Genomic DNA, 144179 nt, shown 5'->3' with positions numbered 1-144179 from the left:
GCCAATGACAGGTAATTGGGGCAGGGGAGCCTTGAGATCTTTTCCTGACTTCCCACTGGCCTAACAGGTAGGACAGGACTGACAAAATGTATGTGAGGCAGTCTTCATCCAAGGCAAATAGAAACGGCAACAAGCCTTGTGAAGGTCTTGTCTTTCCCCAGATGTCCTGCCAGGGGAATGTAATGAGCCAACCCCATTAGGAATGCCCTGTAACATTGGGGGACCACCAGCACTGGTCACCACTTCAAGTACTCTATAGTAGGGAACTCTATCTGAACTTTGCAGAATTCCTCCCTCAGGTAGGTCACCCAGGGCAGCAGTATCCTTCCCGGTTGACTTGGGGGCATATCCCTCAGTTACCGTGTCAACCTGGACTGTTGGATCTTCAGGGGCTGATTTTCTGCACCCCACTCTTTTTGGCAGCTGCCTGGGCCATTGTTCCAGGCTCCAGGCACCCTTGACTCCATTCCCAGGCAGTCATGGACCACAAAGTCATACAGACACACTGGGTTGTGTTGCACAGCTCAGTGGAGAACACGCCCAGGCAGGAGGTACTGCCTCAGTGGCCAAACAAGCTGCTCAGACCAATCACAATGCTGCTACTGCAGCATCTTGATTGGTTGGGAATGTCCTGGAACCTGGGTGCTTTCAATGGGGATGGAGGAGAGACGTGTGGCGGCGAAGAAGGTAAGTTCATTTTTAATTTTTTTCATACAGAGGCAGCTGCCACTGGGGATGTACTGGTCTGGTCCTCTGCTGACAGGGTCAGAAGAGTGTCCAACCCCGCTGGAGGCATATTCTACTACACCCTCTCCCCCCAGTGCTCCTCTGGGACATTGTGAACCCTTAGGGAGCGACCCTTGACCCCACCAGGTCGGTCGCTCCCCCTCTGCACAGCACCGCCTGTATCTCCCTGCCCTTGCTGCCGCTGCTGATGAAGTTCAAGGCCCTCCACCACCCGCAGGCTACCACCTGCGCCTCATCCCTGGTGGCCAGTGGTAGGCCGTAGGTAGGTTTGTTAATCTCCGCTTTATTGCTTTTATTGTATTGCCTGTATTTTCATTGTTGTGTCTGTGACTGCTGTTGTCTGTCTTCCCCCGCTGCCTGCATGTGGTCATGCCCCTTTTTCTTCCCTCTGTTCCCCTCACTGTCCCTGTGCTCTCTCTGCCCGGTCTTTCCTACTGTACCCCTCGCTGCCCCTGTGTCTCTGCCCGGTTTTCCCTTCTGTTCCCCTCGCTGCCCCTGTGTCTCTGCCCGGTTTTCCCTTTTGTTCCCCTCGCTGCCCCAGTGCCTCTCTGCCCGTTTTGCCTTCTGTTCTTAGCTGCCCCAGTATTTCTGTGTTCTGTAGTTTGCCTTTGTGCCACTTGTTTTTCTGGTATTTCTGTGCCCTTTTGCCTTCTGTGCCACTCGCTTTTCCCTCATTTTTGTGCCTCTTTTGCTTTCTGTTCCATTCATTTTTTGTGCCAGTGTGCTTTCTGTGCCACTCGTTTTTTCCCTCGTTTTTGTGCCCCTTTTCCCTTCTGTTCCACTTGTTTTTTGTGCCCTTCTGCCCTCTGTTCCACTCATTTTTTGTGCCCTTCTGCCCTCTGTGCCATGCATTTTCCCCTCATTTTTGTGCCCCTTATTCCTTCTGTTTCACTTGTTTTTTGTGCCCTTCTGCCTTCTGTGCCACTCGTTTTTCCCTTGTTTTTTTGCCCCTTTTGCCTTCTGTTCCACTCTTTTTTTGTGCCCTTCTGCCCTCTGTTCCACTTTTTTTTGTGCCCTTCTGCCCTCTGTGACACTTGTTTTCTCCTTGTTTTTGTGCCCCTTTTGCCTTCTGATCCACTCGTTTTTTGTGCCCTTCTGCCCTCTGTTCCACTCGTTTTTCGTGCCCTTCTGCCCTCTGTGCCACTCGTTTGTCCCTCGTTTCTGTGCCCTTTTTGCCTTCTGTTCCACTCATTTTTTGTGCCCTTTTGCCTTCTGTGCCACTCATTTTTCCTTCAATTTTGTGCCCCTTTTTCCTTCTGTTACCTTCGTTGTCCCTCACCGCCCTCGCCGCTGTGTCCCCTGCAGCCCTGCCCCACTGACAGCCCACTGCCCATTCGCTGCCCCCGCATCCCAGCTGCTCCTCCATCCCCCCATATATGCCGGCTGCTGCGCGGCCATGCCACTGGCACGCCAAAGGCAAGCCCATCTGCGCCCCTTCCGCGCCTGGACCGCACCCAGCACCAGAACCCATGGCCCCACCTGCCAAGAAAGACCCTAAGCACCTCCGATGCATACTACTGAACACCCGCTCTGCACGCAAGCATGCCGCCAAACTCTGGGACCTGCTTGACACAACTTCCCCGGATGTCGCCTTCCTGACAGAGACCTGGTTTTACGACTCCTCCACACCCGACATCGCCATAGCCATCCCAAACGGCTACAAGATCCCCTGCAGAGACCGCACCAACGGAGTTGTAGGAGGAATCGCCATCATCCACAAGAACAGCATCAGGGTCTTGACTAGCACCGACGACACACTCAGCACCGCTGAACACATGCATTTCCAGATGCACACAGACCCTATCTCCACCCTCAGAGGCACCCTCGTCTACCGACCCCCCAGGCCCCGCTCCCAGTTCAGCGACTCCATCGCTTACTTGATCAGCATGCACGCCCTGACCTCCACCGACTACATCCTCCTCGGAGACCTGGACTTTCACCTTGAGAACAACAACAACAACAACAACAACAACTCGAACCCTGGGCGTAGAACTACGCTCCGTTCGGGGAGTTTGCGAATTTTCGGCAACTTCGCACTTCGCTGCGAGCGCGAAGTTGTCGACTACTTCGCAATCAACAGCGTAGCGTAGTAGTTTTTTCCCTTGTGCGCTCAATAGCATTCTCGCATACGCGTTAATGACTTACCGTGGTTCTGCGTTCGCTTTCTCGCTTTTCTCTCCCAGTCGCGTTCGCTTCGATGTTGAAATCCGGCCGCACAATCCCATGCGACTGTGAGAACGCGATAACGTCATTCGGACACGCGGACATGTCATTAGGACGCGTGATCCTCCTTGCAGCGCCATGGTGGTAAGAAACTGCAATCTGGCACAGAATATTTCTCAAGCATGTTAAAATCTTCTCATAAATGTTCATTTAACCCCTCAGATTGTGATTTGGCTGTATTTTTTTGGGCTAGGAGTCCTCTTTTTGTTTCTACTCATTTTTTCAAGAGAAAGGAAGTGCCCCTGAGTCTCCAACTTCCTGTTCCTGTCCACCAGGCTCCTCCCAGTGCTTTGTCCATGTGGTGTTCACTTTCATTTGGATTTGGAGCTGGAAGGATCACTCTTTGTGTATCTCTGCTGCATCATAGCATTTAATTGGATTTATTGAGGAATTTTGGATTTGAACTTTTCTTTTACAAGTAAGTTTGAGAATTGAGAATTGGTGTACTGTAAATCTTTGTTTGGTTTGGGGTTTTTTTAACTACAGTTTTCTGTGCTTCTCAATCTTTCTCAAAAATTATTATTGAGGGAGGCCTGTACTTTCATGAGGGGCCAAGTTGTATGTGTTTGAAATTTCATCCAGTAGGCCTAGAGGTACCCAAGGGTCCACCCATGTTTCTGTGGTGTCTGTAAAACATCATGGATTGCATTGGATTTAATTGCATACTCTGTTGTAGTGGAATTTTTTTTTTTTTTTGTAAAATTAGGTAACCCTAGTAGTTCATGTAGTTAGTGTAGGCCTGCTTGAGTTCATTTACTTTCTGTGGGTGGCTTGGCCAGGTGGTGGCGGCCATTTTGTGTTTGTAGCCACTGTATTTTTGCCATAGGCCTCCAAGCTTGTGGCCTACTCTGCCAGTAGGCCCAAGGGTACTACTAGAGTCCTCATCATGGGTGCATGAAAGTTGTTCAACTGTTATTGGGGTGTTTAAGTTGTAAGTGTAACATCATGTAGGTCATGGATGGCTTTGGATTGATTAGCAAAATGTGTTTTTGGTGTTGAATTGCACGTTTTGGGTGTGTGTAGAATAATACGGCTTTTTCTGCGCACTAGGTAACCCTAGAATTCAGCTCGCGTAGTTTTGGTAACTTTGCACAGTGCTACAACGCGACCTTACAGTTTTTGTCTTCTTCGCGTGCTCAATGTGCGTGCTCGGGAACGCGATAATGACGTTTTGTACAGTTCGCGCTGCCGAACACGCCGAATTTGCATTCTCGCAAGCAATATCTCTCGAGTTGCCTAAAACCTTCCCGAAAATGTAGATGCTGTTCATTTTGCTAAAGAAACTCCTCAGGATGTCATTTGCTTGTAGTTTTTGGAGCATGGACCACTTACTGTTTCTGTCCTCTTTGTTCTTTGTTGTTTGAGGGTGGCCTGACCATGTGGGCGGCTTGGCGGCCATTTTATGAAGCCAAGCATTGTCCTTTTGCCATAGGAATGTATTGTCTGTCTTCTCTTTCTTTTCATGTTTTTGGGGGTGGCCAGGCCATGTGGGGGCAGCCATTTTGTGTGACCTTCCATAGTGCTTTAGTATTTTTGCCGCAGGCCTACAAACTTGTGATTTTTTCTGCCAGTAGGCCTAGAGTCCCAGAGGTAGTCAGCGGAGATGCTTGATGTAGCGGTTTCCATTTTGTCTGTTGAATTTAAAATCATTTAGGGCATGGGTGGCAATGCATTGAATTTTCAAATGTGGTGTTTGGGGTGTAGTTAACTGTTTGGGTGTAAACTGTAAATGCCTTTGTTGTTTGTGTTGTTGTGTAACTTTCAAACCTTTTAGCCATGGGGATTTTCTTTTTTGCAATAAGCTGTGATGTGTAACAGGCATCCTCCTTTTTCTGGCCATATACGGTTATTGATACACCTGCTTGAGTTTATTTAAATTGTATGTAATTTCTTGTTGGTGGGCTGACCATGGGGCTGGTGCCCATTCCCATTTGGTGAAGCCATGCATTTTGCTTTTCCCATAGGCCTGCTTTGTCTGTTTTTTATTTTTATTCCTTTCTTATTTTTTTTTATTCCTTTTCTTTTTTTATTGGGACCGCCTGTCCATGTCGTGGCGGCCATTTCCTGGTACTAGTAGTAGCCTCTGTGTTTTTGCCATAGGCCTCCAAGCTTGTGGCCTACTCTGCCAGTAGGCCCAAGGGTACTTCGAGAGTCCTCATCTTGGGTGCATGAAAGTTGTTCAACTGTTATTGGGGTGTTTAAGTTGTAAGTGTAACATCATGTAGGTCATGGATGGCTTTGGATTGATTAGCAAAATGTGTTTTTGGTGTTGAATTGCAGGTTTTGGGTGTGTGTTGAATAATATGGCTTTTTCTGCGCACTAGGTAACCCTAGAATTCAGCTCGTGTAGTTTTGGTAACTTTGCACAGTGCTACAACGCGTCCTTACAGTTTTTGTCTTCTTCGCGCGCCACAATGTGCGTGTTCGGGAACGCGATAACAACGTTTTGTACAGTTCGCGCTGCCGAACACGCCGAATTTGCATTCTCGCGAGCAATATCTCTCGAGTTGCCTAAAACCTTCCCGAAAATGTAGATGCTGTTCATTTTGCTAAAGAAACTCCCCAGGTTGTCATTTGCTTGTAGTTTTTGGAGCATGGACCACTTACTGTTTCTGTCCTCTCTGTACTTTGTTGTTTGAAGGTGGCCTGACCATGTGGGCGGCTTGGCGGCCATTTTGTGAAGCCAAGCATTGTCCTTTTGCCATAGGAATGTATTGTCTGTCTTCTCTTTCTTTTCATATTTTTGGGGGTGGCCAGGCCATGTGGGGGCAGCCATTTTGTGTGACCTTCCATCGTGCTTTAGTTTTTTTGCCGCAGGCCTACTACAAACTTGTGATTTTTTCTGCCAGTAGGCCTAGAGTCCCAGAGGTAGTCAGCGGGGATGCTTGATGTAGCGGTTTCCATTTTGTCTGTTAAATTTAACATCATTTAGGGCATGTGTGGTAATGCATTGAATTTTCAAATGTGGTGTTTGGGGTGTAGTTAACTGTTTGGGTGTAAACTGTAAATGCCTTTGTTGTTTGTGTTGTTGTGTAACTTTCAAACCTTTTAGCCATGGGGATTTTCTTTTTTGCATTAAGCTGTGATGTGTAACAGGCATCCTCCTTTTTCTGGCCGTATAGGGAGGGTTATAGACCTGCTTGAGTTTATTGTTTTCTGGCCTTTACCCATGTACCTGTGATGAGAGTGCCCATGTGGAGCTGTGGTGGTAGTAGTAGTGTGCTGTTTTGTTTTTGACAAATTGGCCTGTGTCTTGCCATTGTTCCTGTTGGCTTACTACTGTTCACATCCCCATTGCTATCTGCTGCAGGTCACTGATGCTGCATCCATCCGAAATGATGCACAAATTAAGGATAAACAAGTTCCACTTCCACTACATTTGCATTTTAGTTCTTTGCTATTCTTACTCTTACTGAGTGTACTAATACTTCTAGTAGTAATTAAAATTAAAGCTAACAAAAATCCACATTTGACTGATGTTGTTCTGCCTTCTTTGCTTGTAGGTGCACAAAAGACTGAAGAGGAGGTGTCTGTCATCATTCATCGCCTGTTCTACTGCCAGACGGACGTCCTTCTGTACTACATCACGTGTGGTGTGACTAACCTGACCAGACATCATTCTCAACAAATTGTGCAACTGAGTGCTGCTGCTGACATCTGAAGAAGATGGGCCCAAAGAAAGCAGGTACCAGGTCCTCCAAGACCAAGAAAGTTGCTGAGAAGAAGAAGGAAGAATAGAAGAAGGAAGTGACACTTAAGTCTGGTGTTGACCCGAAAACCTTTTTTGGGAAAAAAAGTACGCCTGCAGCAGCAGTGACCGGGGTCCAAGCTGGGGCCAGCACCTCTGCATCAGTGGGCCCAAGCCACCAACCCAGGCCCAAGCAGATGAGTGTGGAAGAGGTAGCCAGCCTAATGGTGGAAAGAAGTGATACTGAGCCTGACCTGAACTTATCGCTATCTCAAAGTAGTACACATTCCACGCAAGAGGGAACACAGCAGAAAAGTTGTGAACAACAACCACCGCCCGAAATACTAGATGTTCAACCTCAGCAACCGCCCGCAATAGTAGTTGTTCAACAACCACCGCCCGCACTAGTAGATGCTCAACGAAAAGAACAACCACAACCACCGCCTGCAATAGTAGTTGTTCCACAACCACCGCCTGCAATAGTAGATGTTCAACGAAAACAACAACCACAACCACCGCCTGCAATAGTTGTTGTTCAAGAACCACCACCGGCAATAGTAGTTGTTGTTCCTCCCGAAGTCGGGGCAGTTCAGGAAATTGAGCCTGATGCAGAGCAAGAAGAGGCAGCACCTCATGCAGGAGATCTATTGTTTTCCAAATCCCCACCAAGGAAAAGGAGGGTTAGTCCATTGAGTTCTTCGCCAAGCATCCCTTCTGATGATCTTGATCTCAATTAGGAGCCACAACAATCTGTGCATGAGAGGGAGAGACATCCCAAGAAGACCAGGCTAGGGAAAAGGAAGGTTCCAGGAAGCCTACCACTTATGGAGTGCGATGTTGAACAGCCGGATAATGATGGTGATGATGAGTCAGACCCAGTCATCACAAGCATTACTCCTGGCCCTGAGGACATGGAGACCAACATTTTAACCCTAGCGAGAATGGCTGCGACTAGGGATGTAGCACGCATACCACCAACACAGGCCACACCAAAACTACCTCCAGCTTCCATTTTTACATTTGCACAGAGCCGGCAGCGTCCTACTTCCAGCACTAGTTCTACCTCAGCAGAAGTAGGTAGTGGTACTACTGCGCAGCCACATAGTGAAATTCAACACACAACCTCCAGTTCATCTGGCATTGGAAGTGGCACCTCTAGCAGGAGACAAAAGTTAAGCTCCCCAGTGTGGGACTTCTTTACAGTTAGCGCAAATGAGGAGAACATTGCTATATGCTCCATTTGTCATTCCTCTGTTAGTCGTGGTAAGCTTGGTACAAACTATGGTACCGGAGGCCAAATGACCCATATGAAAAAACACCACCTTTTTCTTTTGTTGAAGGGGTGGGTTTCCTGGAATTTGTTACAACCCTCTGCCCAAAATGGAATGTTCCCAGCCGCTACTATTTTGCCAGAGTTGCTGTTCCAGCACTACACCACGACGTGCTGGAATTGCTTGGAAAAGCCTTGCAGCAGAGTGCTGTGCATAGTATCCACCTGACAACAGACATGTGGACCAGTTGCCAAGCCACTTATTACATGTGCATCACTGCACACTGGATCTCTTTTTCAAGTGTTAGAGATAAGATATCTACAGGCATTGACACTACTGAGATTTTTAATGATACTCGCAGACATGCTACTGTAGCCATGTTTGCTATGCAGAAATCGCATACTGCTGCAAACATTTTGGATGAGTTCAACAGCAAGGTCTTTGAATGGCTGCGACCAAGAGGCCTCAACATTGGTTTTGTTGCCACCGACAATGGCAGTAATGTAGTTAAGGCCATGGAAGATGGTTGCTATTTCAGGGTCCCGTGTTTGGCACACTGCATTAAGATTGTGGTTCAAGACTTTCTGAAAAATGAAAGCAAAGTCAGCAACTTACTGACCATTTGCAGAAGAATCTGCACGCATTTCAATCATTCTTTTAAAGCCCGGAAGCAGCTACGGGTCATTCAACGTGAGTATAAAATGCCAGTCAAAGCACTCATCCAGGAGGTACCAACACGTTGGAACTCTACATACCACTTAATGCTTATGTCATGACAATGTCAAGATGATCAGGGGATCCAACTGTTATTAAAGCCATGATAGTTGAGATGTCGCAATGGGACCTCATTAAATGCCTGACAGAGATGCTACTTCCTTTTAACACCTTAGCAGCTTCGTAAATAAACCTCCCCAGTGCTGCGCTGTCCATTATCCAGTGCTGAACTGGACGTCCAGCGGTCGCACGCAGCACTGGGGAGGTAGTGCCCGTGACGACCGTTGGCCGACGGCAGCACTTAAAGGGTTAAGGTCTTCACACGTGCAGTCAGCAGGGAGGACTGTACTATGGGCCAAGCTATACCATTGTTGTACATGCTTGAGAAAGAGCTGAAGGAGGTGTCTGAAACATACGAAGGTGTTGAAGGAAAACTTGAAGCATGTAATTTGGCGAAGTCCTTAGCCGGTCGCTTATCTGAGAATACAAGGATTCAAAATAAGATTGTTTCACGTCAACATTACATTACTGCCACAATTTTGGATCCACGGTACAAATTATTTGTGAACAGTAATGCAGTAATTCCTTTTTCAGAAGGGGATGTTTCCAAGTACAAAACTGTACGGCTCTCAATTAGAGGCCTGCCAGCCCAGGACAGTGCAAGTACTACTGAGCATCCTACAGAGTCAAGCTCTTCTTCACAGCATGCGAGCAGTGCGTTTGCTTCCCTGCAGTCACAAACACAAACAATAACAACAACCGCACCAACAGGATCTGATTCATCAGACACAAGCAAAAAAATAGCTGCTTGGTTTCTACAGAAAGGGAAGGGTAAGTCCGTTGCTGTCCCAAAGCAAAAAGAGGACGAGCAAACCCGAGCACCAATGAACATTGAGCGGTTGGTCCAGGCCTATCTGGATGACACAACAGAGGTGTTCATGGAGCAAAGCCCATTGGTGTATTGGTATAGGACAAGAAATCAATGGCCACTGCTCAGCAGGCTGGCGATAAAGTATCTAGCTTGCCCTGTTGCAAGTGTCTCTTCTGAGCGTGTTTTCAGTGCTGCTGGTGCCATTGTGACTGTGAAAAGGACCAGTCTCTCGCCCAAAAGCGTGGAAAGGTTAACCATTATCAAAATGAATCAACACTTCATACCACCAGACTACAAAATATGTGAATCAGAGCTGGAAGAGGAGAGCGAGTCGGAAGACATAACTAGTGGGTTACAGGACCTACTTCTGTCAGAAAAACCACCAGGGTTTGAGGACGAGCTCTTCTTCCCTGACAACTAGGCTTTGAAATTGTTACATTCTCCCTTCCTTTATTTCTCTCTTCCTTATTTGTGTGCATCTGTCTTTCTGACTCAAACTTCAAAACTAACACCATCTTCCTTTCTCTTTTAATTACCTATTGGAGTTGCACATCTGAGCATTTACTGTGCACTCCACTCATCAGAGTCCTGCTCCATCTTCCTGACTCACCCTAAATACATTTCCATCTTGCCATACATTGGATGGAGATGGACAATAGTGCAATAATGTAGCCTCTAACAGTCCCTCCAGAACAAGTGAAACGTATGTGACTATAGCCATCTTCTGTTTTGTTTCCAATCTGAAATGCATCACTGTCTTAAGGCTACACCTCTGTCTGCAGGCATACACAACTCTTCAATGTCAGAACTTGAGCAGGGCTCCAAAATTAAAGTAAACTGGTCATCACTTTCAGAAGACTCTGCTGCATCTGTGATATGACAGCCACAAAGAAGAGAAAGACAGGTATATGAAATGAATGATGCCATACATTGCATTGGCTGCTTGCTGACTCAGAGCAAATGTGCATGAAGTAGAAATATACTAGTAGTTTAATATAATAACAAAGTACTTGTGTCTCAAGTGATGGTCAATGTTTCCATGTTGTTTAATATTATATATCCAATTGTACTCCTACTACTGCAGGTCCAGTCTGGACTTAATCGTAGTCACTCACTACAGACTGAGTTGCTGTTGGTGGCCTGTTGGAGAACACGTACACGTGCCACACCGGATGATGATGATGATGACCACCATACAATCTTTGCACGCTGTCAGTCAGTTTGATCAGAGATGATTGATGGAATATGTTCAGGAAGTGGAATACAAGGTAAACACACAACCAATCAACAAGAACCACAGCAGACCTAGGCTACATGTGGGTGCAGTGGTGGAATAGAATAGTGGTATGATTGACTGACATTGGCGCATTGATTTAATCACTTGTTTTGGAAAATGCTAGGTTGATGTATAATTGTATATGCCTTTTGTCGGAAATTGTGAAAAATGTAGGTAAATGGAGTTTGGGCCACAGACTCACGGCCCGGTGTTGTGGTGTGGCCCTGTAACTGTTCTGTGCTGGCTCCTATCTTGTTGTTGTTTTCGATGACTGCTGTGCAACTAGAAGAGTAGAGTTAATCAATGTATCCAAGCAGCCTCAGTCTGAAAATCTTCTCGCTCACAAGTCTTATCTTTTTTGCACTACACCGTAATTGATTTTTATGTTTTCATTCAGTTAACTTATTTTGTAATACCCCATTTCTTCTTTCATCAACACTTACAGGCCGGCCTTTCACCCAGCGCTATTATACGTGGAGCAAAAACTCACACTTACCTTACCAATCCTCCTCATCATCATCCAGCCAGAGGCGCCCAAGAATTATATAATCAGTCACAGTGTCCATGGAAGGGAGGACAAAGATGAATGACGAGATACAACTACACATTTGGCCCTGGATAATACATTAACTTTAGTATCATTTTCATATTTTCCTTTGATTCCTTTTTCCTCTTCATTTATTTTACGCTTGTGTTTGCTAATTGATTGTTCACTTAAACCATCTCTTAATTTTCTTTGCTAGCTTTCATCCCGCTACATCAGGTATTACGGTTTCTCAGAGGGCATACAGCCTAGGCAAAAGTCATATTCATATCATATATAAGAAATGCTTACTTTGAATTGTGTAGCAGTAGTTAAGTAATTACCACTTATTATTAACCATCAAGTTAATAATAAACCTTCATCATGCATCCATTTAATTTTTCTTACTTGACTTTACATTTATTGGGTAGTTGTGGATCAGCAATCATCGTCTTCATTGTTTTGCTTTTGTTGTCTCCATGCGAACTGTTTTTCTTTGTCAAACCTTTCCCCAAACCCCCGTTCCCATCCATTCATCAAACCCTAACCCTCTTCCCCCGGGCTGTGTGGTTTTATATTGAGGTGTGATGTTACTACATTAAATCTACACCAGCAACTGATCACATGCTTGCTGGGGCAGATGTGGTGAAAACAACACTAATGAAATCAAATGTCAACGAGGCAGGGCGAGGATCTTCTTCTGCTTGCCCACCCAAGCTCACTTTATGTACTAGTGTACAAGGCAATTAATTTCCCAAAGTGACCCAACGAATAAATGTAAATCATCGCTGGCATTGTTTGAATTTAATTTTAGACCATTTAAGTTTACGATTTGTATTGTGTTTTAATGACTCCAACGCAACTACAGTTATCTTCTTGTACTTGGCACAGTCCCCGACACCATTGATTTCTTTGAGTTCGTTTAGCAGTTGCAATATTTTTTGTATTTTTTTGTCAGTATTATGTACTGTAATTTTCTACTTCTCCCACATTCTCTCTCAGGCAAATGACTGTCTCTTTGTTTTTGTTTGCCAATGCTAGTGCCAGTGTCTAGTCTACTACTACCATCACACAACCACGGCATATTCTCCGTTGTCTTGGGAAACCATGCAGCCCTTCCGGTGCCAAACGTAATCATCATCAATCACAGGTAAGAAGAGAAGTTTGCTGGGAGGTATAATGGAGGAGAGGCTGGTAGTACTAATAGGACAAATATAACAAATATAACTGAGTGAGGGGTACAGCATCTATCTGTTTGCATGTTACACATGTGGTCAATTAATAAAGTATTTTAATCAAACTCTGGCCGCTGCCTGCATCTAGAGTAACCCTTGTGATGTACAACAGTAACCCCACCACAAAACAACATCATATGTGTAAGTTGAAAATAAATATCATTTATTCATGTAAAAAAATATCCTCCTATCCCACCCTTATCCCCACCCTAACCCCAACCAATGTCCAAGTCCAAAGAATGTCCCACAAAAATAACCCCAACACCCAATTCCCACCCACCAACAAAAGTATTAAAAAAGGGGCAAATCAACAGGGTCCATTACAATTGGCGGGCTTTGAGGTGTTTGTCCACTATAATCTTGACGCGCTCCTCTAATTGGTCCTCCAGCTTGGCCACACGGAGGAGAAGTTGTTGCCAAAATGCACGGCACCTACATTTGCATTTGCATCCATGCTGTGTGGGGGTGGCAGATGTTAATTGCCGGCGGTGAGCGGCTGCCTGGCCGCGGCGCCGTACTCCTGCAGGTGGGGCCTTGCTGGGGCCAGACGCATTGGAAGAGGCAGCAGCTGCTGCCGCCGCCTCTTCCTCTTCCTCCTCGGCCTCAGCTACCAGCTTGCGGTACTCCTCCACACTGGCCTGCAGTTTCCTTTGCCGGGCCCTGGCTGCCAACTCCTTCTGTGATGGTTATTTGGAAGGAGTATGAATATCTATAAAAAAAGAAACAGAATTGTAACTGAAACTCTTCAAAATTAATTCAACAGTACATTGTGGCATTGTAGCCCTACCAAGCGCAGTACATAAAATTGGTGTCAACTTTTAGTATCTATCTAATCTATCCTCCTGAGTCCCCTGCCTGTAGCATTTGTTGAAGTTTTTTCTGGCATTATACTTGCCCTAGTACTGGGTGGCCTTTAGTACACAGAAGAACACCAGTCTTTTGTATCTCCTTTTATATTTTCAAAGTAAGACTCTGCTTCCAGTGACAGTCTCCACCTATGATGAATACAATACATTTAGGGGGCATCCACCCATTAAAAGTAAATGTCTATCATTCTTTATTATCGGCTTAGCAGGCTTCACTTTCACCAGCAACCACCCATGCGTCTACTCCTTCCTTGCCTTGGGTTTCATTGACACAAACTCCGCTCATGATTCTTGCTATCCACTATATCCATGCACCCATATTGTTTTGCCCAACCAGGCCTGCATTTTCTTTCACCTTCCAGTTCTACCCATCCTTCAACAACCCATGCATCGGATTCATATCAACCTCGTGCATGAACCTTCCAAAGTATCCTTCTATGGTAGTTAGTCTTATTATTACATGTCTTTAGTCCTTCCTCCTTCCACCCTAGTTCACTTCTTTCCCTTTTTGTTCAACACATCCCTCAAGGTCATCGGATCTGACTTTTAGTCTTCTCCATAACTTTCACAGCTGAGTTGGAGTCTGATGGAAGAGGCCTTGTTTACTCAACTCACACTGGTAATGCTACAAAGGGTGTCTTCTTCAACCATTGTATATTGTCGAGTACAACTTCAAATTCATACTTTCTTGACAAGTCTCATAGCACAGTGATGGAAATGTTCCCCTTCCACCTAGTAATGCAAATAAGTAATGAATATAACTTACCACCGCCCACCGCTGAGTTTCCTCCCCCACTGATGCTCCTGCAGGTGCCGCATCCCCTGTCCCCTCCTGGATGGCAATCGCATCGCCGCTGGCCCCGTCGGCACTGGTGGTTAGTAGTGATTGTGCACCTATAAAAGCAAGTACACCTTTTTAGATGCCTGCACACCTCCCCCTATTTTACTAGTTGTACTTTTTTCCCCAGGAAGGAAGATTGAAAAAACAGTTACGTACAACATAAATCGTTGTTGTAACTAGTCCAAATTACGTCCTACTGTACAACAGTCACATTAGACTGAGTTTAGTTTTAATTTATTAGATGGTCCCTAGGGTCATCTAATCTCTACTCCTACTCTAGTCTTTGGAAAGTTAGCCTGAGCCATAAAACCATTTTAGATCCGGGTCTACTGCTTTGCCCATGTTACCTCGCAGCTTGTTGCACAGTAAGAAAGACACCTTTGAGGCCACATGAGAGTTGCATTCAACTAAAGAGGTTGACAAACCAGTATTGTTGATAGTCCCTTTTGCTTATCCATAATGTTGCACTTTTTGCCATGACTGCTAAAAACTGGCATAGTTGTATTCACTGTCTAACGTGCAACATTTTTCTCATAGGCAGATGAGAAGATTGCCTTCCATGAAACAAGGGATTTGCAGAGCTTTCGAAAGATGCATGTGTAACCAGTGTACGTTCAACGGTGAGGGGTCTCCCACAATTCACACATTTCTCTATCGTGCACTAGATGTACAAAATGTATAGTATTTAATCTTCTTCATTTTGCATGGTGGAGCAGGATGTTTTTCATGGAAATACTTACAAGGTACAACATTACAAAGCTTGTTATTAAAAAAATAAAGTTTTTGAACTTGCACATAGACTCTGTGGTATATTTTTGAGTGTCTGGCGTGTTGTGGACTGAAACGAGTGAGTGAGCGAAAGGGTGGTCTTCTGTTCTGGCCTGGGTTGTGTAATAAAATCATTGGGTACATATATCTAACTATCTTCGTGTGGGGGTCGGGAGTGGGACAAATGACTATGACCGAGACACTTAGGTAGGTAGACGGTCATTGGATTGTGGGTTCTTCTGACTGAGTTCTGTGACTAGGGTGTAAGGTATAAGGTCCAACCTCCCTATCACCAACATCAACATCCTATTTTCTTGTGCATAGTTCTGTATGTGTATGTGCAGAGAAAAATAACCACAACAGTAGTAGTAGCATACTACCTGAACAAAAATAAGTAGGTAAACATCTGGTTGTGAATTTTGTTGGTGGGAATTGACAAAGACTTGAGAATACAGAGGACAACGCAAAAGACAGGAGTGGACCTAGTGGCTACAGCTATTCTATCACAGCTTTATTCAAAAGAATACCTTAACTAAAGAGTGGCCAACAGGGCAAGCTTAGCTACACACAGTCTAATAGTAGTAGCTCAGAGAGTCTTAGGGCAGAGGCAGTTTGAAGGAACTGAAAGTCAGGGATGGCATTGGATACCCAAAATTTGGCAAACAAATTTAAGACCAAAGAAGGTTTTGCTAACATTGCATTAGGAAGGAGGCTTAATAGGTTGGAAAAAATAAGGTGCGTTAAAACGTTAGGGAAATATAATTGTTAATAATATAAGCACTGTAGGACTTACTGGGGCCAGCAGCAGGATCCTCGGTAGAGGAGCGCTCCTCTTGTGGTTGTCCCGCCAACTCGGACCCCGTCTTCTTTCCCCTGGGTGGTGCTGATCATGTAAGAAATAATAAAGAAAGAGAAACATTAAGTGCTGTGAAACAAAGACATCATTCAAAAATCCTCTCAAACATTTTAGGAACCAACAATTCCAATAAAATTGACTTCGAAGTCTAAATGACTACTGGCTTGCAGGATTCACAGACCGTCTACTTATAGAACACTAATCAAATGTTCCATAAACATTCTGATTGCAGAATATACTAACAAAGCCAGTACCACCTGACCTACACCACCTATTCAAGAATCCAGACGGGCCAATAGTTCAGTAAGTCGGCATTTCCATTTTATTTTTGCCCGCAAACATGCATAGATGATGAGATGGAGGACACATGCTTAAATTTGTGCATACACGGAATTGTTGGTTGCTTGCGTCATATGAACTGCTACTGACTCACCTGACCATGCTATTGCTGCTAAGCCTACCACTCAGTAAACAAACTTCAAACCGGTTCTATAGAGGGGTGGGGTAAATAAGAACTAAGCATTCAGTGACAGAGGAGGCGTCATGCAGACTGTTAAAAAAATATGAACTAATAATACTATCCATCCACCACTATTTCACTAAAGGACAATGTAAGGAAGGGCTAGACTCCAGCAATAGCATTAACTAACTTCAGTTCTCTAAAAACTCTAACATCAATAATCATCAGCCCAAGCTAGCGCAAAGTTACAAACCAGTAAGAGAAGTGGCGAGCAGCACCTGTGTCATACAATAACAGAAGATGAGACGGAATTGATCTGCAATGCAACTAAGCGCACCAGTAATCGTGTTACTTTTTCGTCCATGAAATATACACAATACTTATACTACTATATTATATATTAAATATTACTAGCTACTCACCAAGCCCCACGACCTCGACACCTAGCAGGTCCAACAGGTCCTGCTCCCTGTCCAGAATGTCTGCCCACCGGTGGGCCAGCTGCTGGTGGGTGCGCCGGATATCCGAGCGACGGTAGACTGCCCGGCGCACTTTTGCCCACCGGCGGTGATGCTCCTCTGGGCGGTAACCGGAGCCTGGCCTGCCGCCTGCTGCCAAGGTCAAGGGGAGGTGGCGCTGGATGAAAAAAACAAGGGTGGCCACCTCTGCCTCCCCGAAAAGATTCCGGGCATGCACCCCTACAGGTCTCATTCTGCCGCAAGGCAGCCGGCACTTGGGTGCAGGCGCCTTGCCCTTCGAGCCGGTTCTGCTGCTCCCCTTTGCCATGGTTCTGGGGTGGAGGTGGAGGTGGAAAAGAAAAGTTAGAACAAAAGGAAAAAAGTTATGGGGAGTTTAAATAAAGAAGTAAAATAAAACAGTAGAAAAGTTTAAAAAAGGTGGAAAAGTAGAAATAAAATGCAAAATATAAACTTAGGGACAGAGAGAGATAGATGATAAGTAAAAAAAGTAAGAAAAACTGTGAAAATAGGTAAAGATTGCACAGATATAAGGTGGATAGAAAACTAGGCCCAGAACCATAGCATAGAGTGTGAAAAACAAGATGGCCGCGACCACGTGGGTAAGTTAGCGCGCGATTTCACGCGAACACGCACTTTGTCAGCGTGAACAAGTAGTTGTGTTCCTGAACAAGACGTGCACCGCGCGAACACGTTATACGCGAGCCGGAAGAGGAAATAGGGGACGCGAGCGGGCGGGACAATTGAAAAAACAAGATGGCCGCGCCCATAGCCCACCACATGGGTAAGGTCGCACGCTACAATCCCACGAACACGCAGACAGCGCCCCGAACACGCAAAACGCGCTCCCGAGCAAGAAAAACGGCTTGCGAACGGGTCCAGCAAGCTACTACGCACGCTCGCGAAGCTCGCGTAGTGCGAGAACGTCTTCGCGTAGCTTCGCGTAGCGCGACTACGCGTACTACGCCCAGGGTTAAACAACTCCACAATATCAATCGTTAACCTCGCCAACCTCGGACTGAAGCAACTCGTCACAACGCCCACCCACTCCGCCGGCCACACGCTAGACCCTGTCTTCTCCTCAAGCCCACACGTCTCCTTCAGCCACAACACAGAACTCCTCTGGACCGACCACCGCTGCATCCACTTCACCTTCCAGAAGCCCACCACACACCACCGCACCCAACAGATCCCCAGCCGCTGCTGGAGCAAAATCACCAAAGACCAATTACACGCAAACCACGCAAACCTCGCTCTCAGCCCACCCACCGAACCTTCCAACACCGACTACGCTGCCCACAGCCTCAGACGATGGATTGAGGACTGCGCCAACACCCTTGCCTGCTGAAGAAACCCCGCCACAGAGACACCAGCAAGAGGGCCAGATGGTTCACCCCAGAACTCCTAGCCTCGAAGCAAGCCTGCCGGAAACTAGAGAAGAAATGGCGCAGTGAACAAACTCCGGACAGCTACACAGCACACAAGGACACCATCCGCAACCACCACCACCTCATCAGTGCGGCCAAGAGGACCTCCTTCAAAGACCGCCTCAACAACAATGCACACAATAGCAAGGAGCTCTTCAACATCGTGAAGGAACTCTCCAACCCCAGCTCCAACCCCAACGACATCCCGCCCTCGCAAGCCCTATGCGACTCCCTTGCCACCTTCTTCCACCACAAGATAGCAGACATCCATGACAGCCTCAACACCCAGACAGCCCCAACAAACAGCAACACAACAGGCCCTCCACACACCATCGACCACGACCCCCTGCTAGCCTGGGCCAGCGTGAGCATCGATGACACCATCAAGCCCATACGCACAATCCAATCCGGCTCTCCGTCAGACCCACTCCCGCACCACGTCTTCAACAGAGCAAGCAGCGCCATAGCACCCCACCTGCGCAACGTCATCAATCTCTCCCTCAAGACCGCAACCTTCCCAGACATCTAGAAACACGCCGAGATCAACACCCTACTCAAAAAACACAAGGCCGACCCAAGAGACCTCAAGAACTTTCCGCCCATCTCTCTGCTCCCCTTCCCAGCCAAGGTCATCGAGAAAACCATCAACAGACAGTTAACCCGATACCTCGAAGAAAACAGAATCCTGGACCCTTCCCAGTCAGGGTTCTGCAGCAACCACAGCACCGAGACTGCCCCATCGCCGCCACCGATGACACCAGGACCCTGCTGGACAATGGCGAAACCGCAGCACTCATTCTCCTAGACCTCTCTGCCGCCTTCGACACCGTCTGCCACCGCACACCATGCACACGCCTCCACGCCGCAGGGATCCGAGACAAGGCTCTGGATTGAACCACCTCCTTACTCTCTGGCAGAACCCAGAGCGTCCGCCTCCCCCATTCCATTCCAAAGCCTCCGAGATCCTCTGCGGCGTACCCGAGGGATCCTCCCTCAGCCCGACGCTGTTAAAAATTTACATAGCCCCGCTCGCACATGTAGCCTCAATATAATCTCCTACGCCGACAACACTCAGCTGAACCTCTCCCTCACCAAGGACCCCATCACCGCCAAAGCCAACCTCCACAAAGGAATGAAGGCCGCCGCCGACTGGATGAAGACCAGCAGCCTGAAGCTAAACTCGGACAAGACGGAGGTCCTCATCCTTGGCTCCATCCCTTCAGCCTGGGATGACTCCTGGTGGCCCACGGCACTGGGACAGCCCCGACACCCACCGACCACGCACGCAACCTGGGAATCATCCTGGACTCAACACTCTCAATGACCAAGCAAGTAAACGCCATCTCCTCCTCCTGCTTCAACACCCTCTGCATGCTCCGCAAGATCTACTGATGTATCCTCACAGATTCAAGAAAGACAGTTACCCAGGCCCTTGTCAGCAGCAGACTCGACTACAACGCTTCCAAAACGCCTCGGCATGACTGATCCTCTACGTACCACCCCACGGCCACATCACCCCCCACCTGAGAAACCTGCACTGGCTCCCCGTCAACAAGAGGATATCCTTCAAGCTCCTCACCCACGCACACAAGGCACTCCACAAGACTGGACCAGCCTACCTCAACAGACGGCTCTCCTTCTACATCCCCAACCGCCAGCTACGCTTCGCCGACCTCTCACTTGCCACAGTCCCACACATCTGAAGAACAACCACCTGTGGGAAATCCTTCTCCCACCTCGCCGCCAAGACATGGAACACCTTCCCACTGAGCCTACGACAGACCCAAGAACTGCTGACCTTCAGGAGGATACTTGAGACCTGGCTGTTCGATCAGTAGTGCCCCCCACCCGGCGCCTTGAGACCCTCGCAGGTATGTAGTGCGCTTTACAAATGATTGATTGATTGATTGATTGTTAGGGTTAACTCATAAGCTTAAAACCATCTATCAAAGTCATTCCCCACTACATTACCAGGTACCGGGTCTTTGCGGATATGTACTTTCTAGTCTCCTTCAGACACTGAGGTAATACTGGCACCATTGCTTGAATCTGCCTGTTTTACTTTCAGTTTTAGCTCCTTAAGGATCCTCTCATGAGCCAGTTTGTTACTATTCCAGAGTGAACTTCCTTTCCTCCATCCTGGTTTTGGCTTTCTGTAGCCAAAACTCCCTATCTGGCTTCTTGTCTGCCAGCTTTTCTAGGGTGACGCTATAGCTGGACACATTGACACCTGCTGTGTCAGTGATGTCCAACTCCGTATTTGAGTGATCCTGTACGGCAAGGCCAAAGCACTTAAGACATTGGTATACAACACATGGCTCGACCTGTTATGCAGGAGGGTACCCAGCTGGAGTAAATACCAAAACCTAAAACTAGTTTCTTCTCCTTCAAGTAGAAGAATGCCCAGTCAGGCCATGAAGATATTTTGATGACTGTTCTCGTTTAGAAATATTACGTTTACCATAACATCCTGAAGCTGAGTCAAGACACTGGTCCAGATAACAATCCAGTGGTAGTAATTAAATTGATGGACTCAACTTTTTCATGTTTGCTTAAATGGATAGCTAGAAGGTGGATGTACCCTAAATCTTGGAAAGTGTCCATTATAATGCCTATTCTGAAAAAAGGTGATATGTCTTGTCCATCAAATTGTCGATAAATCAGTCTGAGTTCAGTCTGCTGAAAAGTAGTTTGTGGCCTGGGCATCGCAATGTAAAGTTATTGCGTTGAGATTTTCCTGCATCAAGAAGCAGTTGACAAAGAGCTGCAATGCGAGGTCCCATGTCAACATGGAGGAAGCTTGTGGAGACTTGCGCTTTGATGCATCAGCACAGGGGACGAGGTGCGTAGTCCTGGGCAGGTGTCAACGTTGGGCGGCATCAGCAGCAAAGAATCCGCCGGTGCATGGGAAGACTTGCGCCGCTGATGTGTGTCGTCATTGAGGATGAGATGCATCGCGCTGTGCCAGAATGGATGTCGGGCTGCATCATCCTGCATTGAGTTGTGTGAAGATGCATCAAAATAGAAAAAGTAATTTATGTCCTAATGATTTGAACACAGGGGCAACTGACCCTTGGAAATTTCCTGGGGCTCTCGATCCTCACAGGCAGGTTGGATTAAGCAGGACAGCTCACAACAGTTGAAGAGTTCTGGGGCAGCAAAAGCAGGCCTTGGCAGCAACGCAGTCCTTGGTCAACAAGCAGGTTAGCAGGGCATACCTCACAGCTGGGCAATCCTTTTTCCTGGCAGAGTCCAAATGTCCAGAAGTGATCTGAAGAATTGGGTCTGAGGGTCCAATATTTATACCTGATGTCCACTTTCAAATGAGATAAACTTCTAGAGTCCTCTCCCTACACAGGTTTCTGGGATTTCCTGGTTCCCTCTAATGGCCCAGCTTGTCTAGAGGCTCAAAAGACTAGTGTGAAACCCTTTCTGAGTGTACTGAGGCAGAGTATTTGTGATGCACAAGTGTGGTAGGTGACGGTCCCGCTGCTCTATCACGCCAGAAATGCCCACCCTGCCACACCTATTCCTCCTCTGTCTCACTGTCTGGGAGTAATACACAAATACCAACTGTCAGCTACACCTACTTGTGTGACCCAGTATAAAGGCTGCAGGCACCAAGTGGTTAGGACTAGAAAATGGCAACTTTCTAAAAGTGTTTTTTTTAGAATTGTGAATAAAATCCAACTTTACCTTTAAAGAGAGTTTTAAAGTTCAATTCTTTAGAGACCAAACTCGACTTTCCTGCCTGCTGCCAATTGAATGTTATCCCCTATTAAATGTAATAAGGTAACCCAACGTTGTCTTATGGAAGAAACACACCTTACAGTAGTGAAAAACAAATGTAGGAGTTTTTTACTATCTGAACATGGAAAAGTTAAAAGTACATGTCCCTTATGTTTTTAGTCTGCCTGATCTTAATTATCACATAGAAATGGGTGTGACCTTATCATTTCTTGCCAAGGATGGTATAGAAAGTGTCAGGATCCCAGTGGGATGTGCCCATGCCCCCTAAAGAAAAAGTGGTTTAAATTATATATTTTGATAAACTGTTTGTATTTGAAATCAGCATGAATTAAATCTTTAAAACGCAAATTTATCTATTACTGAACATGATATAGAAAGGAAGAGATATAATTATTGAGTAATATTTACCAGTAGGCTTTGCACTCTTTTTTTGTTTGTATTAAAAATGATAGGGAGGAAACTAAGAATAATTAGTTGCATTTTGTAATCAGATGATGGTGTATTTTATGGGGTTGTGATTTATGGAGGATTATTTTATTACATTTATTTGACCATGTGTTATTGACATTCGTCACATGAAAAGCATTTATTTACTACTAAATAGTTAAAGGTCAGTCTAGTCTTCTGATACATTTCTGCTTATTCTTTTAACATGGAGATTGGCGTTTACTTTTCGTTGCTTACTGTAAATTTTGAGGGTTTTGTAACGTAAACTATGTGAAATTCTTTTCAAAGATCACAATCTATCTTTTTTTTAAATCCACACATCTGCAACCTAACAATACCTAACCTCCTCTAGCACATCTATTTTTCCCACCAAACATTTGCATGATTTCACATACCCTCTCCCCAACTAATGATAACACTTAATTCCTATTAATTTAATCTACCACAACAACACTGGAGTGAATGCATTGAATAATTTGCTTGAGCTCACAAGTCTAATCTCAATAACCAATTCGACTGGACTAACCACTAACCCTTTGGTTTCAGAGCTTAAGTAAAGTGCTTTAGTCCCTTACAAGGAGTAATAAGGGCAATATATGCATGCAGTTACAATATGACACAGTTAGAATAATTTCTTTATATCACTGGAATGCTCTAATTAGCTGAATTTCCAATGAAATATGACATGACAAATGTTATTTTAGTATGATCATTTGTGGAAGTGACTTGTGTGTACAAGAAATGAGACTACAATGGTTAGGAAATAATGCACATTTCTTGCGATCTCCAGAGAGACTCTCTAATAGACTGAGGATCGGACTATGAGTGGCTCATAATATTCCAACCCATGTGTAAACTCCTGTTCACACGTTGGTTGGAATTACGAATTTGAAGGTAGTTAATGCGTCCGATAATACTCGGATGCGTTAAATACCTCAAATTTGTTCAATTTCTCCAGGTTAAACCTGCCGGAATTTAACTGAAGAAAACATATGGCATTTACCGTAGCATGTAGATTTTGGTGCGTGAAACACAAAAATCTGCATGTTATTACCTATGTACTCTCAATAGGTGATATTTATCACACCCCTAAATAACGTCCTTTATAGTATAGCGATTTATTAGGGATGATAAATAACACCTTCACTTATAATCAGGGCTTAAGAATATATCTGGAATGACTGAGAAAGTCAAGGTGCAAAACTGAGGGGTATTTTCACAAGAACCTGTGATAACTACCGCAAGAGTAGAGTAACGTAACTTTCAATATCGCAGCCCATCGCGGTAAAATAGCCTTGTGTCAACATGGAATTCACAAAGCGGCGGTAGCATGCGATAGTGTGCCAAAACCGCGGCCAATGTCTGCGATACAACCACCTCGATGGAGACAAAAACACAACCACAACACCAAAAAACCTGCGATGGGCAAAAGCGCAATGAGGAAACCAGCGATAAGCAGCGCCAGGCCTGCAACACACACCTGGCAGGTGGGAAAAATCACCATAAAAGTAGAAAAAACACCCAAACACACACTGATCAACACCCAGGCACCATGGAGGCAGCCAGAGCAGCCGCAGAGGACGAGCGCAACCCCACAAGCACCCCGGACGACCAGCCCAGGACCTTGGGGACAGGGAAGGGCAAGGACAAGAAGAAGAGGAAGATGAAGTTCAGTCAGCAGGTGAACAGGCTCATAGTCACAAAGGTGATGGAACACCATCAACAACTGTTTGTCACCTCTGAGTCATTGGGCACCAAAAACGGAATATGGCGGGATATCGTGGACAAGGTGAATGCCGTCAGGGAGCAAAAGAGGACAGTGGATGAGGTCAAGAAGCAGTGGAATGACATCAAGCGGCGGACCAAGGAGAAACTCTCTGCCAACCGGAAGGCAGCAATGCAGACTGGAGGTGGGGACCTTGCGCCACAGCTCGAGCTGGATGACATGGAGGAGCTGGTGTCGGCAGTCATCAGTGTGGAGACTGTGACCAAAGTCGGGGGATCAGACACTGCTCGACAGGACACAACACAACCGGAACAGGGTGAGGGATCACCAGGTACTGGGGGGATGGGTGGAGATGGGCACAATGGCACACATGCACAATCAAGCAGAGCACAGTGCACACCCACAATTACTCTGGGACCTCGCCCAGATCTACAGACTGTCACAATGCACAATGCCATCCTGTCTGAATGTCAACATGTACCATGTGGCTACATACATGTTGACACATCGTAATACACCATCTCCCTATCACATCGCAGGGGCACCGTCAACACCTCCTGCAGAGTAGTCCCAGCAACTCTTCACTGATGACAAGGACGACAACACCAGCATCGACACTTAAGTCATCCAAAACTTCATGGACCTCATCCACAACTCACCTCCAGGATCACGGCAGGCCAGCTGCATCGATGAGACCCCACCCACTACCCAAAGCACCCAGCAGGAGCCACCCACAGCCCAGGCACCCCCCCCAAGACCGCCAGGATCAACACATGGCCTTCCAACTCCGTGTGCTGCTGTGCCATGGGGAGACAGCAGAGCAGGTGAGGTTGGGCTTCGGCAACATGGCAACCAAACTTGATGCCATCCTTGGGTGTGTATCCCCGCTACATGGTCTCCAATGAGCCCCTACCTACATCCCTGGAGTCATGACGCGGAGAGAAGAACACCTGTCCACTCAGATTGATACCAGCGATACCAGCTGTGAGCTGCCACAGATACGGAGGCTCATGGAGGACCTGGTGCAGATGGAGGCGGAAAGGATGGCAGGCACCGCCGAACATCAGCGGAATGTACCTGGGATCTACCATGGATTGAGAAAAACAAGGACCCCCTGAACAATAGTGTAAGGATAACTCCTAGGGCAGGGATAACAATATGTGAATAAAAATTCCTAGGCAGTTAGGGTATAGAAAAACAAGTGACTTAAAATGACAACAAGAGAAGGGGTAAGCAAAAACATATAAAACCAAACATAGTTTTAATAGACATAATTAAAAATCATATGGAGAACTGAAAACAACAGAGACCATATGATGACAATACAACAATGTAAAAATATATACAAATTATACACAAAGTTAATCATAAAACAAGGACACACTGAAATGTAATTATATATTTATCATTTGTGTCCTGGAGTAGTGGCGAAATGAACTCGACGCGCGTTTCGACGTTGAAAAAACGCCTTCTTCAGGAGCCACACATTCAAATCTGAAACAAATATTAAAAAACAAAAGATTTCTTTTAGAAAATGTATAAGTCAAATTTAAAAACATTTACACAATAAAACTAATACAGTTTGTCACTTAATATATAATACACAACCTTCTCGCCGTCATGTTAATGTTATTTACATCATGTTTTTCTAAAACTCATGGAATCGAGCATTTAATTCATAGACTGTACAATACTCATAACGAAGGACATTGTAGAATAAGAAAGCAAGATGAACAATTCTGCACAATATGCATAGAGTTGGTAATTCCTTATAAAATAGCGTCATTGGGTCATGATAACCATTCAAGAGCATAGTGATGTAAACAAAAAAATATAACCAGTGATAAAAAAGGAAAACCACTATACAAACAAACAACAGTTAAAGATAAACCTTAACAGTTCAGTGATGACACAATCTGACTGATGTCTCCGATATATTTGCTGGTTCATTGATGAATTTGGAATTACGTGCCCCAAGGAATTTATCCTTGACCTTCTAATGATTGTTCTTACTGAGAACGTGTTTGAATTTGGTAATACCCTCTATCGTCAAACAAAGGGGGTTAGTAAGGGCGCGTCAGCGGCGCTATCGATAGCCAACATTTACATGGCGGCTTTCGAGACCAAATTCATCCATATTGAGATGGCACCTTTCTTTGAATCCATCTCTCACTGGTCCAGATATATAGATAGTGTGTACAAAGTGCTCATAGTGCGATTAAAAAAGACGGATAATATGTTGTGGATGACGTGAAAAAATAGTAACCAAAAGTGATAAAGAACGGATGAAGAAACATAGTTAACTCGTAACTAAAATACAACAATTCCTACTGATGGGAAACATGTAGGTCTAGAACACAAACTTTAACTTTAAAGCCGACGTGGGCGTGCTCCGTACACAAACGGTTGCGTGATGGTTTAAAGCTTGCAGAATAGCGCGTTAGCATGCACTTACTTCAGGATGAAGAACATAACAGCGTATAAACGCGTGCTCACTCGACTTAGCGGCCGGTTGTCTAATGTGTCAGGAAATGAAGTGAGTAGATATATGCTTAGAGACTTAAGCATAGAAAGTGAAAGCGGACTAACGTGTAGTAGTAAAGTTGAAAAAGTGTGGCAGCCATTTTAGAATGGTGAAGTTATCGTGAGAATCGAAACAAGGTACATACAATGTGTAAGCGGTATCAGAATATACATGGTAGCGTAATAAACACTATGTACAAAATTATAAAAAACAACTTAATTCAGTACGATCGTTAAGCCCGTTCGGCTTAAGAGTCTGTAACAAGTAAATCCATTCAAGTTCTCTCCTAAGTAGGAATTTGGAGTTATCAGTTCCTTCTTTTTTCAATACCGTTTCAAGAATGATGAATTTCATTTGAGCGATGGTATGTTTAGCCTCAATGAAATGCATAGCAATATTTGATTTTTCAGATCTTAGTCTAATGTTAGACTTGTGTTCATTGAGTCGAACTTTCATTTTCCGTTCTGTCTTGCCAATGTACAGTTTGCCACACGGGCATTTCAGTGCGTAAATTACATTGGCAGTATCACATGTTGCATCCACCTTGAGTTTTACATCGTGACCTTTCATAGGGTGCTGTATAGTATTTCCTTTGATGGCACTGTTGCAGTGACTGCAGTTGCGGCATGGTTGGGTGCCTCGATGTTGTTTGGATGGCTCACTAGATTTGGTTAGGATTTCTTTCAAGTTGTTGCTTCTGGTGTGAGCGAAGATTGGAGGTTGCTCAAAAATACCCATGAAGTCGGGTTCATTTTTTAACACAGGCCAATGTTTGCAGATAATCTTTTTAAACTTGCAACTAGCTGTTGAATACTTGGACACGAGCACCATTCTTTGTTTTGAATCCTTTTGAGACTTAGTCATACTGTCACTTCTAGAGATGGTGGTGACACGATCACGTGCTTGTTTCAAGATGTTGTGGGGATATCCTCGTTCAAGAAATCTGTTTTCCATTTCTGTGATACGTTCTTCTACCAGCTGTTCGTTAGACACTATGCGTTTGACGCGTAGCATCTGGGAAAATGGAAGGTGTTTTTTAAGGGAGCCTTGATGAAAGCTAGAATAATGTAAAGCATTGTTTCGATCAGTACTTTTCCTATAAAGGTCGGTGACCAATCCTTGTGAAGTGTTTTTTATATGTACATCCAAAAATGCGATATCTGTATCGCTGATGAGCCATGTCAGTTTGATGCGTGGATCTTTAACATTAATTTCAGTCATTAGGTCATGTAGAGTTTCCTTGGTATCTGACCATAAAAAGAAAAGGTCATCAATATAACGTGCGTACAGTTTAGCATGTTTCTGGAAATTCAAGTTAGTGTATATGTAGCTCTTTTCGAAATTTTCCATGTATGTATTTGCGTATGACGGGGCAGCACAATTACCCATGGCCATCCCAGAGAGTTGTAGAAACCAGCGATCATGTACTTTGAAGTAAGAATGGTAAAGGGTAAACATCATTAATTCAATTAGAAATGTTTGGAGTTTCACGTCAATTCCACTGTTTAGTAATGTATGTTCAATAGCTTCAATTCCTCCAAGGTGCGGTATTGAGGTATACAATGAACTCACATCAGCTGTGCATAGTATGTAAGATTCATTTTGAAGGTTCGGAATTTTGGAAAGTTTCAACAAGAAGTCAGTTGTGTCCTTGATGTAGCTGTGGGATTGGATCACTAACGGTTGTAAGTATTTGTCGATAAATTTGCCAGTTCTCTCATGAATAGATTTTTTGGTGGATACTATGGGCCTGAACGGTGGATCCATCAGATTTTTGTGGATTTTGGGGCTCATGTGTATTGTGGGACTTTTAGGACAATCAATCAACAGATATTTTTTAGTGCGTTCTTCGATGATTCCGTTTTGGAATGCTTTCAGCACGATGTCTTTGAGTAGATCTTGGTACTCATTTGTAGGGTTACAGTCCAACTCCAAGTAGATGGAGGTGTCTTCTATGTGCTCTTTAAGTTTGTTCTGATACATTTCACTGTCCAAAATAACTAATGCGCCCCCTTTGTCCGCTTTGGTGATATTGATCTGGGGATTATTGGCCAATGCTTTCAAAGTATCGCGGTCTTTAGTGGTTAAGTTCTGGATCTTCCTTGGTGTCTTAAAGTTGATCTTTGAGAGATCCTGACGGACTAAAGTTTCGAACAAGTCTATACATTTGTGGCTGGTCGGTGGTAGGTATGTACTTGGTGGTCGTAGTCCTTTGAGTTCATCCTCTTTTGTGGTAGTTACAGGAGGTAGGACATTGTCGAAAAAATGTCTGAGTCTAAGTTTACGGGTAAATTTAAATGTGCTTACTTCAAGTTCCAAAAGGTTAGTGGAAGTGGTTGGGATGAAAGAAGTACCTTTCTCCAATAATTTCATTTGATAGTCACTGATTTCCGTCTTCGAGATGTTAATTATGAGACTTGTTTCTTTTTGGCTATTGTGCTTCTGGTGGCTGGTGGACTGATGTCTCTGTCTTTTGTTTTTGCTCCGCCTGGGTCGTCGGGAGGAGCTTGGCTTACCTCTAAAAAAGACTGTGTTGATGTGGTTAAATCTTGAGGTTGGTTGGCACTCGATGTGCTAGCTTGTTCTCTGTTAGTCGGTTGCCTGGATGGTTGGGGACGTTTTGGTGGAATCCTTGTCGAATCTGAGTCGGATGATGAGGTGTCGGTGTTCATGGTTGATGGTTTGTTGCGACGTTTTTGGGCGTAAATATCAGCCCAAGAGTACACTTCATCCAGCTTGTAATCCAGCGTGTCGCGTCGGAATTTTCTGACTTTACGCTCTAATATTTCTTTCTGATATTTGTCCAAAATAGTTTTAGTATCTTCAAGCATGGATGTTAGTTCCTCGTTTGTGAGTAGATTTTTTACTTCTTCTTGCAGTTCTTTCATTTCGGTCTCCATTTCTTTAAGGATGCCTGCTAGTTCCTCGACAATTAACAATATTAGATCTAAGCTGCACTTATTAAGTATTCCATTCCATTTCTCGAGGAAGCTTTTGGAGTTTTTACACAGTGAAGGTTTTAGTGCAATGCGAAGACCACGTGGGATCCTGAGTGCCCGGTGATACCGCAGTAAAGTGCTCGCATGGAGCTTCTGGTTGATATGTCTTTTCGACAAGTAGATTAACTGTCTCACACATTGTTCCTTGTTTCTAGAAGTTGTGGTCGGGCTTACGTCTTCCTCTATCAGCGCGTAAATTCTGTCTTTCTCTGAATCGTCATATGCCAATGTGTGTGCTCTGGCTTCCGTGCTTCTGCTGATGTCTTCAAATTGCATGTTTAAGGAGCGTGCTACCCCTCCGTGGGCGGAAATGGGATATATCAAACAAAGGTTTGGGAGGTGCACAGCAAAGTTACTCGGGGGGTTCTTGCAAAAGTTGTTGCAATTTTAGGGTGCTCTCACCGGGTGGTGTTGTCCGTCTTCACACCACTAGATACTACTGAAGTTGTGTTTGCGGGAACCGCAGGTACATCCCCAATGAGGCACACCGAAAAATGATCACACAAAAGTGCTTCGTTTCTTTCTAGAATTTTTCACGTTTTATTTTCTTAAGAATTACTTCATTTGAGAGTTGTTTGTAGTTTACTGATATTTAAAGCATATCAAGAGACAACATCATTATGCATCCGAACTGTGATATCCTATGCATTTCGGGCTGATGGGCCCTTGGTCACGGATAAGCTGAGGAGGAAGAGTAAAGAAAGACGAGTGTAAGGGATGACGCTCAAGCATATAACGTGAATAGTGTGTACAAAGTGCTCATAGTGCGATTAAAAAAGACGGATAATATGTTGTGGATGACGTGAAAAAATAGTAACCAAAAGTGATAAAGAACGGATGAAGAAACATAGTTAACTCGTAACTAAAATACAACAATTCCTACTGATGGGAAACATGTAGGTCTAGAACACAAACTTTAACTTTAAAGCCGACGTGGGCGTGCTCCGTACACAAACGGTTGCGTGATGGTTTAAAGCTTGCAGAATAGCGCGTTAGCATGCACTTACTTCAGGATGAAGAACATAACAGCGTATAAACGCGTGCTCACTCGACTTAGCGGCCGGTTGTCTAATGTGTCAGGAAATGAAGTGAGTAGATATATGCTTAGAGACTTAAGCATAGAAAGTGAAAGCGGACTAACGTGTAGTAGTAAAGTTGAAAAAGTGTGGCAGCCATTTTAGAATGGTGAAGTTATCGCTGATAGAGGAAGACGTAAGCCCGACCACAACTTCTAGAAACAAGGAACAATGTGTGAGACAGTTAATCTACTTGTCGAAAAGACATATCAACCAGAAGCTCCATGCGAGCACTTTACTGCGGTATCACCGGGCACTCAGGATCCCACGTGGTCTTCGCATTGCACTAAAACCTTCACTGTGTAAAAACTCCAAAAGCTTCCTCGAGAAATGGAATGGAATACTTAATAAGTGCAGCTTAGATCTAATATTGTTAATTGTCGAGGAACTAGCAGGCATCCTTAAAGAAATGGAGACCGAAATGAAAGAACTGCAAGAAGAAGTAAAAAATCTACTCACAAACGAGGAACTAACATCCATGCTTGAAGATACTAAAACTATTTTGGACAAATATCAGAAAGAAATATTAGAGCGTAAAGTCAGAAAATTCCGACGCGACACGCTGGATTACAAGCTGGATGAAGTGTACTCTTGGGCTGATATTTACGCCCAAAAACGTCGCAACAAACCATCAACCATGAACACCGACACCTCATCATCCGACTCAGATTCGACAAGGATTCCACCAAAACGTCCCCAACCATCCAGGCAACCGACTAACAGAGAACAAGCTAGCACATCGAGTGCCAACCAACCTCAAGATTTAACCACATCAACACAGTCTTTTTTAGAGGTAAGCCAAGCTCCTCCCGACGACCCAGGCGGAGCAAAAACAAAAGACAGAGACATCAGTCCACCAGCCACCAGAAGCACAATAGCCAAAAAGAAACAAGTCTCATAATTAACATCTCGAAGACGGAAATCAGTGACTATCAAATGAAATTATTGGAGAAAGGTACTTCTTTCATCCCAACCACTTCCACTAACCTTTTGGAACTTGAAGTAAGCACATTTAAATTTACCCGTAAACTTAGACTCAGACATTTTTTCGACAATGTCCTACCTCCTGTAACTACCACAAAAGAGGATGAACTCAAAGGACTACGACCACCAAGTACATACCTACCACCGACCAGCCACAAATGTATAGACTTGTTCGAAACTTTAGTCCGTCAGGATCTCTCAAAGATCAACTTTAAGACACCAAGGAAGATCCAGAACTTAACCACTAAAGACCGCGATACTTTGAAAGCATTGGCCAATAATCCCCAGATCAATATCACCAAAGCGGACAAAGGGGGCGCATTAGTTATTTTGGACAGTGAAATGTATCAGAACAAACTTAAAGAGCACATAGAAGACACCTCCATCTACTTGGAGTTGGACTGTAACCCTACAAATGAGTACCAAGATCTACTCAAAGACATCGTGCTGAAAGCATTCCAAAACGGAATCATCGAAGAACGCACTAAAAAATATCTGTTGATTGATTGTCCTAAAAGTCCCACAATACACATGAGCCCCAAAATCCACAAAAATCTGATGGATCCACCGTTCAGGCCCATAGTATCCACCAAAAAATCTATTCATGAGAGAACTGGCAAATTTATCGACAAATACTTACAACCGTTAGTGATCCAATCCCACAGCTACATCAAGGACACAACTGACTTCTTGTTGAAACTTTCCAAAATTCCGAACCTTCAAAATGAATCTTACATACTATGCACAGCTGATGTGAGTTCATTGTATACCTCAATACCGCACCTTGGAGGAATTGAAGCTATTGAACATACATTACTAAACAGTGGAATTGACGTGAAACTCCAAACATTTCTAATTGAATTAATGATGTTTACCCTTTACCATTCTTACTTCAAAGTACATGATCGCTGGTTTCTACAACTCTCTGGGATGGCCATGGGTAATTGTGCTGCCCCGTCATACGCAAATACATACATGGAAAATTTCGAAAAGAGCTACATATACACTAACTTGAATTTCCAGAAACATGCTAAACTGTACGCACGTTATATTGATGACCTTTTCTTTTTATGGTCAGACACCAAGGAAACTCTACATGACCTAATGACTGAAATTAATGTTAAAGATCCACGCATCAAACTGACATGGCTCATCAGCGATACAGATATCGCATTTTTGGATGTACATATAAAAAACACTTCACAAGGATTGGTCACCGACCTTTATAGGAAAAGTACTGATCGAAACAATGCTTTACATTATTCTAGCTTTCATCAAGGCTCCCTTAAAAAACACCTTCCATTTTCCCAGATGCTACGCGTCAAACGCATAGTGTCTAACGAACAGCTGGTAGAAGAACGTATCACAGAAATGGAAAACAGATTTCTTGAACGAGGATATCCCCACAACATCTTGAAACAAGCACGTGATCGTGTCACCACCATCTCTAGAAGTGACAGTATGACTAAGTCTCAAAAGGATTCAAAACAAAGAATGGTGCTCGTGTCCAAGTATTCAACAGCTAGTTGCAAGTTTAAAAAGATTATCTGCAAACATTGGCCTGTGTTAAAAAATGAACCCGACTTCATGGGTATTTTTGAGCAACCTCCAATCTTCGCTCACACCAGAAGCAACAACTTGAAAGAAATCCTAACCAAATCTAGTGAGCCATCCAAACAACATCGAGGCACCCAACCATGCCGCAACTGCAGTCACTGCAACAGTGCCATCAAAGGAAATACTATACAGCACCCTATGAAAGGTCACGATGTAAAACTCAAGGTGGATGCAACATGTGATACTGCCAATGTAATTTACGCACTGAAATGCCCGTGTGGCAAACTGTACATTGGCAAGACAGAACGGAAAATGAAAGTTCGACTCAATGAACACAAGTCTAACATTAGACTAAGATCTGAAAAATCAAATATTGCTATGCATTTCATTGAGGCTAAACATACCATCGCTCAAATGAAATTCATCATTCTTGAAACGGTATTGAAAAAAGAAGGAACTGATAACTCCAAATTCCTACTTAGGAGAGAACTTGAATGGATTTACTTGTTACAGACTCTTAAGCCGAACGGGCTTAACGATCGTACTGAATTAAGTTGTTTTTTATAATTTTGTACATAGTGTTTATTACGCTACCATGTATATTCTGATACCGCTTACACATTGTATGTACCTTGTTTCGATTCTCACGATAACTTCACCATTCTAAAATGGCTGCCACACTTTTTCAACTTTACTACTACACGTTAGTCCGCTTTCACTTTCTATGCTTAAGTCTCTAAGCATATATCTACTCACTTCATTTCCTGACACATTAGACAACCGGCCGCTAAGTCGAGTGAGCACGCGTTTATACGCTGTTATGTTCTTCATCCTGAAGTAAGTGCATGCTAACGCGCTATTCTGCAAGCTTTAAACCATCACGCAACCGTTTGTGTACGGAGCACGCCCACGTCGGCTTTAAAGTTAAAGTTTGTGTTCTAGACCTACATGTTTCCCATCAGTAGGAATTGTTGTATTTTAGTTACGAGTTAACTATGTTTCTTCATCCGTTCTTTATCACTTTTGGTTACTATTTTTTCACGTCATCCACAACATATTATCCGTCTTTTTTAATCGCACTATGAGCACTTTGTACACACTATTCACGTTATATGCTTGAGCGTCATCCCTTACACTCGTCTTTCTTTACTCTTCCTCCTCAGCTTATCCGTGACCAAGGGCCCATCAGCCCGAAATGCATAGGATATCACAGTTCGGATGCATAATGATGTTGTCTCTTGATATGCTTTAAATATCAGTAAACTACAAACAACTCTCAAATGAAGTAATTCTTAAGAAAATAAAACGTGAAAAATTCTAGAAAGAAACGAAGCACTTTTGTGTGATCATTTTTCGGTGTGCCTCATTGGGGATGTACCTGCGGTTCCCGCAAACACAACTTCAGTAGTATCTAGTGGTGTGAAGACGGACAACACCACCCGGTGAGAGCACCCTAAAATTGCAACAACTTTTGCAAGAACCCCCCGAGTAACTTTGCTGTGCACCTCCCAAACCTTTGTTTGCCAGATATATAGATGACATCTTTTTTATCTGGACCAGTGGGAAAGATCTTTTATTGGAATTCCTGGAATGGATTAATTTGACAGATATCAATTTGAGGTTTACTGCCCATTATGATGAGAGCAAGGTTGAGTTCTTGGATCTTCTGGCTCATCAGGAGAATAAATTGATAGTAGACCTCTTTGTTAAACCATCTGCACGCAATACACTGCTACACTTTAATAGCTACCAGCCTCGTAGCCAACGGCAGAGTATCCCTTTCTCGCAGTTCCTGCGAGTTAGGAGGAACTGCACTAACATGGCAGATTACGACCAACAGGCAGCTCTGATGAGACAAAAATTTCTCAATAGAGGCTATCCCCATAGATTAGTAAGAGACTCTTACAAACGAGCTAGGTTTTACGATCGTGATCAATTACTGAGGACTAACCACCAAAAGAGAATACTCAATTAGTATGTATTACTAAACACTCCACTCTGGACAACACTGTAAGGCAAATTATCAATGCCAACTGGCATATTCTGAATTCCAATCCTACTTCATGTAGTAAGTTGGCCAAACCGTTATATGCCCACAAAAGAAACAAGAACATAAAAGATTTAATTGTACATTCACGTTTCACCAACAACAAAGTACAGTCAGAATTTGTCCAAAGATCATTGTCAGACAATTTCCCTGTAAGGGGCACTGTAAAATGTTCCTCATGTAAATCCTGTGATACGATCTTAAGTGGCGAGTCATTTGAACATAATGGATGCGTCATGAATGCCACAGATATGTGGAACTGCAAAACTGCCAATTGTATTTACTTCATTCTATGCCCATGCCATCTGGGCTATGTGGGCGAAACATCTAGACCCATCCAAACTAGACTAACTGAACATCGTTCAGCCATATGTACCAACAAGATGGTAGCACCACTTGTGAAACATTTCCAGGAAAAACAACATAAACCAGAGGAATTTAAATGGCGCATTATAGAAAAGATCAGACTACCTGAAAGTAAGGGTGGTTGCAAAGTGCGCAAGAAGAGAGAGGTTTTTTGGATTTTCAGTTTAGGCACTTTTAAACATGGGTTGAATAGTGACATCCCGTGGGAAAACGCAATTTTGTAATTTCTTTTGTAGTTATTTCCTGTCCGTATTCCTTCAAGTAGTTAGTATCTCTGATAGTGGTTCCCTTCACCATCAATAGGTACCTTGGCTTCTGGCCCCCTATATAGGTTTAATATCATTACTATTTTTCACCTGCCACACAGGGGATTCCCTTTTACTATCTTTAATCAATCTGTCTGTCATGATATTATTCCTCCCTCCACGTATTACCTTGCGACTCTCACTGAGAATTATGGGTTATCTCTATGCCCTATTGCAATTAGTCAAATTTGCCTTTTTGTCAGTACTGAATATCTTGTGATTTAATATTCGGATCAATGGACAATTTCCTTGTTCCTTCAGTTAATGATGGTTGAATTCGGTTATTGATTACATCAGCAATCTATTAATAGATATATATATATATATATATACATGATATATGATATCTCATTTAATGTATAATGGCAAACTTCACCAAAAAATACTCCCACGAAATACTCCCACGAATTTTGGAGAAGGTGCTTTTTCCGACATTATCGCTCAAGAATGATTTTATTCTGTACTTTATGACTTGAGAAAATCTAATATTTCATCACATAGCTTATTGTTTGCTACTTAGGTATAATTTTCTTTTCATATCGCTTGGTAATAATTATTCCGACCAGACTGCCACTGCACCGGCAGGTCTAGCGCGCATTTGAACTTGCTTTTTCATTCTATGAGAACAGCCCTGATTTACAACTGTGTTCTAAAGCTTGAAATTTCTGCAGCGATTTTTATTTTTCTGATCTATCTTGCCCTTTATTTTATTTGGAAGACGGTTTATATACACAACAACGTTGAAGGTCTGCCCCCTCTCCATGGTAACTATATCGACCAGGTCGATCCGTCGTCGATATCTATTACCACTACCTGCTCGGAGGGCATTTTCCATACCGTTTGGCGGGCTATTTAACCGAGTGGAGAACTACGGCAAGTTGATTACTTTTTGACCATCGAACAGAGACATCTGTCTTTTACCGTGCCTCTTAGACACGATAGGTAAGCGGGCGCCTCGTTAACACTCCGAAAGGATTTTCACTCGGAGTGTGTATTTACCTCGATGCCTTTTTAGATCCTAGTGTATCTCAATAACCTTTAACCTTGCAACATGGCTGGTGAAGACAAAGCATTTACTTAACGGTTTCCTTTCAAGCCAGTGTTTATCTGGAATTTTTTATCTTTACCTTTCAGAAGCCGGCCTATCTATAGAATACTTAGTCATTTGTTATTGCTGTAAATCAGAACACTACCCGCGTTGTTAATCCCACAGCTGCCTGAAGAAACACTTCCGCTAACCTTAAAGGTACGGTAAGTATTTTTAGAACCTTCACTGGCTAAAGCATGCGATGTTTTTCCATTTATATGGCTCTATGTGTCCACTATAGGTTCGCATTTGAAGGTGGCAGAAGCGCCTGCATTTTTAAGAACTTACCCAAGCGCCACAATCTCTTTGAATACCTTATAATTCTTTGAAGTACGAAGATATCACTGTCGTATTCTAGAATCACATAAGGTAGAGTTATAACCTTCTTTATATATTCGGTGGTTTTAAAGGCTGTGAGTTTCGACTACCACTAAGACCACACATAGAGAATTATGGTTTTCAAAGACCTTTTTACTTATAGATATTTCTCTGTTTATCTTTTCTGTTTGATCCCTAGAGGAATCACGTTTCATTTTATTATCTTCAGTTACGGAGGGACCCGGTCTGAACTCCTGTGAACCTTTTTTCAGGTACAAACTCAGACTGTTTCTGTTTCCCCTGGGTTCATTCGACGGCAACTCTGTATATATAGATATAAAGACGTAATAATTTTACTCATCTCTTCCGATACTTATGAGGAGACCATTAGTTTAAGAGGGTATCTTTTCTTCCCTTCTTCCCCCCTTTGTTCGAGACCTGTAGTATTACCTTATTAATAACATGGTCTAAACATCGACACAAGTGCTGATCATTAGGTTTTCCTAAGCAATTTGAATTAGTAACATTGGAAACCTATTACTTGTTATATGCTGATGATCATTTGCTTATATTTATTTATCTTTTGGAAAATAAGGCTATTGCTGTTTTTTAGTGTGAGTTCATATAATATGTACCACACTAATTTTGCACCATGAGGTATCCTTATGTTCAAACCATTGCTACATGTTCTATTGCACCCATGTCGATATTTGGAGTATATTAATTAATTAAGATGTTATATACATTTTTTCATGCCCAAATCTTCCACAGTTGTATGTTGTTGCTAATAGCAATTAGCTGGACCTGCGTATATCGACATAAATCGTGTGATCGTCCTCTAACAGTGAGTTATAATGTTGAAATATATTGGGGACATCAGTCAGATTGTGACATCACTGAACTGTTAAGGTTTATCTTTAACTGTTGTTTGTTTATATAGTGGTTTTCTTTTTTTATCACTGGTTATATTTTTTTGTTTACATCACTATGCTCTTGAATGGTTATCATGACCCAATGACGCTATTCTATAAGGAATTACCAACTCTATGCATATTGTGCAGAATTGTTCATCTTGCTTTCTTATTCTACAATGTCCTTCGTTATGAGTATTGTACAGTCTATGAATTAAATGCTCGATTCCATGAGTTTTAGAAAAACATGATGTAAATAACATTAATATGACGGCGAGAAGGTTGTGTATTATTTATTAAGTGACAAACTGTATTAGTTTTATTGTGTAAATGTTTTTAAATTTGAGTTATACATTTTCTAAAAGAAATCTTTTGTTTTTTAATGATATTTGTTTCAGATTTGAATGTGTGGCTCCTGAAGAAGGCGTTTTTTCTACGCCGAAACGCGCGTCGAGTTCATTTCGCCACTGCTCCAGGACACCAATGATAAATATATAATTACACTTCAGTGTGTCCTTGTTTGATGATTAACTTTGTGTATAATTTGGATATATTTTTACATTGTTGTATTGTCATCATATGGTCTCTGTTGTTTTCAGTTCTCCATATGATTTTTAATTATGTCTATTTAAACTATGTTTGGTTTTATATGTTTTTGCTTACCCCTTCTCTTATTGTCATTTTAAGTCACTTGTTTTTCTATACCCTAACTGCCTAGGAATTTTATTCACATATCCTGGGATCTACCATGCCCTGCAAATCTTAATCATGGCATTGCTGCCACAAGGTGTGGCGATGTTGAATGCTGATGCCCCCACACCAGCCACATCTCCGCCCCTGGTGTGGCCATGCCTCCCTGTGTGGCAGGCCTAACCACTCTGGCACCTGAGGTGTCAGTGCCTCCCTGTGCAGCAGGCCTAACCACTCTGACACCTGAGGTGTCAGTGCCTCCATGTGCGGCAGATAGACCATCTCCGGCACCTGAGGTGTCAGTGCCACACAGTGCAGCAGATAGACCACCTCCGGCACCTGAGGTGTCAGTGACACACAGTGCCAAAGCCGGTATAGCAACACCCCCAGGTGAGGCAGGGCACATAATAATATTAATATGTAGCTTACAGAGAGCACGGCTCCCCCAACAGGATTGTCCCGGTGCTGATAGCGGGGATAAGTAGAGCAGGCGGTCAGCACAATGGGGCCCGCGTGAATCTATGGGAGACTAAAGAGCCATGCCTTTAGTAGCTTACGGAAGCTAGGCACCGAGGAGGCCTTTCTGATTTGTATGGGTAGGGCATTCCAGAGAACCGTTGTTTTACAGGAGAATGAGCGTCCGCCCATTCTGGCTTTGGCAAAGGGAGGGGTGACGAGAAGTTCTAGGTGATTAGACCTTAGATTTCTTGTATGGTGTGATTTAAGGATTCTTTTTCTTAGATAGTGGTGGCCAGCTTCATTTATTGCTCTGTAAGGAAGGGTAAGCGTCCTGAATTCTGTTAGTTTTCTTACTGGTAGCAGTGTAGGCTGCGTAGATGTGGTGAGATGTGATGTCTTAAAGGGACATTTCTTATGAGCCTTGCAGCTGCGTTCTGTATTGTTTGCAGCTTTCTGAACAGATAGGCTGGTAGGCCCAGATATAGACTGTTAGCATAGTCTAATTGTGATGTCACCAATGCATGGACAATAGTTTTTCTGCAATCCATTGGTAGGAGGTGTTTTCGAAGTGCCTTTAGTTTTCAGAAGCATGTAGAGAAGACTTGTCCTATCTGGGTTTTGCACTACATTGTATTGTCGAATTTGAATCCAAATTCCTTGCCGATGAGACAGGGCACAGGGGAAATTGAGCTTTAGAGGCCTCCAAAGGTTAAGCCGCAAGCAGATTGTGGTAATCCAGGTAGAGATATCTGTCAGACAGTGCTTGAATTTCGTAAAAGCTGCATCTGAATGGTCTTTAAACGAAAACATCAGCTGTGTGTCATCAACATATGAGATGACACGAACGTCATGTTGTTCAATAAGTGGGGCCAGTGGGGCAAGGTAAATATTAAAAAGGGTGTGGCTGAGCACCGAGCCCTGAGGGACTCCACAAATGAGGGGGCGGGGCGACGAGACGTGTCGTATCCGTGGATGGGCTTGTGATCATAAGGGCTAAGTAGCATTCATTTCCGTCACCTGGCCGGCTCCTGGTTGGTCCCATATGTGACCTCATTACCTTCCACTGAACGTCGATTCACTCAGATGCACTCATCTTGGACAGCGACATGGACCACTACATCCTGTTTGATGACCAATGACACGGCGACCAGACTGTGGACTGCACCCCTCCTCTTTCGCAGTACTTGTCTTCCACAGATGGACTCTAGTTGACCCTCCATGGGCCCAGATAGCGTGGTGTAATCAGCATGGCCCTGTACCGCTCCAGCTGCGGAAAAGCACTGGATATGCAATAAACAACCAGTGACGCACTGCTGTGTCATATATTTCCTCCTGTCCTGTGGGATGGCAGTCAGAGGGTGCAACATGGCAATTTGTGACACGGGTCCCATGGACACAACAACTGGGACACATGCAGCAGCCACTTTCTTGTCTGGACATGAACTGAACCACGTCCAGTGCCCACAAATCATTTATGCAAGCCCTGCCCTGTTTCTGCATACGGCAGGCCAAATCACTCCGCTCACGCTCCCAGGGGGGGGACCTCATTGCTACCCGTAGCAGGCATACTCGCTGGTGGTGTGCAGGTCACTCGTCTAGTTGTCAGCATGTCCCAGCCACTCCCTGAGGGCAAGTCTGCACACACACCACACGCACAGGCGTCACAGTCCATGTGACCACGCAAATATAAGGGGCCGATGACATCACATACCCCTCTGCTGGTGGTGACTGGATGATGGACCCGAGGTCCTGAGGTCGGCACGGGCCTGCCACCACATGGCGCTAACTGGGTTTTCACAGGGTTTGTTGCAGATGCTGCATTGTGGCCTGCACGGGCCAACCACCATGTGGCGCGAGCTGGGGTTGGACAGGGTTTGTGGCAGATGCTGCGTTGTGGCCGGCACAGGCACCCCTCCACGGGACACTGACTGGGATTAGACAGGGTTTGTGGCAGACGCTGTATTGCGGCCAGCAGAGGCACCCCACCACGGGACTGTCACTTAGCATGCACTGCGTCATTGGCACCTCGAGCTGCTGAGCGGGTGTGCAGCCTGGGATGATGGCCCGTCCTGGCGGTCTGGACTGCCCAGGATTTGTGTGCCTTGCTTGACTGCAGGGTAGGCCACACAAACATCCTGCGTGGGCCTACCTCCATGTGGCCCTGCTTCCGGGGTCACAGAGTTAGTGGCACCCATTGGGCTGAGCGGCTGTGCAGGCTGTGATGTTGCCGGGTGCCCTGGTTCATGCCATGTCATGGTGTAATATAGTCCCAGCACCAGACGTGATACCTGGTGGCTGTGCAGCATGGATGCATGGTGCGGAGGGTGTCAGGCCCTGGCCTTGTGGCTAGCAGCGGCACATGGTGGGATCTGCAGTCTACACGCCGGTGGTGGAAGGTGAGCAGTGAGACCCGGGTGTACATGGGCAGGTATGCTCTGATGGGAGGGGGGAGGTGTTGGGATGCCTCTGCCTGGGTGTGCATAGTTGGGGGGTGATGTTGTCTTGTGCAAGTGTGTGTACTGTGCCAGTCAATTCTCTTGACTCTGTTTCAGATGACGGCTCTGTCTTAGATGTGGGACCTGGTGTGCTGCTATACGTATCGGCAAGTGATTGGAGACACACCGGTCGCAGCAGGTGAGCTGTGTGGCCTGGGTGTGCAGGGTTGGCTTTCTCTCTCTCGCCCTCTCTTCTCTCTCTCTCTCTCTCTCTCTCTCTGTCCTTTGATGTGCGCAAGACACACATTCTCATTATGTTTTTTGTCTTGCAGGCTGTGACCTACGGATTGTGTTGAGGGCAGCCACCAGGTGTTTTCATTTGATTTCTGTGTTGTTTCAATAAAGTTTAATTATTTGCTTCAATAGTGAATGTGTGATGGTCATTTCTGTGCCGACACATGCATGTCACCAGTTGTGATTGTGTAACATCAGGCGGATTATTTGATACATGTTTAGGTTTAGCTCATGTGGCATGTCTTTGCCTGGAGGGAAACCATGGGGGGGGAGTACTGGGGGTGGTGGAGGTGGGTGTTGTGGACCTCTTGGGTGTCCGGTGGCCATAATCAGTTGCTCCATGGCATCTGTTGCCCTTTCGATGACGCCCTGGTCTGGGCTCCCTATTAGGGTGCAGGCTGCCGTCTGACTTTACACCAGGTCAGCGCAGGTGTAAATTTTCTGCTGCTAACGCGCCTTATCGCGTGTTTTGTGTACTTTTCGCCGATCTGTCTGGTCGTTGTGAATTTCGAGGTGTGGTGTTGTCATGGGTTTTTGCACGGGAAAGCCTACTCTGCATCTCGTTAGCGATAGTTGTGGAGTTCTCTGCGGCGATGTTTTTTGCGACTGCTATTGCGGGAAAAGTGGTGCTGTGAGCTGTTAGCACATGCTGGTGAATGGTGGGGTAAATTTATCCCAACTTTGGCTGCGATAAAGTGCAGTTAATTCACGATAGCTCCTTGTGAATATGCCCCTGAGCTTCTATTATCTGTGGGCAAAGTAATCTGACTTGCATATTTCTTCTCTGTCATCAACAAATTAACTATCACCAGCTTAATACTGACTATCGAAAACATAAGTGCATTATTCTGTGATTTAAAAAAACTACATGTGCACTCACACCTCTTCTTATACTTAGAATAACTACCTCAAGCTGTGTCACCTCAAGGTGTGTGCATAATTTACATTTGTGTAATTACATGAAATTTCAGGGAAATGACATAAAATTATGTATAATTATGTAGAATGCAAATTCATCATTTAGCACTGTACTTCAGCGCAAAATGTGTCCTTGCATTTCTGATGCGTGGATGTATTTCATGCTGAAATATAGTGCAAAAAAACAATGTGGCTGAGAACAACATGTGCATACATTCTTAATATTTGCTTTGTTAGCACACAATTAAATGAACAAAATCTGTCTACTGAATTCCTATTTCATAAGACACCCTACTACACTTCTTACATCAGTGGGCACATGAGTCACAACAATAAAGATCATCACATAGTAAAGTATTTGAGAAAGTGTAGTTTCCAATACCTGAGACGAAGTGTGGTCACACAAGTATGCAAAAAGTTAAGGTCACTCAGCTTCAACATCATCTTAAATGTGTAGCATCAGAAAGACTGATTATAGACCTATACTTGGAAATGAGATAGGAGATAGCCCTTTTTAGTAGACTGGCCTGGCCTGTTTGGCTGGTTGATGAAAAATAGATATGTAGGTCCAGGATAGCATCGGGGGGCTGTTTTGGGTGTTACGCCCCCTTACTAAATGCATTTTTAAATAAATAGTTGGACACACGTAGCTTTCAGTCGGGTATAGTAAGCTGTCAGTCAGATTTCACAAGGGATTTTTAAAAACTCACTCAGACAAAAACACCCCCACACACACTCTTGTCTCTGTTTTGAAGATCTTAAAACATGGTTATTTTTAAAAAAAATACTGTGTTTTTAGTACCGCCTTACAATCCGCACTCCTTTCCATTTCTACTGGCCCTTAAGCCGCCCTCATGTGTTGCTTCTCATGTAATGAGTAATATTATATGCCAGCGTGGTTGTAGGAAAATCAGAAGCTCACGCCCCACTCAGTCTTAATGACTAAGCTGCGCCCCTGTATAGGTCATCCTTGAACTATTTGCAGCTAGGACAAGATGTATCACCCGCATACGCTAAATTCAGTGTCAGGAAACAGAGTTGGAGGTGCCATTCGCCATTAAGTCTGGCCCAAATTCAAGGAAGCAGCACTGTGAAGCCACCATGCTGAAAGCTTTTCAGTGAAGGAAAGAGTAATCATAAGGGGATTTTGGGGGCAGCTGAACGTAGGGAGGTCTGCCCCCTGGGATGTTTGGGGAATAGATGCGGCCCAGGCGAAGGCTCTGCCCCCTTTAGGCTTGTTGGGCTAGTAGGGCTATTTTATAGCCCAAAGGATATTTATGCCCCCATTTTCTTCGACCAGCCACCATTTTGTGTAGACAGTGGCTGGTCATAGGAATAGAAGAGCGTTTTTGTCTAGAAAGTGAGGGATTCTGTTTTTCCCTCATCTGTGTCAAGGCACTTACCTGCTGTTTGTGCCTTTTATATCCCTACCTATGCCCCAGCCGGGTGTCCTGGCCTAGTAATGGGAAGATAGGGGCAAAAGATAGCATTGGAGGGGGTCACAGCCACTATCTACGAGTGCTCGCTGCCGCCCCAGACACCCGCAGTACGTATATTGGCCGCAGGTGAGGATCGGGCAGCTCTCGACTTCCGAAGGTGATCCGAGGGGGAGTAACCAGGCTCAGGGCGTGTTTTGTGCCAGCACAGCTTTTGGTGGCTGTGCATGAATGCGGTTTTGAGGCCCCGGGAGATCTGGGCGAGAAGGGGAAATTTCTGCATGTGAGAGTCAAGAGAGGAGCAGCGTGCAACAAGCTGCCAACTTTCAGAGATTGAAATTTAGCGACTCAGTACAAGCAGAGTGCGGGGCATTATGAGGGTGTAAGGCCACCTGCCGATGGCCAAAGTTATTTTCACGCAGAGCTGATGCCATATTAATGTTCTGGCACTTGGTGCATATCACTTTATTTCAGGGCATCATTCCTTACTATTTATGGGGACAATTCTTTAGATTTCTCTTGGATCAGAGTGCCATTTCTACTCCCATTTCCGGGGCTTTTATCTAGATGCCCATTTTTATTGTTGAGAGGTCTAGGATTAGGTTTGTGTACACTGGGCTATTTGAGGGAGCAGCACAAACGCAGGAAGGTATTTGGGAAGGGAACTAGGCAGGCAATTAGTGCAAGCGTCTGGGGGGTCATGGTAGTTAGGGAGTGGGATTAGTTTGGTGGAATGGTAGGCAGGGGAAAGGGCCAGTTCGGGATGTAGTTAGTGACCAGCACAGTGGACTATATATATTTTGCACCTGGATCATTTCAGCAGCTTTTCATACTTGAGAGAGCACAGTGCGGCTCCATTAACCCCTGGTACAGAGAGGGCCAGGCCCAGTACGGCCGGGCTGGAAAGCACCAGGAGACCACATGATCACCACCCCACAAAGGCCCTGAATGGCCTCGGAGGTGCGCCAGGCCAAGGGGGACAGTACTACCCCTGGTGGAAATGGACTCATAACGCAGCTTTCTGCATCAGTGGAAGAGTTGGGAGGGTATGGTACAATCCTCTAATGTAGGCATGAAGGTACACGGATATGGGTGAAGTGATTAGGAAGGAGCTATGGCTCAAATGGTACATTTAATTGCGGGGGCAGGCGGCAAAAGGTGCCACACATGAGGGTGGTGACACATGGGATGTCACAACCCAGACTACGAGGGAGTATTTAGATGAAGATGATCAGCAAGAGGTTCAGAATGGGTGGGGAGAGCATTGGGGTGGAAATATCACCAATTTGTTCATGACATTTTCCAGGGTACTACAGCAGGCAATCGCCGTCAGTAAGGGCAGTGGCGTCAGGACAGCCGTGGAGGGCCCGACAAGAGGAGAACAGGGGGGCAAAATGTCACGCTCCAGAATGTACACTGGTTCTAGCACCAGGTAAAAAGCGCAGCTGAATAATGAAGGTGGCAGCAATGGTGTCAATGGGCATGGATGCGAGGGAGTAGCATGCTGGGGTTTGCAGTACGTCTGCGTAGGGGTTGACAGGTATCAGATATAATAGTTGGCAAGGACGAGTCGGGCTGAGTTGAGGAAGGAGCCTCAGTGACAGAGAGCAAGATGGGGTAAAGCTACAAGGGAAGGAGAGTGCTGAGCTCAAGACCGATGAACTACACTACAGGGAGGGTCGAAGATGTTGGGTGCCCTTCATAGGCCGGCAATTCAAGAGAAAAGCAGGCAGGAGTTAAGGCTGACCCTGCTGGTGTTTGCAGGAGCTCTAATACCGGAGGGTGCACCAGGGAATTTCGTACGTAGGCATGCAGGTTTAAAGGCCCCCTTGTCAATTTTTCTGGGCAGTAGTCACCAGCTAGTCATTCAACTGGGTAGCGGCAACAGCAGCAGGTGTCCACAGGGACACAGCAGCACAAGCAGGCGTACGGGCTAAAGGGGGAGGGGGAAAGAAAAGGATTTGGAGCAAAAGTTCATACGCCTAGTAACCTTGAACTTCAAATAATTTGAGTGTTGATGTCTAATAACAAAGACGACATCAACGATTGAGGGAAGAGTTGCACATGGTTACCGGCTAGGGTACAGAGGTACGAGCATAGGGAGATGGGCGGAAGTTATCAAAGCAGTTAGTGCAACTGAACATTTGGTTAATAGAAACTGCTCAAGGAAAGGAGTGGGATTCCCAAGAAAAGAAAAGGTCAGCACGGGTGTTGTGTAGTTCCTATAAACCTATTTAGGATCTGTGCATTTAGACAACATATACTGTTGGAATGGAGTCAGACTGATCCTAGACACCCCTACAGAATATGTTAGCCTGTATGCCAGCTAGCTCACAGTGCCAAAAGAAACCCCTCTTACCAAGGAAAGACCAGTTCTTGGCAACTATCAAACTTGGCAACCCTGTCCCATCAGGGATCGTGGAAACAGTGCCACTTTTCGCCCAGTCACTTGTGCTCACTTTGTCTCAGAGAGATACACAGAATAAATGGTGGGGACGTTTCTCAATTGGCATTTATTGAACCAGTGCCATTCTAGTGTACAATAGGTGTGCTAAAACAACCATTAGACAGTAACAGATATAAATGATTATAAACTCTAACAAAGTAAAAGGATAGTAGATTTCTACAATTGTGCTAAAACAATGAATACAGGCAAGTATATAAAATACATGACAGTATAATGCGTGCTTCTATGATGCGGCCCTGACTATGTGTACCTAACTGTACCTAGCATGTATGTGGATGTAAAGCCAAAAATCCCTCTTGAGGTTCTGTAATTCTAGAGACTGACTCCATTTTATATTGTGCGACCATTTTGTGTTGCCCTCACGTAGGCCTGTGAAGGTAGCCTTGCGAACAAAGTGGCCTGGCCTTCTTAGTCCATGTATACATTAACTAGGTTTCTTTCTGACTCTGGAATGAACTGTAAGAAACTGACCTCTTCACCTGAAACTGACCTCGCAAAGCCAATTTCCCTGATAGATCTTTGTCTGAGATTGCCAATCAATGTTCAGGACATCGTTAACTTTTAGTTTCCTTGCACATGCCTTATCTTGTTCATCATCTGTTACTGTTTCTTTTTTATGTTTCTTCATTACATGGGTTATGCTTTCAATTATAGGTTTGTCCGGCTTTTGGAGATCGAATTTGGGACATTCCTAATGATTAACTTTTGGGTTGGGATACTGTACATGTAATCATGCCATGCCCTGCAGTAATAATTACAAAAAGGGGGTGGTGATGGACAGAGTATCTGAGTTAATCAGAACACTCCTACCCAGTCAACAGATCAGGGCTTGATCCATCACCGTTTTTTAGCTCACTGCACCATCCCAGTTCAGAACCTGGCTATATGCAAATTATTCTGTCCCTGGCCCAGTGCATCATGGGAACAGGGCAGACCAAACTACCAAGCCAATTCTTCACTGGAAAGGAAACAAGCTTCCGGGGACCGGTGTCTGGCATTACAGCCGTCTTCGGCCCGGCTTGCTTGAATCCTGATGGTGCAATGAGCAAGGGACTCATGTCTGAGCATACCCTTCCACACTCATGGTGGCCAAAATAATTACAAAATGGGGGTGGTGATGGACAGAGTATCTGAGTTAATCAGAACACTCCTACCCAGTCAACAGATCAGGGCTTGATCCATCACCGTTTTTTAGCTCACTGCACCATCCCAGTTCAGAACCTGGCTATATGCAAATTAGTCTGTCCCTGGCCCAGTGCATCATGGGAACAGGGCAAACCAAACTACCAAGCCAATTCTTCACTGGAAAGGAAACAAGCTTCCGGGGACCGGTTTCTGGCATTACAGCCATCTTCGGCCCGGCTTGCTTGAATCCTGATGGTGCAATGAGCAAGGGACTCATGTCTGAGCATACCCTTCCACACTCATGGTGGCCAAAATAATTACAAAAAGGGGGTGGTGATGGACAGAGTATCTGAGTTAATCAGAACACTCCTACCCAGTCAACAGATCAGGGCTTGATCCATCACCGTTTTTTAGCTCACTGCACCATCCCAGTTCAGAACCTGGCTATATGCAAATTAGTCTGTCCCTGGCCCAGTGCATCATGGGAACAGGGCAGACCAAACTACCAAGCCAATTCTTCACTGGAAAGGAAACAAGTTTCCGGGGACCGGTTTCTGGCATTACAGCCGTCTTCGGCCCGGCTTGCTTGAATCCTGATGGTGCAATGAGCAAGGGACTCATGTCTGAGCATACCCTTCCACAATCATGGTGGCCAAAATAATTACAAAAAGGGGGTGGTGATGGACAGAGCATCTGAGTTAATCAGAACACTCCTACCCAGTCAACAGATCAGGGCTTGATCCATCACCGTTTTTTTTAGCTCACTGCACCATCCCAGTTCAGAACCTGGCTATATGCAAATTAGTCTGTCCCTGGCCCAGTGCATCATGGGAACAGGGCAGACCAAACTACCAAGCCAATTCTTCACTGGAAAGGAAACAAGCTTCCGGGGACCGGTTTCTGGCATTACAGCCGTCTTCGGCCCGGCTTGCTTGAATCCTGATGGTGCAATGAGCAAGGGACTCATGTCTGAGCATACCCTTCCACACTCATGGTGGCCAAAATAATTACAAAAAGGGGGTGGTGATGGACAGAGTATCTGAGTTAATCAGAACACTCCTACCCAGTCAACAGATCAGCACCATCCCAGTTCAGAACCTGCAGTGCCATCTAAATCAGATTAACCTTTGTGAACTATGTAATTATAATGTTTTGCCCATATCCTGCTAAAATCCCAAAGGCTACTCACCTGCTGACCCTCCAGATTTTCCATTTGTTTAGGAATGTAATTGGTACAACTCCCTTACATGCCTGGGGCAGGATAAAGAGTATATAAGACGTGAAGTAAGACCATTCTAGCAGACTGCCTCATTCAGTTGCTAAGGCTTCTGTGTGACGTAGTCTCACCTCATTTAAGGTTAATAAAAATGTTCTTTTATGTTTCAGCTTCATGCCCAAATTCTTTATTATTGGTTTGAATGGACTAAGTATCAGTGAGACCCCTGAGAAGGAGTTCAGATTTCTTCAAATGGTGCAGCCAACGCGGGCCTCATCAAAGAAGTGGCTATCTGAGGGAGTGATCTTGTCAGAAGACAGAAATCTACTGAGGAGGACAGGACAGGACTCTACTAAGGAGGTACTCTGTGCACGGAGGTTCTGGGGACTCTTTGTCTCTGCAGCCCAGTATATTTCTGATCTTCCTGATTTTGATCCTCCACATGATGTCACTCCTGACTGAGAACCTTTTTGGCGTAAGTATTTTTAAAAAAAGACCGTTAGGTCATTTAGAACTTGGCAGTTAGAATTTGGACAACTATTTGTTTGGTATAGCTTTGGAATTTGGGAATTTATGTTGGCCAACTTTGGATTTGTGTAAGTTTGTATATGCAAATTGCAATTTGTGTAGGCAGGTAATGAGGAGACTTTTCTCTACTTTGTATAAGATTTGAACGGTGCATCGTACGGAGAGTACCTTAAGCACTATTTTTATTATAATATTTGCATATTCTGCAGTATTTTTGGCATACCTGTTTTCAAGCTCACATCAGAGAATGTGTTACTTTTTGGAAGGTACCATATTGTGATGTGAAGTAAATTAGCCGGCTCCCCTAGAGGGAATACCTAAATAGGTTTAGGTATAAAAACATATTTCTTCCTTGGCGATTCTGTATCCCCAGGGAATTAAAATATGGACATAATAAATACAAGGATCCTCTGTTCGGTGGAATTTTATGAATGGAGATATGCAGAGCGATTTTTTGGTGTTCTGCCAGCCAAAGCTAGTGAATTGAGTGTATCTTGGCTTCTTGGAAATAAAGGTCTGTGGGGCTGATTTTGCAGTTTTTTGGAACACTATTGAGAAGCACTTCTTGTAAATATGACTTACAACTAGTATTTATAAATGGTTTGGTTTAAGTACAGTCTGTGGGCTGTCTTTTGTTTCTGTCTTGAGTATTGATCTGTGGGTTAAATGTGTGTTTAAATGTCTATGTGGTTTTCCCATTAGTGCAACTTCTGTAAGTAAATAGCGATGGCACTATTTATGAAATAAATGACTAAAAGTGCGCTGTATTGTGTGTCCTGAGTGTTTGACCCCTTTCTGTTTATGTCTGAAATTAGCTCAATGTGTGTTTGTGGTTTTTTCTTGATGTTTTCAGTCTGTTAAGCAAAATGTCAGTTAATTAATTAAGTGAAATTGAATAAAAATCTAGAAATGAACCATGTGATATGCTACAATAGCTATATGTTGCTATTTAATTTATAGAGTAAGCAATTATGCACATGTAACAATGCTTTAAAGATAAAATTAAAATTCACATTCACTAGGAATAAAAAAGCCCTCAAAAACGAAACTGTGCGTTTTGCAAAAAATAAACTTACAGCATTTTCCTTAGATACATTGTATTAGATATTAACAGGCAAGCACATCATCTGAATACATTGGATTTTGCTATATTGGACGCGCATTTTGAAACTTGAAATGTCTTAGTTTAAGTTTTAAATAGACAGCCACCGTGCCCACGTTTTCAACACTAAGAAACAGCTGTTGCTGCCGCTAAGCAAGCAACATGAAGCAATCACGAATAGACAGGAATGTTTACTCAGTCAGAACTTTCCCAGTTAAACACAGGTGAACCTTTGCATTTCAGAATAGTGTTTTAAAAAGGTTACAAAAATAAGGTTCATTATTTTGTATTACAGGAAAACATTTCAATTAAGGGTTTCCTTTCTTTAAGCATTTTTTGTAAGCACATTTTTGGTTCTAATATTAAAATAACTGTCCTTTTAAATAAAAGTGGCGCAAAAATTTGTCATGTTTCAAGTTAGGCTTATGTGCTTAGGCTTGTGAATAAATGCATCTAAATATGATAGGCAAGGGATGCAGCTTGCTATTATATGTGGAATGATTAAAAATGGTTTTATTAAAAGAAAAATTATTATTTACCTTTTTTTTTTTAAATAAGTGCTTTTAAAATAGTTTTTTAATATTTATAAAGCTTAATACTCATACTATGACCTCCTAGCATTAAAATTTAATTTAAGTTGTGTTGAACCGGAAACATGAGAACATTTGCATATGGAATTTCACTTTGGCGCAGGCGTAAAAAACTCATTTTTCTAAGGATTTACATGAGATATGTCTAATGTCCAATCTCTGCAATCTGTAAAGAACATTCTGAGGATGATTAATATGTAGCACAATTATAGGATATTTATTTTTAAAGTACCACAAATATCAAAGTCGAATTTGGGTAAATAGAATATTTAAACAGCATTTTTTTCATTTAGAGTAGCTTTTAAAGTGCCTTAGGCTTCAGTAAATGCATACATTTAGGTATGATACACATTTGCAGGTTATTCTCATTTGGGGTTGCTCTTAATGGCTCAGTGAGCCAATGTGCCCGGTGCAGAGGTTTGAGTTTAATATCAGGGTTGAAGGTTTTAACTCTAGCTGACCTACTGAGACGTTCATCCATTTAAGGTTGATGAAATGAGTACCATTGCATAGGGTGGTAATAAGCATTTGTTCTAAAGCTGGTATGTTGTGTTGTTGTGTTCTGCAAATTATTCATAGTAGATGTTTTTGAGTCTGGGAATAGGAGTAGATTGTGGCACCTAAAGGGAGTAATATATATGGTATGTGGTTTTGGATAGGGTTGGTTATTGCAGGTTAGAAAGAGATGGGAAGGTTTTTTTTTCTCTGACAGCTTCAGAGTGAGGAGCCGCGGAGTGCGGAAGGCAGATTTTGACCTTAAGGTCTGTCAGATGGGGGTTAGGAGTAAGTGAAAACAGATGTTCTGCTGAGGTGTTATTCTTAGCTCTTGGAGGACTGTGCTAGGCTTTCATATATGTCGACATCTGCAGCCTATTAAATCAGGGCCTTGTCTCCGAGAAGTGCATTCCTGAGCGGCCTCGCTCAAAGCAGGGCCTAAAAGGGGGTGTTACATTTGTATTTCTGTTTTTGAAAACTTATGTCCATGTAAGTTGCTTTCATTTAACAGAACAAGAAATGTTGCATTAGTTTTAGAAGATGGTTCGTTACAGTTGATATTTTGTGTGTTATGTGCAGTGTCAGCAGTATGTTGAAGCAAGATGTGGTTTTTGTATGACTCCTTTGAAAAGAAATGTTCGTGTGTTTTTCACGTTTTTGCATTTTGTCCTTCTATAAATTGTTCCTGTTGGTCCTGTGTGTCAGAAGCGACACAGTAACTCGTATTTGACAGCCGATCTCCACTAACTGGTGATCTGCTGTCAAAAGGAGGGTGTGTAAAGTAAAACAAAGTGTAATTTCAATTTTAAGCCTGACAAATTAAGCAGGCCCGAATATTGGGTTTTGGGCTGCATGAAGTGCGTGCGTCACCGCTCATTTACATGTGCTATTGTAATTTGTCTATGCTTTTTGTGCTTGGTATACAGCACGTATATCTGATGGCTTGACATGTGTGTTTTTTATTTTATGTATGTTATTGTTTTATGTTGCTGCTTTTGATACTATTACAAGTTCCCCTGTGTTGTGAAGGGATTTGCATGACGATGCATATCACTGCACGACAGTTGGGTGGATTTGCTCTGATACTAAATTTCACAGACGTGATATTTTCATGCTGTGAACAAGACAGACAACACTTCACCAGTGTATGTCAATTTGGCTATAATAGTATTGAAGAAAAATAAAAGAGATATACAGGATCAAAGTGTGTCACCTGCAGTTAGTCACGTTACTGCCCCTTCCCTCAAGGAACAGGCAGCCCTAGATTTATGATTCCTTGATTGGACCTAAGGATGAAATTATAGATCTGTGACTCTTGTACAAGGTGACCTAATTTCTATATTGCATTAGTCTGCGTCCTAAGTAGTGTATGGCTTTGTTCCTCAAAGGAAACCAGGTTTCATTTTTCCCTGAAGAAGGAACTGGAACATTAGCTGAGATTACCGTATATGGTGTAGCGGCCAGCGGTAGAGTTAAAATTTGTGTACTATTTTGACTAATATGTATCACCCATACTCTTGGTGTTGTGTCACAAACTTGACTATCACCTGAGTAATTTCTTGTTCTTCCTATAGATTTTTCTTTTGCCGCTTCTCCCCTTGATCGATGTCGCATTGTGCCTAGTTATTGGGGATTTTAGCTGTGTCCTAGTCCCATTTCCCTTTTCCGTATTCCTTTCACCAGTCAGCCCATTTATTATTATTGGTGTATTGTTCAGGTTCACACTTCCAGACTGCAGTAATGTACCATGGACCCCCATATTATGTATAATTCCCTTTTGTATGACCAGACTGGTTTTCAAGAATTTTCTTCAGGCCTACTTTGATGTTTTCCAGTCTGACTGTCAGGGTAGTGATGGACTGGTTAACTCACTTGATACTATAGTAAGACAAGTTTTCCACCTCAATAGGAGATACCTTACGTTTATTTTTTGAACATGACAAATTCAATGCCTATTTTAATTTGGTTTTCAGTTTCCTTTTGTTCCTGCTGCTTTAATTTTTGGTGGGATCAGATGTGTTCTAATCATGGAAATACTAGGACTCTCTAGTTCTTGTCTTTTGTTTCTACATTTTGATCATTAGCCTTTGTATTGCATAGTCCACTTGATGCACAATTATTAAAGGGAGGTATCTACATGTCCCTGATAATCTGTATCATGTGATTTCTCTTTTGAGGTGTTTTAGATAAGGAATTTAGGAACACCTAGAGGTAATAATTGAGGAAAAATTTTTTTACCCCATTAGACAATGCCACTATGTGTGAGGACATCCAGTCAGATAGAATTCCCATGTAGCTATCTACCCTTAGATGGCAGAGAATAATGAAGAGAACCCAATTGAAGAGGCTAGAGGCACTGTTTTGCCTACTGCCTTTGTCTTTGTATTCTATGAGAATGACAGTGTATTTTAGATCACAATAGTCCCATGTCGTATGGCCAATCCTTTGAAGATTGCAGGCCACCTGCTTGCAGTCCCCTTGTTAAATGCAATGAACTGTTTTTGTACTAAATTGAAGAAAACTAACAACTGTGTCACATTTCCTACATCACTAGGTTCTGCGGTATCAAGTCATAATAACCTGCAGAACATTTATTTGAGCCTAATTTCCATCAGTGACAGCTACAGATGAATGGCAGACGTCTTGGCCCTACAGTCCCAGCACCCAGAAAGTAGCAAGGCTGGACAGCGATCGCCAGCGCGCCATCAATGGTATCTCCAAAGCATCGTACTTGCTCCATCAGACGGCATTGGACATCACAGTACCAGAGTTTCAGCGCAAAAGCGTGAAAGAGAAGGATTCCTGTTGTTTTGAGGCTTCAGTTTTATACCTGTCATGTGCTGGTAACCTCTGACAGTGTGCAGTCCCTTGAGCCCCTTGGCCTGAGTTTTGGCCATTCCCCTTTCTTTTCTTTGCTCCAATGGAAGGGCAGTGCACCGGAGGATCCAAGATTGACAAAAGGCACAACATTATGGTGCCCATGAAAGAGCAGCCTGAGCGTCCTCTGACACTGAATAATGAATGTTGGAGCCTGAGAATGTAGATCCGGGTCTGCGCGAGATGATCTATGCCCATGACCAATGAAGAGCACATTATTTGTAGTGTCTGTCGCAGAGGAGAGACACTGGTGCACTGACTTGAGACATTGAGACTTTCGAGTGAGCTGTGGGTGTTTGCCAGGAGGGCACTCCAAATAAGCAGTACTATTTTCATGAAGAGGCCTGAATCGAGAGGCCCAATGCGGAAGAAGACAATGGAAGCAGATTTGATGGACGATAGAAGCCTGCCAGAGAGGCTTTGAACGGACTTTGGGCACAGTTGCACAAGCGGATCCAGTGCAATTGTATAAAGTAAATGTTAATTAAGTTCTCATTTGACTGAATTGCCATGGAAGAGGAAGTGGCTCCGCCACTAGCATCCAAAAATGGTCCACCAGAAGTGAGTCTTTGTGCTACTATGTGTATTCGGAGACCTGTCCCGAGAGAAGTAGAGAATAATAAGATGATGTTACAGCAACACCTTGACGACCTAATAAATATCGATATAGACCTAGATTCAGATTAACAAGAGTCTTAGGTTATTGCCTACGTAATGGCAAAAGGAGGTCTGAGGTTCTGTAATTCTCGAGACTGACTCCATTTTATATTGTGCCACCATTTTGTGTTGCCCTCACGTAGGTCTGTGAAGGTAGCCTGGCGAACAAAGTGGCCTGGCCTTCTTAGTCCATGTATACAAAAACTAGGTTTCTTTCTGACTCTGGAATGAACTGTAAGAAACTGACCTCTTCACCTGAAACTGACCTCGCAAAGCCAATTTCCCTGATCGATCTTTGTCTGAGATTGCCAATCAATGTTCAGGACATCGTTCACTTTTAGTTTCCTTGCACATGCCTTATCTTATTCATCATCTGTTACTGTTTCTTTTTTATGTTTCTTCATTACATGGGTTATGCTTTCAATTATAGGTTTATCCAGCTTTTGGATATTGAATGTGGGACATTCCTAATGATTAACTTTTGGGTTGGGATACTGTACATTTAATCATGCCATGCCCTGCAGTGCCATCTAAATCAGATTAACCTTTGTGAACTATGTAATTTTAATGTTTTGCCCATATCCTGCTAAAATCCCAAAGGATACTCACCTGCTGACCCTCCAGATTTTCCATTTGTTTAGGAATGTAATTGGTACAACTCCCTTACATGCCTGGGGCAGGATAAAGAGTATATAAGACGTGAAGTAAGACCATTCTAGCAGACTGCCTCATTCAGTTGCTAAGGCTTCTGTTTGACGTAGTCTCACCTCATTTAAGGTTAATAAAAATGTTCTTTCATATTTCAGCTTCATGCCCAAATTCTTTATTATTGGTTTGAATGGACTAAGTATCAGTGAGACCCCTGAGAAGGAGTTCAGATTTCTTCACTCTACAATAAAGTCAACCCCATTACCTGAAGTGAGAGACTGTGGGACCCCGTCTTGGTCTCTAGGTGGACACCCCGCAAGGAAAGTCAGACCACTGCGAGTTGGAATGTCTGCGTGCTGAAACCTCAGCGTCTCTCGTCAGCGTGTCAGCATGGAAGTCCTTTTCTCCTCTCACTATCTCAGCAAGAGATGATGTATATATACCCAATGTGGTACCCCTGGGGATATACCTTGCTGTGTCATGACGGGCTAGGATGACGGAAGGAATTACCATTATACATAGTTATTATGCAGGAGATGCAGGCCTGCTGTCCTGCTGTTATTCAAAGAATCATCATGTATAATGAATGAGGCTTAAGCTTTTTGAAGAAAACCCAATGTCATCTTTGGACATTACAATAACTAGGTAAAAGGTCAGTACTAAGAACCGTTATGCAGTGTTATGGTAGGGGAGAATATAGGGGAAAGGTTGGTGATTCCCAGAGCCTATATTGGGGTACCTATATGGAACATAACACCCACTCCTCATCCGACTGGACAACGTACTAAAAATTCTATGTACTGAAAAACATGGTATGCAACTATTAGTAAATCAATTAAAAATAGTACTTAAAAAAAGTAACATTTCTACAAAATGCTAAAAAAGGGACAAATAGTGCATGCAATAGAAGTCTGTACTAAATAAGTTTGTATATATAGTCTGAACAATGAGAGACTGAAAGCCATGCAGTTTAGAAAAAGTGTTTTGTTTAAAATTCCAAATTTAGGGGCCAATTATGATGGCGGACGGACCTGAGTCTGTCCGCCACATAGAGCAGGAGGGAACCTCCGCATTGCCTGCGGAGTTCCCTCCTCTGCAATTAGGATGTGACCGCCACCCTGGTGGTCACATCCTCTATTTTTACCATTGCTGCGGGTGCGGCTTCAAGCTGCATCCGCCGCAATGGTAAAAATGCATACATTGCATACATTGCGGTGCCTGCCGATTTCGGCATACAAATGCAGGGGGTACCATAGGTACCCCCCATGTGCACCCCCCACACCCCCTTCACCCAGGGTGCCCGCAACGGGCCCCCGCAGTCAAGTTACACATGCTTTTCCACGGCAGAAAACCCGCCGCGGAAAAGCATTTTTTAAAGCCCTTCCTAATATGGTGGATGGTGTCTGAGAGACACCGCCACCATATTAGAACTTTTCCGCCGCGGTTGTAAGCCAACTGCGGCGGAAAAGCTGCGGACCGAAACCAGGACCCACCAGCCATCCTAATGTGGCGGTGGGTCTTTGGTGGGTCCGCTGCGGTTTTTCCGCATCCTCCGGGCCGGCGGTGGCTTTCGCCGGCCCGGAGGATGCGGAAAAACCGCAATCATAATAGGCCCCTTAGTTGTTTTTGAAAAAGCCCGAATTTTCCTAGTACACGATGACCCAAATGTTTGTGTCCTGTCTGGGCGACGCAACATTACTGTTGCCTGCAATCGCAGACGACGGTCCCTGCAACACCTCGCAGATCAGGTCAATCGAGCAAAGTTGTTCCTCCGTAACCACCACAGCCGATGCTAGGGATGTACTAGTGTCATCTAAGGCCTGAGTATTTGTTGAGGAGCTAGTATCCTTCCTCCCCGACAGGAGCTGAAGCATCCTGTGGTGGCTCTAAGAATGCAGACATCAACATTGGAATACGCTGAGGACACTGCAGAACATGGGCCATTTTCGGGTCCAGTAAAGCATCAACGTCCGTTGGCGCAATTGTTGGAAGTGTTAGACAGAGATCCAACATGCATTCTTGTCCACAGAACATGCATCGGAGGACAGGCAGAATACAGTCGATCCAGACTGGTATTAATGACAAGAACCAAGACCCGCTCAGTTCTCGGAGACGAGGTGTGCCCAGATGGATTACCATGCGATCACAGTATCGGTGCTCCAAGAGCGTGTATTCCATCTCCTTGGTGACTGGGACCTCCATTGCATAGCAGAAAAAGGACAATCAGGATACCTTCTATTAGAAACAGGATCAGCGGAAACCCTTAAAAAATACTTCCGAATACGAGGTGTATAAAGGTGGGAACAACTCCGAGGATTGTCTGAAAGGTGTTAATAATCCAGAACCTATGGTCTTAAATAGGTGGACAATATCCTTCATATCAGACATGTTAAAGATGCGTTGTACCATTTCTGTGAAATGGGAAGGCAGCTTGTTTGTATCAGTGCCTGTATCTCAGCTGAGGACCTTTGCAACATGACGATCATAAGTTTCCCCGCCAGAGGTTAAGGGCATGCTTTGCTGTAAAAGCATGGCTTTTATTCAGCTCAGAGTATCAAACCATATAACGAAAACATTCAAGGAAGGCCAGAACGGTGTTGTATAGCGTTTTAAGACCCTAGTGTAATTTTCCCGATTCATGCCCTTATATAGGTATAAAATACTGTATCCTTATATAGGCATAGAAATCATAACCATATTAAGACACAACTCAAGTAGTCCTAATACGGCTTGGCTACTTCCACTAGTTCCGAAAATCTACAACGCTTTCTTGGAAAACCCCGCCTTCAGCAGTCAGGGACTTCCCCCTGCATGATGAATATTGATTTATCCAAGAACTCATGGAGTTTTCAGAGAATTAAGTCTCTTATGACGTTATTATGTCCAATCTTACGTCAAACTCGGCACCTTCAAGATATACATATGCCCACACTTGTCCAAACAAACACCCGGTGGTTTGGAGCAGTTCGATTATCTACTTGCCCGATGCGGCCTGCTGCAGCAAGTGCAGAAGGAAGCCGACCCTCCAGATGAAGCACTGAGAGACGCTGTACTTTCTCCTGTCAAGAAATCCAGCTCCAGTGTTTCCAGGCTACCCTTGCGCGTTGCTGGGAACTCGAGTCCTGAGAGAGAGATACCAGACCTCCTACATTCTAAAACCAAGGTACGGAGCTGATTAGACCCTAAGAGAATTCTTGGAATAGATTCTTGGCAAAGAATACTAAGAATACTAAAACTAGGCTACACCTTACTTATTCCTTCCCTTGTACAAGACCTAGGTTAGGTACACTGGGGTAGGTGTATTTTAGAAGCACCAGTTGAGTACTTTTAGTCATTATTTATAACTGTACGTATTTTATGCATTTTAGGTATTTTATGGCTTAGAAACCATATCATGCTTTTACAATATTATTTTATAATACTCTTCGTACTGTACGCTTTGTACTTTACCACAAGTATTACGATTGCAGCAGTTCATTTCTTATGCTTGAGAAAGAAGACTGTTCAATAAATATTTTATTGAAAACGCCCGTCTCTCTTTTTCTCTGCACTTCTGGTGAAACAAAGCATGCACGATTTACCGAGTGAAATAACTATCTATTGTTTCCGCGACTCTAGAGATATATTTCTTATTCTTGGGAAACAAAGCTGCCATGTTTTAAGCGGTTGTCAGAAACTAATCCCTTCTTGTTCATTCGAGAAAGTTTCTAGTGACCTCTGAGCTAGCTGGCACACACACAATTAAATCTAGTATATGCGGTAGAGACCTATTCGACTTCAGTCCTACATCTAAACTACAGGATACACTATTCCAATGCGCAGAGCCTATTGGGAATATAGGGACTACACTACATGTCGCCCAACGTTTGGTTAGGCGATTATTTAACGCTAGATACTAGAGTAACTCAGTCATGCTTTTCACACGGACCCTTTTTTCCCGTAAAATACTCCAATAAACGTCTGGACTGGGTTAAAGGATAAAATATCCGCTTTAAACTAAGTAGGACGCAAAAAATCCTATGTATTAGTTTTTAGTTTGTTCAACGTTGAAGGGTACAGTGTTCCGAAATATTGTGCACCTAATCTTTGGCTCCTGGAAACTTGTTCTGCAAACACTTTTGGTCAACAAAAATGATCGAGAGTGAAGACGAAAGGGAAAGAGCTGCAGCAGCAGCTCAAGCAGTTTTAGACGACACAAGTCTCCAACAAAACGACCCGGATACTATACTCATCCCGGCAAATATAAAGAAAACCATTACTATAAAACTTATAGAAAATGGAATATCACCCAGAGGTGGTAAAGTAATATTTGTTATAGAGGTACATACATTTCGGCAGACAGAGGTATTATATTCATGAATTCTATTTCCTGGAGCAAATGAAGCAACACACGAGTTCCACTACTTATAAATTAGAGGAACCAGCAGTGGAATACGTTCCTTTCGAGGACGTTGAAATTCCACTAACTTACCAAGAGCATTAGCTCTGGTTTAATGGCGCCCTAAACCATCAAAATCACATTACCAGGCTCGGTCCACTAGGTAGACCAGGAGCAACATGGCCGGTACTAGCCAGCAATCAACCACATCCTGACATTGAAGCAATGACAGGTCCTGAACTGTTAGCTCAGCTAAAATAGCTGATTAAAATACACAGGCAGTTGGTTCAATATGTCATGCAGACTTTAACAGTCCAACCTGCTATAAGGATTCCACAGCACACCCCTCATCAGGGGAACACAAACAAAATTACACCACAGACTATACAGTCAGTCATTGGTAAATTGCCCACAAAACGAGAACAGATTCCGTTCTGGTTAGCACAAAAAATTACTCAAATAGAGGCAGTATTCCCTGATAGTACACCTCATGAGAAACACAGGATTCTGACAATCTGTTTACCAATGGGGATTGCACCACACATGGAGGACTGTGACACTTGGGGTACAGTCTTTGCTCTACACTAAAACACATGGTGTTCCGTCTATGGCGGTAATAGCAGACGTTTTAAGACAGATTCAAAATTAATACGGTCCAGAACCAGCCTTAAATCTGGGTATGAAATTACTGAAAGATTTCAAACAGGTCTCGGCTATACTATTAGCCAACATAAAAGGTGAAGCAGCATCAGTGGCGATCCGCTAAAAACTAAAAGAAACAGAAATTACTGAGCAACCATATGAGCTTGCCAGAATTATTGAGAAATCCTATAAAGAAGTAGGTAGAGATAGTTTGGGTGGGAAACCAGTAAAACCTCAATTAACTGAAAATCCTGAAAAATGTTTTATTAAAAATAATCTCACTACTCCTAAAAATAAGTGGGAAAACACCAAACAGACACTTCCTAGAGATAAGCTTTCTGTGTCCAGAGGAAGGTCTCCTCAACAGGAGCCCTCTGAAAAGAGATATAACCTTAGAAATAGGGATAATTTGAGAAAACCTGACAGATATCAAGATAATGATGCACGTTCCTCTCGTACCTTTCAGACTTTCTCGCAGACATCCGAAAGAAGAGGACGTTCAGAACAAAAAGAAGAATGAGTGAAGTCTAAAGACGAGCAGCACGTTCCAAAAAATAAGAAAACCCAATTTACGAAAAAGAAGGTAGCAAGTCTAAAGATCAGACATGCCGAGGATTCTGAGGACACAACTCAAGAACGGGGAGTGGGCCCAAACAATGCTAGACAGTGCAGCAGAGGTAACCATAGCTCGCCAGATCCTGAAGGATCATCTGGAGACAGCGGACTTGAACGAAAGCATCCAAGTTGAAACTGCAGATACCAGGGTTAGTGTACCACATAAGTTATATGAAATAACACTCCGGATGGAGGGGGACAAACCAAGAAAAATTAGAGCACTCTTTTGGGTGAAGCTCTCTAAGGGTTATGACATCCTACTAGCTGTACAAGACTGGCCACCTGAATTTGTCAGGGAGTGCCAACATGGCGAAGATATAATTACATTCCACATTCATAAAAAATACACATATGCTAGGAAATGGGCTGTAGCCCAGGCCCCAGCATTATACAAAAATCATGTAGGATATGATGAGGATTACCCTCACCATAAAATCCAGTTGAAAACTCAACCAACAATGCAAACGCAATATCCTGTAAAACAGGAAGCTAAAAAAAGAGGTCAGGGAGATTTTAAATCAACTTGAATACCAAGGGGTGATTGAAACATGCACCTCATCAATGAACAATCCTTTGTTTCCTGTCTCCAAACCAGACAATTCATATAGTCTAGTTTTGGATTACAGACATCTAAACTCTTGTTGTAAAACTTTTGCAGTACAAAACCCACATAGTGCAGCACTGATGAATAACATTGTGCGCAAAAAATATAAAACTACATTAGATATGTCAAATGGTTTCTTTTGTCAAAACATTGCACCAGAAAGCAGGTATTTGACCGCTTTCTCCATAATGGGGGCACAGCGACAATTTTGCCGTTTCCCCCAGGGATTCAAGAATAGTCCAGGGTTATTTTCAGCCAGAGTAACGGAGTTACTACAAATGTATGATGATGAGGCATTATCCTATGTCGATGACATATATCTTACAGATGATGATTTGGACGTGCACTTGAAAAGAGTGAACACCATAATACTTGCGTTGGCCTCTGAAGGGTACAAATTAAATTTTAAGAAATCATGAATTGCCCACCTCAACGTCCTATTTTTTGGGATATGAGTTTTCAAGTGAAGGCAAAAGCCTGGCAGTAAACTTCTTAGAGAAATGTGCGCTACTCCAACCTCCAAAAACGTTCTAAAGCTTACAGTCAACTCTAGGTTTCCTGAATTTTGGAAGAACTTATGTTCTAAACTACGCAGAAAGGGTTTAACCTCTCTATGAACTGATCAAACCTAATTTCAAACCTACTAATTGGACACAAAAACACACAGAAATTTTGCGTCCAGTGCAAACAGACATGTTAGCAAAAACACAGTTACAAACACGTGACAACGTGCGTAACCTAGTGATCCAAATCATCCCAGGGAGGTGCGGATTCACACACCTAACCTTTAATGAAGATGAGACGGTACCAATAGCATACAAGTCACACTTGTATACACAAGCTGAAATGAAATTCACTTCAACAGAAAAAATACTGACAGCGGTTCAGACTGCTGTACCAAAAGAAAGCCCTCGCACAGGGTAAACACATAAAAGTCGTTACACCTGTACCTGCCTTAGAGGCAGAAACAAAAGCAAGCATTCCAAATGCAAAAGCTCTACATCCAAGATGGATACAATGGGTTAACTCTCTTGCTGCAACAGACGTCGAATATGTTTTTGACCCATATTTAAAAACACAAGAATTCCTACAATACGAATTAGAATGTCCTCTGCCGACTGAAATTCTGCCACTTTAACATTACGGCTGTCTAATAAATACAGACGGATCAGCACAGCCCGCAATTGGGGGTAAACAAGCCTACAGTGCTACGTGCGCGATTGTTAAAGGTCGCTGGAGCAAAGGTAAATTTAGACCTATGGTCACTAAACCTCAATCACTCGGGGACTGTACAGCTCAGCAAGCTGAACTACAGGCCTTCAAGATGGCACTTGAAAATACAGATCACGAATTCCCCACACTGATCGTGTGCGATTCGTATTACTGCATCCAATCTTACAATGAATACTTGCAGAACTGGGTTCAGAACGGCTTCAAAGACGCTAAAGGTGGCACAATTAAGCATAAACTGCTATGGGAACAAGTAGTTCTCTTGCAAAAAGAACTACAAAAGACTCACATGATTCATACACAGAGTCATCAGCGTGATGCCGTTCACGTTGCAGGGAACTCATTGGCTGATGAGGCCGCAAAGGCAGCTGTGTAAACGGCTTCCGTAGCTGCAATCACTCTTTCAAAAACAGAAATAGACGGTGAAACAATGCTAGCAGTGAATGCCTCAATGAAAGGCAACTATGCAGCATTACCACTAAACTATCCACTCAGTAATACATACATAATAGATGCAAACTCTGATCCTTTTGCTCAAATCCCTGGAGTGGGGGATAGAGGGATTCCAAACAGGAACAAGAGAGGTGCTTTGGTATACGAAGCACATATGGGAGAGGGTCTGACACATCAAGGGATCTTGCAATCTCTAATAGAATTAGAAGAGATGTACTGGTGGCCAGGAATGAGTGTCGACGTTTACAAATTTGGAATTAATTGTGATACCTGTTACAGAGAGCACAGCTTCGAAGACCACCAGGTACCTAACTACAGTGTAACAAGCCCAGTTCAGACACCATTGTTAGACAGCATTAGACTATCTACACGCAGACGTCGCCATAGACGTATGCTGCCCACAAATATTAAGACAAGATTCATTTGGATGTGGCCCCAGCGCTCGACTGACGCCAGAACTGTTATAAAAGATTTGCGAGTCTTTATCAGCACATACGCAATCGGCACGCTACATTCTGACCAGAGTCCTGCGTTTAGCTTTCGAGCTTACAAGGAGGCCATGGCCAGCTTGGGCGTTGCATTGCAGTTTTTGAATTCCTCCCATCCTGAGGGAAATGCGGTAGTTTAAAGAAAAAAACGTGACATAAAGCAATCTATAACAGCTAGGGTATTAGGTTCGGGTGACATTTAAATAGTGTCCAAAGTAGTCTTAATAATCTGCCAAGAAATTCTCTGGGGGCAATCGCTCCATATGAATTATTATTTGGTACTAGAATGCTTATCCAGGACCTTGATTATCAAACTTCAGTGGTGGAACAGAAACCGTTTGATATCCAATAAGCATGGGCTGAAAATTCGTTCCGCTCGCGGAATTTGCGGATTTTCAGCGATTTCGCGATCTGCGAATCTCGTGTAATCGCGGTAAAATCCGCGAATCAGCAGGGACGAATTTTCAGCCAAGCACTTACAGGGTTACAGCAGCAGGTGCAAAAGTTGAAGCTGATTTTTTGTAATCTTTTACAAAAGGGTTACAAAGAAATTAACTTCAACTTGGGCACCTGCTGCTGTAAGCCTGTAAGTGCTTCCTGGTGCCTCGTTGCCTACTTGCAACTATTCTCTGACCCTGCTCTGACCCTTGAAGCAGGGTCAGAGAATAGTTACAAGTAGTCAATGAGGCGCCTGTCACGAAAATTAAACCTCAACAGGAAGCACTGACAGATATAAAAACAAGCATTTGCAATGCAATAGGTCTCGATAGGGAAAGTTTGAGCTATTGTTCTTGTAAATGACAATTTTTTTTATTTATGTGTTGGTTTTGTAAATAGCTTAATTAATAGCTTTGTCATTTACAATGCCAATAGTTATAACTTTTGCAAATGTGACACCTATAGCATTTGTAATGCAACATGTTTTGTATTTACGTGACTTAGCTGTATTGATATTACAAATACAATGGCTTTTAATTTTTTTTAAATAATTAATAATTAAATAAAAGTGATTTTAATTTATAAAGGCAATAGCTTAAACTTTTGTAAATAACTTTTGTGAAGATTATGTTTAGTGTATTTTATTGTGACGAAAATCCAAGAACAGAAGTGAAATATTAACATCTTTTTGTGACATTTGTAATAAAGAAACATTGAGAGAACATTTTTGAACCAGTTGTTGTTGAATGGTTGCGCAGATTGATGCTGGGGTGGCACTGAGTGGTGCTGTGGTGATGCTGAGTGGTGCTGTAGTGGTGCTGAGTGATACTGGGATGGTGCTGAGTGATGCTGGGTTGGTGCTGAGTGGTGCTGTGGTGGTGCTGAGTGATGCTGTGGTGCTGCTGAGTGGTGCTGTGGTGGTGCTGAGTGATAATGTGGTGGTGCTGAGTGATGCTGTGGTGGTGCTGAGTAATGCTGTGGTGGCGCTGAGGGGTGCTGTGGTGGTGCTGATTGGTGCTGTGGTGGTGCTTAGTGATGCTGTGGTGGTGCTGAGTAATGCTGTGGTGGTGCTTAGTGATGCTGTGGTGGTGCTGAGTGGTGCTGTGGTGGTGCTGAGTAATAATGTGGTGGCGCTGAGTGATGCTGTGGTGGCGCTGAGTGATGCTGTGGTGGCGCTGAGTGGTGCTGTGGTGGTGCTGAGTGGTGCTGTGGTGGTGCTGAGTGATGCTGTGGTGGTGCTGAGTGGTGCTGTGGTGGTGCTGAGTGATGTTGTGGTGGTGCTGAGTGATGCTGTGGTGGTGCTGAGTGGTGCTGTGGTGATGCTGAGTGATAATGTGGTGGTGCTGAGTGATGCTGTAGTGGTGCTGAGTGATGCTGTGGTGGGACTGAGTGGTGCTGTGGTGGTGCTGAGTGGTGCTGTGGTGGTGCTGAGTGGTGCTGTGGTGGTGCTGAGTGATGCTGTGGTGGTGCTGAGTGGTGCTGTGGTGGTGCTAAGTGATAATGTGGTGGTGCTGAGTGATGCTGGAGTAGCGCTGAGTGATGATGTGGTGATGCAGAGGGCAGAAAGGCACAAAAAGCAGTCTAACAAAGGGCAGAAGGGCAGAAAAACAAGGGAAAAACGAGTCTAACAGAGGGCAGAAGGGCACAAAAAAACAGTCTAACAGAGGACAGAAGGTCAGAAAAACAAGGGAAAAACGAGTCTAACAGAGGGCAGAAGGGCACAAAAAACGAGTTTAACGGGGCAGAAAGGCACAAAAACGAGTCTAACAGAGGGCAGAAGGGCACAAAAAACGTGTCTAACAGAGGGCAGAAGGGCACAGAAACAAGGGAATAACAGAGGGCAGAAGGGCACAAAAAACGAGTCTAACAGAGGGCAGAAGGGCAGAAAAACAAGGGGAAAAATGAGTCTAACAGAGGGCACAAGGGCACAAAAAACGAATCTAACAGGGGGCAGAAGGGCAGAAAAACAAGGGAGAAATGAGTCTAACAGAGGGCAGAAGGGCAGAAAAACAAGGGAAAAACGAGTCTAACAGAGGGCAGAAGGGCACAAAAAACGAGTCTAACAGGGGGGAGAATGAATCCCGCCCTGCTTGTTTGTCCACGAAGAGGCCACCTTTTTGTGCAATACCTCTACTCAACTGGAGTACTTTCTACTGTCTAATCAGTAAGTGCTCCCTCGTTGGCTAAATGTATAGGGGCAGATTTACAATAACTGGCGCACCATGTGGCAAAAATGGCACAAATGCGTCACGCATCTGTGCCGTAAAAGCAACGAATTGCTGGAGCTGCGTTGCGACGCAGCTCCAGCAATGCTCTGGGGGGCCCTATCTCCCCAATGCTGCATCAAGCCTTGCGCCTGCTTCAAGCAGGCGCAGGGTTTTGACGCAGCATTGGCCTAAAAGTGACTGAGTGAAATCTTGTAGATTTCACTCAGCCACTTTTAGGAGGCGTTCCTGCGCAGGAACGCCCTCCCCTGCGCCGGAACGCCTCCTGGTGGCTCAGGGCTTTACAACGTGACGCATCTCTCAGATGCGTCACGTTGGTAATACCCAGCACCATGGCGCATCTTTTGTGCTGCCGCTGCGTCACAAAAGGTCTTGGTAGAGGGTGGCAGTGGTGAACCAGAGGGTGGCAGTGATGAACCAGAGGGTGACAGTGATGAACTAGAGGGTGGCAGGGGTGAACTAGAGGGTGATAGTGCTGAATCAGAGGGTGGCAGTGCTGAACCAGAGGGTGGCAGTGCTGAACCAGAGGGTGGCAGGGGTGAACCAGAGGTGCTGTGATGAACCAGAGGGTGGCTGTCGTGAACCAGAGAGTGGAAGTGGTGAACCAGAGGGTGACAGTGCTGAAACAGAGGGTGGCAGGAGTGAACCAGGGTGCTGTGATGAACCAGAGGGTGGCAGTGGTGAACCAGAGGGTGGCAGGGGTGAACCAGAGGGTGGCAGTGGTGAACCAGAGGGTGGCAGTGGTGAACCAGAGGGTGACAGTGGTTAACCAGAGAGTGGCAGTGGTGAACCAGAGGTGCTGTGATGAACCAGAGGGTGGCAGTCGTGAACCAGAAGGTGGCAGTGGTGAACCAGAGGGTGACAGTGCTGAACCAGAGGGTGGCAGGGGTGAACCAGAGAGTGGCAGTGCTGAACCAGAGGGTGGCAGGGGTGAACCAGAGGGTGGTAGCGGTGAACCAGAGGGTGGCAGTGGTGAACCAGAGGGTGACAGCTGTGAACCAGAGGGTGCTGTGCCCATACATGACCGCATGGGTAACTTCGCCATGCAAGCAGCCCGCGAACACGCAAAAAGCCCCGCGAACAAGCAAAAAAACCCGTGAACACGCAAAAAACCCAGTGAACACGTAAAAAATAAAAAATCCGCAAATTCGCACGAATTAGCGGATTTTGCGGATTGCGAATTCGATTTCGCGCGAATTCACGGAACGAGAATTCGCAAATTTCGCCCATACTTAATATCCAAGACCGTTTGGCTGTTATAGAGGACTTAGAAGAAACAAGAAGAAGTCTGAGTAACACATCACAAAGCCCAACGGCCACTGAAGAAAAATCACCTGTCCCAGCAAGACCTGTCTGGATCCCAAAGATTGGGGATCTAGTCAGGGAAAAGATTGCGGTAAAGAAGGAATTTGGGCCTTCTTATAGAAAAGCAGTGTCCGTCTTAGCAATTATTTGCACAAGATCAGTGTTACTACCGCCGCTTGCTGGCAAAAGGGAGAACAGAACAGTATCAATTGACCTGGTAAAACCACAATCATGTGGCCAACAATAAGTAGTAGGCCCAATGGACTCCCAAGAATTAGCAGACGACCAAATCTGGCTACTATTCAAGAGGTTCAAACTGAAAGACTTATCACCTTTGATAAACCTGCAGTGAGAAAAGAAGGACTTTGCAACACAGCCATGGAACTCGTCCCTCTTGATACCCAAATATCAGTTCATCAAGAAACTCCTGTCTACAATGATGTAGCATCTGACTATACAAACATGTCAAAGGAGGAAGCAACTCCAGTGATTTCAAAGAATCCGGATGCAATACCAACTATTGACAGAACTGCCTCTGGCTATTTTATCAACTTCGATAACTTTTCTGAGGATCACAGTGAAAGAGAAATAAAGAAAAAATAACAAAATTCTTTCATCAACTTGAGAGAACATATCTGGTTTCGCCATGGGTTGAATTTTGGATAGGATTAGGTGTACTGTTTCTGCTACTATGGCTCATTCTTGTTTTGAGTTTGGGACAAATGATAGATGGAAAACACAGCGCAATTGACACAGCAAGTAAGAACATCAACTTGCTCCTGCAACCTTACAAGTCATCTCATTGTGAGCGAAGAAAACTGTCATCAGTGAACATCACAGCCGTTCCTATACCTGGTGGTATAGCATGGGACACAACTGACTATGACATTTATGGCCCGGTGGAGCTGTTGAAGATTCCACACCAGTTTAAGGTTTCTTTAAGTGATTTTGTTTCATCAAGCACCTTTTCAGATGATTGGGACTTTGAAACTGTTAATAATATGATGTCAGACTTAGAAATGTCAGCAAAATTTCAAAAACATGGAACACTTAGAAGTTTCAACAAGTTATGAAGAACTATGAAGAACATTATAATCACCATTATTTGCACAAATCTGTAAATCCTAGAAATGTTTTTAATTACAATCAATGGGAACATTGTCCAACACCACCAAAAGGCAGCTCTAAAACATGTTATGACAAATTCCCATACTTTACAGGTTTTAATGTCACAAACCCAGAAACGTTTTATTTAAAAAATGTGAATAAGACAGGAATGAAAAACATGTTGACCAATACTAAACAAATTCATTCTGTAAACTTTTATGCTCAACTGTCTACATTAGGTTTTAACTTTTGGAAAGACAACATTGAGACAAAAACTGTCTGGGGCACACAAGAATGGCAGGTGCAAGGTTTAGAAGCCTTGTTCAGAGCCTGCATTATATCAGAACAAAATATATTTTTGAACGACACCATTCAACAAACATCATGTCTTGAGATAGCTAAGATAAAAGATTTAAACAAACCGTCCATACCTAAGGCCACTCCTGACAGTAATGGCACTGCAGATAAGGAGGTAGACGTGAAACAGATTTTGAAACACAACAGAACCAATCCTGATTGGAAACAATGGTTAATCTGGCCCATAGGCACGAATAACTGTCAAGATAGATTCATGAACAAAACAGAAGGGTTCAAAATGAATAGGCCAGATCCAAGATACTCCCAGAGACAACATCCATGGATAGTAACCACATACAGTGTAGGAAAACTTTGCCTTGATTGGCTACAGAAATCCACACTTCCAGAAATTAAACAACACTTGACTTTACTTAAAGAAGGCGTTGACTTACGAGACTTCTTACTTTGGCCTCGTAAACAACGTGAAAAACGTTTCATATACGCCGGTATGTATTCTGTGTATAACAAAGCTTGGAAAATAACGCAAATGGAAACTGCAGAAAAAAATACGAGAAATTGATCGTATTAATTTAGAGAAAGCACTCTCTGTAGTGGACAATGGGTTAACGGTTCTGGCCTCCAGTATTTATTCTTTGGACAGCATTGTATCATCTGCCATTGACATAATAGAACAGGATTTGCTAATGTTACAACATGGCCAGCCTCAATTGCGTTCTATAATGCTACTAGGCTGGACGTTGCAAAATCTCCGTTCAGGCTATGTGCCATGGCGTCTAATCAATACCACGTCATTGTTTACTGTCTTTAACCTTACAGATAAACAAATCTCTCTGGCACAAAGAGGAGCAGACTATACGGTGCTGAGCATTGAAAAACCGGAAAGATTACCATTAACAGTTCCTGAGAAACCTGTCGTTGAATGGATAATACATGGCACCACAACGATACCAGTGACGATTTTCCAATTTCACTATTGTCTACAGCATGTACCAGCAGGCCTGTATGAAAGGTTTGGTAAAGGATACATTATGTCAACCTGGAATTTATCATACACACACAAATGTTGGAGTGGGGGAAAGGAGGTATTTCTTAGTACAAAAAATTGTAAAAAATTCACTAAGCGGCACACTTTTATGTGAAGGTAATAATTTACATGGAGCCTGCGAAGGTTCTTTTAATAACCTTTCTTGCACGGTACTCCAGCGGCCGTGATAGATCCGGGCACCTTTCCAATGGGAGCTACGTTATGCTCAATGATCACAGCTGTTGTGGCATGTTGCCAGGAAAAGCCTATCAGGTTAGTGTGTCGGCCAGGGTCACTTGTTGTATGCAAATATTGTATCCAAAGGGTACTACAGACAGGGAGACGGCGTTATGGGCTTCATTAAATATCTCTTCTATACGAATTGATACTTTAAGCAGAATGAAAACCATTCTTTTACAAAAAACTGTGCCACTGACGTCATCTAGAGAAACATATGATCTACAAGTTGCAAGGACTTCTGCAGAGATACATGCATTATTATCAACAGACTGCCCAGTAAATTTCGCAGAAATGTTAGGTCAAATCTTAAACATGTCTGATACCAGTGTCCTCGCACATGTATTTAAGACGATCTTTTTGGGACTGTTAACACCATTCGAAGCAGTCCTCGGCATTTTTCCAAATTTTGTACACTCTGTGTTCGCGGTCTGCCTCTCATTTTGGGACTCGTAGCAGCAATTCTATTTTTATTTCTCCTGCTCCGATATGGCAAGTCCAGTCACCAACGATACCCAGATTATAATGGAACGGGCTCTCCTTGCCATGCGGTATTGTGACAGAATTACACAGATTCTTGGCTTGGCTCATATAAGAGATCTGAATACCACTTGGTTCCTTTCATTCAGACCAATCTGGCAAGATTGCATCTTACCTGTTCTACGATGCCTGCTTTGCGGAGAAGAATGAATGTTAGACATCTGTCTTACACTTCCATCAGGACTGCCAACAGACGTTGACACCTTGCTGGGTCCTGTAACGACTCACACATCGTGTTGCCCCCAACGGCTGACAATTCTGATGACAGCATTCATTGAGATCTCACCAGTGAATCCAGCCATTGGTGAGGTACGTGGAACAACAGGCTCACAGGTACCATCTACATCGAACATTGCTAATGCGACTGACGCTGACGGCGATGTTTGACATCTATGCACATTTGATCTACTTGATGAAGTAGTTCCACTTTCACCAACTGTGGTAGAAGGCTTCTTTGCCAGCTTAGATGATTTCATGTTTTCTCCCGACACCGAGAATAACTTTTGAAAGTGCACACAGCGTTCCATGAACTCTGAAATTCTGCCTTCGGTTTTTCAAAACAAACCCTCTAACTTAGGAACTCTATGTTTCTACAATCTACATTTGAAAACTTTTTTCTCTTCATCCCAGAATAGACCCTTTTCACTTGGCACAAAGTAATCTGCTTAAAGTAGAACTATTCTTGGAGAACTAGAGATTAATTTGATACTTCCTATAGACAAATATTTGGCATTATCTCATGAAAACGTTAACTGTTTATATATAATGCTATGGAATGGTCTCGACCTTTTTCTTCTGTAAATTTAGAGCCATTTCATAACTGTCATTTCATGTTTCATTTAGATAGCATTTTTTTATGACAGCCATTGCTTGTAAAATGCGTACAAGACAAATACTCATGTGTGTGTGTAAACCATGTTTAATGCATTTCATGTATTTTGGGTGGGATTATGAACACATGCTTTAGTTATGTTTCTTATGCTTATAGATTTAGTAATATTAGACATAATACGTGGAGTGGGTGTTGATTAGTGTTTTAGAACCCTAGTGTAATTTTCCCGATTCATGCCCTTATATAGGTATAAAATACTGTATCTTTATATAGGCATAGAAATCATAACCATACCTAAGACACAACTCAAGCAGTCCTAATACGGCTTGGCTACTTCCACTAGTTCCGAAAATCTACAACAATTTCTTGGAAAAACCCGCCTTTAGCAGTCAGGGACTTCCCCGTGAATGAATATTGATTTATCCAAGAACTCATGGAGTTTTCAGAGAATTAAGACTCTAATGACGTTATTATGTCCAATCTTACGTCAAAATCGGCACCTTCAAGGTATAAATATGCCCACTCTTGTCCAAACAAAAACACGGTGGTTTGGAGCAGTTCGACTGCCTACTTGCCCGACGCACCCTGCTGCAGCAAGTGCCGAAGGAAGCCGACCCTCCAGCAGACGCACTGAGAGACGCTGTACTTTCTCCTGCCGAGAAATCCAGCTCCAGTGTTTCCAGGCTACCCTTGCGGGTTGCTGGGAAATCGATTCCTGAGAGAGAGATACCAGACCTCCGACATTCTAAAACCAAGGTACGGAGCTGAGAATTCTTGGAATAGATTCTTGGCAAAGAATACTAAGAATACTAAAACTAGGCTACACCTTACTTATTCCTTCCCTTGTACTAGACCTAGGTTAGGTACACTGGGGTAGGCGTATTTTAGAAGCACCAGTTGAGTACTTTTAGTCATTATTTATCACTGTATGTATTTTATGCATTTTAGGTATTTTATGGCTTAGAAAACATATCATGCTTTTACAATATTATTTTATAATACTCTTCTTACTGTACGCTTTGTAATATTACGATTGCAGCAGTTCATTTCTTATGCTTGAGAAAGAAGACTGTTCAATAAATATTTTATTGAAAATGCCTGTCTCTCTTTTTCTCTGCACCTCTGGTGAAACGAAGCATTCACGATTGACTGAGTGAAATAACTATCTATTGTTTCCTTGACTCTAGAGATATATTTCTTATTCTTGGGAAACAAAGTTGTCATGTTTTAAGCGGTTGTCAGAAACTAATTCCTTCTTGTTCATTCGAGAAAGTTTCTAGTGACCTCTGAGCTGGCTGGCACACACACAATTAAGTCTAGTATATTCGGTAGAGACCTAGTTGACTTCAGTCCTACGTCTAAACTACAGGATACACTATTCCAATGCGCGGAGCCTAGTGGGAGTATAGGAACTACACTACAACTGCACCTCCTTGACTGTATGGGTCGGCGGAAACAACACTTGCACACAGCAAATAACCCTGGAGTTTACAGTGACAAGATATGTGATGCCCAGGAGCATCCCACAACAACCTTGATCATTCAGCAACAAGTAACTACCATTTGAAAGTAACTCGTATACTGGATTAATCACGGCAGCTGGGGATCCTTTCAAGTTGCAGGATAAGTTAGCAACTGAACCATTACAGGCTCCATGAAGCATGATATCCTGGCATTCGAGATATCCACTTAAAGAATTCTCGCAGTTGGTACTGCTAAGGAACACTTCCATGTCCCCATTCCTACATCGAAATATGTACACAATTCCCAAGATTCCTTGATGAATTCCCTACCCATCGCTTCATATCTGTCTGCCTGGTGTTGTTTTAGGTAATATTGAAACTGGAAAGTAGTGACCGGTAGTGTTATATGGCCATGAATTAACCAGTTTGTGGATGGTGACTCTGCAATAGTAAAAGGTAACTTGTCAAGTTGTTCAATATGCCGCATTGTATATTTTGCTCCTCTTTGTGCCATCGTAATCTTTCAGGTTGTATGCTGAAAATAGAGACGTACTGTAGATAAATCGCTAAAGTACATAACCAGCAGGCAATGATAATAGAAAGTAGTTTTGATTGTCCGTTCTGTAATATGGACAAGTACTGTTCTAGTATATCAATAGCAGAAGATACAATGTTGCCCAGTGAATAAATCCTGGATGTTAATGTAATCATCTTATTGTCAACTACAGCTAATGCCTTTTGTAGGTTAATTCTATCTATTTCACGAAATCTCTCTGCAGCTTCTTGTTGAGAGATTTTCCAGATTTCATTATAGACAGCGTAATAGAAACATTTCTGACGTTGCTCTAGTGGACATTCTAAAAAAAACTTAAATCCACCTCATCTGAGATGAAGGATAAGTGCTGGTTCACCTGGGACAGTGTCAAGGTTTTTAGCCAATCACGGTACAACTTCCCAACACTGTATGATGTCACTATCCCCGATGTTCTCTTTGTACACATCGTGGGTCTGGCCTATGTATACTAAACCCTTCGGTTGTACCCCTGAATCTTGATTACCTTCTGTTTGCGTCTGTGGGCTAATCTAACCATCCCTTACAATAGGGGTCTGATGTATTGTACTGCATGATGTCATCTATGGTATCCACTCCACGTGATGTAAAATTGATGTGTGAAGGTGTGGTAAACCATGGTGTGTTCAAATCCTTGTTCTTGGCTAGTTCAAGACCGGAAGTCTGTTGCACAGTTTCATTCAGAAATATCATTTGTTGTGGAATGAGGCAGGCTCTAAATAGTGCTTCTGTTCCCTGAACTTGCCATTCTTTAGAACCACAGAATGATTTTGTGTCTATTGTGTCCTTCCATTAGTTGAAACCCTATTCAGACAGTTGGGCAATAAAGGATGCAGAATAAATCTGTTTGGTTTTAGTCAGCATATTTGTTGTGTGCAGGTGTAGGTGCAACCTTATAGTAATATGAGGTCGGGTCAGAAGTGTTAACCCCTGAAAAATATGAGAATTTCTGTGCAAAGGTTTTCCACTTTTGGCAGTGTTGGGCAATGCTCCCCTTGGTAGTATGTGAAAACATCACGAGCGATACTCGATCTGTGTAAAAAATGATGACCGTAATGATGGTAATAGTACATGCTATCAAAGTCAGATGTGTCTTCTAAGATTTCCTTGTTTGAAAATGAAGCAGATTTTTCTAAATCAGTCAACCTAGTATTTATAGTTTCAAAATCCAAATCATCTGCAAATGTACTGGAGGTAATGATATCATTAAGACATATTTTAAATAAATGTGGTATTTTTAAAAGTTCAGTAGAGACAAATACATCATAATCAACCTTGTCCCAAATTATACCATCAGGAATTAGAACAGCTGTAATTCACAGAAAACAAGTCTCTTTGTTCACGATGAGATGATGTATAAGGTTTCAGGATCAAGTTTATATTTGATACTGCACAGCGTTCTGGGATATATTTTCCATTTATGAGTAAGCTAAAAACAGACACTAGGCCAATCCAGAACAGGAAAAACAATATTCCAGTTATGATCCAGAGATAGAGCCAAGGTGAAACTAAGTAAGTATTTTTTAGGAAATTGTAGAAATCACAAATTTGTTGCTTACAGGAAACTGGAGCTGGCGTTGTCTCAGGTTTGATGGGATCAAGAGAGAAGGAATCAAAATCGATGAAGTAGCCAGATGCAGTTTGATCTATCTTTGGTAGCTCGGCAGGTTGTGTGGAACCGACAGGTGTCTTTTGTTGAGGCATATTGATGTGTTAGGCGAATTGATATTTGTCTTTCATTTGTTGTTTGAAGTTCTGTTTCCAGAGGAACTAGTTCCATATCCTTGTTGAGATTCCTTAAATTCGAATTTGTGACTCTTCGAATGTTATGAGTCTCTCTGTCTGAAGTTCCTGTAGAATAGCGAGAGGAGCCCATGGGGCATACTATTCAGTATCAGCCACATAGTGTGGTTTGATTAGATCAATGGAGAGGAATTTCCTTTCTTTTTTGCCGGCAAGAGGCGGAAGAAGTACTGTTCTTGTTCCTTCAACAGTCAACACAGGGACAGGCTTTCTGCAGGATGGCCCAAATTCTTTCTTGTCCTCGATCTTTTCTCTGACCAGATCCATGACTTTTGGGACTCAGTTAGGTCTTGCAGTGACTGATTTGACTTCCTTGGTGTCGGTCCGTTTTACTTGTTCATTGCTTAGTAGTGCTCTGGATTCATTCAGATTCTTTAAAGCAGCCAAACGTTTATTGATGTCAAATGGCTTTTCATACGCCACTGTGCCTTTATAATTGAGATCAGGTACCCACATTCTCGTCCAATATAGGACTTCATAAGTAGTGACACCCCCTGGAGAACTTCTTGGTATGTTATTGAGGGCACGCTGTACCCCATAAAGGTGATTGGCCAAACTACCACCTAAGTCTAATACTCTTGTTGTTAAAGACTGCTTTAAGTCCCGGTTTTTCTTCTCCACAACTGAATTTCCCTCGGGATAGTACAGAGAGAAGTACCGCAATGCTACACCCAAACCTTACATGGCTTCCTTGTAAGCCCTAGAGCTAAACGTGGGGCCACGGTCAGAATGTAATGTGCCAACTGCGTATGTCCCTATGAAGATTCGCAGATCAGAGTTCAGACGTTAGCTGAGCGCTGAGGCCATACCCACAGGAATCTTGAGTATGAATCCACTGCCACCAAGGTATACTTGTAAACTCAATACAAATGTAGGGGGCCTCAGTGGTCCATATAGACACACGCTAGTGGTATCTGATATTAGTAAAGGTGTTTGCGCTGGACGTGCTACGGTGGGAGCCTTCATCTGCTGACAGATGTTGGATTCTAAGACAAAATTCTCCATCTGTGTTGTTAAACCAGGACACCAATAGCATTGTTTCAGTAAAGAAACTGTTGCGATAATCCCTGCGTGTGCAGAACCTAGACCCTCATGTGCAGCTAGTATTAAACCTAATCTGCGATCCATGTTTGGTATCACTCTATCCCCCACTTCTGGAATCGGAGCATGCAGAATGTTGTTTGCACCTAACTTGTAGGGGTATTTGAGTGGAAAACCTTTCGGTAAGGCTTTGCTGCTTTTGTGTGATGCAATGACAGCTACCATTATCTGTCCGTCCATTCTTGTTTTTGAATGAGTTATTGCCGTTATGGCAGCAGTTCAGACTGCCCCCTTTGCGGCTTCATCAGTCAATAAATTCCCTTCAGCATGAGCGCCATCACTTTGATGACTTAGTGTTTGTATCACGTATGCTCTTGGTAGATCATTTTTCAACTCAGCTACCTGTTCCCATAGCATTTTGTCCTTAATTGTGCCACCTTTTGAATCTTTAAGCAATTCTGACCCCAGTAGTGAAGGTATTTGTTGTATAACTGGACACAGAATAATGAATCGCACAATATGAGTGTGGGGAATTCTCGATCCGTATTTATTAGTGCCAGCAATAGGGCTTTTACTTCTGACAGCTGAGCCATGCAGTCTTCTAGAGACTGTGTCTTGGTATCGCTGGTATGGAACTTACCATCCCGTATACGACCTTTTACAATCACACAAGTAGCGCTGTATTGCTGTTTACTTCCTATTGCCGGCTGAGCAGATCCCTCAGTGTAAATTATATATTCATAGTGATCTAGAGGCATTATTTCATTTGGGAGAGGATGTTCTTGTTCATATTGCAGAAATGCTTGTGGTTTTAGCCTAGAGTCATATCTCAAATCTACATCTGTTGCAGTGAGAGAATTAGCCCATTGTATCCATCTTAGATGTAAGGCTTTAGCATTAGGAACGCTTGCCTTTGTAGCAGACTCTAGGGCTAGTACCAGAGTTACAACAATAATCCATTTCCCCAGAGCCAGTACTTTCTCTCTTACTACAGCAGTCTGTACTGCTGTCAGGATTTTCTCTGTAGAAGGAAAGCTCAGTTCAGCATTTGTGTACAAATGTGATTTGTAAGCTATGGGTACCATTTTACCTTCATTGAAGATTAAGTAAGTGTACCCAAATTAACCACCTATAATGCGGATCGCCGGATTGCATACATTTACTTGTGTCCGCAAGTGTTTTGAAGCTATCATGTCAGCTTGTAGGGAACAAAGGATATCTGTGTGTTCCTGTGTCCAATGCCTAACTGAAAAATCATGCCTTATTAAGTATCAGATAGGTTTTACTCTTTCTCGTAATCCAAAATGTATGTTCTGCCAAAATTTAAAAATCCCAATATGGAATGTAAGTTTTTTAAAGATTTGTGAGGTTGGAGCAGTGCACACTTTTCTCAAAAGTTAGCTACCAGGCTTTTTACTTCACTTGATAACTCGTATCCTAAAAATAGGACATTGAGTTGGGCTATTTTTGATTTTTTTAAAGTTGAATTTGTAGCCCTCAGAGGCGAACCCCCACATTATGGTGCTCACTCTGGTAAAGTGGTCCTGTAAATCATCATCCGTCACATAAATATCAGCTACGTAGGACATCGCCTCTTCATCCAAATTCTGAAGTAATTCTGGTACCCTAGCGCTGAAAACCTGGGGCTATTCTTATACCCTTGGGGGAGTCAACAAAATTGACCCTGTGAACATAGCAGAGAAAATGCTGTTAAATACCTTCTTTCAGGCACTATATTTTGGCAGAAGAATCCATTTGAGATATCAAGTGTTGTTTTGAATTTTTTCCACATAATGTTTTTCATTAATGTGGCACTATGTGCATTCTGTACTGCAACTGTTGTTGTGCATGTGTTCAGATGTCTGTAGTCTAAAACTAGACAGCATGAATTATTAGGTTTTATTATGGGAAACAAAGGATTGTTCATTGCAGAGGTGCATGGTTCTATTACACCCTGATATTCAAGTTGATCTAAGCTCTCCCTGACCTGTTTTTTCACTTCTTAATTTATTGGCTATTGTTTCTGTGGAGTTGGACTCGTTTTACTGGGATTACATGGTGTGGTGACTCAGCATCCCTCCCAACATGGTTGCGATAAAGTGCTGGAGCAAAAAATATGTATGCACTCCCACATGTATGTATGTTTTTAGTAAATTGGAACGTGGTCGGAAAAAGCTGGTAAGATTAAGTTTCTCCCTTTAGGCAATCCATGACAATTTCAGGTGGCAATCTTTTTCAGCTTAAAGGATGTGACAACCAAAAGTCAGATTCTCCCAAAAGAGACCATGAATTTTTCTGGGTTTGTCTCCCTCCATTTGGAGTGTTATCTCATGTAACCTATGTGGGACACTCACCCTTGTATCAGGTGTTTCCACCGAGATATGCTCATTCAACTACGCTGTCACAAGAATTTCCATCAGGTTCTGGTGAGCTATTGTTACTTCTACTGTGCCGTCCAGCATCGTCAGAGCCGATTCCCCGTTCAGAAGTTGAGTCCTCAGAATTCTGAGCATGTCTAACTTTGAGACCAGCTACTTTCTTCTTTTTAAATTGAAGTTTAGATTGTGGCTTGTCTTCTTTTTTAGAAGTGTAGCTTGAAGCGCGTGGCGTGTCTCTGGACTTGGTGCACTCTTCTTGTCTGAGTTCTGACCGTCCTTCTCTCTCTGAGTTTCTTGGTGAACCCTGAAAGGAACAAGATGAACGTGAATCAGATTCCTGATACCTGTCAGGTTTTTAAATGTTATCTCTATTCCTAAGATTGTACCTCCTTTTGGAGGGTTCCTGTTGAGGACACCCACTTCTAGATAGAGATCTATTTTCTGATATTTATAGTTATCATCCCATTTCTTCTTAGAAGCATCAAGTGCCTGCTTAGTGTTATCCTTTTCAGAACCACCCATGAGTTGAGGTTTCATAGCTCTAGCTCTCAAAGTATCTCTACCTAATTCTGTGTAAGTGTCTGTGATAATTTTAGGCAATTCACGTTCCTGTTGTAAAGGTGCAAAATCTCTTAGGCATTGGCCTATTGCCACTGCTGCTGCCTCACCTTTTATATTTTCTAATATTATAGCTGATACCTGGGCAAAATTACCTAGGGCCAGATGTAGGTAGGGATTTACCGGTCGGTAACGGCCGAAATCGGCCGTTACCGACCGGTAAAAGGAATTTGAGATGTAGGGGGCAAATGATTACAGAATCGGTAAATTTACTGTTCAGTAAATTTACCGATTCTGTAAATTACCGAATCGGTATTTTTACCGATTCGGTAATTTTGAGATGTAGGTGGGACTCTACTGAGTCCCACAAGCCTTACAGGATCGGTATTTTACCATCAAATTCAATTTGATGGTAAAATACCGATTCCGGTGTGCATGCACATGTGTGCATGCACACCTGTGCCATATGACAGGCAGACCTGCCCTTAGGGCAGGTATGCCTGCCACATGGCACCCGAGCCTCTTTTGGGGGTGCCAGAGGGTGTCAAAGTGACACCCCCTGCACCCTTGTGACATTCGGTATTTACCAATTCGGTAAATACCAAATCGGTAATGCCCATGCATTCCTATGGGCTTCAAAGCCCATAGGAATGAATGGGCATTACCGGTCGGTATTTACCAAATCGGTAAATACCGATTTTTACCGATTCGGTAAAAAAACATCTGGATGTACCTACATCTCCCTGCTTCTATTTTACCAATTCATAAATACCGAATCGGTAAAATTCGGTATTTATGAGTCGGTAAAATAGATTTACCTACATCTGGCCCCTAGTAATTTAATCCCTAAATTCAGAGCAGGTTCTGCTCCATACTCAGTTTGTATCTGTTTTAATACGTTTGGTATTACTGCTAATGATGGGATACCATGAGTTCTGGTGTATATTGCAGTGAAAACTGTACCCCAAGTGTTATAATCCTCTATCTGGGGAGCTATCCCCATTGGCAAGCAGATTGTTAGCATTGTTTTTCTTGAGGGCTTGTGTGTAGAAATACTGCCCCTAGCCGTGTTTTTTTTTTAGCTATCCAGAATGGTATTTGCTCACGTTTAGTGGGCATTCTACCCATAATTACGTATAGCGTTTGTGGTGTAATTTTAGTTGTAGAACCCTAAATTTGTACTGCTTGTGCAGCTCTTGTTGGCTGAAGTGTGAGTGTTCTCATCACAAACTGTGTCAGGTTTCTATAAAGTTGTATTATTTATTTAAGAAGTAGATGTAGGTCTGCTACTGGCATTGTGTCAATGTCTGGATGCGGTGTGTAAGCCGCAAGGACTGGCCAAGTGGCTCCATCTCTTCCGAGTAGACCTAGTCTTGCTTTGTCTTTTGTATGGGGAAGTGCGCCTTTAAACCAGTGTATGTGCTCCTGGTAGGTGAGCAGAATTTCAATGTCTTCATATGGACTGTATTCATCTGTTGTTTCGTCTTCAGTGTAAGCATGAAATGTATTTGATTTTGCATCTGCTTGTGAGAATTCCACCCATGAATAGAATACCTCTGTGCTATATGATTTGTGAGCCTCGGTCATGGAGGTTATTGTCCCACCCCTAGCTGTGACTCCACAGTCAGTTAGCTTTTGAGTAAGGGCATACCTAACATTTTCTGAAATGTTTATTTCCCCTTCTTCTTCCCTTACTAAAACGCGTTGTGCTGGCACAGCGTTGTCTTCTGTCGTTGTTGAAAATGTAAAAATTCTTCAAGGAAGAATTTCAAGGAAATTGAGATAAGGTTTTTATGAACAATAGGAACTGTGTGTTTTTCAAGCTTGTTTAAACTACAGACAATAAATAGGAATTTTGCCTACTCAGCTGTAGTGGATAGTTCCATTTCCACTCCAGGCGTCTCAGGGGAAATGTGAGTAGGGGTCTCTGAGAACAGCAAGACGAAACTACTCAGATTTGACTGTTAAATAAGTACCAAAACAAAGTTAGGTGCCATGTTGTGTAGTTCCTATAAACCTATATAGGATCTACACGTTTAGGCAACATATACTGTAGGATTGGAGTCAGACTGATTCTAGACACCCCTCCCGAATATGTTAGCCTGTATACCAGCTAGCTCACAGTACCACTAGAAGCCCCTCTTACCAAGAAGAGAATAGTTCTTGGAAACTATCGAACATGACAACCCTGTCCCATCAGGGATTGAGGAAACAGAACCACGTTTTGCCCAATCACTCGTGCTCACTTTGTCTCAGTGAGATACACAGAATAAACGGCGGGGACGTTTTTCAATAAGCATTATTGAACCAGCGTCATTCTAGTGTAAAATAAGTGTGCTGAAACAACCATTAGACAGTAACAGATAGAAATGATTATAAGCACTAACAAAGTAAAAGGATGGTAGATTTCTACCATCATGCTATAACAATGAATACAGGCAAGTATGTCAAATACATGACATTAAAATGTGTACTCGTACGATGCAACCCTAACTAGATGTACCTAAGTGTACCTAGCATGTTTGTGGGTGTAAAACCAAGAATCCCTCTAGGATAAAGTCAACCCCATTACCTGAAGTGAGAGACTGTGGGACCCCGTCTCGGTCTCGAGGTGGAAACACCACAAGGGATGTCAGACTACGAGCTGGAGTGTCTGTGTGCAGGAACCTCAGCGTCTCACATCAGTGTGTCAGCATTGAAGTCCTTGTCTTCTCTATCTCAGCAAGAGATTATGTATATATACACAAAGTGGTACCCCCTGGGGATATTCCTTGCTTTGTCAAGTCTGGCTAGGAAGACGGAAGGAATGACCTTCATACATAGTTATTATGCAGTAGTTGGTAGGCCTGCTGTCCTGCTGTGATTCCAAGAATCCTCTTGCATAATGAATGAGGCTTTAGCTTTGCGGAGAAAACCCAATGTCATCTTTGGACATTACCGTAACTAGGTAAAAGGTCAGTACTAAGAACCGTTATGCAGTGTAATGGTATGGCAGAATATAGGTGAAAGGTTGGTGATTCCCTGACCCTATATTGAGGACCCTATATGGAACATTACACTAGTTTCCCCTCCAATGGTCTTGAGGAGGGGGTAGCTCACTTAACAGCATCGTACCAGAGGAAGAGACCTTCTTTGCTTATTCTTCAGTGTAAGTGTCAAAGAGGACAGGGCATTTGGACTTGACACAATAACTTGGGGAATTTTTCGTTGTGGGGCAGTCAGTTTCCACCGAATGCCAGAGGAGGCTAGACAGTTTAGGGTACTCATGGGGGATTTGGGTGTACCTATGGCATCAGAGCAGATTGCTGGACCTGTTAATGGGGCTGTTATTGTAGCACATTGGGATTGATTCTGTGGCCATTGAGGCCTGGTTACCATAGTGATAAAGCAAACACAAATGGGGTTCATGCTTGATTTAGTGTACTTTGGGCACCAGAACAGACAGCTGGACCCAAGTCGGGGCTGTCAATCCAGGGCAGTGCGACAGATTTTATGGCCAATGCAGCCTGGTTACCACTCATAGTTCCTAGGGCAGCCAGAGGATGCTGGACATTTTCAAGGTGCTGACAGGCCCATTACACGGACTGCCAGAGAATACTGGACTGTTCTGAGAGGTCATGAGTGAACCTGGGGTACAGTTGACAGCATAAAAGACAGCTTGATCAGCACAGCCCTCTTATTACTGCGGATTGTCATCGATTATGTAACCATGGAGGCCCTGTTTATGAATGGGGATTAGAGATGACAAGCACGGTTTCGCAAACTGCCAGAGGAGGCTGGACAGTTCTGGGAGCTCAGGGGCAAACTGAGGATACCTTTGACAACAAAGAAAGCTGGACCCAGTGCGGTACTGCCACTCCTGGAAATTGTGATTGATTCTGTGGCCATGGAGACTTAGTTACCGAGGGGATACATCTAACAAGCCTGTTTTGATGGACCGCCAGAGGGTGCTGGATGGTTTTGAGCAACTCAGGCTGACATTGCCAAAAGAAAAGACAGGGGGCCCTGTACTGTGCTTTTATTCCTGGGCATTGAGTTTGATAATGTGGCAAGGAAGCCCAGTTACTGTTAAACACAAGCTTCTAGCAATGAGGAGTTAATCTTTATCGGACATTATACATTTTACAAGAAAGTTCTATTTCACATGGATGAAATAGCGGTGAGGCGGTTCGCCATTCTGGTTACGCATGAGGTTCTGTCAAAAAGGGGTGAAGTTTCTGAGGCGGCTACATTTCACAAGAAAGTTTTATTTCACATTAATAACACAGCGGTGGGGTAGTCAGGGATCAACAGTCTATAGCATATGTGCAGGGGCTGAAATTGTTGCAGGTTTGTTGTGAAAATTTTGAAATTTGAAGGCATATTAATAGTGCCTCATGCACTAGGAAGGATGAGGACATCGCAGATGCTTTCTCTTGTTCACAGTGGGCGAGGTTCTATAGGATGCCCACTGTTACAAAGGCATAAGGGGAGGTTCTACCAAGTAGGGAGCAAAGGAGACAAAAGGCCAGAGGGAGGATTGAAGATGTGGTACAGTTTATTTTGCAGCTGATTGGACAGGGACGGTCTAGAGTACTTAATGCTGGACAGCAGAAATGTACAGTATCCAAGGGTAGGCTCTGGTGGAGATATACCCCGACAAGTGGTGTCCAGGATTTGTGGGATTGTGTTAGGAAATCTAGGAGTGGGATCTCCACTTTGACGCCAAGGTCTGGGGAGCTAGTTTCAGGTGTTATTTGATTTTCATCCATGATATGCTCTAGAGAACATGAAAACGTGTTGTTTTTGACTCTCACAACTGGGATGTTTGGGGGAAAATTTTAGGATAGGATTTATTAGGTGTCTGAGGGCAGCTGACATACAGATTTGGTTGTGCAAGTCTAAGACAGAGCAGAGGGGTCTTGGCAGTGCTGTGTTGCGTAGGTACCCAGTTTCAAATTTTGCCCTATGAAGTGAGCCCCTTCCCTCTAAGAAGAGTTGCAAGGTTCAGGGGTTTGTTGATATGTCACAGTGGTGGGACAAAAGGTACAGCTTTTCCAATGTTGTCTGTACTTCGCGGGAGCTGCTGACACACAAGTTCTTTGGAGGCATACCTGTTGTATAGGCAGGACCCCGGAGGTAGGCAAATGGGCATGGAGCTTGGTGGACATGAAGTGCTTGGGGAGAGGGGTCTCCAATGCTGTTAGCGATATGCACCGGTCAGGGAGGAGGCTTGCTAAGATATTTCCTTTTCTAAAATGTTATTGTTGTTTTTCAGGTTTGTCTCTAATTTTGGAGGTCACCAGTGTGTTTTTTTGGATAATTGAGTATTCATTAGTACAATGGGATGAACAGCAGTCAAAGAGGAGCATACACTGGGTCACTTTGGGATTCTCACCTTATCGCTTTCACATCTGATCGTATATTATAAAGGGGCCAGGGTGGAAGAAACTGCTCCCCTCTTGGAATTGGTTATTAGTGGGGAAGGGGTAGATGTCACGAATGCACTATTACATCAGAGTGCCAATGATAAAGCAGGGAAAAAGGGGGTATTTTACTCAAAGCAATGTAGGAGGACTTGCAGGCGAGTTACCTCAATGGTCAAGCAGCTGGCTATATGGAATGAGTTTATTCCCAGCAGGGAGGGGCTGTAAAGATGGAGGTAATGGGAAAGCAAGGAAAGGGTCAATGGAGAGAGGACCTCTTTTTTGAAGAGTCAATGGGGCTGGCTTTGAAAATATGACACAAAAGACTCTTTAGGGGATGACATTTTTCTTTTTTTGCATGGAGTTGTATTTTTGTCAGGTTCAGGTTCCCCTTGCAAAGGCCCTGAAGGCCTTAGGTTTTTTGGGGGGGAGGCAGAAAAAGGGTTCTGAGTGGCAGTTGACAGTCAAGTTGGCATGTTTTAGCCAAGTTTATTTGTAGTTGACAGAGGCAATACAAGCTGAAAGGGAACTGATAGACAAGTTCACGGGGTAGGATCTTTAAGGTGCCTTAGGAAGTTAGCTTAGTTACAGGTTAATAGTCATAAAGGTTAAAGTTGAAAGGCCAAAGGTGAAAGGGTAAAGTTCAAAGGTGAAAAGTCAAATGTTAAAGTTCAAAGGTGACAGGTTAAAGGGTCACAGTTGGAAGTACTAAATTGCAGGTTTAAAATGTTGTGTGGGGGAACCCTTAGGGGTGTGAGTAGTTTAACATTGGTAACATCTTGTACAGTGAAGTTGTAGTTTTGTACGGCATCAGGTCATGGGCTTTTAGTTGTGATGTGCACCTGTTTAAAAAAAAGTGGCCTTTTTCACACTATTCTGGTGTCAGTGGTCTGTGCTGCTCCCCATATTCCCAAAGTAACAGTGCCAACAGGATTCAGGCTGCACACAAGTATAGAATGCACTGTGTGGCAGAGCACTGGCATTGAGCTATGTTTCCCAGTAACACACAAACTCTAAAGTGTCTAGAGAGACAGCAGCCGGCTTTTATATTCAGATATAGCTTTCTTCCTGGTGCATGACATCATTACTAGGCAATCACATTACAGTGCTGCTGCAAACGTTTCTGTTGATAACCAGGGTGGATTTTTAACAGAATATTGCACATTTACATCTATTCATACACATTGTGTACAAGGTATTCGATTTCCATTATTTGTATATATTGCTAAGAGTGGGGAACCACGTAATGGTCATTGTGCCACTTTTTTCCATTTCTACAGAAGTGAAATAGAAACTGTTCTCATCTTCCACAAGAGTGTTTAGTGACTGAGCCCATGCAAACTTTGAATCAGGAAGATGTAATTCATGTAATTTCAGGTAATATTGTGTTATGAGTGTTGTGTACAATTCCTGTAATTACACTATTAAGTCACATTGCATAATTGCACTACGATTAATTGAAAAATTCCTGCATGGAAGCATGGGCAAGAATGTATATTGAATGAATGGTTCCAGGGCTGGAGTTGTGATGTGACTTTTGCCTTTCTTCCTGAACATCATTCTTTCTTAGGAAGCAGTCTCTGTTTTTGCGCTTTGGAAATGGCTGATTACATTTCTTTGCTGCAAAACGGTAATGTATGCATGGGTTCTCCTGTGGCTTATTAATATTGATGTGCAGACAGTCAATCGTACTTGTAGACAGGGTGAATCCTCCGATTCAAAAGGGCCTCATGCATTTAGATACAATCCTCCTTCACGATTAATATTGATGTTGTCGTAGTATTGTAATTATGTTTGGCAATGGTATTCACTTTCTGAAAGCAATATCTGAGAAGCAACTGATTCAATTTGTTTTTTCCACTTTTATACTTTTGATAACGTCTTACAATGAAAAGATCAATGCGGATACTCCACATAAATATGCGGCTTGCGTAGATGGTGGCCGTATAAAGCGTGCTCTGGTTAGCTCCATCCTGGGCCCGCTAAGAAACCAGTTTTAATCATACTACCTGGTCCAGAATCACTCTGTACTGTGTAAGGCACCCTTCCTGCACCACCTCTGGACTGAAAGCCGCAGCCCCTCGAGTTCGAAAGATTCCATGGCCACCGTCGTGGGGACACAGGCCGTGTGGCACCACCAAAGCTAGGGCTGAACCACCATGAAGGCATGGGTTTATGGGGAGGAGCCGGGCCGCCCAACAAAACGACCGTGGAATCCGGCAAGGGATGGTGCTACAATGGAACTGGAGGACTTCAGTCGTGCACCACTGAAACTTAATTAGGGAGAGGATGACCACATCGGCCACAACTCGAGATCACCAAACACTGTCTGGGGTGAATATCTTACAGGGAAATGCACAAGCGCTAGCCTTGTTTCGCTGCCCTGGACATAAGAAGTGTACTCGAGGGTAAGACCTAGATCGCCATCCTTTTCTAGTGTGGTCCTGCCACCATGCGGGGGCTGCGATAGGAGTGCCTGGAGTGCTCTGGAGCACTGATTGCTGCCCCTTACATTTGGAATCCCCTACTCTGCTGAGTCTTGGGCCTCGTGAAGGTTAGTGTGAGTGCGTGCAATGGAGCGGGTGCCCCCATCCTTGACCACAGCTGTGGGGTTTGTGGTTACCGAGACACAACAGCGCCATACTGGGGCTGGCTTGATTCAGAGGAGACCTCGCCATGAGTCACAGAAGAGGAGCAAGGGCTCGACAGCATCTGCACCACACTGGGCCATGCAATGACACAGAGGTAGGCTGCCCGGCCTGAAGAGGAGTCGGAGAGACAGCAGCTCTGGTGTGTGTCTGCCTGAGGCCCTGCTCTGGGTAGATTCCTCTGGTGTCCCTCATTTGTGGACCCCCCTGATCATAGCACCCTGCACAGTGGACCTGTTGGTGCCCCATGTTTGGCCTGCTGTCTAGCTGCCTGAACTTCATCCTGATGAGGGCAAAATAAATAGAAGATCTCCCTGCTTATGGCTTCCCCCATCGGCCTAGGCTATCTGGAACTGGCCATGGCAGTACTGGGCACTGGACGCCTGTGGAGCCCTGAACTACATCAAGGGAAAGTTGCATGCTGCTGTTCTCAGTAACTGTTTGCCACCCAAAAATAATGATCCTTACAGATTCTGTCTATTGCACATCATTCTTGAGTGTAATACCCCTGAAGTAGCTAGCCACTCTAACCAGTAATCATACACTCTGTTTATTCAACCCAATGGGTCCCCTGTGATGCTGGGGACTGAGCTGACAACCGAAATGGTTGCAGATTGCTTGGACAATCAGTGCTAATTCTGGATGGCTAATACGCCTGATTTGTTACCTATTATATTGAGGCTCTCCGACACTGACCAGCATCCCCTCCCACGTGGATATGTTATTTGTGACAAATGGCTGATTGAAAGAAGGATTTTTACAAAAGGACCAATTCCTGAATCGCAGGAGAGAAAACATTACTTTTTATTAATATTTGATGCTGTCCGCACAGACAACTTTTCAACAGAGTACTAAAAATCCGATCATATATATCATACGCACAATGGTATGTCTGAAGACTGACAAAACCCAAGTGACAATCTCTGACACCCAGGGGAGTGAAGAAACCACAGCTGTTACTGATGCCACAGGATTGTCCCTAGCCACCATGTACTCTGAGCCCTCCCACCAATTTGATTATCTCTTGTCGGCTGTGATCCACATTAAATCCACACTTGAACCCAAAATAGACACCTTAAGCATAGACATGGGCCTCCTCCAAGAAGATCATAGAAACTGAAAGACTGTGTTGAAAACACAGAATTAACATTGGCTGCTTTGAGGCCCACTGTAGTAGACTCTGACAAGTGCCTTTGGGTCATACAGGAAGACCTAGACTATCTCCAAAAACGGGTGGGTGATTAGGAGGGCAGATTGGGGCGGAACAAAGTGAGGATCATGGGCCTCCCAGAACAGGCGGATGGCCCAAATATGGAACTGTACCTTGAGGACTGGTTTGTAAACACAATATTGCAGGGGAAAAAGTTGTTCTTCTTTTCTGTCAAACATGCTCAGAGTATAACTGGGAGACCTTCCCCTCCAGGTGCCTCTCCACATCCAGTGGTTGCGCGCTTCTTCAACTACAGAGACAGGAATCATATCCTGCAGATTACATGAGCCAGCGATCCATGGACTGTTCAAAATGCTCAAGCACATATTTACCCTAATTACACGTTAGAGGTTCAACTCCACAGGTCCTCCTTCATAACAGTAAAGAAGTGTCTTCATGAATAAGGCATTGAATATGCTTTGCAATTTCTTGCCACATTCAGGATCATTCATGAGTGTGTAACTTCCTTTTGCTCGACACCAGAAGGTGCCTGGTCTTGGTTGGAACTTAGAGACATTACATCCTCTTCTGGGGATAAGATGGACCCTCCTCCTGAATGGAAAGACACCATAAACCATGCAGCAGGTGCTGCCCTTGTGGTGCATCTAGGGAACAGGCAGCTAGGGAGAGGGCTCAGGTGGAGGATGAAGTGGAACGACACGTGGTGGCCTCGCCTCACTGGATCAGAAATGGAGAATCAACCAGATAAACCCTGTGAGTGACTGCCTCACAGATTGCTGAACTGTTGGGTAGCAGCAGCTTGTTACACCTCAGACAGCTGAGGACTTGATTTAGGCTACAATTTCAGATTCGGTAAAACTGTTGATATAAATGTTTTACACTAATGGTTACTATTGACTGGGTAAGCAATGGTACTGTTGATGCTTTGGCTGAGGATTGAGGACGTGCTTACACTGGGCTACTGCTGTGGATATCAAACCACCCTAACTTGTGAAATAACATTGTTATACGGCAGGGTATGCCCAAATATGGCCCCCTTGCTCACCCTGCCACTAGATTGAAGCTGGCGTGGCTGATGAGGGGTGTTACGCATACAGAACGCCTCTGCCCGCCTGATTCTCGACATCCCATGCCACCGCCACATCACACCCCACCTAAGAGACCTGCACTGGCTCCCCATCAACAAGTGGATCACCTTCAAGCTCCTCACCCACACACACAAAGCCCTCCACAACACCGGTCCAGCATACCTCAACAAACGGCTGACCTTCTACACCCCGAACCTCCAGCTCCGCTCCACCAACCTCGCCCTCGCCACTGTCCCCCACATCAGGAGAATGACCACCGGTGGCAGATCATTCTCTCACCTCGCCGCCAAGTCCTGGAACACCCTCCCCATCCTCCTACGGCAAACCGAAGACCTACTAACCTACAGGGAGCTGCTCAAGACCTGGCTGTTCAAGCAGTAGCAGCACCACCCCCAGCACCTTGAGCGCACCTTACAAATTTCTTGATTGATTGATTGATTGATTGATTACCTCGAAACCGGTCCCACTGTGCTTGTTTATGGTCCAGGGAAGACTGGCAGTTCGGACTGGACTGTTAACATGAGGAACAGAGTCAAGTCTGATTTGCATATGGCTGGGTCGGAACTGGGGTGGTGAAGCGAGCTAAAAAAACTATGATGGATTCAACTCAGATCTGTGCCTGGGGTGAGTGTCATTTAAGCACTCCATCCATCATCTCCTTGTGTTTGCTTTGTTTGCCCTAAGTTGGCTGGGTATGCCCAGATGTGGGTCCCTTGCTCACTTTGCTACTGGATTCAAGCTAGCCTGCCTAATGAGGGGTGTTACCCCAAAACCGGTCCCATAATGCTTGTTTCTGGTCCAGGGAAGACCTGGCTTGGTAGCTCAGGCTGGACTGTTCCCATGAGGAACAGGGTCAAGGGTTATTTGCATATGGCTGGGTCTGAACTGGCGTGGCGAAGTGAGCTAAAGAACGATGATGGCTTCAACCCAGATCTGTGAATAGGGGTGAGTGTCTGAAAAGTTTCAGCGCCCTGTCCATCATCTTCTTGTGTTTGCTGTGTAATACCAGTGTTTGCTGTGTATTACCACTTTTATAGACTGCTAAATCACTTTGTTTGTATTGAATTATAATGCCAATGGCTAGTCGCCCGTTGGTGTACTGGCCTGGGAGTGGGCATTGAGAGTTTCCTGTATATTTTCTCACTTATTTTTCATATAGTTTTAATTATGTGTTTGTGGACAGTGTGACATGCTATCGGGCCTTGGTGAGGGAGTGTGGGGGTGTTGGGATGGGGTAGTGGAGCTGGAGTGAAGAACACATAAACATCACAATGACCACCATGGTAATGGCTACAAAACCATTTCTGTTGATGACCTGGAATGTATGTGGGCTGACAGGTTACACAAAACAATTCCATGTTTATCAATACTTACATAGATGCCGGATTCAAATAGTGCTCCTCCAGTAAACTGATCTGAACACCCGACCTAACAGCAATGCACAAGCACTGGAGGGTCACATTGATAGGGATCATATACTAGGGGAGTTTTGATCTGTATGGCACCAGGGGTATCCCTTGAGGTGTTACTTACCATAATCGACCCAAATTGAAGGCATATGGTGTTGGAGGGACTGCTGGACGGTCTCCCCCTATCCCTCATATCGCTATATTCCCCCAAAACCAACCAGGCTCCTATTTTACACTCCTTGGCTCCCACAATATTACACAACACTCTGGCACTTAGTTACTGGGGTGAGGACTTCAACTGCACCCCGACTTAGACTATGGCGCTCTCACCCCAATACATGAGGCACAATTGATGTCCCTTGCACAACATCTACAAAAGTGGGCCATCAATTCTCAGGTATGGGATGCTTGGCACAGTCTGAACCTTGTGTCCAGGAAGTACTTCTATTAATCAGTTCTCCGTGACCTGCACACTAGGATAGATCTTTTTTTTTACTGTAGTCAAGATGAACTTTCTAAAGTAACACGTGCCAAATATCTCAGATGTACTCTTTCAGACCACCGACCCCTGCAGCTGCAATTGTGTTAGGGCAGAGATCAACTGAAAATGCCCACATAGCACCTTCAATCAGAGGCACTCCATGATACTGCATGTTATTCTGCCCTTTCCTCTAATAAAACGTCCTACTTTCAGGATAGCACTTCCTACTTTCAGGATAACAAGGGCTCGGTTACGGGAACCGGTAACAAAAGGGATGTCTTCAAAGCCCTACTTTGTGGCTATACAGTCAAGGCAATATACGGCACCAAGCTAACCATTCATAGGGAACTCAATACCCTGGAAATGGATGTACTGCGTTATGAATTATTATCTCCCACAGGCCAGATGGTTGAGGCCCTGCTAGCACATTCCAGACTCGTGCATAGATCAACTCTAGAGTAGCTGGGACCTTTTGATTACAGGAACACTTCTCAAGGAATCAGAGTAAGAAAGATAAGGCAGGTAGACTTTTGCCGTGTCCTCTCCGCTCTCATTCACCAAGGAGTTTAATCACTGCCATAATTTTTGTCTTATTCTTAATTCTCAAGATGGAGTTACAGGGCTTTTCAATCATACTATGCTAACTTATACAGAGCCTCGCAAAGGGAGAACTCAGCATTGATACAAACCTTTTTAGATGGAGTGGCTCTCCCAGGTATACAAGCCTGTCAGCAAGTGGATCTGGAAGCTCCATTCACTGAAATCGAAATCTCTGAGGCTATCAAACATATGGCACAGGCTTAGAACCATGGTGCAGAAGGCTTGCAATTGGAGTTTTCCTCCACTTTCAAATCACATCAAATTCCACATCTGGTTAAGGTTTACACTATTTCATATGCCACAGGTACTCTCCCCCCAGCATCAGAGAGGCTGTGCTGGAAGTGCTACCCAACCGGACAGGGACCCATTGTTCTTGGGGTCATACCGTCTGCTATCCCTCCTGAATTCTGACTACAAGATTCTTGGGAAAGTACTAGCTAACCGATGAATTCCTATAGTGCAGCATGCAGTACATCAAGACCAAAACAGGTTTGTCCGTGTCAGGAATAAGTTCTTGAATCTGTATCAGCTTTTTATATTGAAGGACTGGACTCGTGAGGCAGGTGCACACCCTTGGATTGCATCCCTCGACATTGAGAAGACATTTCACACTCAGGGATGGGGTTACCTAATGGAGGTTCTTGAAAGGTTTGGAATGGGCCCTAAATTCCCAAAGTGGGTCTCTCTGCTATATAACTCACATATGGCTCAAGTCATAACCGGGACCACTTTTTGTGATCTACTGAGCATCGGATGTGGCACCAGCCAGAGATTCCCCGTATCCCCAATTATATGTGGGCTTGCAATTAAGCCACTGGTTTGAACATTTCAACAACACACCACGAGTAGGGGGATACAGGCAGGCAACCAATAGCAGATAATATCTATTTATGCAGATGATGCCCTGGTGTATCTTTGTGAAGATGCCACAGTGCTTCGGAGTCTCATGGAGCTTCAGGGCAATTCGCAGATGCCTCTGGATTAAAGGTGAATTGGGTCGAATCCCAATTATTTCTCATTATATTTAGCCTGGTAAACAAAGGGTACTATACTCCCTTGGGCCTCAGATACATTTAAATATTTGGGAAACTGGGTCTATCCTTCCCAAAGGGATCTACTGGAGGGTAACATAGGTGAGGCAATCACTGATGCAAGATCTCCCCTTCCATTCTGGGCCACCTTGCCGCTCTCCCCTATGGGTCGCATAGCTATGTCGAAAATGCTCCTTCTCTCCAGATTATTATATTTGTTCTTGGCTCTTCCTATTAATTTACCCCGAAAAATTAAATGTTTAAAGACTTGCAATTACTCCTGATTGTGCCAATATGGGGTAATGGCAAAAAGTGAGTGATGATTATTAAACTATACGCCCTTTTATCAGAATGTGGCCTGGGTGTCCCAAACTATTAACATTACTATGCGGCAGACCAGTTACAATGGTCTACTCGTTGGCTGGCTGGACAAAGTATTTCGGAATGGGCCGGTGGTCAGATGGGATGCTCCCACCTGCAGTACTGGAATGGTTGCTGGGTTCAGAGGAGCTTGTCCACAGATGAGCTGGTAATATTCTTATGAGCACAGTCCGTGTGTGCATGAACACCTATCTGCTTAAGAAGCGTTATCATCCTCTATGTACCCCTGAATTGTCTCTGTGGGTGATGCCAGGATGTTCACAACTGGGCTCCAGGTTGGAGGCCGCTGCATGGATAAACTTGGGTCTCACTACATGGGAGACCTCTTCACCGATTCTCTGTACGTTAGAAAATCTGGTGGACGACTATGGTACATCCCCGGGGTCTTTCCAACTTTACGCCACACTATCCCATTATTTACATACGGTTTAGCATAGAACACATGATGAACCAGACACATCCAAACTTGTCCAGGTAGTGCTTACACACTGGGTTGGCACCATAGTTACACTATGATACAACTCTCTATGAGCGGAGAGAGGAATGTCACTCTCTGCTCTCCATGCCTACTGGGGCAAGGTGCTAACCTCTACACTAACACACAGGCAGCAGCATGGACATCTTGAGACCCCCCCACATGCCAGGTAAATACCCCCGATACACAATGATAATAGACACTTATCAATGATTCTGTGCAATCAACGTCCTCCTCCCCTTCATGTATCATTCGACATACCATGACACCACTACCAACTTTTTCAAGATTATTTACTCACATTTAGTATTGTTCTAATAACATTTAGTGATATGTTTTAAATTAAGCAATTGTTTTTGTTGTCACTGTGACCTGAATACAGTATTGCAGAATTGTATGCAACCTATGTATAAGGCACACATAGAAAACACTTCAGAGAATGTACACGTGTCTTTCCAGTAACATTGCTTACATATATGACTGTACTATTCATTGTTAAATATGCTGTCGCTCACAATATCAATAATATTTTTTTTTAAATCTCACATTAATATGCAAATGTGAAAGATCCTGCTCTTTAAACAATACCAATTCATAATTACAGAAACTCTTTGGAAGCTGCGCAGTAACTTTATTTGTATCCTGGATAGATGCCTCCTTTCTATATTCTTCCAATACAGAACTTGAAAGCTTCTATTGAGTTGGTCCCCAGACTTTTTTCATACACCTAACCCTTTTACCCTTGGATTTATGTGAATGCCTCTTTATGGATATTCCTGTAAACTGCACCTGGGCATTGTGTGGACCCTCACGCTCAGTACAAACAGTGTGATATGTTCTCCTTCAGCAGCAAGGCAGAACCAGGCATGTTAGATGTTGTACATTTTGTGGAAAAAGAAGCGTTCAGTGATTGAAGTGGAAAGGGGAAAATAAACACCGTAGCATTTTAGCTTAGTTGTTCAGCAAAATAGACTATGGAACCTCTTGGGGCTGCTTTTTAATTTGATTTGTAAAGTGCTTGTATTGTACCAATTAAAATGTTTATTCCCCTGTTAGACCTTGCATCTTTTGGCATGGTTTTCCCTGCCTTTTTGCTTCAGACCTCCTATTTTTGACTGTGTGCTTTATTTTGCTTTTGCTGGTTTTAGGACTCTGGGCTCTTCACTACTGCTGACCAGTGCTAAAGTGCCAGTTTAAATTGTATTGTTGATTGGCTTATCCAATTCAATTCAACTCAAAGTTTATTGTTTGATAACTGAAAACCACAACAAAATGTTAAAACCATATAGCTCATGTGTGTGCAGAACAATGTTTAAAAAATAACCCAAGTTAATACAAAAACAGTTCAATAATCTTACTTTAAAATGAGTTATGGTTGAAAGTGTCCAAATGTTGAGGATATTGCCTGTGTAGATCGAAGTCTTAGGTAACAAAGCGTCGCGGCATCACTTTAAAAGTCTAAAAGGGAAGCGAGTGAACATGACAATTAATTTGAAAGCTCAAAACAATGTTCACCTGGGCCACACTGGGTAGGCTGGAGGTCGTTAAATTGTTTTAATGCGATTAGGTGGCGTGACCAACCAGCGGAAGATTTGCTGCCCTGTCTTTTCCCAGTCATTTAGCTGCTCTGCTATCAAATTTAGTGAACCGGATGTTCAACTTTGTGTTTTCTGAGTTCATAGCAGCTATTATGGCCTGATGACATGTGCTGAGCCCTAGTTTGTTCCAATCCCCCCGCAATAAAATCCTTCTGTTGTTGAGCAGAGCTGGGCATGTGCAAGCTATATGCTCCATGCTTTCAGAGTGGTAGACGCACTCCCTGCATTTGATACTGACGCGGGGGCTCCGCCATATGACACATGCTTTAAAAGGCCATTCGCCCTACCTTAAGGCCATAAAATGTAGCTTCCAAAAAAGTGAAAATGTGCTGGATAAGTAAGATGACTCGACCCCCAGTTTGAGGTCGGAAATAACCCCAGCCCAGGTATGTTTTCTTCTAGATAGTTTTGCCCTGTCAGAATGAAAAGAAAAAGCCAGACACTTCGCTTGAGTACGATCTTTAGTGTCTGTTGTGATGGGTTAGTTCCCCAATATTCCGTAACTCCGAGTAGCTGTAGGGAGTGGGCCAGGTGGTGCTGATATTTTCGACCAGATGTACTTGTCGATATTTCATTCCAAAGTTTGGCCTCCAGGCTGCTTTCCCGGAAGTTGTGCAGTCTGTTACAGAGCCTAATAAATGTGCCTGCCTCGGCACCATTATAATCTAATAGGCTGCGTTCTAGTCTAACTTATGCTGGGGATGAGGACCTTGGCTGATGCCATGCTCTTTTGAAGATTCCAGTGGTTAATTTGTTTAATAAGGTGCTTGCTGCTCCCATGATAATCTCATGTCCACATAATAGAGAGTTGGTGATCTTAGCCTTCATCACCTTGACAAGTGGATTTTAGCTTTGTCTAAGTAGCTTTTTACTTGGTGAAGGAGCCTCTGGAGTCAAGGAAAATTCCCAGGTATTTGTAGTGTGGCACTGTGTCGATGCTTTTACTGTTAAAAAAACACCCACCTTTCTCCTGTTTCCGTTTGACAAAATGAATTATTTTTGTTTTTGAGAGATTCAGTTCAGGGGCGTTGTTAATTGTGAAGGGGAGAAGTTCGTTGAGTAGCCTCTTCAGACCTACATTGGCTTATCCATGATTGGCATATTTGATTTACTAGTAAGTCCATTGGGAAGTGCACCAGGCGTGCTTAGGGCCTGTAAATCAAATGCTACTAGTGGGCCTGCAGCACTGATCATGCCACCCATATGAGTAGCTTTGCAAACATATCTTAGACGTGCCACTACAGTGCCTGCGAGTGCAATTTTAAACTTGCAAGTGCACCTACTTGTCAGGCCCGAACCTTCCCACTTACTACATGTGAGTCACCCCTAAGGTAGGCCCAAGACAGCCCAATGGGCAGGGTGAAGTGTATTTAATAGGTAGGACATGCACTGTTGTGTTTTACATGTCCTAATAGTGAAATATTGCTAATTTGTTTTTTCACTACTGCAAGGATATCTCTCCTATAGGGTAACATGGGGATTGCATTGAAATATCTTTTAAGTGTAATTTTCAATTAGGAGCAGATAGAGCTTTGGAGTTTGGGGTCTCTGAACTCACAATGTAAAAGTACATCTTTTGGTGAAGTTGGTTATTAAATTGCGCGTGTTTGAAAATGCCACTATAAGAAAGTGGGCATTTTCTTCCCTAACTATTCTGTGCCTCTGCCCGTCTGTAGTATCCACTTCTGGGCTAGGATGACAGTTGGGCTCTTGTTCATTCACTCTAGACAGTCACACAAAGGGAGCTGAGTGTGCCTTGCATATCCTGATGGCCCATTACCAGGCTGATGGGTCGTACTGAACTAGAGTAGTTAGAGGAGTTGTCACTGACACCTGCATAGGGCTGTGCCTGTCATTACACAAAGATGTCTCCGCCCCACTGAAGTGTGTCTGGAGCCAGGTCAAGGAAAGGAATGATCAGTGGCATTAAAAAGGCCCATGCAGTCCCCGCAGTGCCGGGGGGCCAAAGATCCAGATGCTCCCTCAGCACAGTGTCTTGGCCTGAGAGCTCCTCAGTGTGTCCAGAGGGGGAGGCCTCCCTGTACTTTGCAGTTGTGGCCCCTCAAGTTTTGTTACGCAACTGGGAATGGTTTTGTGCACTATAATGACTTTCCTTTGAAGTTTGCCTACTTCAAAGGAAGAAATGGGTGTAAGTATTGGACCTCTGACACACTAAAATCAGAACACATCTGGACTAAAGGAAACTCGGCCGGGATAAAGAGCTAGATGATGTAGGAGGGACAGACACTCTGCCTTTTGCATTTCAGTACTGGCCTGCAGCTTGCTGCTTCAGTCCTGGAAGTGAAAGGACTAGCCTTTGCTTTCTACATCCTGCTTCCAAGGTTCTTGGCTCCTATTAAGAAATTTTAGGGCCATCTAAGACTTCATCTACAGTGCCTGGGCTTTTCTGCTGGAGCCCTGATTTGTCAGGTGATACCAACTCCAGTTCCTGGGCCCTTGGAAGTAGAATCTGGTGATCTGAAAAGAAAATCCAGGCATCGATCCTCAGCGTCCCTTTTCTCGACACAGCACCACTGGATTCATGGACAGAACATCAATATAAAAAATATAGAAGTAAAAAATATTGATGAAAAAATTATAGAATGCAAAAATATCGACTCCCTATACTTAAACAGAAAATATCATCAAAAAAATATCCATGTTAAATATATAGTTGCATAAGATATCGATTTTTATATATATATGAAATTAAACAATAAAATATGTCAAATAATAAAATTAAAAAAATAAAGTATATTTAATGTACATTTTAACAAATAAACACACAAACATAATAATCTATATATATATATGTATATATATATATATATTCACGGAAAAAAACATAGGTTATAGACCATATATAGTTAGGAATTAGCATTTACAAAACCTTGAAAATTCACTGAAAAAACCATAGGTTATAGACCATATATAGTTAGGAATTAGCATTTAAGAAACCTTTTTTTTACTCACACAAAACCATTGAAATTCCATATATAGTTAGTTGTACTAACTATATATCACGCACCCGCAATCCACTGCTGATCATGTCACATATGACATCATTCATGACATGGTCAGTGACATCACTGATGACATCACTGATGACATCTCAAATGACATCACTGATGACATCACTGATGACATCTCAAATGACATCACTGATGACATCACTGATGACAACATCCAGTGACTGTATGTTTCTGTAAAGTTAAAATATGTCTTACATATTGAAGAATGAGTGGATTTATAAGTGTCTGGATGAAGGATTTATTAGGTGCATGACTGACTGTATGAGTGACTGATTAAATGTGTCTCACTGAGTGCATGGGTTAGTGACTAAACTGTTTTAATTTGTGCATCATTATGTCTGTTGTTCTGTAAACTGCTGCATGTGTTGATCAGTAGCTATATGAGTAACTATATGGGTTATTGGTTGATTGCCTAAGTATTTGTATGGGAGACTGAGTGTGTGTGTGGGTGGCTGGGAGGTGTATAACTCTGTGCATAGATGTGTGAGCAGTTGATTCACTAGATGTATGGGTTCAAAAGTGCATGTGGAAACAGCTGAATGGGCAGTTGACTGTGTGCATGAGTGTATTGGTGAGTGAATGGATATCTAAGTGCTACATGTCAAAGTAAGTACATATGTAAAACACAGTACATGTGAGAGTTGACATATATAAATAACTATGCATAAGAGCCAGTGAATGTGTGAGTGGCTGTATGGATCATTGTGAACTTGTATCAGGGATTGTATAAGAGAGTAAATATGTGTTAGTATATGTTTGAATAAGTAAGGTGTGTATAACTGTATAGTTGAGGAAATGGAGGTGTGATTGATTCTTTACATGACTGACTAGGTGTGTGAGTAACTCCATGGATGAGTGACAGTCTGTGAGTGTCTGTTTACACTGAGTGTATCTAAATTTTTATTAGAGTCTGAAGAGATTCATCGTATTATCACATGAATAATGGCATCAGTGATGTCATCAGTGATGTCTTTTGAGATGTGATCAGTGATGTCTTCAGTGATGTCATCGGTGATGTCATTTGAGATGTCATCAATGATGTCATCAGTGATGTCATCAGTGATATCATCAATGATGTCATTTGAGATGTCATCAGTGATGTCATCAGTGATGTCATTTGAGATGTCATCAGTGATGTCATCAGTGATGTCATTTGAGATGTCATCAGTGATGTCATCAGTGATGTCACTGACCATGTCATGAATGATGTAATATGTGACATGATCAGCAGTGGATTGCGGGTGCGTGATATATAGTTAGTACAACTAACTATATATGGAATTTCAATGGTTTTGTGTGAGTAAAAAAAAGGTTTCTTAAATGCTAATTCCTAACTATATATGGTCTATAACCTATGGTTTTTTCTGTGAATTTCAATGGTTTTTTAATAGCAAATATCAAAAGCTTTAAAATGTATTCTTCTTTAAATCAAAAATATATTTTATATGTTTATTAATAAAAAAAAATTTTATTATTATGTTTTGGTTCGCTCCCTGTCCGCGAACCGGGTAGCTTCCCGTTAGCTCAATTGGGTGCCGCGACTCGGTACGCGAACCGGTAAACGTTCCGTTAGCGCAACTGCCGCGTTAGAAATCAACATCGTGACGCGTCGCGGAAGCGCGACGTATCGCGTTGTCGCGTAATGCGTCTTATGACGCGCCGCGTTAGCGCACCCGGAAGTGCTCCGGTACGCGAACCGAGGCGCGAAGCGCAGCTCCCCGGAAGCGATCTGGGGCGCGGCCCGCAACGCGGAACGCGTAACGTAAGCGTAACAGGTCATGTGACTTGTTAATAAAACTTTTCATTGGTTCATTTCACTTTTGGTTTCCTAATGATGTAAGGCTAGGTCATGTGACCTAAAAATAACACTTTTCATTGGTTTAGAACTATTTTTTTTCCAAAATGATGAAAGCCCCCACCTTTTTTCTCACTCTGACTTTCAACTTTGTGAAAGGAAGACCTATTTTGCTTAGTAGAAAATGGCTTCAGTAGTAGCTGCAGCTGGTGCACCCCCCACCACCACCAAGGAAGAGAGGACCACCTCCACAGTTCCTTCCCAACACAGAGGAGGAAGAGGATGAAGAAGAGGAAGAGGAAGTACAGCCAAGACAGTTTTTACGTGAGGAGCCCCGGATATCTCACCACAAAAATAGTTTTATTTGGCAGTTTTTTTCTTTTCCTCAAGGACAAAAAAAAGTGAATGCTCGCTATGTGACATGCCTCATATGCAAAGAAGATTTATCTAGAGGCACAGATAAAAAGTATAGTTTCGGCAACTATACTATGCACCGTCATATGCAGAGGTGGCATCCACTGAATTACAGCATGGCAGAGATGCGTGACCTCCAAGACAACCCACCAACTCCTGTAGCCAGTAGATCGGCACAGGTAACTCTGTCGGGGCCAGAGGCACGGGAAACAGTGCCAAACATTCAAGAACATTTTGTGCACATGAAGATAGTGTGTCTTTATTGTGGTAACTTACTCTCATGTGCAAATATGAGTATTAATTTGATAAACAGAGCATATGAAAACCACAAGTGCTCAAAACGCCCCCAAAAATAAAACATTTTTTGCTCCTGTTGAGCCCTTTCTAATACCTGTTTTTTGTTGTTTCCCCCCAAAAAAACCAAAAAAAACATAAAATTGTTCAAAAAATACAAAAAAAACAAAAAATGTTCAGAAAAATAAAAAAAAATATAAAACAACAAAAACATAAAAAAAGTTCTTTTCAGAACTACCTCCCCTTTATAAAAAAATTGCTAGAATGTTTAGCACTCTGGCAACCTCTATTTCTTTTGGTTCGCTTCCCGGTTCGCTCCCCGGTACGCGAACCGGGAGCGAACCAAAAAAAAAAGAAAAAAAAAAGAAGAGTAAGTATAAGGGAAGTAAACAGAGAGTAATGTTAAAAGAAAGACAGCTATAGGGACTAAACCAGAGATACTGTTTAATAGATCTATTTACCGAAGAAAAGATGGAAGAGGGTATAAATGTGAAAAACAAAATAGATAAGGAAGTGAAAGAAAAAAAGGAGAGTAGAAGAATAACAAAGAAGAGTTTCTTAGAGAATGTGAGTGAATGTTCAAAATAAGATTAAAACATGTGGAATAACAGAGAGAAAAAACAGAAAGCAGAAAAGAAGAAGTAACAGAAAAGGAATAATTGAAACAGCAAAGAAATGTAAATAACATAGGGGCATATTATCAACATAGGCGATAAAAGTTTCGCAGCTTTTATCGGCAGAAATGTGTCGCTAAAGCCGCTTTTGCGGCAGAAAACTGCCGCTAAAGCCGCTTTTGCAGCAGTTTTCTGCCGATAAAAGCAGCAATAATTTTATTGGCTGTGTTCATAATATGCCCCTTAGTGTGTTTTAATTACAGAGAGAAAGCATAATGAACAAGTAGTGAAAGAGTGATCAGTCAGAGACACTAAGAGTAATAGAGACGGAGTGAGTGAACAAGAGTGAGGAACTATGAGAAGAGAGGGACTGAGAAAAGGAGTGGAAGGAGTAGAGTAAGTAAGTTATAGAGAAAGGAATGAGGGAAGTAGCAAAGGCAGGAAAGTGAGGGTTAAAGAAATGTAGCAGTGGAACTAATAGTAGTAAAATGTGATAGAAATGTAACGAAAAGAGTACAAAACATTTACCTTATAATTCTCGTTAACTTAGTCACTTGTTATTTTTATACTTTCAATCTGTGAAAGAGAGAACAAACATTTGAAAAATATTAAAACATGTATTTAAAAATTAGAAAAGACAAGGGAAAAGATTGAAGGACAAACAGTTTTTCAACAACTTTGACACTTACAGAAGCCTCTGCTTCTCCAGGCCCCCTACACAGTCCTAAAGATATACATTTTAAACTAACAGTATCTTGATGCAGATGAAGTGAGGCCTATCTTGGAACATGGTGCATCTTTTGCACTGCTGTTGTCTAACAAAAGGCACGCAATGGCAGCGCAAAAGAGGTGCACAATCATCATAAAACTGTTCCTAACATTTTAAATGATTGTTTCAGGATGGCAATAAGGTGTGTCCTATCCAGAGGTTTGTTTCAGGTGAGGCCTACTCAGGGTTGCAGATGAAATTTAGGCTTGTTGAAGAGTACAGAGGAGATAATACATGTGCAGGCCTACCAATAAAGTGAGTCATGTCCACTGCACTCTTGAACAAAGTTCAGACCTCCTCTGTTTCCCTAGACAGGCCTAAACTTCATCTGCACAATGTGATTCGTAATGTTAGGAAACACAGGTAATGTATTTGAAAAACGTGCAATTTCTTTTGCTCATTTCACAATCACATCACTTGTGTTTCCTTTGGTTAGGTATCTCATTGTGCAGATGTAGTCCAGCATATGAAAGAGTACGCAGAAGTGCAGCACTGCATGCAACAACTTTGACACTTACTGAAGCCTCAGCTTCTGCATGCCCCCTACACAGTCCTAATTATATACATTTTAAACTGACGGTATCTTGCTGGAAATGAACTGAGGCCTATCTTGCAACATGGTGCATCTTTTACACTGCTGCTGCGTCACAAAAGTGACGGAACAGCGGCGCAAAAGAGGCACACAGCCTTCATAAAACTGCCCTTAACATTTTAAATGATTGTTTCTAGATGCTGATAAGGTGTAGCCTATCCACAGATTTCTTTCAGGTGAGTCCTACTCAGTTTTGCAGATGAAATTTAGGCTTCTTGAAAAGTACAGAGGAGATAATACATGTGCAGGCCTACCAACGAAGTGACTCATGTGCACTGCACTCTTCAACAAATGTCAGACCTCCTCTATCTCCTGGAACAGGCCTAAACCTTATCTACACAATGTGATGTGTAATGTTAGGAAACAGAGGTAATGTAATTGAAAAACGTGCAATTTTTTTTGCTCATTCCACAAACACATCACCTGTGTTTCCTTTGCTTAGGTATCTCATTGTGGAAATGTAGTCTATCATATGAAAGACTACGTAGAATGTGAGCACTGTATGCAACAACTTTGACACTTACAGAAGCCTCAGCTTCTCCATGCCTACTACACAGTTCTAAATGTATATCATAAATACAAAAAGTACAGAATTAATTATACATGTTAAATGGTTTATTTTTGCTGTTCTCAGAATTTATCAAATTTCACTAAAAACAGTGACTTGAAGGTATTCATCATATAACAGCGGGGAAAAAAAAACACAATCAAAATGATTGTGTTTAAAAAACCCATACAACATGACAAATCAGAAATCAGAACTCCTTAAAATTAACTTACTTTCCATGACGTCGAATGATGTCCTATGAACAGCTTACACTCTGTTGTGCTGTTATTATTTTCAGCCCGCCACTTTCTGAAAGAAAACCTCCATCGTTTTGAAAAATATGTTACATACAATAAATGACTTCTCGCTCTCTAACACACGTTTCCACAAGGCCAAATCGTGTAAGAGCCATTTATAACTCTTGGAATTCTTCTAAGCAAATCCCGTCATTTTGTGTTTCCGCAACTTTGAGAAAGAAAACGTTCAAGATCACTTTCACAATCCTGGACTAGTAATATCTTACCCTTCTTGCTCACTCATGTTCCAAATTTCCTATGACACTGATACTGCTTACTATGAAGCAGACTTACACTACCTCTATGACTTCTACAATTATTTAATTCTCTACATCACTTTTAATCACAAAGCAATTTAAAACAGTAGATAAAATTATATCAACCCCTAGAATCATTATAGGCCAGTTACCTACCCTAAATTCTCTTTTCTGAAAACAGAAAGTAAGAATATTTTTAAGTAAAAAGGCAACATTGTATCGTAGTCAAATAGGAATCATTTACGAAACAGCAGCTTTTTTTACATTTTCAATAAGCTGTGTAATAAGCGGATCTTGTCAAAGGACCATCATGTCATATAATAGCTGCAGTTAAACATTTTCTTCCTAAAATAAACGACTGTGTAGCCACAACATTTGTAATTAAAGTTGAAGACTTACTTTCATCAGGTTTATATAGTTGGAATTTTAAAATGACATTATAACCAAAAGTTTGGTCAAATAATCTAGACAGCATTGCAGACTTACATTACCTCTACTAAATGTTTTTATTGGCTGCTTGAATTAGCTTATAAAAAGAAACAGTTTTTCTGAACTCATTCAAAGTGCAGTTATTTTTCCATGACGTCAAGTGTTATGGTAAGAACACCGTTTGCTTTGGGAAATACTCTGTTGTCCTTTAACTAATCCGTGCCCACCACTTTCTGTAAGAAAACTTTCTTTTTTTCCAGGAACTATTTAAAACTCAAAAATAACTTTTGACTCTGTACTACACTTATCCTCAAGGCCAAATTGTGTAGGAGCCATTAGAACCTCTTGAAATTCCTCAGAGCAAATCCTGAGATTCCTTCCCTAAAATTTTGGTTTTAAAAACACCAGGTAAGAATTTTTTAAGGTCAAAAGGCAATTTTTTTTTAAAAGTTAAAACAGAATCATTGCAGAATGACCAGCCATTTCTAGACTTTAAATAAGCTGTGTAATGTCCTGATGTTATTGAAGGACCGTCATGATATATAATTGCTGCAGTTACAAAAGTCCTTCCTGATATTGACAACTGTGAAGCCACAAAATTTTTAATCAAAGTTGTCAATTTTGTTCCATCAGGCCTACATCATTGGAACATTAAAATAACATACTGGCCATATGTTCGTATAAATAATGTTGACAACATTTCAGACTTACATTGGCTACACTCCATGTTGTGATCAGCTGCTTTTACTAGCTTATTAAAAGACACTGATTTACTGTCTGGCAAAGTTAAATATATAAATTTTTCTGAGTCTACACTAGTAGTACTTGATACCCTACAGTTCTCGCAGTCATGCTGCCATTGATAAGAAAGCCCAAACAGGTGATCTACATCTACACCTTCATCATGCAATACATCAAGCATATACATTAAAAACTCCTGACAATCTTGCTGAATATTTTGAGAAAATTGTGTTTGACCTGAACATCTGTCTAACAGATTTCGAATTTCAGACACACTTTCTATTTTTGTTCTATCAGTGCTACATTTCTCTAACACAGAATTCAACAAACTGCAAAATCTCTGATCCGAATTGACCACAATCTCTTGTTTTAAAGTTTCTAGAGAAAACAAAACATTAACCACTACATTAGCATAGCAGTTGACACCAGAACTGTTTTCAAATTGAAAACCAACAACATCTTCAACAGAATCCATTTTCTTTCTGCTTATAATTTCGGGTTCATCGACTTTTCGTCTTTTTGCTACAACCTCCCTACTATTGGTCACATTTCTTCGTTTCCGGCCTACCACATGTTTCTCAAACAAAGGATATTGAGGCAAATGTGGCGCATACTCTCTTCTTAACCTATTGTATTCCTTAACACAGTCTAGATACGCACAAATGTTTGTGACATCACACTCAATCAAGTACAATCCTGATAAAGTTCTGACTCGTGACAATGACACATATGCCATACCCTCCTTGAACACAGAACTGCCAATATTCACCAATGCACTGTCTACACTTAAACCTTGCGATTTATGGATTGTCACCGCATATGCCAAGCAAACAGGAAACTGCTTACGGCGAACATATAAGTCTTTCACAAGCAAAAACCTAGCAGAGCAACGACCAATTAGCTGTACTTCCTCAATGCCATCAAATTTAATTTTTAAAAATTCAATTTCATCCCTATTTCTGTATTTCACAAAATCAACAACATTACCCATTGATCCATTTACCAGACCTCTTTCAACATGTAAATTCCTTCTTAAAATTATACAGCAATTTAAGCACACATTCAGAGTCTTTTCAAAACCCGCAGTTTTAGATATACTCTTTTCTAATGAATCCAATTTTGATTTCAAATTCTCAGACAAAATAATTGTTGATCCCATATGCTCTACTCTGTCAATACCTTCCAGTTTCACAATCTCTTGGTTTTCTAAATACAACATTTTGTTGTTGAAGATGGCACATTCTGCAAGAGTTGGCATCAAACATATTCCAGATTTCTTCTCAGTAATTTTCTGAAAAATATTCTCAGGCACAACGTCTTGTTCTGGATACAAATTTGACAGTAATCGTGCATGTAAAGCTTCTTTCCCATGCTCGGTCACTTTTCCGATTCTAACATCTTGTAGAATATTCTTGTAATCTTCATCCTTCGCCTGACGCATATTTTCATGTAGTTCAGCATAATTGAAGTTTAACCATATATTAACGTTGCCAATGCTCCCTAGGCACTTCCTGGTATCTTCATGCGTGAGCATTTTGAACACAGATTGTCCTTTCACTGGTGTCAGCTGCAGAAGATCACCGAAAACAATGATGTGTTTGCCACCAAATAACACATCATACTCTGTTTTGAGAACTTCTTGCGTTCTCAAATGCACAAAGGCAAGCATGACATTGGAAACCATGCTTACTTCGTCAATGATAAGAAGTTTCATTTTCTTCAAGACTCTTGAAACTTCACAACAAGCATCTCCAGATAACTTGTGGTATTGTAATTTGTTATCATGCTCCACTGGCAGCATCAGTAGACGATGCAAAGTAATACCTTTAATGTTATGTGCTGCCAGTCCAGCTGGAGCAGTGACAACACAAGACAGTGATGACTCAGTCCTTTTCTGCAACTAACATGAAATTGCTTTAATGAGGAAACTTTTTCCAGTTCCCGCTTCTCCACTCACGTACAGTCGGACAGGTTTCAACGACGTACATGAGCACTCTTTCTTCTCATGACTTAATCCATGATCAATTTGGTTGGTAACTTCGTCATATATTTTCCTCTGCTCAACGTTGAGTTTTCTTTCCAAGTCTTCTAAGTTAACCGCATCCTCCTGAGCATGTGCCATGGCTCTTTCCACTTCAATCATGGCAGTGGCAGCTTCATTTTCGATAACTGGTCCTCCTAGTGGATCCTGACTCAATGAAACAGAACTCTGACTGTCCTGAGAACTGTCTCTAGCAATCTCGGCTGCAATCGTTGCTTCCTGCTCGATTTCCGCATTCAACATTTCTACATATTTGGGAAAAGCAGGACATTCTATGGTCTCCTTGGCGGCAGTGAAAGAGTCTTCGTAACAGAGGAAATCTCCAAGCAGTTCCTCTTCTGCACGCCAAGGCTTGAAAAGTTGCAAAAGTGCTAAATTGAAAAACTCTTTTTTTTCAGGAGATTCGCCACTGAATTTTCGATGGTTTACCAAGTGGCATTTTCTTTGCTTGACGAGACATCCCTCACTTCCAATTACAGCATACACTCCTTTATCAATATCTTCTTTGATGTTCCTCTTGAATATGTAATTTTGTAGAACCTCATACAGACAAACATTCTCGAGGTGTCTGCTTCTATTTGGATAATATGTATCCAACATGTTGGTCTTCAAAATATCAGTACTGTTTGGCTCCTTTTCCGCCAAATACTCAATTTCCCGCACAGGTTTCAGAACTCGATTACGCGTTGCAGCAAGACCAAGACTCGCCCAAACGATACTCCTGGATTTGGCATAGAGACTTGCTGAAGATAACCGGTCAGAACATTCGTAAGCTCCGATTTCTCGATGTGACAACATCTTCAGACTGAAACTGTACAACTTCTTACTGAGGCTCTTTTCATGGGAAATGTCCTCCCACATATCCTTCAATTCTGTCTTTTCTTTTTTGGTGATGTAAGATGTCACATACCGAGCCACAGCCATACAGTTATCAGCCACGAACTGTATATCCATGTTAGCATTCCACATGGACAAAATCACTGGGTTGTAGTCGTTGATATACTTGGACTCTTCGTTCCTTTTCAAATTGTATGTGTTTTTAGGTGATTTCTTCATCACATTATGTCGCAGCGAAGACATCAAACTGTTCACTCTTCCTTTAGAAATCACAGGTCGTGGAAAGGCGAAATGACATTTGGTGTAGAACTTGTCCTTGTTTCTGAATTTACGACGACAGTACTTTCCGCAACGATGGCTTTGGAAGCGTAGAACTTGTTCTCTTAGGCTTTTGTCCTCATTTGCGTTTGGAACAGCACATGTAGAATACTGTTCTATGAAACTCATCACTAAGTCTTCTGGATCTGTTCCAAATTTAGGTGCATCCTTGATCCACAGCAGCATATGTATATGAGGAGCACCTCTTGCTTGGTACTCCTTTCTCCAGAAGAAATCCAACACCTCTCCAAGAGGTGGATTTCTCTTGTTCATGATGAAAGACATCATAGCTTCAAATCTATGATTGAAGTACCTGCATACATTCACTGGATCCAAAGAGCACAGTTCTCCGGGTGTCTTGAATTCGATATTTTCAATGTTTCCATTTGCCTCTCATAGAAATTCAAGTAAGTCTTCCCAGCCATACTCGGCACAGCTGAGAGTGAGGAACCATGTGGGAGTTCCTAAGTTCCTCAGCATACATTTTAAATCACCATGATGACGGTACCAGTACTCATTAGTACCACGCTGACACGCCATGAGATTAATCAGGTGAGAATCCAAAATACTGTCTTGCACATTGACTTTATCCATAAAGTCACTTGCCGAGATGTTTTGCAGCTGTATACCACTTTTCAAGATGTGGTTCACTGCATATGACAGTCCAGACAGATCGCTTTCAAACAGGAGATGAAACAAATAGGGAATGCATTGTCGAAACCTAGGATCTTCTGCATACAATCGTGAAGTCCGGTATTCAGAAGCACAATGTCATATCTTCCTCCTTGACCTGTTGGAAATAGCTGTGGGAAACACCGACCTTCCAAACTTTCCTCCCAAACACTAATGGGACTCCCTTTGGCTTGTTTCATTTGAAACAACTCAATAGCATTCCCCATGACTTCCTTGGAATGCAAAGGATGAACACTATAATGTTCATATATTTCTTCACTTTTAGAGGGTTCTACTTTCTCAATTTGACCAGCACACAAATCGCTATCCTCTTCTTCACTTACTTCCTCTTCTGCAACATATACATTCTTATAGTACTTATTGTTTTTTTTCAAATACAATGTTGCCTTTTTGACTTTCCTAACATCCACTAAATCTTGCCATATTTTCTTACTCTTTGTCGGAACCCCATTAACTAAGATAACCAGAGGTTCCTCGTCCACTTTTTCTACTCCAATTGTATTAATGTTTTTCTTCAAATCTAGAGGCAAATAAACAACTCTTCCCTTTAATCCTCTCTGTAAATCTGATGGAGGCAATTTCCCTGTCTTTGGCTCCATTCGTACAATAGCCTGAAAGGGATGGATACTTTGAATCAAAATAGATTCATAAGTATTTAAATCCTTCAATTCAGAAGGAATCTCAACCAATTCCAGATTATTATGAACCGCTCTAGCAGGCATCCGGTTTTGATTTAATTTGTTACAACAATAAGTACACACACGTTGATCCAATCCCAAATCAAAACAATTTTCTACCATCAAGTATGTTGCGAAATCCTTCCATTCACTATTATTTTCCCTTTCACTTTTTGCATATAAATCCACTAACTTAGTCTGATTCTTATAATAAGTGTGTCGACAACACACACAAGTGAAATTAGGCCTCTCACTTGATTTCACCTGAAATGTGGCAATTTCCTTCTGAAAATTATCTGTACTGGAAACCTGTACACTATCTTCCACATTACCCTCTTCTTCTGGGTCAATTTCAACATTCTCCTCTTTACTTCCAAAGTAACAAAACTCAATTTCCTCACAAATATTCTTCACATCTATTTCAGAACCATGCAAAAGAGCAGTGCATAATTGTTTAAGCATAACTGCTGGACTCTTAGCATAATACAACATTCTAACTAATTTCCTCACTTTATTATGATGCACTGCTAGCATCCTGAAATGATGAAAAACACTCTGGCATACTCTCCTGGAAAGACAAGCCAGTGCATGACCATGCAAACCTGTCACTTCTCTCACTCTGCAAGGATCTAATTCTTGCAACAACTTCATTTTCTGCTTCAAACTTTTCTTATTAAATGTCCGTACAAAAGCACAAAGCAAATTGATGGAATCCTGTTGCACACTGCAAATACTACTACACTTCCAGGTGTACACAGGTCCCTTAGGACGTCTTCCTAAAACCTCATTACCTAACACCTCTTCTGCCTCTGTTGTCACAAGTTTTTCTTTTTCAACTGGACAACCATCTTTCACCTCATAAGCTCGACCACTGGTGTCAACTGCATGCACCAAATCATTATCCTGGAAATAACTTCCTCATTAAAAAATGCCTCACAACTTGAACTATGCATCCATTCTCCTGAAAAAACTTCACAAAAATTACTACGATTAACTGTTCTCTTCCATCTACTATTTGTTTTGAAATCATAAATTGCCTTGTTTAGCTTCCTAATTCTATTGATTATCAAAATAAATAACTTTCGCTTCATTTCAAGTGCCTGATCAATAACTTTCTCAATTTTTTTTTCTCTTATAAAAAACCACTTTCTGCTGACCTTTCTTAATATTTTTTAACAAATTGCCAATTATCCTGTTGCGGAACATTCGTCTACGAATGTCCCTAAACTGATTTTTCCTTCTACTACCATGCACAGAGTTATCTCCTGCTCTAGCAGTAACATTTTTGATTGGCCTTCCCTTTCCGTTTAAATTGCTTCTCTTTTTCTGGACTAAAACATTTTCTGTAGTACTACTTTTTTTTCTACAAATGTTTCTTATGAATGATTTCTTTATCTTACCCGGACCTTTCTTGGTGACTTGACAAGTTTTTATTGTAGAGGTCTGCTGCAATAATTTTTTAACCTGCTGTCTTTGATGTTTGGTAGCCTTTCGCCTTCTGTCCTTCGAAGGTATTCTTTAATTTTGAAATGATCTGCAGTTGAATCTGTGGTAAAATATAATAAAAAATTGTTATTAACCACTATTAGCAAACAGTAAATCAATAACAGTCATCAAAAATTTAACACACTACTTGTTATTTTTACATAGAATAATTTTTAGTGCATTGGCAAATTTAGAAATCACAAATAGTAGCAAAGAAATGGAATGCTTCTACATTTTACCTGTGCTGTTTTATATGTGAATCTGATCTAATTTTATGAGCCTATTTTACTATTTCATTAAAGACACTACACATAACCTGTTTTTGAAGTTGTGTTTAATTTTAAATGAAACGGTTTACATTTTTACTTTTCACTTCAAGTAAATTTAAAAAATAAATGTTTATAGTTCCATAGGCTCAAGCAGGTCAGCTTCCCACCCTATGTCATACAATTCTGACAAATCGGCATCCTCATCATGTTCTTCATCATCCTCAGGATTTAAATCATCCAAGGGATCTACTTCCACTGACGTTTCAATTACAAGTTCAATGATAAGGTCGAGATCAACTGATTGCTCATTATCACTCATGGTTGATGTTGTCGTTATCTTTAAAGAAAGAGAACAACAATGAGATGTTGCAGAGTAAGAGACAAATCTCAGAGATTATAATAGTAAAATTGTTTAACAAGAGTAACATTTTGCAGCTATTATTTAGCCATGTCCAGCGATGCTGAGGAGGTGAGGCCTATGTCCAAGTTTTCAGTGAACAGGACTCATCTCTTCTTAACCTTGGATAAGCCTCACTGACTCTGTGTCCCCTGCTCATACTTAAATGTAAAGGGGCAGATTTATGTTAACTGGTGCATCCCCACGGATGCACCAGTTAATGTGCACCGCTGCTCTGCCACCCATGGTGTGCCGCATTTACAATGTGGAGCACCACTGAGCAAAAACAGCACAGATGCGTCACGCATCAGTGCTGCAAAAGCAGCACATTGCAGGAATCACGTCGTAAGCGCGACATGTCTACTGCAATGCACAGGAGGAAGCCTCACATTGCATGGTGCATCACTCCTTATGACTGTTTCAAACAGGCGTAAGGATTTGATTCAGCAATGCTATAAAGCTGACTCAGTGAAATCTTCTAAATTTCACTGTGTTAGTTTTACAGGGCTTTCATGCAAATAAATGCATACCCTGCAACAAAACACCTATATGAAAACTGACGCAGGTTTCATGTGGCACAGGACTTTACAGCATGACACATCTGCCTAGATGCATCAAGTTGTAAATATGTCACAACATAGCAAATCTTTTGCACCGCCGCTGCATCACAAAAGTGACGCACAGCAGCGGAAAAGAGGCACACACCTATCATAAATCTGTCCCTAACATTTTAAATGATTGATTCAGGATGACGATAAGGTGTGGCCTATCCAGAGGTTTGTTTGAGGTGAGGCCTACTCAGGGTTGCAGATGAAATTTAGGCGTGTTGAAGAATACAGAGGAGATAATACATGTCCAGGCCTACCAATGAAGTGAGTCATGTCCACTTCACTCTTGAACAAAGGCCAGACCTCTTCTGTGTCCGTGGACAGGCCTAAAGCTCATCTGCACAATGTCATTCGTAAAGTTAGAAAACACAGGTGATGTAATTGAAAAATGTGGAGTTTCTTTTCCTCATTTCACAATCACATCACATGTGTTTCCTTTGCTTAGGTATCTCATAGTGCAGATGGAGTCTAGCATATAAAAAAGTACACAGAAGTTCAGCAGTGTATACAACAATTTTGACATTTACAGAAGATTCAGCTTCTTATCTTGTTGGAGATGAAGTGAGGCCTGTCTTGCAACATGGTGCATCTTTTGCATCACTGCTGCATCGGTTTCATGCGGCACGGGACTTTACAGCATGACACATCTGCCTAGATGCATCAAGTTGTAAATATGTCACCACATAGCAAATCTTTTGCACCGCCGCTGCGTCACAGAAGTGACGCACAGTGACGCAAAAGAGGCATACACCTATCATAAATCTGTCCCTAACATTTTAAATGATTGATTCAGGATGACGATAAGGAGTGGCCTATCCAGAGGTTTGTTTAAGGTGAGGCCTACTCAGGGTTGCAGATGAAATTTACGCTTGTTGAAGAGTACAGAGGAGATAATACATGTGAAGGCCTACCAATGAAGTAAGTCATGTCCACTTCACTCTTGAACAAAGGCCAGACCTCTTCTGTGTCCGTGGACAGGCCTAAACCTCATCTGCACAATGTCATTCGTAAACTTAGGAAACACAGGTGATGTAATTGAAAAATGTGGAGTTTCTTTTCCTCATTTCACAATCACATCACCTGTGTTTCCCTTGCTTAGGTATCTCATAGTGCAGATGGAGTCTAGCATATCAAAGAGTACACAGAAGTTCAGCAGTGTATACAACAATTTTGACATTTACAGAAGATTCAGCTTCTTATCTTGTTGGAGATGAAGTGAGGCCTGTCTTGCAAAATGGTGCATCTTTTGCATCACTGCTGCATCGGTTTCATGTGGCACGGGACTTTACAGTATGACACATCTGCCTAGATGCATCAAGTTGTAAATATGTCGCCACATAGCAAATCTTTTGCACCGCCGCTGCGTCACAAAAGTGACGCACAGTGACGCAAAAGAGGCATACACCTATCATAAATCTGTCCCTAACATTTTAAATGATTGATTCAGGATGACGATAAGGTGTGGCCTATCCAGAGGTTTGTTTAAGGTGAGGCCTACTCAGGGTTGCAGATGAAATTTACGCTTGTTGAAGAGTACAGAGGAGATAATACATGTGAAGGCCTACCAATGAAGTAAGTCATGTCCACTTCACTCTTGAACAAAGGCCAGACCTCTTCTGTGTCCGTGGACAGGCCTAAACCTCATCTGCACAATGTCATTCGTAAACTTAGGAAACACAGGTGATGTAATTGAAAAATGTGGAGTTTCTTTTCCTCATTTCACAATCACATCACCTGTGTTTCATTTGCTTAGGTATCTCATAGTGCAGATGGAGTCTAGCATATCAAAGAGTACACAGAAGTTCAGCAGTGTATACAACAATTTTGACATTTACAGAAAATTCAGCTTCTTATCTTGTTGGAGATGAAGTGAGGCCTGTCTTGCAACATGGTGCATCTTTTGCATCACTGCTGTATCGGTTTCATGTGGCACGGGACTTTACAGCATGACACATCTGCCTAGATGCATCAAGTTGTAAATATGTCGCCACATAGCAAATCTTTTGCACCGCCGCTGCGTCACAAAAGTGACGCACAGTGACGCAAAAGAGGCATACACCTATCATAAATCTGTCCCTAACATTTTAAATGATTAATTCAGGATGACGATAAGGTGTGGCCTTTCCAGAGGTTTGTTTAAGGTGAGCCCTACTCAGGGTTGCAGATGAAATTTACGCTTGTTGAAGAGTACAGAGGAGATAATACATGTGAAGGCCTACCAATGAAGTAAGTCATGTCCACTTCACTCTTGAACAAAGGCCAGACCTCTTCTGTGTCCGTGGACAGGCCTAAACCTCATCTGCACAATGTCATTCGTAAACTTAGGAAACACAGGTGATGTAATTGAAAAATGTGGAGTTTCTTTTCCTCATTTCACAATCACATCACCTGTGTTTCCTTTGCTTAGGTATCTCATAGTGCAGATGGAGTCTAGCATATCAAAGAGTACACAGAAGTTAAGCAGTGTATACAACAATTTTGACATTTACAGAAGATTCAGCTTCTTATCTTGTTGGAGATGAAGTGAGGCCTGTCTTGCAACATGGTGCATCTTTTGCATCACTGCTGCATCGGTTTCATGTGGCACGGGACTTTACAGCATGACACATCTGCCTAGATGCATCAAGTTGTAAATATGTCGCCACATAGCAAATCTTTTGCACCGCCGCTGCGTCACAAAAGTGACGCACAGTGACGCAAAAGAGGCATACACCTATCATAAATCTGTCCCTAACATTTTTAATGATTGATTCAGGATGACGATAAGGTGTGGCCTATCCAGAGGTTTGTTTAAGGTGAGGCCTACTCAGGGTTGCAGATGAAATTTACGCTTGTTGAAAAGTACAGAGGAGATAATACATGTGAAGGCCTACCAATGAAGTAAGTCATGTCCACTTCACTCTTGAACAAAGGCCAGACCTCTTCTGTGTCCGTGGACAGGCCTAAACCTCATCTGCACAATGTCATTCGTAAACTTAGGAAACACAGGTGATATAATTGAAAAATGTGGAGTTTCTTTTCCTCATTTCACAATCACATCACCTGTGTTTCCTTTGCTTAGGTATCTCATAGTGCAGATAGAGTCTAGCATATCAAACACTACGCAGAAGGTGAGAACTGTATGGAACATGGCTATGTAAGTCAAATAATCAAAATCTAAATTTGCCAAGCACACATGGGGGTGTATTTACAAGGACCTTCCACCACGGGGAAATGTCTTTAATTAAAATGGGAAAAATAACATCAAAGGGACTCAAATGCCTTTTAAATATACCCCAAGCAACCTATGAAACTCTAGCACTACATATCAAGAAACCTAATTGATTTCAAAAATCGTTTTTAATCACATCATCTAAATCAATTATATACCTACATTCAAGGGGAAATGACTTAAAATGGCCTAAGACACATGAAAGCGTTTTTTTAAGGCCCTTGCACCATTTTTGGGTCACTTTTAACATGGCTATGTTAGTCAAATAATTAAAATCTAAATTTGCCAAGCACAGATGGGGGCATATTTACAAGGAACTTGCACCACGGGGAAAGGTCTTAAATTAAAATGGGAAAAATAACATCAGAGAGACTCAAATGCCTTATAAATATGCCCCAAGCAACCTATGAAACTCTAGCACTACATATCCAGAAACCTAATTGATGTCAAAAAACTTTTTAAAACACATCATCTAAATCAATTATATACCTACATTCATCGGGAAGTGACTTAAAATGCCCTAAGACACATGAAAGCGTTTTTTTAAGCCCTTGCTCCATTTTTGGATCACTTTTAACATGGCTATGTAAGTCAAATAATCAAGATCTAAATTTGCCAAGCACAGATGGGGGCGTATTTACAAGGACCTTGCACCACAGGGAAAGGTCGTAAATTAAAATGGGAAAAATAACATCAGAGAGACTCAAAGGCCTTATAAATATGCCCCAAGCAACCTATGAAGCTCTAGCAGTACATATCAAGAAACCTAATTGTTTTCTAAAATCGTTTTTAAACACATCATCTAAATCAATTATATACCTACAATCAAGGGTAAATGACTTAAAATGGCCTAAGACACATGAAAGCGTTTTTTTTAAGGCCCTTGCAATATTTTTGGGTCACTTTTAACATGGCTATGTTAGTCAAAGAATTAAAATCTAAATTTGCCAAGCACAGATGGGGGCATATTTACAAGGACCTTGCACCACGGGGAAAGGTCTTAAATTAAAATGGGAAAAATTACATCAAAGGAACTCAAAAGCCTTGAAAATATGCCCCAAGCAACCTATGAAACTCTAGCAGTACATATCAAGAAACCTAAGATTTCAAAAAACGTTTTTAAACACATCTTGTAAAGCAATTATATTCATACATTCATGGGGAAGTGAGTTAAAATACCCTAAGACACATGAAAGCATTTTTGTAAGACCCTTGCACTATTTTTGTGTCACTTTTAACATGGCTATGTAACACAAAGAAACAAAATCTATTTGTAAAACACTTGACACAAAGCAACATTTTAAATACACAACTTTCTTCATAATTTTCTCCCTAAACCATACTATTCTCTATCTAAATTAAATGAATCTTTTCTCACCTTAGCAAATACTTTATGAGTTTCAAAACAGTCTCAGAAACACACCAATTTGTCTTTAGCAGAGCAAAAGGTATGCACTCCAGAGTCTGCAGCCATAAAAAGCACAGAAAAGCTGTAATTCATCACACATATCTCTCATGTCACCCAATCAAAACTCTTCCCTCACTTTTTTCAAATCAACACCCTTCCCCCCTCTGCCTTTTCTGCCTTTTTTGCATAGCAACCACCTCCTGAAAGACCTCTGATGTTTGCAAGTTCACACAACAATGTTTCAATTGAACTCTGAACTCTCAGTACACCTGCATATCCAGTGCAATCTTTCATAAAATGATTTTTTTTTGACCATTCAAATTACATCTTTCAAAGAACTCATCCATGCACCCTAACTTTCTGTTTTCAGCAATCAAAATCCACCAATCACTGCTACTGCTTCATTAACACAGAAACTCCACAGTTTTTTTCATTTTAAACTCTTATTTTTTCAACTGCCATTTCATTGCCACACTTCATCTGACTGCAGCAGAACCTCCTCTCACCATGTTTTCTGTCTGGATTGTTGGACATAGTTATATCCACTGGGCTCAAAGGTTTGCTGATAACAGAAATTTACCTAACCTCAATTTACAAAATGTGGAAATCAAGTGGATTGCCCACAGAGGATTAAAATGTCACCAATTGATACCATTGGTGAAAACCTTTTTGCATTTGCCAAAACCTGATCTGTTAATTGTGCACTGTGGAGGTAATGACTTGGGCACTTTGACTGGGGTAGGTCTGGAAATGCTTTTAAAGGACACCTTTGAGCAATTGATGGCACTTTTTCCTCAAACTGCCTTGGTATATTCAAATATATGCCAAAGACAGAAATGGAGGTGGTCGAACCAATTTTGTCCACAAATTGAGAAATCGAGGAAGCATGTAAATAAGTCTGTTTCAGCTTACATGAGAGACCATGGAATGGGCTCCATCTACAACAATAACTTGCGTTACTACATGCAAGATATCTACAGAGGAGATGGAGTTCACTTCTCAAATGAGGGGAACAGAATTTTCATCCTCAATTTAAGACTGTGCATTGCTACCTACTTGTAGGTACCTACATCAGCCACAGGACCCAAAAGCTCTTTTCAGAGCTACCCTACATCTGATCACTCACAATTATTATTTTACTCTAATTTTTTTCACTAATTTTCAAAAAAGTACGCTCCCCGGAGCGCTACCCAGTACGCGCACCGGACGCTAACCGTGCGAAATTTAAAAAAAAAAAAAAATTCTCGCACATATGGACCTCCTCAGCCACCCTCATAAAACCTAGGGGGTCAAGATACGTCTACCGTGCCCCTTTCTAACCATTCTGAACATTATTTGCACACCATCTTGTATCTCAATTCTACCGAAACACAAAATGATGGACTCCCGTAACGCTGCCGGTTCGCGTACCGGGGCGCGCACCGGGAAGCGCTCCATTAAAAAAGGTGGGAAAGTAATTTACAGAAAAAACCCTGGAGACAATGTCACCAAATATAGATTAACTCATACTACATACCAATCCCTACCATTTTCACAAATTTGGTTGGAATACCATTTAGCCATTTAGCCTGTAGACCTCTCTAAATACCCTGAGGTAAATTACTTCACAAAACACATCTGAAGTGTTGGAATTGACAACCAATTAAAATGTTACTTTCATTTTCTACTTTTTGTACCTGACATTTGATTGGTTATATACCTGAATATATATAAAAAAAGAAAGAAAAACACAGCCATTTTGACTACTACTTCCTGAACTACATTGCAAGATCATTTTCACTCACAACTTAAACTTGTTTTTAAAAGGTAAGATATTATTTTATAAATTTGAAAACATTTTCAGATAGTTATATACTATCCCTCTGTAAGAGTTAGACATTGAGAAAGGCATGTTTATTATAATTATGGATTGATTTAGGTTTCTGTGGTATAATTATGAATTTACATAGGCTTTTTCACAGGCACTTTTTAATAGTACTACTTCATGCCTCAAAAGTACCTGTCTGAACTTAAACCCAACAGTGCCCTATCTCTACTGATATATATTTTTTTTTTCAAATTTCAGCACAAAAATGCAAGGAGAACAGAACGTTTCCTTTGAAATTGTCCTAGACATGAACAATGAGGAAATAATTGAACCCATTGACTTGGAATTCATGGATGAATCACGAGACCATGAACTTCTACAATGTGTAGAATCTGTGGATCATTTACTTCATTATGATGACGGTCAAATGTGGGAAGTTATGTTCACTCAACAAGAGGACATATCGGACAGTCAAATGTTAGACGTTCTATTAAATTTTGAAAAACAATCCGAAAAATAAAATTATATGTATTATTAAAAAATTGTTTGAGTCTTTAATCATTTTTATATGTAATTCATAAACTAGTACCAAATTGATTATAATGTAAAGTCAGACTTATAGTATACTGTGCACAATTCCAAAAATACATTTATATTTAATAATCATTAATACTGCTACTTAAATAAAAAAATTAAAAAAAACAACAAAAAGAACAATCAATAAACATACAATATTTCAAAATATCATAGTCTATCATTCTTTTTTCCTTATAGTATGCTCCCCGGACCGCTTCCCGGTGCGCGTACCGGGCGCTCCCCACGCAAAAAACCCAAAAAAAAAAGTATTTTTTTTTGCCCCGCGGGGCCCTTTTAAAGCCTCCACATCAAACCTAGGGGGTCAGGGAGGATCTACTATGCCCCCTTATGGTCATTTCCCCCTTTGTTTTGGCCTCCTCTTGTCTCTCGATCCTACCGAGAGACAAGATGGCGGCCGCTCCGGACTGTTTAGAATGTTGACAGACACCGGAGAGCCAATCAGCTTTGCTTCGCGAAGTTCCGTTACGCGTCAGGTACGCGAACCGGGGCGCTGCCCGGAGCGCGCTTACAGATATATATATTTTTTTTAACGTTAATTTCTCAAAATCCACTGGAGCACATATATTGAGACCTAGCAAAGGCACATCGGGCTACCAGTCCCTACAATTTTGCCAAGTTTCGTGCAAATCCATTCAGCCGTTCGGGCTAAAAGTGAGGCCACCACTATGCACAGAGTCATACACCTCCCAGCCACCCACACACACACTCAGTCTCCCATACAAATGCTTGGGCAACCAATCAATAACCCATATAGTTACTCATATAGCTACTGATCAACACATGCAGCAGTTTACAGAAGAACAGACATAATGATGCACAAATTAAGACAGTTTAGTCACTAACCCATGCACTCAGTGAGACACATTTAACCACTCACTCATACAGTCAGTTATGCACCTACTAAATCCTTCATCCAGACACTTATACATCCACTCATTCTTAAATATGTAAGACATATTTTAACTTTACAGAAAAATACAGTCACTGGATGTTGTCATCAGTGATGTCATCAGTGATGTCATTTGAGATGTCATCAGTGATGTCATCAGTGATGTCATTTGAGATGTCATCAGTGATGTCATCAGTGATGTCACTGACCATGTCATGAATGATGTAATATGTGACATGATCAGCAGTGGATTGCGGTTGCGCGATATATAGTTAGTACAACTAACTATATATGGAATTTCATTGGTTTTGTGTGAGTAAAATAAGGTTTTTTAAATGCTAATTCCTAACTATATATGGTGTATAACCTATGGTTTTTTCAGTGAATATATATATATATAGCAAAACACTGGTAACTCACTAGAGAAGCACGCGGGAAACACACAAGGTTACCTTTTTTTTTACTATGATGGTATTTTTAATTATATCATTTTCTCCCCATACCAGTGGCTCCTTATGTGACTATATTGTCAGGCTGTTTTGCACTTTGTCTCCGTCCCTCTGGGATCTGAATTTATTGGACATTTCAAACGTATGGGGCTCCATACCGTTCCACCCAGTAATATGCTTAGGGATGTGAAGTAAATATGCTGTTACATTTTGATTTAGCATACACATCAGGACTTATGCTGCATTGAGATCTATAACAATGAAATGAATTTATTTATTTAATCACCTTTATTTTCTTTTTCTCACCTTCACAACAATTAGACATTGTATGTTTTATTGCTGATGCGCAGGATTATATTCGATTTTACTTGGCCAATTGTATATTTATGGTATTAACTGGTTTTAAAAATAACGTACTGTAAAACAAAATGCTATTGTAGTTTACAAACTAAGACTTTTCTATGTCTATGCAACATGTAGGCCAATACCTGTAACGTCATCAGCAGATATAAACCAATGCCGTAAATCTTTCTGTGTCATGTGATCAAGCACTCTGTGTAGCGCGAAACGCGTCATGATGGCTGGGAGCACAAACACCGAATAAACCACCTTGCACAAAATTTGGGTCCGTGTTTTCAAGTAGAGCGGAGTCTGCCTTGCTGCCGGATTTCCTTTGGAATATTGAAAGTCGAGTGAAGTCTCTTGTCGGCTTTTTACGGACCCCTTCTCAACTTGGACTGCAGCTAAAACAAGAGACACGTTTTTCCGCGAAAACCGCCAGAGGCTCCGGAAGAAGAGAAGACTGCAGAACCCCCTTCTGACCGAGAAAACTCACACGAGGTGCCGGAAGACAGACCGGGACACGACTGAATCGGAGGAGACAGCCATTCCTGTAGTCCGCCTGAAGTACGTGTGCGTGAAAGGAAAGGTCGATCAAGGGGTGAGAAGTGTGCTTGTAACCGAGGGAAAAACAGAGCAATAGAATAAGTATTAATGCTCGTACTCCCGAAGTTCAATAATTGGTGAAATCGTAGGTGTCTCCCTTAAAGATGTCATCGGACACAGTACAGGAAAGGGAAAGTGCGGCACTCCTGATGTTTGACGAGAAAAAAACACCACCAATCAAGGAGACTAGTGCAACCGGCAAAACAAATGAATCGAATACAACATTAAAGGACAAGTTTCGATTACTAGAGAAAAAGAGCCGCGCCGAGCAGAGTAAATGGTGGGAGGCCAGGTCTTTAAAAATTTATTTAGACGTGGATAGGGTCCCGCGTGGGCTCCGCATCCTCCTGGCGCCCAGTTATGAGAAGCCAAACCCTACTCTAATGCGTGAATGGGCTGACTGCAACTTAGAGTCTTCCAAGAAATTAATGCATATACTTATAAAACATGCTGAATTGGACAGAACTGAATTACTTGAAGAAATAAATAAAATCAACGAGGAAATAGATGCATTAAAGGAGGAAGAGAAAGCCAATAAACTTAGGAAAGAAATGTGCACGAGGCTAAAAAAGGAGGAGGAAGTCATTAAAAACAGAAAAACATACAAATTCTTTCGTGACAAAACCGATTTTGAAACTGGGCAAATATTTACATTCTCATGAAAATATGAAGCAATAAGAAAATCCAGGCAAGCCAAAAATCAGCCCACTGCAAAACCAATAACAGTCAGACCGGCAAATGAGGAAACCGCTTCAACCAACTCTGAGAACAGCTCTGAACCAGATAGTGATCAAGAAAGGGCAGATAATTCAAGAGCGGCTGGCCCAAAGAATACACTTGATGAGGAGCTGGAGATTTTTTGCGAGGACAGAAGGCAAACGTTACGGCCTCGGACAAAACAACAGAATTACACCGCTCAAAAAACCAGAAGCGTAGAGAGCGGAGGAAGGCCAACAAATGTAGGTGGAACTCGCAAAAAGAGAGGAGGATGGGGCAAGAACAAATAATTCCTATTGATCTGGACAAGACTGTGGTAAACCTGGCAAAGATTGAGTTGAGTCAAAAAGAAAAAGAAATACTGAGCCTTGGTCTTTCATTTTGCCCGAAGAGGAACTTTAATTATGTAAACACCAGACTGGATGTGTTCAAGAGCACAAGAAAATTGAAATTGAAAAAATATTTTGTCCTGAACAAACATGAGGACACACGAACCATACCATCCAGTAACACTATTGTCGGTGACCCGGCTTGCTCACAAACAACAGCTGAGCTAATGGAGGAGCTTGATGAAATGTGGCAATCAAGCTCAAATAACCAAAGTGGAGTGGTACATACACAATCTGAAGCAGGAACTGTGGGGCTTAGTATCCACTCGGCAGGGCTCAGAAAACCTCCTACCAAATTCAAAGCCAAGTCAACTTTTAATCCAGTCATGCTGAAAGACTCTATAGACTTGTTTCATGACCAAGTAACCAATCAGTTGAAGGATCTAAATATCAAAATCTATAAAGGCAAACATAAGTATGACAAACAGATGGCAGAATATAGAGCTTTAATGGTCAAGCTGCAAAAGAATCGCAATCTTATAATTCGCGCTTCTGATAAAGGAGGAAATATTGTGTTGATGCACAGAGAAATGTATATGAAAGAAGCCCTCCTACAGCTCAATGACAGAACTTGTTATACTAAATTCACAGGATTGGAGTTGAAGGCTGTGTACACGGACTGTTACAAAAAATTGTCCAAATGGAAATCGAAAGGCCTAATCACCAAATCTGAATACAAGTTTCTTAAAAATGACCATCCTATTGTGCCGACAATGTACTTTTTGCCTAAACTGCATAAGGACCCTCTGAATCCACCTGGGCGTCCGATCATTTCAGCCAGGAACAGTTGCTCTGAGCATATGTCACAATATGTGGATTTCTTTCTGCAGGAGGAAGTAAAGAAGTTGCCGTCATATATAAGTGATACTAGCGATTATTTGACCAAAATACAAAACCTTGTATGGAAACATGATTACTTATTAATCGCACTGGATGTGTGCTCACTATACACGAGTATCATACATTCAGACGGCCTTAATGCAATGAACTTCTACCTACAGAGAGCACAACCAAACATGACAGAGCATAATAATATGTTGGTGGATATGGCTAAGTTTTGTCTGAATAGTAATGCTTTCATGTTCAACAATATGATGTATAGGCAGCTACAGGGTGTTGCCATGGGGGCCAGCTTCTCTCCTAGCTATGCGTGCCTGCACATGGGCTATTGGGAGGAGCTGGTCCTCATGGTGGAGCACGCAGAGACAATGCAGAACAGGGTGGTAACTTGGTTACGCTTTATCGATGACCTGTTTGTTGTCTGGAGGGGGGATATAATATCAGCAGAATTATTTATAACGAACATCAATAATAATAATCTGAACCTCCAATTCACTGCCACTATAAGCAATACATCTATTACATTCCTAGACACAGAAGTCTTTGTTGAACACGATAAACTAGAGACAAGACTGCACCGTAAATCCACCGCTGGGAAATCTACCCTGCATGCTAGAAGTTCACACATTAAACATCTGGTGAATAGCATCCCATATGGGGAGATGCTAAGGCTCAAGAGGATTCATAGCAGGGAGAGTGATCTGAAAGACGCCCAGAGGGAGAGTAAGAACAGATTTTTACAGAGGGGCTACTCTAACAAAATTATTGATGCAGCTATACAAAAAACTACAAAAAAAGATAGATCCGAACTGTTGATAGGACATACCAATAGGCCACTGGAAGGGGAAGCCATAGCTACCAGGCCACCAGAATTCAGGATAATTGTGCAGTACAGTGCACAATTCAAACAAATCCAGTCTATCATCAGCAGAAATTGGCCACTAGTCCTCAGTGACCCAGTGATAGGGAGTGATCTTCCAAAAAGACCATCTATCACTTATAGCAGGGGGCAGTCTATGAGGGACGAGCTAGTAAAAACTAGCCCAGAGGTCTTAGAGTCGACAGTCTGGTATCAAACACACACAGGCTTTTTTAATTGTAAGGTATGCAGGGCTTGTCAACAAGCAGTTAACAAATCCTGCTACCTCTCGCCATTTGACAGGAGGGAACATAAAATAGACAAGGTGTTAACATGCAAAACTGAATATGCCGTCTATGTCTTGATTTGTCCTTGCGAACTGCTCTATGTCGGGAGTACTAAACATCCCATACATAAAAGAATTCTTCAACATCTAAGAGCGATTGACAATCAAGACAATACCTATCCTGTCGCGAGACATTTTAAAGCCAAGCATGACTCTAAGAGTAGCAAACTCAGGTGCTATGTAATAGACTGCGTACCAGCAAGCAGACGAGGCGGCAACAGAGAGGCTAAACTTCGCCGCCTTGAGACCCATTATATACTGGCGCTGAATACCAAGCAACCGTCGGGTCTTAATATTACTGAAGATCTTTACACATGTCTATAGTGGGTCTACCTGAGGTACAAATGGCACTTGAATTTGTGAATTTTTGTATTTGCACAATCAATTAACATGTTTTATGGATTTTAGATACATATTTATTCGGATGAATCTTCTGTTATTCTATGCCATCTTTTAGCAATGAAATTTACTGTGATGGTCATTTTTAGATATACTCAATTTATAAATCAATTTTAGCCTTTATATACCATTTTAAGGTTTTTTATAGGTGTAAGAATTAATTGATTTGTTAATGTATATTTATTTATTGCTGATGATGGTTGGTAGTTTGCAGATGAAATTTAATTATTGATATGAGTTTCTGAATCCATATATGACATGTATTGCTTTGCACAGTAACTGTGGCCGTTTTTTTACTATGATGGTATTTTTAATGATATCATTTTCTCCCCATGCCAGTGGCTCCTTATGTGACTATATTGTCAGGCTGTTTTGCACTTTGTCTCCGTCCCTCTGGGATCTGAATTTATTGGACATTTCAAACGTATGGGGCTCCATACCGTTCCACCCAGTAATATGCTTAGGGATGTGAAGTAAATATGCTGTTACATTTTGATTTAGCATACACATCAGGACTTATGCTGCATTGAGATCTATAAAAATGAAATGAATTTATTTATTTAATCACCTTTATTTTCTTTTTCTCACCTCCACAACAATTAGGCATTGTATGTTTTATTGCTGATGCGCAGGATTATATTCGATTTTACTTGGCCAATTGTATATTTATGGTATTAACTGGTTTTAAAAATAACGTACTGTAAAACAAAATGCTATTGTAGTTTACAAACTAAGACTTTTTTATGTCTATGCAACATGTAGGCCAATACCTGTAACGTCACCAGCAGATATAAACCAATGCCGTAAATCTTTCTGTGTCATGTGATCAAGCACTTTGTGTAGCGCGAAAAGCGTCATGATGGCTGGGAGCACAAACACCGAATAAACCACCTTGCACAAAATTTGGGTCCGTGTTTTCAAGTAGAGCGGAGTCTGCCTTGCTGCCGGATTTCCTTTGGAATATATATATATATATATATATATATATATATATATATATATATATATATATGGAAAAACACTGGTAACTCACTAGAGAAGCACACGGGAAACACACAAGGTTACCAGCCTTTAATGACGAGGTACGGGCAAGTTCAGCTCCTGGTAAAATGAAGCAGCCTCTCGAGCTGCCTGATGCGTTTCGAATTTCTTCTTTCTCAAAGGCTCCCAACGAGAGGTGTGTGCTCTGTCTCCTCCTCCCACAGCATTTGTAAAATCACGCCATGTTATGGAACTAATTATTATCTTGTGGCATTATGGGAGTTGGAGTGTCTTATGTCCTTTCAATCTTGCGCAGAAATGACTGCCTGATGAAGCCCTGAAGTGGGCCCCTGCCGCTGTTCGAGTCCTTAATCCTGCTGTGTTTCCCCGCATATGAGGTAGGTAAATCCATTACCACGTGGCCCCCTGAGCATTTTGGGGTGGTGCATCCTCAGCGGCTGAGCAACCGCTTTCGTATGGCAAAACACTGGTAACTCACTAGAGAAGCACGCGGGAAACACACAAGGTTACCAGCCTTTAATGAAGAGGTACGTGCAAGTTCAGCTGCTGGTAAAATGAAGCAGCCTCTCGAGCTGCCTGACGTGTTTCGAATTTCTTGTTTCTCAAAGGCTCCCAATGAGAGGTGTGTGCTCGGTCTCCTCCTCCCACAGCATTTGTAAAATCATGCCATGTTATGGAACTACTGATCATCTTGTGGCATTATGGGAGTTGGAGTGTCTTATGTCCTTTCAATCTTGCACACAAATGACTGCCTGATGAAGCCCTGAAGTGGGCCCCTGCCGCTGTTCGAGTCCTTAATCCTGCTGTGTTTCCACGCACATGAGGTAGGTAAATCCATTACCACGCGGCCCCCTGAGCATTTTGGGGTGGTGCATCCTCAGTGGCTGAGCAACCGCTTTCGTATGGCAAAACACTGGTAACTCACTAGAGAAGCACGCGGGAAACACACAAGGTTACCAGCCTTTATTGAAGAGGTACGGGCAAGTTCAGCTGCTGGTAAAATGAAGCAGCCTCTCGAGCTGCCTGACGCGTTTCGAATTTCTTCTTTCTCAAAGGCTCCCAACGAGAGGTGTGTGCTCGGACTCCTCCTCCCACTGCATTTGTAAAATCACGCCCTGTCATGGAACTACTTATCATCTTGTGGCATTATGGGAGTTGGAGTGTCTTATGTCCTTTCAATCTTGCGCACAAATGACTGCCTGATGAAGCCCTGAATTGGGCCCCTGCCGCTGTTTGAGCTAAAGAGGCTGCTTCATTTTACCAGCAGCTGAACTTGCCCGTACCTCTTCATTAAAGGCTGGTAACCTTGTGTGTTTCCCGCGCGTGCTTCTCTAGTGAGTTACCAGTGTTTTGCTATTTATATATATATATATATATATATATATATATATATATATATATATATACAAGAATTCCGTTCACTTAATGCAGAATAACGCACTTCAAAAACGGACACGGATCACACTTCAGTGCTTCTAGTGTTTTATTCAGTGCTCGTAAACGCCATGACGCATTTCGGCCCCTCCCTCAGGCCTTGTTCACATGACATAGTGCAGAGGTATACATTGGCTTAAATTCATTTAGTCTGTTTACTATGTTGGGCTACAAACCATTTCATTCATAGACATAGAAAAGTGCTTTTTAGTGCATTACAGGCTGTCTGAAGAAATCAGCGCTTGGTATCTTCGTACATAATAAATGTAAGACAAAAGTAAATATCGCTCTCAGTTCTATTTTGTCAATAATTTAGATAAATACAGGCTCATAACACCTCATTAAAAAAAAGCTGCATATTATAGAATGGTACAGAATAACGTCCTATGTTTAAAAAAGCCAATGTGCAAATATAAGGTGTTAGTGCAAAAAAAGTGCTAAGTGCAAAGTGCAAAGAATAATGTGTATCCCGCAAGATATTTTTATATATATATATATATATATATATATATATATATATATATATATATATATATATATATATATAATATTTACTTTAAAACAATTAATAAACTATAAATTTTAATTTATTTTATCATTTTAAAATCATATAAAAATATACATATATATAAATATATTACAGCTCCAAAGGTCCACCAAGCACTATTCTGCACTCAAGACGGGTGCTGTTCCTTGTTGTGGGGGTGGCCCACATGCATATTACGCTCCAAACATCCCTAAGGAAATCACGGGGCATGGTGTAATACTTTTATTTCAAGAAGACACGTTTCGGCGTAGGCCCTAATCAATTCTTGTTGAAATGCATTAACACAACAGGTAGTGACTTATAGATTCAGCTAGTACACTCCCATTGGTGGAATGTTCATGATGCATGAAAAAGGACGGCTGCTGTCCTGATGGTAATCCCACTGTTCTGGCGGCCATATATAAAGGGTTTTCATGTTCACAAAAAGTAAGGTAACTATACTTGGTGCCAATAGTCCAAATAAAGTCACTGATTGACCATTAAATCATTATTCCTCTCATAGGTGCACAAATTTCAAGTTACATACCATCCAAATTTGGACGGCGATGGGAGATGCCTTTGCTACCATGGTCCCTGTGGCGGTGGATGAGCGGACTCACGGGCTGGCAAAAGCTGGGGCATCACTGTATGCACGGACCAATCACTGCATTGGAGTTCGCGATGTGAGACCGTGACCATGCAATTTACTTCGTGTGGGACCCTTACTGACTTTGGGACTTCAGGTACCAGCATGCATAGCGAATACTGCCCACAGAGGAAAAAACTTTTGCCTGTGATTGGATGCATTGGCACCAATGGAAACATCGGGAGCAGTATGAAAAGTCCCTGCCTACACCAACATGTTTTTTAAAACACGAAGCTGGCAATGAATAAGGCACACGCCGAAACGCGTCTGCCAGGTGTTTTAATCTTTACCTGTCAGGATGGTGGCAAAATAAATCTCCCTGAGCTTTCCAAAACGCATGTGTCGGACCCATTTCTTGGCTAAGAAGTGGGAGTGGTGGAGGATATATATATATATTACCTACTGGCGGTCGCCAGTAGGTATATATAGTTAGGATTTTTTCTCTATGGGATTTTTGAAAATTCTATGTCTAATAACTTTGGCGTTTGTGGACGGAATTGGCTGAAATTTTCAGGAAAATGGAACATTTTGTTTCTGAGCAGCCCCCAAAAATTTGGGGGGGTTTCGTCAAGGGGGGGCCGAGAAAAAAGGGGGGTCCCAAAACGTGTTTTTAACATTGAGTTTTCCATAGGGCGGTTGGCCTCACTTTTAGCCCGAACGGCTGAATGGATTTCCACGAAACTTGGCAAAATTGTAGATATTGTTTGCCCGATGTGCCTTTGCTAGGTCTCAAGATATGTGGTCCTGTGAATTTTGAGTAAATTAGGTTTAAAAAAAGATATATATCTAGAGCCGCGCCTGGTACGCGTACCGGGGAGCGCTTCAGGCGCGCCACGCAACTTGCGCACGGCAAGCTGATTGGTTCTCGGGTGTCTGTAAACATTCTAAACAGTCCGCAGCGGCCGCCATCTTGTGTCTCGGTGGGATTGAGACACAAGAGGTGGCAAGAATCAAAGGGGGGAAATGAGCAAAAGGGGGCAGGGTACACCCCCCTGACCCCCTACTTTTGATGTGGGGGCCATAAAAGGCTCCCGCGGGTGAAAAAAATGTTTTTAAAAAAAATCGATTTTCGCGGGGGGAGCGCCCGGTACGCGCACCGGGGAGCTTACGGGGGAGCGTACCATGGAGATTAAAAATGACAGACTTTTTTTTTTTTTTTAAAAAGCTTCTTTTTATAAATTGGAGGTAGTTCTGAAAAGAACTTTTTTTTTGATTTTGTTGTTTTATATATTTTTTTTGTTTTTGTTGTTTTATATTTTTTTTAGACTTTTTAAAACAATTTTATATTTTTTTTGGATTTTTGTCAAGGGAAAAACAAAAACAGGGATTGCAAAACTGCTCAACAGGAGCAAAAAAAATTGAAAATTTAGGGACTGGCAGAGCAGCGGTGTTGCTGTTTCTTTAGGGCAATCAGTTCAACACTCTGCTCCCCATAGCAGAGCAGTTTGTCACACTCCGTGCACAAAAATTTGATGCCTGCAAACACCGGCTGAATGTTAGGGACCATTCTTCCACGGGATGGTCCCGAAGGTGTTGCTCCACCAGTGGAGGTGCTGCCGCCATCTGTTGGTACATTCCGTGCCAGCTCTCTGACACTCTCCCTGGCAAAGTTGTTAGGGTGTCTTCTTTTCACATGCCTGATCAAATTAGCATTCCCAAAACTATATTTTTTCAGAGGATTGCCTCTGGATAAACTACTCCCACATATTTTGCAGGTTACTTTGGGAGCGTTGACTTTTTTCTGTCCTTCAGGGATGTCGTAAAATTTCCAGATGAAATGGGTTTTTTTCTTTTGCTGAGGAGGGTCCTCATCTAAAAATCCATCTGAATCACTGCTGGATGACTCTCTTGCAGCCATTGCTGGAGATCAGAAAAGTAGGAGATAGAGTAGACAGAACAGCTCTTGCTCTCTCCAAGTACAAAGCAATAGTGAGAGAAATGGGTGGGTTTCACACAATTTGGAAAAAAAAAAGTTCTGAACCAATGAAAAGTGTTATTTTAAAGTCACATGGTTTGACGCGCTTACGCTACGCGCCCCGGGGCGCGCCCCGGGCGTGTATCGTAAGCGCATCGGGGCGCTTACGTTGCGCGATCGTATGCGCTTCCGGGTGCGCTTACGCGGTGCGTCATAAGACGCATCTCGCGGCTACGCGATACGTGTCTTATGACGCAAGGCGTGGCGGCTACGCGATACGTCACGATGTTGTTTTCGTTCGCGGCAATAGCGCTTCCGGGACGCGTATTAGTACGCGCCCCGGGGCGCGCCGCAAGATTGCGCTTACCCGTGCGTTCACCTGTCCGCGCCCCGGGAGCTTACAAAAAAAAAGTATTAAAAAAAAAATTCTTAATAAACATATAAAATATATGTTTGGATTTAAAGAAGAATACATTTTACAGCTACAGATATTAGCTTTTAAAAAACCAATGAAATTCACTGAAAAAACCATAGGTTATAGACCATATATAGTTAGGAATTAGCATTTACAAAACCTTGAAAATTCACTGAAAAAACCATAGGTTATAGACCATATATAGATAGGAATTAGCATTTAAAAAACCTTATTTTACTCACACAAAACCATTGAAATTCCATATATAGTTAGTTGTACTAACTATATATATCGCGCACCCGCAATCCACTGCTGATGATGTCACATATTACATCATTCATGACATGGTCAGTGACATCACTGATGACATCACTGATGACATCTCAAATGACATCACTGATGACATCACTGATGACATCTCATTTGACATTACTCATGACATCATTCATGTGATGATACGATGAACCTCTTCAGACTCTAATATAACCTTAGATACACTCAGTGTAAACAGACACTCACAGTCTTGCAAAGAATCAATCACACCTCCATTTCCTCAACTATATAGTTAAACACACCTTACTTATTGAAACATATAATAACACATATTTACTCTATACAAGTTCACAATAATCCATACAGCCACTCACACATTCACTGGCTCTTATGCACAGTTATTTATATATGTCAACTACCACATGTACTGTGTTTTACATATGTACTTACTTTGACATGTAGCACTGAGATATCCATTCACTCACCAATACACTCATGCACACAGTAAACCGCCCATACAGCTGTTTCCACATGCACTTTTGAAGCCATACATCTAGTGAATCAACTGCTCACACATCTATGCACAGAGTCATTCACCTCCCAGACACCCACACACACACTCAGTCTCCCATACAAATACTTGGCCAACTAATCAATAACCCATATAGTTAGCTAATGATCAACAATTGCATCAGATTACAAAACAACAGACACAATGGTGCACAATTTAAAACAGTTTAGTCACTAACCCATGCACTCAGTGAGACACATTTAATCCCTCACTTATACAGTCAGTCATGCACCTACTAAATACATCATCCAGACACTTATACATCCACTCATTCTTCAATATATAAGACATATTTTAACTTTACAGAAACATACAGTCACTGGATGTTATCATCGGTGATGTCATCAGTGATGTCATCAGTGATGTCATTTGAGATGTCATCAGTGATGTCATCAGTGATGTCACTGACCATGTCATGAATGATGTAATATGTGACATCATCAGCAGTGGATTGCGGGTGCGCGATATATATAGTTAGTACAACTAACTATATATGGAATTTCAATGGTTTTGTGTGAGTAAAATAAGGTTTTTTAAATGCTAATTCCTAACTATATATGGTCTATAACCTATGGTTTTTTCAGTGAATATATATATATATATATATTGTTATATGTTGGCCATTTCAATGGATAAACTAATCTTACAATGGATTTTAATTTTGAAAACTGTGAGCAACCCGACAAATTCATGTATTTATGACGTGAACTTTCCAATCTATATTGATATTGTCTCTCATGAATTCTAGGTCCTGCATGAAGTAGTAGGAGACGTTCCCTAGTGCCTAGAGCTACTGACAATTGATCAAGGGAAACCAGGTTTAAATTTCAGCTTTGCCTCAACATTCTGTGTATCTGCACCCATCTGTTAATAGCCTTGTGACTGAGAAGGAAAAAATGTGTAACATATTCTGGTTCTGTTGGAAGTGCTCTAACGCCTAATGCCCTAACAAACTGTAACCAAATTGGAAACAAATTGAGACACTTGTGTGCAATTGGTAATTAACCATATGACATGCATGGCTGCCCCTTGTGTGTTTCTTATCCGTCTGATGTAACTTCAGCTCTGTGGCATCTAGCCATATCGAAGAAAATATTTCCCAGATGATAACTGTCTCTCTTCTTGTACAATATCTCTGTTCGGACCAATAAGCTTTCCTACTAGTACCTCGTGAAGCCCAATTGCACAACAAAGCCACTTCTGTGGAAAGCAAGAGGAAAGAGGCTTGTGTAGCATATGGACACAAAGAGACAGATTATCTCTTGATCCCTTTTTCACTATTTCAGGCAAGTCCATATAAACCACAACTCTGAGTGCTCCACTGACCAATAAGGCCTAGTAGTTGGGAGTAGAGCAAGTGGCCAGGAACCAGTTGACTGGATAGGTTAATTACTTGTTATCCTAGTGGTAGCGTTAGATTTTAATTCACCCATAGCTGGATAAGATGTAAAATATTAAACCTCCCAAAACTCTGAAATGGTAAGACATAACTGGAAAGGGGTTTGTGATTTTCGGACTGTGTCCCAAATTATATTAACATTTAATATATCATCTTAACAGCAAATATAGCCAACCCACAAGAAACTATTATGCCCAAAAATACATTTTAGAAATCATCGAGCAAAGTCAAAGTCAAAATATTTTAAATCCCAAATATAAAAACTTATTCAAATGTACACACAGTTCATAAAAAATGGATGATATTATATTAAGCAACCTAAAGCAACAATTCACAAGATCTCACAGATACTTACAGCTCAATTGAAACAACATGGTACATTTGTTGCCTTTTGCCAATGACAAACAATTCATTTTATGCCCATCTGCATTTATAAATAGCAAAGTAAATAGCAGCTTAGCACAATTTCCATGGCCTCTCTTAATCTTGCTTCAGTTTAAAACCTACTTCCCCTCTTTTTCATTATTCCTATTTGGAGATACTCTCATTGCAATTTGGGTTTCCTCACTATGTAAAAAAAGACACCATGCCAATATTATTTTAAAATCCTAAAAAAGTGGCAAACTCGCTGGTGTCTTTAAAATGTTACACACATTCTGGCCAATGGCTATCGCTACATCTCGGAACCTTAGGTCAAATATCAAATCCAGGCCCATTTCCCTCATTTTGATGCCATATTTCTTAAATACAGGTCGGATTGATTTTTTCCTTTCCGCCATGAAGAATGTACAATCCATCAATATGTGGCTCACTGAATATATCCAACCTTGTCTACAGGGGCATGGTCCATTGTTCTTCGCAACTTCTATTTTTAATCCCTTGATACGCCCCCCAGCGTTGATCACCAAGTATGCGCTTTTCTGGAATGTTGTACATGTAATGGAATAGATCTGCGTTCTCCAGAGAGCTTAGGTAGGGAGTAACTGAGTTCTTAGTTTTGAGATAGTGTAAATCATCCAGGAGAGGGACCAGAAATAAGGCAAAATGTGGTGTGCACAGATATCATGAGAGACATTATTAACAGCTGAAATAAGTATCCTACAGTACCTCACATGAGTCAGCACAGATGTAACTAGACAGAAGTTGCTGTGTACTTCCAAAGTTAGTTCAATATCTTACATTATGTGTGGCTAGTCCGACGTTAACACTGACTGCATTGAGAGTGAAGGAAAAATATTTCACCCATGATTGCAGGCCTCCTGCCACAACAGAATGGAAAAATCCAGAGGTCAAGTGGTACAAAATTTGGAGCAACTCCCTACAATCATTGAATTATGATGCATTGTATGTAGTGCAGTGCTTAATTCGAGACTGTGGTTGCAGGTGGGTCCAATGTGCACGCATTTTTGGGGACTGGCACTTATTTTTCGTTCTCAGGCTTTCACCCACAACAAGAGAAGAAACAAATGGAAAAAGAAATAGTAAGAACATGATAAAAAGCGACAAAGGGAAAAAGAAGGCATGAAACAGAAGACGCAAACGTGAGATAAAGGGTCAGTGGCTTCATATGATGGATGAAAGAGTCATGATGTAGAATTTAAACAACAGAATCTTGATGTTCCCCACCCACAAAATTAGTAGCACTGAGAGCGGATTTCTGAGCAAAACTTTGTGCCCGCTTACTTGCTGTTTTACAAATTAAGCATTGATTTCTAGTAAGTACCACTTGCTGATTTCATAATCTATTGCTCTGTCAATTTAGCCTTTGCTAAATTAATCCACTTACACATATATAAACTTTTTTTTTAAAGCTTCATGCACCGATAGTTGGCTACTTCTCAGTCACTTCATTATTTCGCTGAAATGTGTTTTGCACTTTTGTTTGGGCTAGCAACAACCATGGCGTCTCTCTGTACCTTTTTGGCTACATACTTCTGATTCTTTTGCTGCGCCCTCTATTTTATTAAAACATATTCTGAACACAACAGCCATTTGCAGCTTTGTGTTGCTGACAACGCTTTTCATGCAGTTCTCAAATATAGAGCAGCCTTCATCCCTCTCACTCCACCTTGTGGTCTTTTTTTACACTTTTAATCAAGCGAAAAATAGTATACTATTTTAAGAAAAAAGCAGAGGCTTGTTTGATTTTTTTGGGTGGTGGTTTCTATGCGATGCTGAGTTGCCTAGCAACAGGTTAGGAGTTCTGATGCAGTGCTGTGCAACTCCTTTCGAGGCTATGAGCAGCAAAAAGCATTTAAAGATGTGATGAGTGAATGCGCGGGTGCGCGTGTGTCAGACAGAGGGAGAGCACGCTTTTCGTACACACACGCCCACGCACACACGTCCACGCACGCACGCCCACCCACACCCACACATACACACGCGCGCGCGCGCGCGCGCGCGCACGCGCACACACACATACGCACACACGCTCTCTCGAAAATTGAGAAATAAGAGGCAAAGTGGGTGCAAAATAAGCCGTGTCTCTGCTTGCAGCGCAGCATCTGTGCTGGAAAACCAGAGCACAAAGAGTGAGACATTTAAAATCAAGCAATGGCAAAGCCAAGAGGTTTGGCATTGGCCCCCAGCCTTTTGACTTTGGCAATTCTTGTTTTGTTCTGTAATGGTTTTTACTAAAGGTTATGGGCAGAGAAGCTGGCCGAACCTCATTATTCTAAAAACATTGATTTTGGCCAAAAAGGCACACATTCCCTAAAACTAAAGCGACTGCTTTATGAGTGGATGTGCTCCCTGTGAAAGGGCACCGTGCGGTAACACAATGAAGTGAGACAACAGCTGAAGTGGGCAATAGGTGGGAGAAAAACAACACAACAGATAAAGTGGATGAAGTGTGGCGGAAAATCCCTTTAAGTAACTAGGTATGTCAAAAGACTTTGGCTGACACAAATCTAAAATAGCTAATCATTATGCCATTGGCTACCAGCCTCTTGTCTTTGAAAAATAAAACAGAATGAGAGAAAGAAAGAAAGTAGGAAAGCAAGAAAGAAGAAAAAAGAAAGAAGTTAAGAACGACGGCAAGAAGGAACGAGGGAAAGAAGGTAAGAGGAAGAAAAAAGGAAAGAGAGAAGGAAGGCAATGAAGAAGGAAAAAAAGGAATGCAAGTAATTAGGAAAAAAATAAGTCTTGAAAGAAAGAATGAAAGATATAAATACTGAAGGTAAGAAAGAAAAGAATGAAAGCAAATACGAAAAGAAGGAATAAAACAAGGAAATAATAAAAGAGGAAAGAAAGAAAGTAAGAGAATGAAAAAAGAAATAGGGAAAGAAAGAGGGAAAAAGAGAACAAAAGAAGAAGAAAGAGCAGAACTGAAAGAACAAGAAAGAAAGAAAGAAAGAAAGAAAGAAAGAAAGAAAGAAAGAAAGAAAAAGAAGGAAATATACAAGGAACAGAAGGGAAGAAGGATTGCAAAACGGAAAGGAAAAAAGAAAAAATGAAAGAAAGAAAGAAGGAAGGAATGAAAGCAATAAAGAAGGAAAGAACAAAAGATAGTAAGAGAGAAGGAAGGAAAGCAAGAAAAAAGGAAAAAATGAAAAAAGAAAAGGGAATGAAAGAAAGAAAGAAGAAACAAGGGAAAGAAGAAGGCAACAGAGAAAGTAAGTAAGAACAAAGCAAAGAAGGGAAGCAGGATTTCAGGAAAAAGAACGCAAGAAAGAAGGAAAGTGATAAAAAAATAAAAGAAAACCAGAAACCAAGAATTAGGAAAGAGGTAAAGTAAGAATTAGGAATGTAGGAATAACAAAAAAATAGAAAGCAGGACAGAATGAGAGAAGGAATGAGACAGAGTGGAAGAATGAAAGAAAAAGCGAAGGAAAGAAGGGATGAAACAATGAAAGGCAAAGCAAGAAAGAAGGAAAAAGGAATGAGGGAAAGGGAAAGGAGGAGTGAAAGAAAAAGGAAAAAAGAAAAAGGAAAAGAATGAAAGAAGAAAAGAAAGAAGAAACAAAAGGAAAACGTGATAAGGAAAGATGACTGCAAAAATGAAAGAAAAAATCAAAAAAGAAGAAAAGAAAAAAACAAAAGAAACAGAAAAGAAAGGAAAGAAGAAATGAAAAAAGTGTTACAAGTGCTGCAAACTTTACACGATAAAGGCTGGTTTACTTCTTGGGCAAAGTTTATTAAAGAACCATTGGTGTAATTGAGTCCATATTAAAAGTATTCTGAGGTAGTGTCCGCTTGGGAATTAAAATGTAATACAGAACAGTTTCAAATAGACCCAATCTGTTATATTCTGAAATTCCATTTGGAGTGTGTATTGTTTATCTGAAAAAGTCAGATAAATAAATGACTATCCGAAAAGGAATTTACAACAGCATCAGCAGGAGACAGGAATTAAGGCTCAGCCGGGAGCGCTTTTAAAACTTGAATTACGCTGATTTTAAAAACTTTGTGTGTAATATTTTGTCACCGTTTACTTCCCCTTCCTACCCGATCGATCCTCTGTGGGCTAATTATCACTCCTCCTATCACCACGCAGCAGAGCTAAGACTGCAGCGGGAACGCCCAGATAATCGCCGCCAGCAGCGAGTGAGCCGGTCCTGTGGCCACGCCCACTCGCTCGAGGCCATGCCCCCTTCGCCCTCTTAAACATGTGCATTTCACGTACGCGCAGCGGACGGACGCAGCGGGCGCGCCGTCAGCGCGCCTAAGGCAAGCCCGTCTGGGCCCGTCCGGGCCCGGACGGACCCAGGCCCAGGGACTCTGTCAGATTCAGCTCCCGATCGCCTGGTGTATACAGGAGATATGCTCCGGGCTCTCCAATCGGAAAAAAAACAGAGCTGTCGCTACATGCACGACGAAGGTAAACCTTTCTCCAACTGCATGCGATGTAACCCAGCTACCCAGACCTCAGCCAAACCTGGACTACAGTTAGGCCTTCTTAACTGCCGCTCCCTCCCTCAGCATGCACATGAAACCAACCTGTTGATACAAGATCATGGCTTAGACGCATTGTTTCTCACTGAAACGTGGCTCTCTGACAGCTCTGACTCGGATATCATTATCGCCCTCCCCCCAGGCTATCTCTGTAAAGCCCTGCACAGACCCAGAGGGAGAGGAGGGGGGTTGGCCATAATCTACAGAGAACACCTTATCTGTAAAACCAACAACGCCAACATTGAAGACTGTGAAAGTTGCCATTTTTCTATTCAAACCTCCCCGGTCCACTCCCTCTCGGGACTACTGATTTATCGCCCTCCGGGTGCTCCGGGGAAATTCCTTAATGCCGTCACTGAAACGGTATCACAATTAGCCTCCTCCGCTTCTAATTTCCTCATCGTGGGTGATCTTAATTTGCACTTTACAGACCCTACTGACCGGATAGCTTCCGACCTTCTTTTGGACTTGATGTCATTTAACATCCGGTTGGTTAATAATGAACCCACCCACGATAAGGGACAACTCCTAGACCCCGTCCTCACCAATGTTGCTAATATCACCACCAGCCCTCCCCTGCCTTTGCCTTGGACCGATCATTTTTTAGTCCCTATTTCCTGGGATTCACCTACTGTTCCCCCCCAAACCGTGAAAATCCAGGTCACTGATAGACGGTGGCACAAACTTGTACCAACCGAATGGGCCACCACTCTCTCAAACTCCATCCCTGCGCTTTCTACTGACCCTGTTACGGCCGATAAACAGTTTAACTCCTGGATCATATCTTCCTTAGACAAACTCCTTCCTAAAACCGCCACTCTCAAACATATCAAACGAGTGCCTCCCGCTCCTTGGTATACTCCAGAGCTTAAGTCTCTGCGTCAGGAATGTAAGAGAACAGAACGTTCCTGGAGGAAGGATAAGTCTAAGGCAAAGAAAGACGCTTATCTCACCTCCCTACTAACTTACAAAACTTCCATCTGCAAGACAAAAAGTCTATTCTTCCAGGAAAGAATAGAAAATGCAGTGTGCTCTAGCAAAGAATCTTTCATCATCTTGAAGGAACTCCTTAAGACCCCAGACCCTGGACCGAGAAACCCGCCAGACCCCAAGGCAGATCAGGACAAATGTCATCAGCTAGCTAACTTCTTCCAAGAAAAGATTTAAAAAATCCTTGATTCGATCTCCCCCTCAAATCTGTGCGAGGAAAACGATGCCCCGGATACTCCGACCTCCTCTCGTCTATCCTCCTGGGGACAAGTAACTACTGAAGAAGTCGAAAACACGCTAAATTCCATCAAAAGCGGATCTCCCAGGGACCCTGCCCCGTTACGGACCCTCAAGGAAGTTGCTCCTATCATCGTCCCTCCTCTTGCCCACCTGATCAACACCTCATTCCAACAGGGAGTTGTGCCCCCTAGCTGGAAGGCGGCAGTTGTCAAAGCATTATTAAAGAAACCTTATTTGGACCCTGAGAACCTGGCCAACTATAGGCCAATTTCTCTTCTCCCCGGGATCAGCAAGATTGCTGAAAAACTGGCAAATAAAAAACTATCACAGTTCCTGGAGGCCAACAACCGGCTAAAAAGCTCACAGACAGGTTTCCGCCCAGGGCAGGGCACGGACACCGCCCTCCTGGCGGCGGTAGAGGAGGCCAGAACACTCTTAGACGAAGGAGGATCAGTGGCAGTGATCCTCCTCGACCTGAGTGCGGCCTTCGATACCGTCAATCACCAACTTCTCATTAAACGGCTTAAGAGAGTTGGTGTGGAAGGTCTCGCCCTATCCTGGCTTGCATCCTTTCAGGCCCAACTTTCCTTCCAGATCTGGGAGAATAACACCTGCTCCTCCGAAACACCCCTCCAATGTGGCGTGCCTCAGGGCTCCTCCCTGAGCCCCACATTATTTAATATCTACATGTCCCCATTGGAGGAGGTTGTCAGCCCGTTCGGAGTGAGTATCGTCAGCTATGCTGATGACACACAATTAGTTGTGTCCCTATCCCACCCTAGCCAACAACCCGCGGACTTATTCAACTGTCTTACGCAGATACAATGCTGGATGAACAGTTCAGCCTTAAAGCTGAACGGAGCAAAGACTGACATCCTCATCCTTGGTCAGAAAGGACTTACCCTCCCCCAGAACATCTGGCCACCCTGTCTGGGCCCCCTCCCAGACCCAAAACAGGAAGTAAAAAGCCTGGGCGTGTGGCTCGAATCCGATCTTTCATTCACCACGCAAGCGAAAAAAGTAGCCGGGACTTGTTTCGGGCTCTTGAAATCAATGAGAAAGATCCTGCCCCTTCTGCCTCCCACCTCGCAAAAACTGCTAATTCAAGGCCTGATACTTTCTAGGCTTGATTATAGTAACTCTTTTTACTTAGGCGCCCCCGAGGCAACTATGAACAAGTTACAGAGAATCCAGAACGTCGCTGCCCGGATTCTCACCAATACTCCTGCCAGAGCGTCGGCCAAACCAGCACTGAAGTTCCTTCACTGGCTCCCAGTAAGAGAGCGAGTGAAATTCAAGGCCCTCTGCGTGGCCCACAAACTGCTGCAAAATCAAGGCCCCCCTATCCTAAGAAAATTGATTAGACCGTACAAAGCCTCAAGATCCCTCAGATCGGACAAGGAGTCTCTCATCATCATTCCCAGATTCAAGAAGGCACGCTCGGGTGGAAGACGCTTCGCGGTCCACACCGCACGCCTCTGGAATGCACTCCCCCGTGACCTGAGAATTGAACCAAACTATTTACGATTCAGGAAGTGGCTGAAAACCCATCTCTTCCCATAAATAAATTAAAAAATTCCCAACTTGCCCTTCCTGAATTCTGTCTTTCCTCACCCCCCCCCCCTTTTTTTCCTTGGCCCTCTGACCCGCAGAAGTAGGGATCTTAGCGCTGGGATACCTCCGGGTGACTACGCGCTTTATAATTTTTTTTAATAATAATAATAATAATAATAATAATAAAGCATGGAATGTGGCCTGTGCTGGTTTAAAGCATCCTGTGTCACATCACACTCTCAACATGAAGGCAAAATCAAACTAATAAATTAAAAACGAAAACATTGGCACACAAAGAAACAGTTTTGTGTGTGGATGAGCTCCTTCTGAAAGAGCAAAATGTAGTCACTCAAAGTGAAGTTAACCAGTGGCTGAAGTAGTTGGAGCCCCTGCTTCATACTGTATGTTGTAGTGGGCAGAAGCAAAATATAAAAGACAGACGAACAGACCAATGAATGAAGAAAGATGACTGAAAACCTCTTGAAATAAGTATATTGTACATATATATATATATTTTATTTAAATCAAAAGTTCTCTTAAGGGAAGGAGCCACGCGCCGGTCCAAGATGGCCGCGTAAGTTCTCGGCTCCGTGACACCCGTCCTTCAGCTCGAATATCCTGTCACTTATCCTGGAAGTGAGAGTCACACCTGACGGCGGAACAGCTGTGGAGCCTTTGGCAGCAACTCGGGCCCCTCTGCGACACCGGGGGCCGGAGAAACGGCGGCTGCTGTTTGTGGCCTACAAGGTGCCTGGAGCAGGGGACTGCGGCCCGGGTGGAATTTAACAACATCAGGGCCGCGGCCGGAAGTGGCCGGCCCGCCCCATCCTCCGGAGCTCGCCACCTCGTCACCGCGCTATGCCCGTACCAGGAGGAAACAAGCGGGGGTGCGCTGTGGAGGCCTCCCTGCCCCCCCTCGCAAGTGACCCCTGGAGTGCCCTGTGAAGAGAAAGAGCTTTGGAGACACCGTGGCAGATGCTGAGGTGGGGGTGCGGCCTCTTGAGACAATCCTGGTAGGAGAAACAAGCGGGGTGCGCTGTGGAGGCCCCCCACCCCCTCGCAAGTGACCCCCGGAGTGCCCTGTGAAGAGAAAGGGCTTTGAAGACACCGCAGCAGATGGTGAGGCGGGGGTGCGGCCGCTTGAGCCAATCCTGGTGGGGGTCGCGGGGTTGTGTGGGGACCGCTGGATTCAGGCTTGGGGCCCCCACCCTCCCCCTTTACACCATGGGGAAAGGTGCGCTGCATTCTCTGGGGGGCGGGCATGGATGCCCACAAAGCCAGCCCTGTGGAATCTGGGCTGCTGCTCGGCCCCCTGTGTCGTTGGAGCCCCGGAGGGTACGGAATTCAGGGTGGCCCCTCATCGGCAGTCCCTGGATAAGGGAGGACTATATGCCCGACTGGTTTAGCCGGTAAGAAGAGGCTCGGAGGCGGTGGTGAGGGGCCCATCCCGGGAGCCCTTTCTCGGAGCAGCCAGGAGGATCCAGGAGTGTAGCGGTGGCCAGAGGCTACGTGGGGGCACCTGGAGAGCCTCCATTCTGGTCCTGACC

The sequence above is a fragment of the Lissotriton helveticus genome, chromosome 4_1 (genome assembly GCF_964261635.1).
Source record: "Lissotriton helveticus chromosome 4_1, aLisHel1.1, whole genome shotgun sequence".
NCBI lineage: Eukaryota > Metazoa > Chordata > Amphibia > Caudata > Salamandridae > Lissotriton > Lissotriton helveticus.
The sequence above is the reverse complement of the archived record's forward strand: the minus strand, read 5'-3'. Positions refer to the sequence as shown.